The 112439-nt window shown below is 41.7% G+C and overlaps 2 protein-coding genes and 4 pseudogenes across 2 annotated transcripts; 3 read left to right on the top strand and 3 right to left on the bottom strand.

The window, feature by feature from the left end:
• Positions 1-5590: 5590 nt before the first annotated feature.
• Positions 5591-30765, bottom strand: LOC140689634 (large ribosomal subunit protein P1 pseudogene; annotated as a pseudogene).
• Positions 26666-68402, bottom strand: LOC140689670 (H(+)/Cl(-) exchange transporter 3-like). The gene is made up of 6 exons (XM_072950632.1): positions 68246-68402; positions 57055-57211; positions 54151-54254; positions 35988-36100; positions 29656-29813; positions 26666-28973 (listed from the first exon to the last, which is right to left on the bottom strand). The coding sequence occupies exons 1-2, from the start codon at positions 68328-68330 to the stop codon at positions 57069-57071; spliced, it is 228 nt and encodes a 75-aa protein (XP_072806733.1). The 5' UTR covers positions 68331-68402; the 3' UTR covers positions 26666-28973; positions 29656-29813; positions 35988-36100; positions 54151-54254; positions 57055-57068.
• On the bottom strand, positions 41486-54197 carry LOC102534747 (H(+)/Cl(-) exchange transporter 3-like). The gene is given in 9 exon segments (XM_072950631.1): positions 41486-42324; positions 44684-44870; positions 46755-47300; positions 48240-48317; positions 50268-50402; positions 50404-50478; positions 51596-51718; positions 52692-52879; positions 54158-54197. Coding segments are annotated over 9 exon segments (1737 nt in total). The 5' UTR covers positions 54183-54197; the 3' UTR covers positions 41486-41944.
• Positions 68403-78909: 10507 nt separating the features above from the next.
• LOC140689633 (olfactory receptor 6C2-like) lies at positions 78910-79463 on the top strand (annotated as a pseudogene).
• Positions 79464-86866: 7403 nt separating this feature from the next.
• Positions 86867-88595, top strand: LOC140689632 (olfactory receptor 6C2-like; annotated as a pseudogene).
• A 10711-nt stretch (positions 88596-99306) lies between these two features.
• LOC140689807 (olfactory receptor 6C2-like) lies at positions 99307-100123 on the top strand (annotated as a pseudogene).
• Positions 100124-112439: the final 12316 nt, after the last annotated feature.

Below are 112439 nucleotides of genomic sequence, written 5' to 3'. Positions count from 1 at the left end.
TGCGTAACTTGATCTCAAATCTAGGTTTCCTGACAATAAGTGTGGCACATTTTTTCCTGGTGTTTATGGTGTATATTTGAGGAACATTGTTTCTTACTCAGAATTTTGGATAAGTAGTTGTTTCATAGAGGGTGTAAACTTTTCTTCTCACACTGCAAAATTAGTTAAAAATTTTCATGCACAGTATCAATGTGTTTGGTGGTAGAGTTTTAAGGTCCCTGAAGTTGTTGTTGTTATTGTTATTGTTATTATTATTATTATTATTATTATTATTATTATTATTATTATTATTATTAAAGTATATTAACCAAGTACTAAACTGGATGTAATGGATGGGATGTATCTGTTACAGCCGGCTACGTTAACAGCACCCAGAGTTCCCGGTGGGCTAGAACGGTTCAGAATAAAGCAGCCATGAGAGCTTAATAGCTTACCCACTCACATCCGTGGAATCACTCGGTGCTGCAGGTCTTGTTTTGTACACGGCGGTCGTGAGGGCTGCAACACACAGCTGGTAACAACTGCGTATTTAAGTAAGGTGTCTGTACTTGACAGAGAAGGAGAGGCACGAAGCTAGTCTGCACTTGTTTAAAATAAAGGAGGAGTGGGGCTGGCTTTGTCAGTTAGTGACAGACGTGGTGGGTGGAGCAGGGCACCCGGATCTCTGTTTAGGACTGAACCCTGGGCACCAGTGCTTCTGTCTGGCAGCAGAGGGTTCCTCTCCCTGTAATGGGTCTTAGCTGAAAGGAACTGTTTGCCCAAGGTGTTTCACCACTCCCAGAAGCAGCCTCTGTCCAATGACTGGTTGGTGGGGAGTCTTAAAGGCCTTATTCTTTTGCCCCAATTCAAGGTAACTTTGATGTGCCATCCAGCTTCAGAGCCCATGTAGGATTGGCTAAGACCCCAGGTGCAAAAGCAACACAGTTCAGCTTCTCCCTCTGCCCAGCCAGTCCTGCTCCCCTCACTTCCTGACCAGCGTTGCTCTGTTGAGTGCTCCCAATAAGCCTCCCGCCCGTGGATCTCCAGCTGAGGGTCTGTTTCCCAGGAACTCCAACCTAACGTTGTAGTCACACATGAAAGAGCTGGGTAGGTTTATCAGAATCCTGAAGGAGAAGAAGCAGCTTTCCAGTCACAGAGGAAGTGGGATGCAGACTTGGAGCCAAGGCAATGAGAATAGATGAGTTTGGGTGGATGCTAACGCATGCTGTTTAGAGAGGCAGAAAAAAGACTAAGAAGAGACCAGATGAGATGGATCCAGGAAAATCAATGTGTTCACTACATGGCAGCTTGGCAAACATAGAATTGGAGGTCAGACAGCTATAGCGATGGACCTCTGGGATGGTCTCACAAGTGGCTCTAGCAGTGATGCCCAGATGGGACATGCAACCTCTGCATGAGGTTTGGAGATCAATGAAACTCTCCTCTGGTGCAGCAAAGGCCAGAAAGTGCCCACACTGTAGTGATGGGCAAATACACCAGGCACAAGCAAGGGGGGGTCAATCTTTGTCTCATATAGGGCAGTGTTAAGGGGCAGATGGGAAGGTACCAAAAGAGCAAGGGAGGGTTTCTCAGTCTTAGAATAATGATGTAAGGGACCAAAAGAGTTGCTGAGGAGTTGTGAATAGGGCAGGGATCCAGACCCAGGAACTGGAGCATTATCAAGTCCAGTGTGTGGCAAACTCAGCAAGGTGAGCAAGGGTGACTGGTTCCTGAATAAGAGCTGCACTGGACTGATTTTGATTGCAACCCACTTGCTGATAACTCTGAAATCTCTGGGTCCAGCCCCATGTACTTCTTTTAATTTCTAGACTCATGTCCCCACTGGACATCTTCACATGAATTACCTACCAGAAATTCACGGTATACATAATGCAAAACTCATTTTCTTCTCCAAACTTCACCCTCCAGTTTCCACTCCTGGTTAACTGCATTACCACTCCTGGTCATATCATCTGTCCCTGTAAATACCAGAAGTGGACAGAGCAGCCTGCATGAAAAAGGGTCTGGATGAGTCAGTGTTCAATTCCAGTGTGGAAGGAATTAGGAGTGGGAGGTGTAGAAGCTCCTAGTTTGTCTCTAGTCCATTCCCAAGCTTTTCTGCTCTTCTTCCTGGTCACACCCATGACCCACTGTCATCACAGTCTCCCCACCATATAGACTGTCTGTGCCTCCTGGTATCCCTGCTTCATCCACAAGAGCCTCAAACACAAACTGTGGTAGGTGAGGGACTTGGCCTGGCCAACCACGCTCTGTGTCTTCATTTCTCTGTTTTACCCAGTTCCACAAATGAGTTTTACTTTGGCTGTTTGGTCACAAAGACTAAGGGCAAAGTGCTGGAGAAAAAATGTGTTGCACTTTATTGAACCTCAAGCTGCTCAGAAACCATTTGATGGTCTCTTTGAGCAGGATGACATTCGGCTCAGTGGAATCAAAGCCGATGCAAGTGGGGGGATCGCCTGGCAGTTACTTCCTTAGCCTTCATGCTGGAGGAGAGTCTCCACCCACCAGGGCTCCCCCGTTGATGAAGGTGAAGGACAGAGCGATGCGGGGAACTCCTCAGCCTGCCCCTCTGCCAGGAAGAACGCTGAGCACAAGAAAGGCCAGAGCTCCCAGCGGGCAAACTTGGGCAGTGGCTCCAGGTGACTTTTTATTTATTTTTATTGACTAAATGCATATCAAGCACTCTATCTTTGGTTCCCCTAGTCGCTCTAGTTTGTATCTTTTCTCCTATACCTCTGTCTTCTCAAGTACTCACTGTTCTCATGTTTCTTTTTCCCCCTCCTTCCATCAAAACCTTCTCTCAGGTTTTTCCCACCCAGATTAACTTTATAAGCTACTAAAACATTATCTTTCTTTGGCAACCTTGCAGCCCAAACTCTTAAGTTAAAGGATGAAATATTTATTGATCATTGCATGAGAGAGAATTTAGGCCATCTGGGCCTCCCCAGTGTCCCCGAAATCGCATTACCTGATTGATCTATGCAATAGGCTGGCCTGAGGGCCTCACATCCAAGGAAATGGACAAAGTGGAAGTAGATTACTGTAGAATGAATCTTGTTGGAAGAGACAGCAAAGAAACCTCACTGAGCAGGCGGCTGCACAGAGCACAGCAGCAGGGGCTTCACTGTCCAACAGGGCAGACTTCGAGGCCCAGTCATGAAACCAGCTGTGAAGGTCAGCTATGACCTCCAGCGGGCTGTAAGCACCAGTTAGTTATTTACAAAATGGAAACAATAGTATTACAAGGTCCTCAGAGCTGCTGTGAGGACTGTGTGACACACCTCCCGCAAAGTGCTTCTGGAACATGCTGGCACAGCATAATTGCTCCAGAGATGTGATGATGAAGTGAAAGAGAAGGAGGAGGAAGTGGAGATGGAGGGGGCGAGGGGTCTCGTACCTGACTGGTCTCTGAGAGAGTGATATTGATGTTGCTGGAGCCAGACTGTTTGTCACGTGCACCTCCTCGTTTGGGATGCTGAGCACCTCTGAGCCCTTCTTCCTTTCTCCAGCTCAGATGGGCATTTTCTGGTGTGGCAGCGGTGACCACGGCCTGCCTCCTGGGTTCCATTCTTGCCCTGACTCAAGAATTACGAGGAATTCTTGTAATTTAGGCATTCCTTTTACTTCCTGTCTTTTCATTTTCTCTGACTTTTATGGAGGCTAGCAAGACCGGGAGTAAAGACTGGATTCTATAACTTCTTGTGGTTCTCCTGTTCTTTCGTTTAACAAGAACTTTTTGAAAAGCAATATGTACCCGAGAAGTGAGAGCTGAGGGTACAGTGGTCAGCATCAACATGTAAACCGCGTGCTAGTGGAGCTGAAAGTCCAGAGAAGAGTCACACGAAAAGATGCTAAATATCTTTAGTCATTAGAGAAATGCAAAGTAAATGGTAATGACCTAGCACTACGTACCCAGTAGAATGGTTAGAATACTGCCACCACCACTACTACTAATGAAACACTGAAAGTGAAAGTGCTGGGGCACATGGGACTCCCATACATTGCTGGTGAGAATGAAGAAAGAGCACAGCCACTTTGACAAAAGGCACAGCAGTTTTTAAAAAAATTAAACATACCCTTGCTATATGACCCATCAAGCCCAGCCCTAGATATTACTAAAGGGAAATGGGAATTGTCAATTCACAGAAAAACCTATATAAAAATTATAAAGGCTTTATTCATAATTGCCAGAAAATGGGAGCTACCCAAATGTCATACTCATCTCCGGGGGCACCCATTTTATCTCTGCCAGGTAAGATGTTAGACATTGGAGAACCACAAGATTCTGTTTTCATCTGCCCTTTCTTCCACCCCACAGGCCACTCCATCTCACAGCCTCCTTTGTGATTTCCTCCTCATCTTGCGCCACCTTCTCTACCTATGCCCTCTCCCAAGAGGTGACATCAGTTTCTCAGCACTTCAACACCATCTTTATAATGATGGCTTTTAAATGTATATTTTAGCCTGCACTTTTCTCCTGATCTCCAGACCTCCCTACTTAACTTTCTGTTTCAGTTGAGTGGTCTACCTTCCATTCACTGGGTGTGCATAACTCAGATGAAAGCTAAGGTGGGTTCCATTTTCATGTCTTGGGAAGAATAAAATTCTTAAATGCTTTTACGGGGCTGTTATTCTGGCACTGGGACAGGACCACCTTATGCTCTCCGAGTCTCTAAAATATGAAACTGTTGATTCATTTTGGTTTTATTTGACAGCAAAGAGAGATAATCTCAGCACTGTGATGTACTATATGCCACCATCTATTCAAGGTAATGAGCAGTTTTGAAACAGAGGCTATTGGTAACAAGAAGAACTTTAAATTCAGGGGTATGGAGGGGAATGTCTAGTTCAGAGGCAAAAGCTGTTGTCTTGTTAGGAGCCAACACCATCTATTGTTTCAAAAAAATTTTTCAAAATGGTAATATGTGAGGGAAATAGCTGAGTTTTGTAACAAAAAAAAGAAGAAAAAGCCGAAAGTGCCTCTCTTGGGCAGCAAGTGAGCCTGAGCTGAAAAGGCCCACAGGGTGGAGGAAAAGGTAAGTCTTCCCCATGGCTGTACATATTTTCAGTAAATAAATAATTAAGATAATTTATCCTTCCTGTGTTCCATTTGCAGAGGCTCTATGACATGTTCTTTTTATCTTCTGAGTGCAAACACATAGGCACAAGGCAGCAACAGAAACGCAGAATCACAGCTCTTCTAATCCAGACACTTGAGTTAGAAAGTGTCTGGGGCTTGCTTTTCTCAGAGTCACACTCCACCCTTCGGCCAGCGGCGCAAGGCATCACTGAATCAGCGGCAGGAGGCTGTAGGTCTGACTGCTTAGATGTCCCTCGTCCCTTCCATCTGAGCCGGTTAATTACCCCGCTCTGAAGCCGCCTTTTCCATCAGCATCACATCCGTCCACACAAGAGAGCTGAGTGAGTCTCACATTAGACGATAAACTGGTAAGTTACCCCCTCCTATTTTACATCCGCACTATGGCTAAGCGGGCTTCAGGTCCGTTGTTGCTGTTACTTTTTTTTTTTTCCAGCAAGACCAACAGCAGCAAAGAGCTCAGCTTTTTATTGAATGTGTTGCTGCAAAAGTTTAGTCAAAAAGCCCAAAGCCCATGTCATCATCAAACTCCTGGGATCCGAATCCGTCTTTCTTTGCTTCCGCTTTCTCCTCCTCAGCGAGGGTGGCGCCGGCTGCGGGGGTTGGGGGTTGGGGGGTGGGGGGTGTGAGGGGGTGGGGGTTGGGGGGAGTGTGTGGGGGGGTGCAGCGGCCCCCACGTTGCAGATGCGGCCGCCGGTGATGACACTGTCCAGCGCCTTTGCAAACAGGCCCCGCCAGAAAGGTTCGACACCGGCTGCTTTAATGAGGGCATTGATCGTGTCCTCCGTGACCGTCACCTCATTGTCGCGCAGGAGGAGGGCCAAGCAGATGCAGGCGAGCTGGGGGCGCGAGGCCGGGCGCGGAGAGCTCCGGGCGGGCGCGGCGGGGCGGGCGCAGTGCTGGGCGCCGGGTGACGTGGGGGTCTCACCCCACCGCCGCCTTGGCTCCCTCAGGAGGACGGAGCACCTTGGCCGCAGCCGAGGAAAAACGGTCCTTTGTTGTGTTGAAGTTGGTATAAGCTGAGTTTTAAAGATACCCAAATAACCTGTATTTTTGAGTCAAATAGATCAACAGAGTAGAGGGATAAAAAAAAAAAACAAAACCAAAATGATCATTCAATCCATTATTTTAAACAACCAGAAGACTCAAACCTTAACATCCCGTAATCCTATGTAAACAGGTCCTCGGAGTCTTCATCTTTGACCTGGAAGCTTCCATCTAAGGAGAAGGGGCTCATGCAACATGTGACGTTCTTACACCTCAGCAAAGCACAGCTCCATGTCATTCAGAGGCAGCCCTATTGCGGGCTGCGTCATTCACGTCCGTCTCACACAGATGTGTAAATAGCATTATTCACTGCACGGATGTCACCACAGCCCCAACCAAATTAACCTTGCGTGTGACACTGCGTGGCCGTGAAGCCTGCTCTTAGAGACTGCAGGAGGCACTCAGGGAAAACAAGGAGAAACAAGTGTATGTTACTTATTGCAAAGGTTGGAATGTACTCTTTTTTTTTCAGTGACATCAGTGCGTGTGCCATGATTCTTGGCTAAGTGAACACTAAATTCCTTTATAATTATGCTTCATCTGTATTCATACAGGGGCAGAGCTCTCAAACAGCCAGTTTTGGCTTTGTTGGTTCTCTCCATATTGTCCTTTAGTTTATTAATTTTGCTTCTCTGTTTAGTATATCTTTAATTATACTTTCTTGGGGTTTATTTTGTTCTTTTTTTGTTCCAAATTCTAAAGTTAGAGCATTAAATTACTAATTTTCATTCATTTTTTATATAACAATATTATAAATTTCCACTGAATATTGCTTTTTCTGTGTGCTATGTACTAGTCATGTTCTAGGTTGTCTGCCCTTTTTCTTGCTGAAGAAGAAGCACATGTAGAAGCGTGTACTGATCTGGCACAGGCTTTGACTCTGGTTGCTGGTTATTTGTTGCTTTAGTTACTGATTTTTCTTTGACTTTTATTCTGAATTGCTTGTCTGGTTTTTGATTTATCAAACCTCCATGTTTGGGTACTTCCTTTGCTATAGATTTCTTATCACTTTTGAGTCACCCTTTCATCCAAGGTGGGCTAGTAGTCAGGAGCTCAGAGTTCTAGGCTTACCTTTGTTCAGCATGGTAGTCTTTGGTCTAGATATGATTACCTTAATTTTTCTATTATGGGTGTGACAAGTTCCCATAAACTAAGCAGCTTAAAACAACACAGACTTACTATGTTACAGCTCTGCAGGGCATAAGTCAGGCTGCTTACTGGCCTTACTAGGCTGAAAACAAGGTGTGAGCACAGCTGCGTCCCTTTCAGGGGGCTCTTGGGATTCCTTTCAGGATCCAACTCCATGCTCATTTGTGTTGTTGACTGAATTCAGTTCCTGGTGGCTGTAGGACCGAGTGCCCATTGTCTTGCTGGCTGTTAGCTGAGCGCTATCGCCCACATTTAGAGGCTACTTACCTTCCTTGGCTTGTGGTCCCTTTTCATCTGTCTTTAATACCCACAACTGTGAGTCTCATTCCTCCCATACTTCTAATTTCTCCTCTTCTTCTGTTTCATCTCGTCAACCCTCCACTTTCAATATCTCCCATTTATTAAAGACTCCAATGAAGACATTGGGCTCAGTTGGAAAATCCAGAATACTTTTTATCTCAAAGTCTGTAAACTTGATCACATCTACAGAATCCTTTTTGCCATGTAAGGTAACATTTGCAGGTTTCAGACCTTAGAGCCTGGACATCAAGGGTAGGGGGCGCACATTATTCTGCCTGCCACAATGATGTTTACCTCTCTGTGTCTCAGTTTCTTCATCTGTGCAATGGAACTAAGGGGCCCGGAAATTAATTTTCAATAGTTTTCCACAAATCCACCTCTTGCGTCTTAGTTTTACTCTTGTTCCTTTTTCCTTTCTTACTCCACAGTGCCCCATGGATTTGCTCCTAAATTTCATTCTGCCTTTGTGTGTGTGTGTGTGTGTGTGTGTGTTCCTTATCCTGACTTAAAATCTCATTTCATTGATTTTTTTCTATTATCTCGGGCTCAATATGACAAAAGCTACAGTCACACTATAGATAAGAAACAAATATACAATTAGTACATTTCACATGTATTTATTGAGTGCCCTCAAGCTGCCCGGCATTGGGTTCAGAGCTGTGGGCACTCTGATGACACCGTATGTCACATTTCATAAGCTGCTGGGCTCTGACTGAGCAAAAGATAAACCCTGAGGTCAGAGGGTCCTGGGCAGGGGATTTATCTAAAGTAGCCTGAGGAAAAGTAGCTTGAACAAAATGAGAACTGCTGTAAGAAGTTACATCTCAGAACCCAACTAGCAGAAATGTACGCAATAATGGGAACAAAGAATATATTTAAAAGCCTAGAGAGCTCTAAGCAAGACCAGACTTGTACATGTGAGGAGCGGGTACAGAGACCAAGTCAGAATTCAAGTGCCAAGGGGCGGGGACACAAGGAGAATCCCGGCCACATGGTGTTTTGGAGGCCGTGCCTGAACACAGATTCATAGGGAAATACGCCAATTCTTAAGCTGCTGTTTATCAACTTCCTTTGAAATCTTAATTTGGTATCAAAATCTCTTTCCAGAGATTTTTTTTCATCAATCTCTTCTTTTTATGTGTCAAGGCAAGTTATTTAATCTCTTTTAGACGTTGTGATGTTTGACACATATTGTATTACTGGAATTATTAATCTAAATTCCAGGGAAATTGAAGTCTCCATGAGAATATATTTAAAATGAAGAGACAGGATTTTTTTTTTCTTCTGGAAAGCTTTTTAATAAAGTCACAAGAAGCACACACCATCTACCCTTGGCTTGGTACCTAACAGCGCACACTCTATGCTTACTATATATGGGCACAAAATATGCAGTTGTTTGCTAATAATTGTGTGGGATTTTGTAATTGAGGCATTCTCACATGCTATAAAACTCTCAGAATTAGGGAGCGTGGCATTCCTTATTTTGCTTGGAGTTTGCTCTTACCATCCTTGTTCACTGTCTCACCTCCTGATACGGTCTGTTTTGTTCCAGAAGCTGTGCCATATGCTGAGGAGGCTAAGACAAACAGATCACAATGCCTGCCTTTTGGAAGCCTCCAGCCCAGCGGGGGAAAAGACCATCAGAGGAACGTTCCATATCTGGTGAGGCAGAGGAGGGAGGGCCTGCCTGCTGAGAGCCAGGAGAAAACTTCCCAGAGGCTGAAATTTAGGTGTTATGTCCTGAAAGATGAATGGGAACTTGTCAGGCAGACAGAGTTGGTGAAAGGAATATCATGTAATTAAAGTGAAGGGGGAATGGGGTTTCACATGCAACCATGCAAGGGCATTCAGAGGAAAATTTTCAAGTAGTCTGAGTGTTCGGAGGGACAGGAAAGGGTGGCCATTTAACAGGTGACACAGTTTCAAAGCCTAAGGACTTGCAGTTAAGTCAGATCTCTTGATCCTGGGTTCAAGTCTTTTTTGTTCAAATTTTCTCCAGCCCACGTATCCAGCCACCGGACTGCTTCTGACCTGGCTTGTTGGCATCACGCCCCCTAGTCCTCAGTGTCTGGCACATCTTGGGCACTCAGATCCTGTTTTGGAAGAATAAAAACTAAGCAGATGGATAGTACTCTGCTTCCGAATTTCTCTACAGGTTCTTTTTCACTTTAGGGCACCGTGGACAGACCATTCTACTTCTCTGTCTTACTGTCTTTTTCTTCTTTTTTCTTTCTTTCTTTCTTTCTTAGTCCCTTTCTTTTCTTTCTTTCTTTCTTTCTTTCTTTCTTTCTTTCTTTCTTTCTTTCTTTCTTTCTTTCTTTCTTTCTTGTTCCACATATGAGCGATCTCATATGGTATTTTTCTTTCTCTTTCTGGCTTACTTCACTTAGAATGACATTCTCCAGGGACATCCATGTTGCTGCAAATGGCGTTATGTTGTCAGTTTTTATGGCTGAAGAGTATTCCATTGTATAAATATACCACTTCTTTATCCAGTCATCTGTCGATGGACATTTAGGCTGTTTCCATGGCTTGGCTGCTGTAAATAGTGCTGCTATGAACATTGGGGTGCAGGTGTCTTTCTGAAGTAGGGTTCCTTCTGGATATATGCCCAGGAGCAGGATTCCTGGGTCATACAGTAAGTCTATTCCTAGTCTTTTGAGGAATCTGCATACTGTTTTCCACAGTGGCTGCACCAACCTGCATTCCCACCAGAAGTGTAGGAGGTTCCCCTTTCTCCACAGCCTCTCCAGCATTTGTCACTTGTGGACTTTTGAATGATGGCCATTCTGACTGGTGGGCCTTCAGGAACTTTGAAGCTGGTTAGTCAACACTCTTGTGATGAACTCTGGATACATGGGCTGGGGAGAATTTGAACTGAATATCCTAGTTACAACTTTTAACAAGTTCAAACCGCCCATAGAAGTTATGACTATATGTCAGTAATGGTCCCTTCTCTGGCTCACCTCCACTGAAGCAGAAGTGCTGAGGAAGAAGTGCACGAGCTCCTCTTTGGATCCCTCTTCTTAGAGCTACTTTTCCAACTGGTCAAAACAACACATGGAGAAATAACTACAAATCAGATAGAGTAATAGTCACTTTGAATGCATTGACTTTGATTAAAAACAGGAAACTTTTTATTACATTTAAGAAAATATGAAATCATCTTTTTCTTTGTAATTTGTAAGTTCTAATTGTGACTCACATAATCAAACACTAAACTGGAGAAAATGCAGCTGGTTTTCTGGTAAGTTGTCTCAGCTACCATGCGGCACAACCAGCGTTTACAACCCACACTCCTCTGTTTAGAAAGGAGACGCTCTGAGTGGCATTAGCTAAAATGCTGTGAGTGTAGATTTGACCAGGCTTGGTGGGTGTTTTCTCTCTTCGCTCTGCTTTCACTTTGAATCTGACTTCTCCGGATAGCGGGCCTCCCCTCAGGGCCTCCTCCTCCTTCCTGCCGTCACACTTTACTGCCTTGTACCCCGGCCCCTCAGAGGTTTTCTCTCAGCAGAGTGATGGGATTCAGCCTGTAAACCAAAGCACGTTATTGAGTAGACGCATGCAGACGTGGCAGCTGTCCATCGGAAAGTCCAGTCATGGCATTCACAGTGGGATTTTCATGGTTACTTAAACAGAGAGGAGTGCATTTTCTGCTTGTCTGTAGAGAAAGTACTCATCTCAGTAAACACGTGGATGAAGAGAAGAGAAACTGACTGTGGCTTCCAGTTTTAGGGACAGATGGAGCTGCATGGACCAATGCCAGATTGTGGAGCTTGGAGTTAAATGTCCTCTTTGGCGCCTTGTTGAGTGGAAACTTCTTTTTCTTTCTCTGGAAGACACATTAGACCTCAGAAAATACCTGTGACCCCCGAGGCATTGCCATAATTCCAGTGACATTTTAACTTACACTGACCATCTGAAAAGATTCCTTTACAATGATCTTTCCAGCTGCTCAGCTGCACAAAAAAGAGATGAATCACTTTACTAACAAGGGTATTTTCTTAACAGCATGGACTGAGTGGAAAGAGTGGAGGGAGGTGGCAATGAAAAAAGAAACTTGATTGCTTCTGTTTGACGTAACTGTCTGATTAAAACAACAGCAACTGTAACACCACCAACAAAGACGAAAACATCCTCTACCACTGAAACAACACAGCAGGTTTCACTTCGGATGGACCGTTTCCTTTGAAATGAAAAAAAAAAAAAGAAGCAGTTACACCATGGGTGTCCCTAGCTCAAGATGCAGCCAACCTATAACTTGTGCTTACTCAGAAATTCACTGAAAGTAAACCCAGATAGGATTAAGAAAGGCCTCAGGGACTAACAAGTGGGAGAATATTTATTTGTACCAAATAGTTGACTGAATAATGAATAACTATTAGCTTAAATTGCAATAAACAGTTATTTACCTGAGACCTAACGGTTGCATTTTTCTTTTTTTTTCCTCCTGAGCAGCCTCTGAGCAGCATCGTCAGAGTATCTCATCCAAGGAGGACTATTATCCCTGTATCTAAATAGCAGATTTGGTTTTTTTTTTTAAACAATTTTCTGATCATTTCTTTTACTGTCTAACATGATGCTTGTTAAAATAGAAGAACAGGCACTCGGGAAACTATTTCCCCCTGTTTGGGCAAAGGTAAAGGTTTGCTTTATCTAGAAATACTTAGGTCTTTTAAAATGAAGTGATATTTTTAGAAACAGAAGACCAGGTTCTAACTCAGAATTGTTTCCCGGTCACTTATTAGCTTCGCCGTCCTCTCCACCTGTGTCCTCTGGGAGTAACTTGTGTTGATATTAAGGTTTATCAAGTTATATCAGTTGACACATTTAATTTTTTTCTTATTATATATATTTTTGTAGAATAGCCCATTAAAGAATGAATTTGTACTCAGAGAACCACCTTGGAGTTTTAGGAAGCAAATCTTTAAAAGATGAACAGGACTTTCTAGAACTGCAATTTTTTTTATGTATACAAGAGCAGGACAGGGCAAAAGGACGTGTTTGGAGAGAAATGCAGTGTAAAGGGGATATTCATGAGCAGGGCTTAGGGTGTTAGCTTTGTGGAGTGTAAAGACAGAACCTGTAGAAAGGGTTATTTTTATCTTATAGGTGTATCTAAGGTAACAGTTTGCAATATTGCTCTGGAATCTTTCTCCCTAAATTTTTCTCTCTTCCTTCCATCCAATTCAGGGAAGAGGTATGAAAAGGCAGAAAGTAGAAAGAGCTTGCTCATCTTTGGGGCTTTTTATTTGTTATCTTATCTGTTTGATTTTCAAAAGCCCCATGGAGGAAAGAGCAGCGGCATATTGGACAAAATACTTGGCCCAAAGCAGCAGGCAGAGCGGGACTCGGCCCCACATGGCTAGAGGGATGTGTCTTAGTCTGGAGGCAGAAAACAAGACAGCACGCACAGGCCCCGGTGTGGTAGTGGCTGGGGCCTCGGCCATCACCAGGAATGGTGAGCGAGGGCAGAATCTCTGAGTGGACATGGCTATGCGGGTGTCTGAGAAGATGGGATTCATAGATCAGCTCAGAGAGGAGTCCCATGCCCCACTGTGCTGATAGCAGGGCGAGCCAGCGGGTTAGAAAGGCGCATGAGCATTAGCGCTGAGGGCGTCCCAGCAGCTATCTGTATGGGCGAGTGCTTGAGGATCAGAGAGTTCCCACTCCTGAATCCCAAGGCACCCTCCAAGGCCCCAGAAAGAGACAGAAAATCATGAATGGGACTAAGCTTAAGTTTCCCACTACCTTTGTGGGTAAGGTGAGTCTCAATAAAAATTAAATTGAGTTTTATGCTGCACAGGATTGTCTGTTTCTTGCTTAATTGAATTTGTGGGCTGAGCATCACACCTGTTAATAGGGTCAAGAAGCACAAGGACTCTAATTCTGGATTGATGATACAGGGAGTGGGGTTGACAAGGGAGAACATGGAAGGAAAATGAACATCCTTACATAAAGTGCTAGGTACCGGGACCATCCTATCCTGTAATCTGGGGCCAGCAGACCCCATGAGCTGACTGCATAGGAGACTGAAAAGATTGAGTACTAACTGCTTCAATCAGTGCTGGAAGGCCGAGCCCGCCCTGAGGGCACAAGATGAGTGCAATTCCTTGAAAATCAGCTGCGTAGTATTTAGACCCCTGAGACAGTCACAGCAGGAGACTAACATTGACAAGTAGACTGTGTGGGACCAATTTCCATTGTCCACTGTGTTGCGGCAGGATGCAGAGGAAGTGGTTATTTGAGACACCGAATCTCTGCAGGCTTGGGTGTGGAAGGCTGTGAAATCTTTTTAGTTTGTGTAAACTGCCATGATTCTGGAAAAAAACAAAACAAAACAGGGAAATGAGGCACATCAAGAGGGAGAAATTGCACTTCTTTTTATAAGGCAGGTAATGATTGAGTTATTGATAGGAAATACAAATATGTTCATATCTGCACTCAGATTTTGTGGAGCAATTCATATAAAAATCATTTATATAAAGTGGTTGTGTTCAGATAAATCTGTTTCACACTGCAGTTCTGATTCTTGGAATGTCAGGGGACTTATTGGGGCCAGTTGGTCTTCAGTTACTTCATGGAAAAGATACAAGTTGAGTTCATTTCAAAGTTGTTTGGTTTCTTGAGCCAAGTAGAAGATTCTGCGTTAAGAGTACTAGGTTGGAGTCTGGGCTCCAACTTTTAGGAGTCAGGTAATCTCGGGCAGACCTGCCTGAGTGTTTCCTCCTTTGTGAAATAGAGATGACAGCACTGCATGGTGATGTGGAAGGAGACGATGAGTACGGATTGACATTTTGATCTCTAGGGATGTATGATGGATGTACAGAGGAGGAAATCATTAATTCTTACTTAGAGATGGAATTAGAGTAAGTGACAGCTGACCCTGGGACTAGAGGTTGAGCAGAATTTCACTGGTAACAACAATCAAAAAGGCAGCCCCTACAGAAGTAACTGTTTAAGCACAGCAACGGAGGTGTAAGTGAGACTGTGTCATGTCCACTAAAATAGTCCTGCGTCCGTGCCCACCCATATGTCCTTGGCAGTCACCATTTTGGTAACATGCGTTCAGCTGGAAGCACCTGTAACTCTGCCAGAGACATTCTATCTGTTCATGCACGAGGCAGGCTAAAAATGCTAGGGAGCAAATGCGTCCAGGAGCAGTTCTTGGCCAGTGGCAAATTGATCGGAGAATACATACCCCTTGAAAGCAATTGGGGTTGGGCACTGGATAACAGGGAAGAGTGTTCCTCACTGTATCCCAGGGTTCCCCAGTGAGATTGATCTGTATTTGCCCTCATTCTAAAACCTACTTATAATGCACACCTTATTGTTTCTCTTTTTTCCTGTCTTCCTTTCCTGAGTGTTTATGGTGCTTCACGGGGACATCTCCCAGATAATAAAGAATTGCACACAAATCCTTGCCTCTGGATCTGCTTCTGGGAAAACTACCTTAAGACAGAGACACCTGCTGGGAATACAGGGTGTATGGAAATTGTAGGCAGGAGCTGATGAGGACACTGTTGTTTGGAGGCATATAGTAAAATCCAGCAGAATACTGTAAGTATGTGACTAATACAGAAATTAAAGAGCCTTTGAAAGTCTAAGCAGAGGGAAAACTGAGAAGAAAGCAGAAGCAATATTTTATGTCCATTTTTAAAAAAAGACAATTTTTAGAGCACTTTTATTTCACAACAAAATTGAAAGGAATGGAAAGAGATTGTCCTCAGACCCTCTGCCACCACATACATAAAGCCTCCCTCATTATCAACACCACTTACCAAAATGGTACCGTTATGAGCAAGGATGAAGCCTGCACTCACAGTTTCCTTCAACATCACCATGCAGTGCTGTCATCTCTGTTTTACTTCATAACCACCTGAAGTCCATAGATTACATTTGAGTTCATTCTTGGTCTTGTATATTTTAAAGGTTTGGACAAATGTACGATGACATACATCCATCATTATAATATCCATAGTGCTAAAAATGCCCTAAAAATCCTCTGTCCTCTGCTTGTTTATCTTTCCCCATCAACTGCCAGGAACCGCTGATCTAATTGTCTCCATAGTTTTACCTTTTCCAGAATGTTCTGTAGTTAGACTCTATAGCATGTAGCCTTTTCAGATGGGCTTCTTTTACTTAGAGATATGCATTTAAGGTTCCCTTATGCCTTTTCATGAGTTGACAGCTCATTTTTTAGGGCTTACTAATACTCCAGCATCAGGATGTACCTTAATTTATCCTTCACCTACTGAAGGGCATCTTGGTTCCCTCCAAGTTTTGGCAATTATAAACAGAGCTGCTATCTACATTTGAGTGCAGGTTTTTGTGTGGACATGTTTTCAACTTCTTTGGATAAATACCTGAGTGTGAGGGCTGGATCATATGGTAAGAGTATATTTGGTTTTGTAGGAGATCATCAAAATGTGTTCCAAAATGGCCGTACCATTTTGCATTCTCACCAGCAATCTTTGAATATTCCTGTTATTGCACATCCTCACTAGTGTTTGGTACTGTCAGTGCCCTAGATTTTGGCCATTCTAATAGATGTCTCACTGTTTTAATTTGCATTTTCCTCATGATATACGATATGGATCATCTTTTCTTATGCTTATTTGAAATCTATGTATCTTCTTGGTTAGATGTTTATTAGGATCTTTGGTCTATTTTTTGATCAGTATTTTTGTTGTTGCTGTTTTTTTGTTGAGTTTTAAGAGTTCTTTGTATATTTTGGAAATAGTTTACCAGACATATCTTTTGCAAATATTTTTCCCATTCTGCAGCTTGTCTTCTCATTCTCTTGACATCATCCTTCACAGAACAGATGTTTTTAACTTTAATGAAGTTCAGCCTATCAAGTATTTCTTTCATGGATTGTGTCTTTGGCACTTCATCTAAAAAGGTCATGTCCAACGCTGTTTTGATTGTCTTCTATGTTGTCTTCTATGAATTTCACAGTTTTGCACTTTAAATTTAGGTCTGTGATCCATTTGATTTAATTTTTGTGAAGCTGTAAGGTCTGTGTCTAGATTCTTTCTTTATTTATTTATTTTTTGCTTGTGGATGTCCAGTTGTCCCAGTACCACTTGTTGAAGAGACTGTCTTTGCTCCATTGCATTGCCTTTGCTCCTTTGTCAAAGATCAGTGGACTATTTGTGGGAACATATTTCTGGGCTCTCTACTGACTTATTTGCCTATTCTTTTGCCAGTATCCACTGTCCTGATTACTGTAACTTTACAGTAAGTCTTAAAAAGTCTTTTGCCTCTTCATATGAATGTGAGGATCAGTTTGTTGATATCCACAAAACAACTTGCTGCGATTTTGGTTGGGATTACATTGAATCTATAGATCAAGTTGGGAAGAACTGAAATCTTGACAATATTGAGTCATCCTGTCCATGAACATGAAATATCTCCCTATTTGTTTAGTGCTTCTTTGAGTTCATTCATCAGAATTTGTGGTTTTATTCATGCTGATTGTGTACATATTTTGTCAGATTTATTCCTAAGTATTTCATTCTTGGTGTGCTGATGCAAATGGTATCGTGTTTGTAATTTCAGATTGTTAGGAAATCAATTGAGTTCTAATTTTGTATCCTTCAACCTTGTTAGAATTGCTTATGAATTACAGGAAGGTTTTGTTTGTTTGGATTTTTTTGTCAATTATTTCAGATTTTCTACAAAGAACATGTGTAAACAAAGACACTGTAAGTCTTCCTTCTCAATCTGTGTACCTCTTTCCTTTTCTTATACTGCATTAGCAAGGATTTTTAGTCTGATGTTAAAAAAGAGTTCTTAAGAAGGAATAACCTTGCCTCCCACCTGATCATAGTAAGAGAGCTTCAAGTTTCTCCCACTGCGGCTGTTAGCTTTAGTTTTGTAGGTAGTATTTATCAAGTTGAGAAAATTTCCCTCTATTCTTAGTTTACTGAGAATTATTGTAACGAATATGTGTTGGAGTCTGTCAAGTGCTTTTTCTGCATCTATTGATATGATCATGCAGTTTTTCCTTTTTAGTCTGTGGTTGGAAGAGATTCCATTATTACTTTTCAAACGCTGGACCAGCCTTGCATGAGTGGGGTAAATGCCACTTGGTTGTGGTGTTTAATTCTTTTTATAAATATTTTTTGGATTCAATTTGCTATTATTTTATTGAGGATTTTTGCATTTATGTCCATGAGAGAAATGGTTTATAGTTTTCTTTTTTTGTAATGTCTCTGTCTGGTTTTGGTATTAGGGTACTGCTGGTTTCATAAGATGAGTAAGGAAGTATTTCCTCTCCTTTAATCTTCTGAAAGAGATTATAGACAATTAGTATAATTTCTTCCTTAAATTTGTGTTAGAATTCACCAGTGAACCTATTTGGGCATGGTGCTTTCTGTTTTAGAAAGCTATTGATTATTGATTCAATTTTTTAAATAGGTATAGACTCATTCAGATTGTCTATTTCTTCTTGTGTGAGTTTTGGCAAATTGTATCTTTCAAAGCTTTGGTCTATTTCATCTAACTTACGATATGATCAGGCCATCCAATATGGCTGTTCTCTTGCTCTCTACACCTTCTGCTTGACTAGTCCCTGCTTTAGCTACACCCTACTCACACGACTGACCTTCCCTCTTAATCAGAGGCTAACCAGTAAATGTCTATGTACATGCCTCTGTTCCTAGCTAGTGGATAGTCTAATCTTCAGATCAAAATGACTCCACTATGTTAGTTTATCAAAAAGGTGGCGAGGGGCAAGCTCCTCTGCTGGTTTCTCTGGTAACTGATAAGCCAACCTGATGTCAAGTCCCCCTGTGACTGGTAACCTCCCTCTTCCCCTGGTACTGAAGACTGCTGCTCTGTCCTGCCTGCCAATGGCTGTCCATAGTGGGATGTAACTCCAGGACCCTCTTTTTTTTTATATTTTTTTTTTACATTTTTATTGATTCATAATCATTTTACAGTGTTGTGTCAAGGACCCTCTTGTTTTGGACGTATATGATCCCCATCTATTAAGCCATTGTGTCTCTGTCATTGACTCTGAGCTCTTTCTTTAGTCTTGAGGCCGGGCAAGCACAGGGTTTACAGGCCTGTAGAGTGCAGCCCAACAGTTACCAAATTTGTGGGCATTTTGTTGTTCACACTATTCCTTTATTATGCTTTCAATGCCAGTGGGATCTGTAGTGATGTCCTCTCTTTCATTTCTGATATTAGCAATTTGTGCCCCTTCTCTCTTTTTCTTAGTTAGCCGGGCTAGAGGCTTATTGATTTTGAAAGATGTTTTCAAACAACCAGCTTTTGGTTTTGTCGATTTCCTCTATTTATTTCCTGTTTTCAATTTCAGTGATTTCTGTGGTAATTCTTACTAATTTTCTTCTGCCTAGCTTGATTTAATTTTCTCTTCTTTTCCAAGTGGAAACCTAGATTACTGATTTTAGACCTTTTGTTTTTTCTAATACATACATTCAATACTGAAACATTTCCTCTAAGCACTACCTTCACTGTATTTCATAAATTTTGATAAGTTGCATAATCATTTAGTTCAAAACATTTAAAAATTTTTCTTGATATATCTTTTTTGATCCGTGTGTTGTTTAGGAGAATATTGTTCAATCTCTGTGTATTTTGAGATTTTTCAGTTACTGTTCTGTTATTGATTTCTAGTTTAATTTTATTGTGGTATGAGAGTGGTCATTGTATGATTTCTATTCTTTTAAATTTGTTAAAGTGTGTTTATGGCTCAAAATGTGGTCTATCTTGTGCTGTTGTTGGATGAAGTAGTGTGTAGTTGTTAACTACCCAGTTTATTGATGGTGGTGTAGAGTTCATCTATGTCCTTACTAATTTTCCGCTTACTGGATCTGTCCATTTCTGAAAGAGGTTGAAGTCTTCAACTGATGTTGAAGTCTGCTGTTGAAGTCTTCAACTATGATAGTGCAGTCATTTCTTTCTCCTTGCAGTTTTATTAGTTTTTGCCTCGTGTAGTTTGACACTCTGTTTTTAGGTGCTTATATGTTAAAAATTGTTATGTATTCTTGGAGAATTGACTTATCATTATGTAGTACCCTTCTTTATCCCTGATAACTTTCCTTACATTGTATTCTGTCTGAAATGAGTCTTGCTACTTTCTTTTGATTAATATTAGCATGATCTATTTTTCTTCATCCACTTTTAATCAAGATATGTTTTTATATTTAAAGTGGATTTCTTATGTAAAAATATAGTTGGGTCTTGTTTTGTGATCCATACTGACAATCTCTGTTTTTTAACTGGTGCATTTAGACCACTGATATTTAAAGTAATCATTCATATAGTTGGGATTAATAGTTGCCATATTTGTTATTGTTTTTTATTTGTTTCCCTTGTTTTTTGTCACTATTTTTGTCTTCCACTTTTTTCTGCCTTTTGTGTTTTTAATTGAACAATTAATGATTTGATTTTTTTCTCCTGTCTTAGCATATCAGTTATACTTCTTTTTTCCACCTTTTGGAAAGCAAATACTGCCAACTTTAAAGTGAGGAGTTGGAGAAAGCATTATACTAGGGAAAATGAATGAATCTAAAGTAATATTTTGGTAAGTAATAATGAAACCCAGATTTGTGTACCAATAGGGAATTTACAGTCTGTTGGATTCATTAATTGGATATAAAGTTCAAAGTGGCAGACTGCCTGGTCATTGAAGCCAACATTTTTGGCTTTGAAAATGATAGGTGATGGAGCAATCTACAAAGACAGATAACGATGGGAGAAGAAGATACTGAATTTGTAGTGCTTGTTGAAGATTCAGATGACAATATTTAATTTTCAATTTAACAAACATTTGTTGAACCTATTTTGAAGCAGGGAATAACTGGGTCCAAGGACCAAGAAGTCACAGCCTCTGCCCTCACACAGCTACCCTGTGTAGTGGAAAGGTTGTAGTTGTGATGTAGATTGAGACCATTTACCTCCAGGTGCTAGAGTAAACTGTAGGAGCTGCAGTCTTTATCTTGCAGAAAGAGTATCCTACTGCTTCTCTAAAATAATGTCTCTAACTTGGTGAAATTTCTTTTCATGGACAAACAGTTTTTTGGATTCAGGAAGAGTGGGTTGCAATATTTTATCCCTGAAAGCTTTTTACAAAGAGGAAAAAAGAGGTGCATACTCAGAATTATAATTTCCCTGTTTAGGGTGATATAGAATAAAACTCATAGGGCACTGTGACTTGCTATGCATTAATGGATTCTTCTCTGCTAACGTTAGTAGCACTTCAATGGCAGAGAATAGAAAGAAGTCTGTTTTCTTCTCTTGATATTATTTGCTTAGTTTGTAAACTAATATTTGTTTGGCTTCCCAGGGAAGAAACAATGGCTGAATTGTATTTTGAAACTCAGGGAAAAATAATAAAAATGTTCTATGCATTGTTTATTTCTTTCTTTCCTTTTGTGTTTCTTTTTTATTTTTTGCAATATTTCAATAAAATTTGGCTATCAGTATTTTTTTCCCCCTAAAGGAATGCAGTATGGGGTCTTGCCAGGACAGAATACCAACTTTTCTCAGTTTGCTGTATCGTTCTTGTGAGAGTTTATTTGTGTGATTGAAATAATACCACTGGCAAAGGAACACCTTTCAGAGAACCTGATGGGGTCTTACCGTTGCCATCTGTGGAATTTGTAGGATTTGAAACTCTGAAAGCTTTGTCCCTTCTCTGTATTGCTCCTTCCTCTTTAAGGAGAAAAATCTAAACCTTAACCACATTAAAAAGATGTGTATTTTGTGTGTGCGGTGGTGCCTTTCTGAGAATCACATCCTCATCATCCATGGGACAATAATACATAACCCACCTTTCCCCAGAACTCTACGTAGAAATGCTGGAGAGACAACGGAATAGAAAGGCCTCAACTCGGGATGTCTCAAAGCCGGGAGCACTCAGGACTGCAGTACTTCTCGAGCTTCTCGTGTCAGGGCCTCTTTACAGTCTTACAAAATCATGGAAAACCCCAAAGACTTTTTTCTTAATGTAGATCATAGCTATTTATATTTACCTTACTAGAAAGAAAGCTAAAGGCTTTTCAGAATTTTAATCATTAATATATTCTAGATGACAATAATAATCCCATTACCAGCTGCCCTAGAAGCCAAAAGAAGTGTATGAACAAGGAATGTCAGGTCTGCCACATGGGGTAAAATATGAGATGGCAGAAGGTGGGCCATGAGATTTAGCAACCTGGGGGGTCATCTGTGAGCTTAGTAAGAGCAGTTTTGGTGAAATAGTGGGGGTGAAGGTCTGGTCACAGGGAGTTGATTAGGAGAGAAACTGGAGAGACTGAGTAAAGACCGTCCCTTCCAGGGGTTCTGTTGCAAAGACTGGAAGAAATAGTGTAACAACTAATGGGAAGGGAGAGGACAGTAAAAGATGTGTTTTCTGTTTTGCTTTTTAAGATGAGAGAATTAATATCATGCGTATGTGCTGATGAGGATGATTTTGTAAGGAGAAAAAACTTGGCAATGTAGGACAGGGACAATGCTTGGACTAATGTCTTGAGCGTGCAGCAGGGTTTGAGATGGAGTACCCACATGGAAGGACGGGCTCGAGAAAGACCATAGAGAATCCTTTCCAAACAGCCAGGCAGGCCGAGTGAGCACAGGTTCCGGTGCGGGGGGAAGGCAGCGGCGGGAGTTTCAGCAGGTTCTCTTCTGAGTGCTTCACGCCTCACAAGGGGCAGGTTGGTGTGGGAGAGTCACCTAGAGAGGGGACTGGGAATGAACCAGAAAAGTGCTTCTCAAAGGGCGACCCCGGACAGCAGCAACAGCGTCATCTGGAAACTTGTGAGACATGCAGATTCCCAGGACTTCCTTCAGACCCACTGCAGACCTGGCTTTGGAGGCCAAGCCCAGCCGGTCCTCTGGAGCCCTGATGCACACTGAGGCTTCCAAGCTACTGGACAGGGAGTTAGTGTATGACTTTGGGGGCCACCCTAACTACCTTGAATGCCAAGAAGATGCAAAGTGAGATGAGCCAGCTAGCATATTGCAGGGTTTTCTCCAGACAAAAATCAGGTATTTTTTTTATTGGATAGGCAGAGTGGGATGTATGGTCATTATTTCATAAAATATTAAATGGTTAAGTCTGTAAAAATTACAGTAATAAAGTTGCTATGGCCTGAGATGTGTCCCCCCCACCATGCTCCAACATTCATGTTTAAAGTCCTAACTCTCAGTACCTCAACACGTGACTATATTTGGACACAGGACCTTTAAAGAGGTAGTTAGGTTATAGGGTCTCAATAGGGCGGGCCCTAATCCAATGACTGGTGTTCTTAGAAGAGAAAGCCAGGAGACAGAGACACGTAAAGAGAAGGAAGATCATGTGAAAACACAGGAACGATCAGCCATCTATAAACCAAGGGAGAGGCCTCAGGAGACACCAACACTGCCAACACCTGGATCTTCCACTCCAGCCTCCAGAACTTTGAGACATCTGTGCTGGTTAAGCCACCCAGTCCGTGGTACTTTGCCCTGGCTGTCCAAATAAATGAACACGAAGATGCCAGGAAAGTATTTTATTTTTTTAATACTTAAGGTGAAAAGGGCCAACTTTCTGCACTGGATCAGCACCTTAGCCAACTGACTCCCTCTAAGTACTTTTATTCCTTTGTGCAAAGGGGAAGCAGAACAGCATCTTCCTCAAAGGGCTGCTGTGGAGCTGAAATGAGGTAATTCACGCAAGGCTGTAGCTCAGTACCTAACCCATGAAGTCCTCCAGCATCTCAGCCTGAAAGAGCTGGCAGCACCCGGAAAGAGCATGCGTGCGTGGCCAGGACTGTTCTCCCTGGCGCAGCCACAGCTAGGACTCAGATTGCGAGGGGTGTCCCTGAGCCTGGTGGCGCTGCCCTCTTATTCTTCCCTAGGACTGATTTCTGAAGCAGTCCTGAAGGCCGCAAGGCAGGTCTGGACTCTAGGGTTGGTTTTCTGTGTTGACACAGCAGGCCAGGCCCTGTCTGGTTCATAAACTGATGCGATGCTATTTCCAGGTCTCTTGTGAAAGTGAGCCAGGAAAATCACTCTAACAGGGCTGCTGGACCTTCTCTTGTGCTGTTTTGTTTGTGGGGCTGCGGAGGCAGGGAAGGGGGATAGAGAGGTGACTGGGAGCAATTCTTTTCTTCTCTCAATTTTGTATTTAGCCATTTCAAAGTGTCATCACCAAGAAATTACTACTTAATTGACAATATGATAGTTTTTTATATAAGACTGAGCCTGGGGGGGTGGTGTGTTGTGTGGTTATCACTTCCAAGTGTGGTGCTTTGTTGAATTTTTCCTCTGCAAGCAGTTATTTCCTGGTGATGGATTTCCCTAAGCCAAATCACATCCCCTCTTTAAGGATCATTTTGACTGTGCATCTACAACATCCTTTTCAGAAAGCACTGATTATTATTGGTAGGGATGGTAGACAGACAGATTCTCCCTGTTATGGGCAGTTAAACAGCCTCTCATCCCAGTTTACTTTGCATGGGTCTGCCACTGAACCAGCATCCTTGATTTGTGTTTAAACTACAATGAAAAATAACCTTAGGAAGTCTTACTCTATCCAAAAGCCAGTGCTCCTGTGAGCCTAAAGCCTTTTAAAACTTCTGCAGGTGTACTGTCTGTAGATTTCAGACTACTATTAGGGTCACTCAGTGTAAATTAACCATCTGTAAATGGCTTACTTGACCATTAAGGAAAGAAGCAAATGGGTGGACTAGGGTTGAATCAGTACTGCATGTCTAAGAGCTTTGTCCACTTACCAGAGTTTTATTGTTTTTCTTTTGGTTGCATGGACCTTGGTTTACTTAGAATCTCAATCCAGCATCTTCCATATTTGTTAAGCACTTTTTTCAAGTTCGTATTGGACTTTCCATTTTATGTATGGTGTTTCCTATGGTGAGTACTATAATGTGTCTATATTTCTCTATTTATATTTTCCTCTTTGATGTAAGGTGAAATTCACTGTTTCACTCCAAACCCCAAGAGCTCAATAATTATTTCCACGTTCTTCTATCCCTCCTTGACTTGACATGCCTTTCTTATGTAGTATTCTCTCATCTCTGCTAAGGAATCGATCCCAGACATCTGGCTGGTTCTGTGATGTGTAGGTCTATTCCTTTATCAGTGCCATCCTACAGAGAAGCTTAGAGTCTCCTTTCATACACAGTAAGGGTTGTCCTCATCTATTACTCTCCTTTATCAAAACATCTTGTTTATTCTGAGCTATCTGTCATTTCAAATTTAATTTTTCACATTGCAATCACATACTGAATACTTACATATTTTTCATTATAAAAATCATCAAATGAGGAAGGATATCACGTTCAAAGTAAAAAGCCTCCTTGATTTTTCAACCCCATCCTAGAATCAAACACTTAACAACTCTGAGTTTACTAATGGGTCTTTTCGATGTATTTCCATATTATGTGTTTTAAAAGTAGTTTTGGGACACAACATTGTAAAATGACTATTACTCAATAAAAAATGTTAAAAAAATAAAAAAATAGTTTGGGATTTTTATTCTTACATGAATTATAATAATAAACTTTTTTTTCAGTATGTATCTATTAAACAATCACTCATCATGTACCAGGCACTGGGAGACATGGGCAACCAGGACAAGCAGACATCACTGGGCTTGTGGTGCTTATATCTGAGTGGAGAAAAGCAGGCAATTAACAGTGAACATAACATACAATTAAATCATTTAAAATTGCAGAATATACCAAGTGCCGTGGAAAAAGCAAAGCGGAGTAAAGAGTGAGAAGTCCCTGTGTGCGCAGTGGAGGGTGCTGCAATGTCAAACAGGGTGCGCAGCCAGCTTCCCGAGGAGAGAAGGTCTGAGCAAAGCCCTGGAGGAGGGCTTCCCAAGCTGGGTTGTAGCACTTGCACCCTGAGGATCTTTCTTGTTGGCACATAAAGATTCCTTCATTCTTTGAATTGTTCTTTAATATTCCATAGCATTTTAATGCCTTTTTCTTAGAAACTAACCAAGTATAGAAGATTTAAAAGCTACAATGAGCAATTCTTGTTTACTAGGTATAGAAGTGTGTAACCCAGATAAGGAATACTCATTTCCTAACATTACTGAAATACCTACAAATAATTTATCATACGGTAAGCATCAATCACTATCTCAGTAACTGACAAACTAAAATAAAAAATGGATATCATTCAAGCTATACCCTTAAACTATAGTGCAATGCAATGAAATAATAGCCAAATAAATCACTTCACATAGGAATAAAAAAATGGAAAACTGTTACAATTCTTTATTGGCCTTTAATATGAATTTTGAGAATCAAAATTGGCATTAGAAACTCTTTTAACATAACTCACTGTTGTACTCCTGAAACTATGCTTTAATAAAAAATAAACTCTTAAAATTAGTGAGAATAATATTCATCAATTCCTATGAGACAATAAAAGCAATAATCAGAGTTAATTCAGATGCTCTAAAGTACTTGAAAAAACTTTAAAACAAAGTATTCTACTCAAAATCTATAAACAGGTAAGTAATGTGCAAGTAAAATAGAACTTTTTAAGAAAAATGTATTAATGATATTTAAAACACAAAAATATACACGGTAGTTTGAAAAGAGCCATACCAACGCACTTTGCAAATTAGTTGAAGGAAATAAGGTAAGTGAATATAACTACAAATAATGAGAAAACTTTCTTCATTAAAAGAGATCTATGCATATATAAAATAATGCATATATTTTAAAAATCTAGAATCTAAATGAAGTACAGTTTCTAGGAAAAATGAAAATTACTAAAATTGAGTCAGGAAGAGTAGATAATCCTGGCAGACCAATTACAAATAAACAAAATACACAAAATATAGTCCAAAATATTTTCTTAAAAGGGCACTAAAAAGTTTCCATTCTAATGTGGCTGGTCAAAGCCTTCATTTCTCACTTACTCTCTTAAATATAAAAAAGTAACTGGAAATATAAGAAATAAAAATGTAAACCTAATGTTTTGCTGAGGTATGTGGACTACTTAAATTGCTGAACAACAACATAGGAGGAGGCTGCCCAAATCAGTAAATATAAAACAGAGAAGGACACGGGAAAAGAAGTTTTATTTTTCATTTATTCATTTATATTTTATTTATTCACTTATATTTTAGTTATTTATTCATTTATTTTTATTGAAGTACAGTTAATTTACAATATTGCATTAGTTCCAGGTGCACAGGATAGGGATTCAGTAGTTCATAGGTTATATACTCCATCTAAAGTTATTGCCAAAGAATGGCTATAGTTCCGGTGCTATACCATATATCCTCGTTGCTTACCTGTTTTCTGCATAGTAGTTTGTGTCTTAATCTCCTACCCCTATCTGGCTCCTCCCCCTTTCCCTCTCCCCACTGTTCTCTGTATCTGAGTCTGTTTCTGTTTTGTTATACATTGGTTTGTATTATTTTTCATATCCCACATATAATAACATAGGGTATTTGTCTTTCTCTGTCTGACTTATCTCACTAAGCAAATAATCCTAAAATTTGTATGGAACCCAAAAGACCCAGAATTACCAAAGCAAACTTGAGGAAAAAGAACAAAGCCTGGAGGTGTCACACTTCCTGACTTCAGACTGTGCTTACAAAGCTACAGAACGCCCATGACTTTGAAACTCAGAAAGTGTTGATAATGCTTACCTTTCTAGTGTAAGTAGCACACTCTAGAGCAAAAGCAACATTTTTTCTTTATAACAACAGGACCAGCGCCTAGAGGACATCACTGGGAACGTGCACGGGTTTGGTTCCGAGAGAGAGGAGGAGAGCTCATGGGCAATCTTCACAGACAAGCTGCATTTGCAGGAAGCAGGAAATGAGGCGGTGGACCCAGGGAAAATGCACACTGGGAGCAGCTCTGCAGAATTGATTCTGGCAGACTGGGGAGAGACAACACTGAAAAAATCCTAATTTTATCTTTCTGGACTGCCACATGACTCAGGCACCTCTCTATTTGGAAAAGAGCTCAGCCTGGATTTCTAGTTGAAATGAAGAAAAAAAAAGAGTTCTTAAAAAAAAAGCTAGTTAATATTTTAGTATTTATACAAAAATACTATTTAAAAAGAAAAAAGAGAATATAATAAAATGGCAGATAATGAAACACTCTAGAAAACAAAACAGCTTTTCAAGAATGGTGAAAGGTGTTAATGTATTATGAGAAACATGACTTATTAAAGCAATCATTTTTACAAACCAGAAGTACAACAAAGATAAACAAGAGTTTAAGAAATATATAGGAAGCCTACAGAAAGAAAGATGAGTTGGCAAATTATAGAAAATAAACAGAAAATTAAAAGTAATCAGAGCAAAAAAGGTGAAATGGAAGCAGCACAAACACACAAAGGCTAGACAGCACTGAGATCACAGTAAATTATACTGAAGGGTACAGAGACCGTGAGTGACTCAAAACAAGCAAATGGAATGGAAGTGAGCAAGAGTTCAAAAGAATGAGAGAGAAAATTATAAATCAAATAAACATCATCCTCAAGTGGCTTCTGCCACTTTAAAAGAAAAGAACAAATCTGACTCCATATTAGATCTGTTCCTCTGACTTTAACCCTGTGCCCTGTTTTCCAGGCTCAGTCTTGTCAGTGCTGCACCTTTTGTGAAACAATGTTGCCTTCAGCCTGAAATAGACAGGAGAGCCTGTTCTCAAGGCTCTGACCTTTAAGGATATTAACACTTTTGCACTCCTGCAAAGATAACAGGTTGCAGAATAGACAATCACATTTGTTTTGTTGGAGGTTTACAGGGATCTGACCCAGGTGGAGAGCTGCAAGAACAAAGGATTCTAACAAAGAATTCCTACACCAAGAAGTCTGCAACAATCAAGCATACCCTTTTCCCCTTTTTAATATAAAAGTAGCCTGAATTCTGACTTGGGGAAGATGGATCTCCAGAACATTAGTTGGCCATCTTCTTGGTCAGCTGGCTTTCTGAATAAAGCTGCCATTCCTTGCCCCAAAACCTGGTCTCCTGACTTACTGGCCTGTCATGCAGTGAGCAGAACAAGCATGGACTCGGTAGCACAAACATACGTTGAAAGTATCCATTTGGTGTATTTAATGACTTGCTTCCACTGGTCTTTGTTCCTGAATTTTCCTTTTCTTGCCCACTCCTGCTGTTTACGAAAAATCTGTCAGCTGCTCATGTGGACACATTTCCATCTCGAGCCACTACCCTTCCAGGTAAGAACTGATGCCAAGAAGACAATGGAAGTTGCTAAGAGTTATTACCTGGTCAGAAAAGAGCAGAAGTGGGTTCTGGCTGGTGTTCAGGAGCAGGCTGGGACACCTGACAAGATGTCATAAGTACGGATAGACAGCTGGGCACCAAAGGAGAAGTTTCTAAGGCCCCATGAGGGACTTGCTGGATAGGAAGGAAAAGTCCCAGACTGTAGCACTGATCCCACCACGAGCTTCCTGGCTGAGGCTGGGCAAGTCATTTAAATTCTCTAGGCCTGTGCTGTCCACCCTGGGAACCACCAGCCAGGTGCAGAATTACGAAGTTATTCTGTAGCCAGGCAGAATTATAAGTAAACATTTTACTGCAATGGCTCAGCATGTATAATGTTTAGAAACATTAGTGGTTTTCTTGCCCTAATGAGTTAGTTTTGTGTGTCTAGCTTTCTGTGGTTTGTAATGCCTGTGACTAGTGACTCCCTTATAGTGAGGTATTTTGAAGCTGTAAGTTACTGGACACAGTACCCTCATATCACAGTTGAAAAAAATTGATCCACAGAAGCCAGGCCATCTGATTTGGTAGTTAAAGCAGGGGCTCTGGAGCCAGCCTGCCTGAGTATAAATTCTCACTCTGCCTCCAGGGGGTTCTGTGTGAATCTTTGACAAATAATAATAGTAATAGTAATAGTAATAGTAATAGTAATAGTAATAGTAATAGTAATAGTAATAGTAATAAATAGTAATAATAATAATAAAAATAAAATAATTAATACTAATATACAAATAATAATATTATTATATAATATATAATTATATTATAATAATATATTATTATTATTATTTACTAACTTGTGCCTCTTTTTCCTTACCTTTTAAGTGGTGAGGAATATGTAGACTATCTCCTACTGTGCTGGCAGGATTAAGTGAGTTAACGTCTGTGCTGCCCACTTCCCAGGGTTTCAATATTCTCAAGGCAGTCAGTTCCAAACTCGGAGGCATTCTCCGCTGTCTTCGTCAGTCTGGGATGCTGTAACAAATCACCATGGGTCAGGTGGCTTAAACAACCAGCATATTCCTCAAGTTTTGGAGGCTGAGACTTTCAAGGTCAGGGTATCTGGGAAAGGACTGGCTTCATGGCTTGAAGATGGCTGTCTCCCCATGATCTTCATGGGGCAGAGAGCAGAGAGAGGCAAGCTCTCTGGGGCCCCTTATAAGGGCACAAATCCCATTCATGAGGGCTCTACCCTCATGATCTCATTTTATCCTAATCACCGCCCAAAGGCCCCACCTTCCAACACCATCACACTGGGAGATCAGGTTTCAACATACAGGTTTCAAGGGGACGCAAACATTCAGTCCACACATCAGCTAACTCTCCCCAGCATGTAGTCATCAAACCTATACTAATTCCTTCAAAGTAACACTTATATCTCTGCCCATTTCCATTCCTACGTCCACTACCACTGAAGCCCTGTGACATTTTACTCCTTATTTTCCTGGTAAAGGTTTAATTGATTCCTCTACTCCAATGCTCTCCTCACTCCAAATAGTCTGCTTCACAGCCCTGCCAGGTAGTTCTCCCTAAAACTCGGCTTGGGGGTACTACCTTCCCACCTCACCTCATTGTTTTTAGGTGTAAATGTCAGAATCCTCTCCACACCCCATCCCAGACCTTTAATCCCTTACACAACCCCTCCCTAATGTTACTTTTCTATTACTACTGTGACAAATTTCCAGAAACTTAATGGCTTAAACGAGCACAGATTTATCACCTTATGGCTCTGGAGGTCAGAGATCCAGCACAGTTCTCACTGGGCTAAATTCAAGGTACCAGCAGGTTGCCTGCCTTCTGGAGGGTCTAGAAGAGAATATTTCCTTGTTTTTTTTTTCAGTTTCCAGAGGTCACCCACCTTCCTTAGCTTGTGCCCCACGACTTCCTCCATCTTCATGGCCAGCAACCTTTTTGAACACTGCTCCATGGCTGCACCTCCCTCTGACCCTAAACTCAGCTGGGAAATGTCCTCCGCTTTTAAGGATGCCTGCGATTACACTGAGCCCACCTGGACAATCCAGGCTACTCACCCTATCAATCTCATCTCAGGATCCCCTTTTCCCACCCCACTCAGGCATTATGTATATGGCTGTGACACTCACCTTGGGTAACGTGTCCTCTCGTGAGCAATTTAACGTTCAAGACACTTATGAATGGCTTTGTTTTTCTTCCTTAGTCTTTCCACATTCAGTACATCTGGTGAGATTACATGAATCCGTTTATTTGTGGCCCAGCACTAATCTTTAATAATCTATCATGTGTTTAAAAGGCTAACTAGTAGACACTTTAGAAGACAGAAATCCTCTAACATTTTTGTCCTAAAATATCTGCTGTCCCTTTTGCCGTGTACAGTGTAACATGTCACAGGTGGCTACACTGTTGGGGGGGCATGCACATTGTTCTACCACCACATTCCCCTCATTCACACCAATGTGCTGGTCTCCTAACCGAGGATCTGTGCTCCCACCTTTGCTCACTTCCTCCTCCTTTCCGTTGACCATTCTGTTCCCACAGCTTCCTTCGTTCACCACAGCAGGATTTCATGGCCACATTCTTTTCTAAATGGAGTGGATATTGTGCATCTATTGTCTGATAATTGTTCTTATTGTATACGCACACACTCACCTACATGATCCACATCCATCCCTATTTCCCTAGACTCTTCCAGAGGAATCAGTTGCATGATGGTGCTGATGATCCTGACAGTGATGACAGGGCCTCTCAAGGACTCTGATAAAGAGGGAATCAGTAAAGAGAGGGAATCATTGCAAAATTGCCACAGAAACAGGCTTAAAGGTGAATAAGTGATACAGTGTTTAATGAAATCGACTAATATTTAATTATTTAAAAAATTTTGTATCACCGTACTTAAAATTTTAAGGGGAATTTTCATTCACCACTAACCAAAATTTGACTTTAGGACTGAAATCTAAGAGGATTTCTATCTTCTAACAAATTGTCCACTGGCCTTTTAAACACGTGATCCTTTAAAAAAAACGAGTGCTGGTCTGGAAATAAACAGGATTCATATATCTCACCAGACACAGTGAATGTGGAAAGACTAAAGAAGAGAAACAAAAAGCCATTCATAACATCTTGAACCTTATGTTGCTCACAGAAGAAAGGTGAGTGTCACGTCAACATGATGCCTGAGTGGGATGGGGAAGCTGATCTTCCTCATCAGACATTTATGCTGATTTGTTAGATGCCAACACGATTTCCTCATTGGATTTGCTTAAAATAAGCATGGAACAGTTTAGGCTCTACAAAAAGCAGACTAAACATTTTCCCCTGCCGCCAGATCTCTGGACTGAATGTCCCCACAAGAGGGACAAGATCATATTTCATAGGGAAGTCTTCCTGAGAAACAGTAGGCTTTTAGAGGGCAGAACTGCAGGTCCCCCATGGAGGGCTGGAGGAGGGCTAGAGGGGACACTGGAAATACAGAAGGATTGAGTTCAGATACTGCTGCTCAGGTCACCAAAGACAGCAGTGCTAGCTCTAAGGATACGACATGCTCCCAAAAGTGCCATGAGTGAAGGAGCCTGTGAACACTAACCAGGTTGTTAAGACACAGCAGCACATAATTAGCATCACAAGTCAATTACAGCATGCTTTGATATTTGGAAAATAATTAGCCCATTGCTCTTTGAAAGTGTAGCAATAGCAATAGAAATAATAAAGACTGAGCTGCCTTGGAGATAACAAACAATAAACAAATCTAAATCTGCAGGATTCCTTGACAATATGCCAGCAATGAGCTAGATGTTGGCTGCAGATACCTCTTACTGCAGGGCTCACTCCTGCAAAGCATACAGCTTAGTTTTCTCAGCAGACAGAGGGAATCACATCAAAATTCCTAATCTTGAGAGGTTTACTATATGGCAGGAAAGATCAGACAAGTCCACACAGCCAAATATGAATAAATGCAATCAAATATCATGAAGTGTGAATGGAGCACAGAAGAAAGAGAAATTCCTTTCACCTGGGATCTAGAAAGACCTTAGAAAATGTGGCTTTGCAGATGGCCAAAGAAATGGGTGAAATTTTGGCAGAACAGGATGTAATAAGGAAGAGAATTTAAAAACTGATTCTAAAATTCAAAAAAAAAAAAATGCAAAGGATTCCAAATATCCAAAACAACTTTGAACAAAGTTGGAAGACTTACACTATCTGATTTTCAGACTTTTTAAAATAAAGCTACAGTAATCAGAAATTATGGTACTGATGTAAAACAGGAAAACAGAATAATGGAACAGAATAGAACATTCAGAACTAAACCAACACTTAAATGGACAATTGATTCTCAATAAGGATGCAGTGGAGGAAGGGTCTTTTCAACAAGCAGTTCTGGAACAATTAGATATCCATATGCAAAAAAAAAAAATGACCTCTGATCCACACCTCACCACATACACAAAAATTAACCAAAATCGATCACAGATCTTCACAGAAAATCTAAAACCATAAAACAGCTAGGAGAAAAAGCATAGGCTTAAGCTTTATGACCTTGGGTTTGGCAAATATTTCTATGCTATGACACCAGAAGTATCATCTATTTAAAAAAGAAACTGATACAGTGAACTTCATCAAAATGAAGACACTTCAAAGCTCTTCCTAAACACTGCTAAGCAAGTGAAAAGCCAAGCCATAGATAGACAGAAACTATTTGCAGATCATATATCTGATAAAGGTCTCTCTTTGTATCTGATCCAGAATAAAGAACTCTAAAAACTCAATAATAAATCAAGGGACAATGAGCCAGACCTAAAAACACACTTCACTAAAGATATCCAGATGGCTAATCAGCATGAAAAGATGTTGATTAAAGATGCCATTAGTCATTAGTGAAATGCTTTTTAAAACCACAATGAGATACTAGTACACATACAAACTAGAATGAATACAATTACAAAGACCTCACAAAGTGCTGGCTAGGATGTATAGCAACCAGAATTGATACACACCATGAGGAATTTACAATAATACAATCATTTTGGGAAACTGTTTAGCAGTTTCTTAAAAAAAAGGTAAACAGCTATCTACCATATGACCCAGACATTCCTCATCTCAGTGCTTTAAAAAACAAAAGCATACGTCTATACAAAGACTTGTAACCAAATATTCACTGCAATTTTATTTATAATAGCCAAAGTTGTAAATAACCCATGCATCCATCAAGAAGTAAATGGAGAAACAAATGATGGTCTATCCAAACACTATGCACAATAAACTTCTCAGCAATAACTCAGCACTAAACAATACTCTGCTGTAAGAAAAATGAGCTATTAATACAGCAACACAGATGGCTCTGAAAATAATTATGCTGAATGAAAGAAGTCAGACAAAACAGAGTAGATACCATATGAATCCATTCATACACGGATCTTGAAAATGCAAACCAGTATGTTGTGATAGAAAGCAGATCAATGGTTTCCAGGGGAAGAGATGGGGAGGGAGGGAGGGATAACAAAAGGCAGGAGAGAAGTTTTGTGGGTGATGGGTATGTTCACTGTCCTGAGTGTGGTCATGGTTTCTTGGGGATATACTTATGTCAAAGTGTATTAAGTTGTACGCTTTAAATATGTGAAAATTATTCTGCCAAGTATACCTCAAAGCTGTTTTAAGAAAAAAGGCACTTCAGTCGTGACCCACCTCAGCACCTGATTGGAGTGACATGATCAGTCCCTCACCCTGTCTGCCCAACGGGAAGGTAGAAAACCTCTCACGGAAGATAACATATGGATTTTCCATTTGCAATGTCTGCCATGTAATAAAGAATTTCTAGACATGCAACATGTCAAGACCATATGACTGATACTATGAGAACAAGAAACAAATGCAAACCCCCAGGTGATGTAGGCCTCAGAGTTAACAATAAAGACTATAAAATGATTACTTTTAATATATTCAAGAAAATAAGTAAATGATGGGGAAATAGATAACAGGATAAAGATTTTCACCAGAGAAATATACTGGAATGTATTTTCAAGAAAAATCAAACAGATAGTCTAGAACTGAAGCTTTCAAGTCTGGAAACAGGTGAACAGAGTTAATTTGGATCTTTTTTTAAGTAAAACTTTGAGTAATGCTGCATAAAATACAACAAAAATAATACAGAGCTAAATAATAATAACAACAACAACAACAACAACAACAATAATAATACAGAGCTATCTATGGAGAGAGAAGTTCCCAAGTGACAATATAAAGAGGTTTCATGTTTGTCAAAGCACTGTCCTATCCACGTATCTCCCCTGATTCTCAAAACTGACCAGTGCAGTCCCACTGGGCAAGAAATGCCACACCATTTCACAGTGCATATGCAGGTTGCCCGACTGATCGATACAATCAGTGATAGGAGAGGGGACAAAACTCAGGTTCCTGATCCCTTGTTTCACTTACTGTGGGACAAATGACCAATTCAAGGGTAACAATTCAGTGAATGAACGAGTAACATAACTCTCAATTAGTCCCACAAGTGCCTGGAAGAGTGAGCCTGGGCACACTGTGTAACGTAACCGCCCATCTACTTTAATCGCCATCCTTTCCAGATTTATATAAAGGTTACTTCCACCCAGGCAGTGACTCCTGAAGGGCAAGAATCATGTCTGAACATGCTTTCAAATCCACAGCAGAACCTGACAACTATTCGGCTCTGGAGCCTGTGTTTACTGAGTGTGGAATCTCAGTGATTCCAGCTCTTATGCCTCTGCCTTCCCACCCACCTCTCACAACACGGCCCTTATGACCAAGTTCTCCTGGGGCTGGGGCCACAGAACCCATTTACAGGATGGGAAAAACCTGATCATATGAACTAACCTCCAAATTATTATCGAGTCACCTGCACTTCAGGGATCAGTAATCCCAGAAGCTTTGCAGTTCAGGCAGCTGAGGGACTTTTATATCAGCTCTATCTTCTACTGTGACTGCCTGGGTGACATCAGACAAGGAATTGTGCTCAAAAGCCTGAGTTTCTCCTTTCAGGGGTAAGCCTGATTAACAGATCTCATCTCTCACTCAACAAATGTGAAGATCAATGATTTACACAGGAGTGCAATACTCACTAGGTTCTGGACTTAGACTCAGAAAAATCATTTGAGAAAGACTGACAGAATGCTGCTTTAATGCAAATTCAAGTAGTCTTACCTTTCAGTAAATCATCTTCTTCCCCTACTTGTCACTTCATCCAAGTTTAAAAGATGTTGGAGAACAGGGACGAGTGTGCCAGCAATCTGTGACCCAATAACCTAAAATGTCACCTAGGAAAAAAAAGGGAGTAACACATTTAGAAAAAACATGGTGAGGATGGCGGGACCATCCCCCAACTCCAGGCTAAGAAGCTCTGAGTAATAGCCTTCCTGCCTGCCTGGGGCATCAGCTGTTGTGAAAAACCGACCCAGAAACCACACTGTGTACAGCAGCTCTTCCGTAACACAGGCTACACTTTCTCAGGGTGAAGAACTGGCTCCATTGACCCCTTTTCTGAAGAATAAAGACAAAGGAGACCAAGAGAGTTCTGCGCCTCCCCAGGAGAGAGCCCACTTCTTGGTCTGACTCCACTGTGCTCACCTCCCAGGAGCAGGATAAACTGGAGACAGGCGTCCTGTGAACCTGGGGCAGCAAAGGTTGCCCCTGTGCCAGGCTGCAAGGGGGATGGGAACAAACTGACCGGCCGGCCAGGGGCAGCCCCCTCAGGGCAACATGCCCTGACTCCGGTGGTTAGGCCGTCAGGCAACCTGTGTCTTTCGACCTGGAGCAACAGGCCGCCCCCAGGCCAAGCTGCAGGGAAGACAGGAGCTAATCCCCGGCTCCCCCGTGGCAGGCTCCATACCCCCGCCACCACCCCACAGCCCCCAGGATGATCTGGTTAAGAGTGATCAGCAAATGAGGGGCAGCAGAGGCTGCCCCCAGGCCAGGCCCCCAGAGAGATGGGAGCTAATACACCATCTCCCCGGGGGGCAGCTCTGGCCCCCAACCTCACCCCGCCGGCCTCTGCTGAGGGAGCAAGCTGAGTAGGACAGGTGTGTCCACCGACCCGGGGCGCAGAGAACGCCCACAGGACAGGCCACGAGGGAGAAGGAAGCAAATTGACTGGCTGGACCCAGGCAGCACCCACTCCGCGGCCACAGCCCCCCACCGCACCGTGCCCGCCTCCGGGGGTTGGACTGACAGGAAACGTGTGTCCTGCGACCCGGGGCAGCAGAGGCCCGGCCCAGGCCAGGCTGCTAGGGAGATGGGAGCTAACCTACCAGCTCGCCAGGGCCAGCACCCACCCCCACTGCACCGCGCCCGCCTCCCAGGAGCAACCTGACCTGGAGTGGGGTGTCAGGTGAATCTTGGGCGGGAGAGGCTGCTCTCAGGCCAGGTCAGGAGAGAGAAGAAATGGACCCACCAGCTAGGGCAGCCCCCCTCCACCCACCGCCGCTGCCCCATGACCGGGCTGGGCCCGCTTCCCGGAAGCAAGCTGACCTGCTTCTTGGGCAGCAGAGGACGCCCCCACAATTTGCCCCAGGGAAGAGGGGAGCAAACTGACTGGCTCCCCTGTGGCAGGCCCTCTACCCCGGCCTCCCTCCCCCAGCAGGCTAAGTGGGACAGGTGTGTCCGGCGACCTAGGGCAGCAGAGGCTGCTCCCAGACCAGGCCGCTGGGAAGACGGGAGCCAATCTACTATCTCCCCAAGGCAGCCCCCTCCCCCCGCAGCCGCCACCGCTCCCGTCCCCTGACCTCACGGTGGCCTCCTCTGGGGAGCAGGCTGACCTGGAGACGGGCATCTGGCGAACTTGGGGCAAAAGGGGCTGCCCCCAGGACAGACCGTGGGGGAGATGGGAGCAAATGGACCGGCTTCCCCGCTACAGGCTCCCTACCCACGCCGCCCCAGCACCCTGACCGCCCCGCCCCCCGCACGCAGTAGGCAAAGTGGGACAGGTATGTCCCAGGACCTAGCGCAGCAGATGCCATGCTCAGACCAGGTGGCGCAGAAATGAGAGCTAATCCACAAGCTCCCCCAGGGCAGCGTCCCTCCCCCCGCAGCCGCCACCTTACCTGGCCCCTGACCGCACCGCGCCCGCCTCCCAGGAGCAAGCTGACCTGGAGTAGGATATCAGGTGATCTAGGGAGACAGAGGCCGCCCCCAGGCCAGGCCGTGGAGGAGAGCGGAGCAAATTGACAGGCTCTGCCGCGGCAGGCCCCCTACCCTCGTCGCCCCCGCACCCTAACAGCACCGCTCCCACCCCCCACCCCAGCAAACTGAGTGGGACAGGTGTGCCCGGCGACCTGGGGCCGCAGAGGCCGCTCCCAGGCCAGGCCACGGGGGAGACGGGAGCTAATCCACCAGCTCCCCAAGGCAGACTTATTCCCACCCTCTGCTAATGACGCCGTCCCCGGACCTAGCCGAGCCGGCCTCCCAGGAGCAAGATGACCTGGAGTTGGACATAGGAGAATCTCCGGCGGCCGAGGCCACCCCCAAGCCAGGGGGCGGGGGAGAGAAGTCGACCGGCTTGCCAAGGCAGCCCCCTTCTCCCCGCTGCCGCCACTCCAAATGCACCGCGCCAGCCTCCCGGGGTCAGGCTGGCAGGGACACGTGTGTCCCGCCACCTGGGACAACAGACGCTGCCCCCCAGGCCAAGACGCGGGACAGATGGGAGCAAATGGACCTGCTTCCCCTCTGCAGACCCCCTACCGCCGCCGCCGCCCCGCCGCCCCCGCACCCTGACCGCACCGCGCCCGCCTCGCTGGGACAGGCTGACCCGGAGTCGGGCCTCTGGCGAATTAGGCAGCAGAGGTCGCCCCCAGGCCAGGCCGCGGGGGAGAGGGCAGTAAACTGACCGGCTCACCTGGGGCAGCTGCCACCGCCGCCGCTGCCGCTCAGGGTCCTTCTCCTCCTGCCGCCGCCGCCGCTCTGGGTCAACGCCGGCTCGGGACGCAGGAGGACAGCACGGCCGGGGGCGGGACACCTGTACCAGGTCTCCCAGGCACACAAGCCCAGGCTTTACTCTCACAGGTGACCCTGAGGGAGGAGAGACGCACAGCCTCTCACCGCGCCACAGCCTTTCGCACCGTGTTGACACGTCAGCCGTACCCAAGGTCTCATCCCTGCAAAGCTCACAGCTCCAGCACAGAAACGGAAACCAGCAAGGGAGTCTTTATACCTTCAGGCAGAAAACAGCAAAGAGGATCCAGGCCATGCTGTAAATGTCACATGAAAACACGCTTCATTCTAAACCAATCTGTAAAACATTCAGCCTCACTTTTACATCAGGACACAGACTGCAGGAGGGACGTCTCCATTTGGACTAAACTTGCACACAGTAAACTGTCATTTACTGCTGGGGAGAGCACATGGTGCAGTCCACAAATACCTCACTAAATGACAAATGCACCTCTCTGATCCAACGATCCTCTGCCAGTATCTTCCCACAGGGGCACACGGGCACAACGACCACTGCGCGAGGTTCTCAGACTTACGAGGCGACAATTTTTATCACAGAAAAGGCTGCAAACATCAGCGGGAAACTGACGTAAAACATCATGACGCAGGCCCTGGTACACCACCCCATGGCACCCTCCGTAGTGTAAAAAATGTGAGAAAACTCTACACTGATCTGGAAAGATGTCCGAGAAAACGTTGCTTAGTGAAAAAACAAGATACAGAGCAGCGTGTATCAGACAGCATATACAGCGTGTCTAAAAGTAAAGGAAAAAGCATACGTACTTATCATATAAGCACGGAATGACAGCTACCTAAAACACGTGAAGCCAAGCAGAGGGCTGCCCGCGGGCAGTTAACCTGGACACGGCGAGGCCACGGGTGATTCCTCACTCTATACTTTTAATCGTCTTTTTCTGTTTTTTCTTATTCTTCCTTTTTTTAAATTTAAGTACAGTTGATTTTCAATGTTGTGTTAGTTTCTGGTGTACGGCACAGTGATTCAGTTATACAAATATTTCTATATATACTTTTCATATTGTTTTTGATTACAGGTTATTACAAGATATTGTAGTTCCCTGTGCTGTACAGTAGGTCCTTTGCTGTTTCTCTATTTTATATAAAGTTGTTTGTATCTGCTAATACTTTTAATCTCCGTGAATATGAACTATGTCAATGTACTATCTACAAACTAAAAAAAAAAAATGTAATGAAATAACAAAAATGCAGTTTAAAAATAAAAATGGGGGGAGGGCATAGCTCAAGTGGTAAAGCACATGCTTAGATGTACAAGGTCCTGGGATCAATCCCCAGTACCTCCTTCAAAAAAAAAAGTAAACTTAATTACCTCCCCCCCAAATTAATTAATTAATTAATTTAAAAAAAATTGTGGAAAAACTGTTCTTTTAAAATCTTGAGTTTTCCTGTCCCTGGACATGGCATATAGGTCACTACTTATTCAAGCACTGGGTTTTTTTTTGTCCTTTAATAAAGTATTTTATGTAAGTATATAAAAATTACACATATTTCACAAAACCTAGTGTACAGGTATATTTTTCCCATTCAAAAATGAAAACTTCACAGAAATACATGTTGGTAAATATTTAAGGTCTGTTAAAGAAGGCAGCGTGTGACTAACTATTCTGATGACACGATTTGCTACCTCACGTCTGAGGTAAACCTATTCCCTGACACTGACATTATCTGCTATCCCCATATTCTATTTCTCAAGACAGTAACAAAACTTTAAAAAATATATCCACAGAATTAATGGGAATACAAATAATTCTTAACTTTACCATTTTCTTCATCTTTTAAAAACCTGGGCTTTTTCCTTTGAACTTCTGTGAAAATTCCCAAACCCTGACCCCTTTTGTTCCTTCCTCATTTACCGTGAAACCTGAAAGTACAGTCTCCTCTGACTGCAGGGCGGCCCTGGGCAGGGCTGAGCAGCAGCGCCCCTGATCTCAGCCATGCCGCAGCCACGGCAGCCACACTGCCCGCCCCTCGGGCACCTGCCAGGCCAGCACCTCAAGTGCAACCCGGAATGATGCAAAGTTATTCAAAGCTGCAGTCTTTTCCTGAGCTCAACTGGGCATTCTCTGTAGGCTCTTCTCTTTTCCTCCTTCTTTTTGCTTTAGCAGCTCTTGTAAACTGAAGGCTTCCGGTCTGATCTGAGAAATACTCCCACCCACACCATCTAGTCTCCCCTCTCCAAACAGCACGAGAACTGAAGTAGTTCACAGTCCACCTGCAACAGCCACAGAGGCAACTGGAGGGTGGGGACGGGCTTGGGCATGACCTCGGGCACCAGCTCAGGGCTCAGCGTCCCCTACCACCCAGTGAGGAGCACCACGGCAATGGCTGATGGGTACACCCCCGACCTGGAGCTTTGTGGGGGGCGCTGGCCCCCTTGTCAGCACTGCAGGGCTACAGGGGAAGGGCATAAAGAATTCTGGAGGGCAAAACTGGCTTCCTCCTCAGAAGAAGTTCAACTTCTCTCCAAGAAGTCACATAGCAGGGCTAACACCTTTACACTATACTTTCAGGAAGGTCAGCACAGAACACAGCAGGACTCACAGGCTTTCCCAACCTGCATTTAACCAAGAATACAATCTCAGTGATTTTTTCACTTTAAACTAGGTATTACAAGTTAATATTGTAAATTCAAATCCAAAAACTGAAAAAGCAAAACCCTGTGAATCTGATACGAAACAGACCAAAGATGATGGAATTTTTAATAACTTGCATTCAAATGAGCCAAATTTATTAAATACAAGAATGTATTTAGCTGAATGCCCGACATTCACTAAGGGCTTATATCACGTGCTATTATGAATACTGTCACCTTTACAAGATTTATTTTTCTGAGCCAGAAGAGAAAGAATCGGACTCCAATCTCTGAGAACAATGCCAAATCAAAAGATATGACTACATTCAGCGGGGAGGCAACCCAGAGAAGTGTGAATTCCTTTCCTAAAGAACAGAAGACTTGAAGGTACATAAAGCAGACCACTCGTCCCACAAACCCAGCCAATCACATGGCACAGCTTCCCTTTCTTCCAGAAACCCACTGCACACGCATGCCCACCCAGCCAGGTGCCGGTGCTGACAGACACACACAGGCGCAGGCAGGTGCACACGCACGCGTTCCTTCAGGAGGGTACCTTTTGCGATCGTCAGGTCTCTTCAGAGGGTAAACCCCACCAGTCTGAGACTCCCTGGACGTTATGAAAGCCATTGTAGCTGGCCTCATTGATCAGGTTTTCTAAGTCATCCACCATCATGTTGTCCTGCATCAGGACAGCCAGGGGAGGGTCGCTCCTTCGTGGTCTTGTGACATCAGCGGCCAGCGGGGTGGGTGTGAACTCCTTCTTCGCATCCAAGAAAGGGTATCCATTTAGCCAGATGTGAGCTTCCTAAATGCCTTCCCTCCCAAAGGCATCTCCAACCCATTTACTGGTCATCACTGCAGCCATAAGGGGAACAATGCACTCCAAGCCTCCAGTGAGCACGAAGACAATCATCGCCAGGAAGACCGTCATCCTGGTCATGCCGCCTGAAAGGAGCAAGCATCGCTGGTCAGGGGGACAGGACCATGTAGGAGAACTCCCGTAACAGGCGGTCAAACACAAACGGTAAACAGGACTTAGTGACAAGGAGCATCATTATTTTAACAAGATCTACAGGAACACAAGTCTTCTTTGTTCAAACACAGAGACTATGAAAATAACATTTCAAAACCGGTTAACTTCATGAAGTAAAAAAATCACAGCTGACCAACTAACAGTTTGCCACTTTGGTTTACTGCGGTAACAAAGACATAATTTCTCCCCACGAAGTCTTCTTGTTAGTTTTTAAGGAGTTTGCTGAAGCACATCATAGCTCATTTGTTTACTAACAATTTACAAATTAAACTCAAGTGGGCAGAATATTAAATTAATACAGTTCTTTCCTCTAAATCTTTTCAAAATTAGTAAAATATTCTGACGTGTGATTTATGTTAACAGTATAATATCCTTCCATTAGAAAACGCATCTGAACTATTCAAATTATCCACCCAAACCACCGCTCCGAGCTGCCACCTCCAGGCTGAGGCCTCCCTGACCCACATCTCTCCCCCTCCTGCTGAGTGTCCCGTGTCTCCACCCGTCACATCCTACGTGCTCGTCTCATTTTCCAACTGTAGAAAGACGCTGGAAGACCCACTATCGCACAAACTACCCCACACTTAAAATCAAACCCTCTTCCCCCCAAGAGAGCTCCCCACAACTCGCTGACCCCAACGCTGGGTCCCACCTTCCTCCCGACAGCCTCACGGCCACGCCTGGTTCACCCGCTTGCTGTACTCAAAGTCCAGACTCTCACAAGTCCTACCTGACTTGCTCTGTAAAGGATCTACCTGGGGTCCCTTCCTGACGATTACCGACCCAGCATAGATGCTCAAGACTCTGCTCCTTGACTTAGTGCTCTTTGATCTCACCTCCCTGACAGCAGGCCCCACTGCCTTCCACCCACTTCACAAGCCGCCTTCCCACGTGACTCATTCCCAAGTGCTACCCTCACCCCGCGGCTCCTTTGCTCAGAAACCTATCAGGGCTTGTCAGCTTACACTGCAGGAAGGTTGAACTCTTCCTCCCTGTTTCTAACCCAAACACAGAAGGGAGAAAGAACCTACAGGGCGTTACACACCTACGCCACACCAGGGATGCCCAGGCCCCTTTACAAAGGCTTTTGACCTAACCAACCACTCACTTTACCGGGAACTGTGCGCACACCTTTGTTTGCGTGTTATCTTCTATGATCCTCGAAAACAATTGTAGGAGTGGTTGTTATTTGCAGTTTAAAGATAAGGAAATAAAAATTAACAAGTAAAAGACCCTTCCCAAAGTCATGGCACTAAAAATGACAAAGCCACAACAATCCTGCCACAGATCTGACTGACAGCAGACACAACTCGTCCTGACGTGAACCACTGCCTTTTCAGAACCCGGCTCCATCTCCCCAGTCCGACTTTCTCTCCCCAGTGTCCAACGCGCAGTCTCTACTTCAACACCCTGTTTCTTCAAAGCTCCACGAACACTAAGCGTACTCCTACCGGGTCCCTTCGCTTCACGTCACCACCCTCTTTAACAAAGCCATCTCTCTCAGTTCTACTGATCCCTAGAAGAAAGCACACGTCCCAGCCGCCCTGAGCTCTCTCCCTCTAGGTCCCCGCCGAGGTCATGGGCATTCCCAGCTGTCCCTGGTCCTCCGCACTGCTCATACTGTGCAGCCAGCGCTGGTCTCCGCAGCACGCCTCTCGCGGAAGGTGGGCCCACCTCTGCATCACTCAGCGCAGTGTGCCGCACAGAAACGGATGAGCATCTGCTCCTCTGGACAAAAAGGCTCTCCCGTTGCTTTCACTGCATTTTACACTTACAAGATCAATAACTTCTTTACCCAACTTTGAGCCACTGAACAAAACTAAGTCAAAATACCAACTGTAATTAAATACTATAACCGAAGTTAAGCTGACATTTTAAATATAAAAATAACAATTTTTCACATCCACAAGGACAAGAAACAGACTCTTAAGAAGGTAATGCAGATACTTGGCTTTTCTTGGCTCACAGTGACTCACCACAGAGTCAAGGAAAGGTGCTCTGAAGCTCTGCTGGAACGAAGGTGAGCCAAGGTCCTCGACAAGGAGAAAGAAAAACCTCCCTGGACAGCAGTCAAACGAAGCGTATGTGGTACTGAGACGTCATCTGTCTTGAAGCATCACATGATGTTAAAAAGGTACTAACTATTAGATATCCACAGTGGCAAGTGTTCAAAGACAGGTAGGATGATGCCACCCACGTGTGTCCGCACCCCCATCCCTTAGATGGGGCCTCCACCTTGGTTACAGCTGAGCACACAGACCCCTGACTCACCTAAGCACGCAGCGGCACCCAGCACGGAGTACAGGCCGGGGGTGATGCAGTCGGCCCTGACCTCGCACCACTTCTGGAAGATGAACCAGTCATGCTGGTAGCGGGCAAGCTGCTCTACCGCGATGCCCACCATGCAGCCAGCGATGGCACCGACGGCCATGCTGAGGATGAACAGGCCCAACAGCACCTGTGAGGGAGACCCCGGTGAGCCTGGTGCTCAGGGCAAGCTCCCAGCACAGGGAAAGCACTGTGGCCCTGCTCCTACCGGCCCTGGACAGTCCCACACACCCACATACCAAGTAACAAGCCGCATTCTCAGGCACAAAGAGAAGGGACTCCAGGGTTCCTCATCCTCCAGCTCAGGTTTCTTAATGCCTACCCCTCGTATAAACACACACACACACACACATGAAGTGATCAGAAGGACAAGAGCTGTTCTTGGTCCAACCCAGCAGGGGGACGAGCTTGAGTGCAGACTGTGGCCGGGAGGCAAGGCCAGCGCAGAGGGCATGCTGACCAGCACAGGTCACCACAAGGACACCCAAACAGAATGGCTCAAAACCTGCGTCTCCCTCTCCCCCAGGAAGGCCCTGCAGCCCCGTGGGGCCAGGGAAGCCGGGTTACAGGGTCCACACACTGCACCCGCATGGCTGAGCGCTCTACCTGGAGTTGCTCAGTCGAACAAATTTCAAGGTGTTTCTATTATTTAACCTTTATGACCAGGGGACTAAGACAGAGGAAAATGGAAGAGAGAGTCCATACTTCAAAAACTGACATGGCTCAGGCTGGCTGAAATGAAGCTGTTACCCACCCAGCTACACCATGGACGACCGGTCCTGAGTGAGTGGCAAGGGGCACATGAATCACAGGTGCAGACATTTAGAGACTGGGGGCCGCTGCTATCCCACCTCATTCACATCCTGACAATCGTGCAGGAACTTCACTGACCAGCAAGTCATTAACTAACAACTGCAGCTGCGTCCCAGGACACAGCTGGGCCTCGGAACAGAGCAGAGTGTACAAGGCCCTTGGGCTGCCGCCCCACAGTGACACGCGGGCAGAGCACGGGCTCCACAGACAGCCACGCCCCAGTCCCCAGGAGTCTGCCGTTTTGCACAGCCCAGAGAAATCCCGGCATCAGCAGCTGACCTTAAACAGGAGACCATCCCGGGTGACGTGGGTGGGCCCAAAGTCATCATAGATGCCTTACACGTGGAAGGATTTAGGACTAGTGTCAGAACGCGGAGATTAAACAGACTTGATGAGCCACTGCTGGCTCTGAAGATGAAGGAGGGGCCACGAGCCCAGGCCCATGGAAGCTGGAAAACGCAGGATGGCCTCTTCCGCACCTCCTCCAGACACCCTGACTCCAGCCCAGTGAGACCCAGCCCAGGTGCCTGGTCTCTGGATCTAAAACAAACGTGTGAGACTCGTGGTGAGGGACTCTGGCAGCAACAGGAAACACGATCACCAACTCTCTGTCTGCGCCCTGGAAGTTCAGAGTGTGCATCCGTCCCCTGCCCCCCCGGGCCTTTGTGATGGCCCAGACAAGAGGTGTGCTGTGGGGCATCCCTGGCTGCAGTGGGAACAGTCCTCTCCTGACACTCACTCTTGGAGCCCTGAGCTGCCATGGGAGGAATCCACCAACCCCGAGGCCACCATGCCAGGAAGACCAGAGACAGTGAGCGGGGGAGACAGTGCAGGAGGAGCCCAGATGGTCCCCCATCTCCCTAGTGTCTGACCCTGCTTGGCCCAGGCACCCGACACAGCCTTGTCAGGTGACAGCCACGTGAGGGACCACAAGCAGAGTGTGCCCAGGGAGGCCTCCCTGTACAACCACGCAACACCAAGAGCGCGGTGAGCCATCGATGTCCTAAGTGGAGAGGTTTGGGGTAAGTGGTTACACAGCAAGATAGCATACTCAACAATATATCCAAAAACTCTTTTTTCATTATTTAAAATTAAACCAAACAGATAGCTTTTTCAGTCTACATGTATGAAGCAACCATCTTTAGATAAACATTTCAGTTTGTTCCACGATTACTAGAATATCACCCCCACCAGCAACCACCTTGAGCCCGAAGGTGAACACCGTCATTATGATCTCAAATACGAGTGCTAACCCTAACTGCCATGTAGCTAAATACACCCCGAGGCCAGCGGGCCGGTCTGCAGTGTCATCAACAATTTTACTGGCGTTCATGTCGCTTCTGTAGTCACAGAGAGAGGAGGACTCCAGGGCCCTGCAGTCCGTGGAAAGCTCCTTGACGAGCTGACTGGTGTTGAGCCGGGTGTATGGCTTGGGGAAGGCTACCACGGCAGTGATGGCCGTGACCACAATGACTTCCAGAACAGGATACTTCCCAAATCTGGTAGACTTGCGCCGCTGACACCAGGCAACGTTTGCCCGAATGGAAAAGGCTCCCCACAGCCCTCCAAACACCCCGAGGAGGATAAAAGGAAACAGTTCAAAAAGGTACTGTGGCGTGTGGTGCTCCATGTAAAAGAGGACCTGGCAGCTGTTACCACACAGACTGATGGACCTTAAAACAAACGCCGCCACCAAAGCAGCAAAAAATGACCTCCATAAAGTCTTAAGAGGGAAGTAACAGCTAATCTAAAACAGGGCAAAAGGAAAAGAAGAATCAGTGCTGTAATTTTATAAGATATTTCTGATATGTTAAAACATGAATGGTAAATATCAATGCTCTAAATTTTACTGCAGCTAGAATTTATGTATATTAGATGTTACCGTGGTAAGGAAAATACTATTTTATAGCCATTCTGGCTATCAAATCATTACACAAATTCACAATGTCAACTGATGATAAATGTCTAATAATTATTTAAAACACCTAGCTCTGTGTTATGTTCATAGTGAGTTCCACCCCCAATTCAATCACAGCAGTTAAAAATAAATGTACCATCACTAACTCCTGCTAGCTCATAAAGAAGTATTTAATTTTCCTCTTCGTTATTAAAGCAAAAGGAATACAAACAACCCAGAGAGAAAAGTATATTTTAAGCCATTCCTAAATCACATTTTTTTCCTTAGTCACATTTTTGTACAAAGGTGTAAAAAGTCTTAAGCACCAATTAGAAAACAAAAGATATTCCACACAAGTGACTAAAATTATTTTCTTAAAATCAGTAACTGCAACAGAAATAATCACACAAGATAAACTTTAAAAGATGACTTAGAAACCGATTAAAAATTTTAAAATAAAAACAATCCTGTAAGTTAGTCAATAAGGATTGTTTTAAATATTTTCCATTAAGTCAAATTCACTTCTGCCTACTTTTAATTATGTCAACAATGGTAAACTTTAAATAAATACTGACACTTATATATCAATAATAGTTTAAAAAACTTCTCTCAAATAAAGAACATATATATTACTTTTTATGTAAGAATGAGTGAAAAATAACTAAGAAAACAAATCTGAAAACTTAAAAACAAAGTCTGTGTCTATGACACGAGCTGTAACACTGGAAAGTGTGCCACAGGATGTCTGTAACAGTACTACACAGAATTTTAATTGCTGGTTTAATTTACCTCCTCCAGGCTAAAAAGAACTCTGATCCGTGCACCAAAAGCTACAGAAACACCTGCAGCTGAGGCAGCGGACAGCACCTGAAAGAGGACGTGGCCTATTTCACAAGTGCTGACAGACTCACGTGCACCAGGCCACACTCCGCGTGTCACTCAAACTCTCAAAACGCCGCTTCTGAATTTGACTCGCATGTCTCCCTTTTCCACCCTGACCCAAAGGTAAATACTTCTTTTAATAAGATTATTTTTCCTCCTCTGCTTTAATTGAAAGGTCATTCATGTATTCAATATTCAGTTAAACATCGGTGGGAGATACACCAACGTAAATAAGATGGAAAGAAGAAAAGGCAATGGACGCAGACAATCAAGATGTTTACTTGTGAAGACCGTGGAGAGAGCATAACTGGGGCGGGGAGGGGCTATGTTTATTTTTAAAGAGGGTATCAGTTCTTCAGTTTCCAGAGCTAACCACTCCATCGCTAATAATTACTCTACTCCTAACCCTAGTAAAATATACAGGGGACCTGAAACCTCCTGAGTTCCCTACATTTTCAGCACCCCAGTCCTCTGAAGAGACCGCTATCTCAAGCACGGAAAAGCCTCACCTGAATGAGGAACCACTGCCACGCCCGGGCACAGTCCCACCACCCAGAAGCCCTCCGAGCCAGTCACAGGAAGAAAGACCCAGCACCCCGGGTCCTGTCTCCAGCTCCCTCATCCACCACGGGCAGCTGCCCACCTCCCACCAGTGGGAAGCCAAATACACACAAAAATTCACTGGGCATCTATTTACCATGACTTTTCTAAGAGTCTTTATTCCTATGACTACTTTACTCCAGTAAATATTTGAGGCTACCAAAGCATTTTGTCAAATGGTGAATTTTCACATCTCTGAAAGAGAAACTGGAAATAAATAAAATTAAATTGTAAATGTTAAGAGCATGAACTCCACAGTCAGGCTGCTGTTTGGTAAATTAAAAATGAGCGAAGCCTTGTTGTAATTAAATTGCACCCGGCTGGAGAGGGCACACTGGGAGTGCTCCTCTGGGAGAGCCAGGAGAACAAAGGTAACTTAATATTGTTTCTTTCCCTCAGAACTGCAGACAACACATTTAACTGAATCCTCTGATTCTACATTTAACACAATAGAATTTTACAATCAAGTCGACATCCACATACCTATAACTCACACACTTTCAATCCATTTCATAAGTATCTAACAACCATTTAATTTAAAAATGTTAAGTGGGCAGAAGAAGAAAGCGAAATATGAAGCCTAAATGCTTCCAACTAACGTGTAAAGTCTAGTCATTTACATACCAAGGCACCAGAATATAGTTAATGTCATAAACATTACTAATCATTACAGTGTGTGCATTAAAATCTAGACAAATTTAACTTCTATATTTTCTGATAAATTATTTTTTGTGCTTACAATAAATAAATAAAAATTAAAATCTTTTACCCCCAAAATGTCAAGGTACAATAGCAAGTAAAGGAACTGAAACAGGTAGACACATGCCAGAGGGCCGCCATAGCCACCAACATGCCACGTTAGAGCCAGGACAGTTTTAGGTGTGGTTCTGAACACACACACACACACACACACACACACAGCAGGAGAAGGAGGAGGAGGGGGCGGGGGAAACAGTGGGTGAGACTTCTCAGTCTGGGAGAAGCAGGAGCGAACCAGCGGCACACGTCACACTTCAGAGCAGGGGAGGCGTGAGGCAGAGCAGAAGCAAAGGGAAAGACTTCTGTGAAACTCAGCTGTGACCAATGGACACCAGCCGTCTGTCTAAAACTTTCCTAAAATACAGGAGCAAATGAGCAGCACTGGGGACGGACTGCAGAAAGATGCTAGAGATGACTTAAAGAAGAAAAAAGAAGCACAAACGATTCTCAAATTAAACTTTAAATCTGAATACAGAATTTATCCAAGAAGGAAAGAATGAAACATGATCTTTACACTAGGAAATTCTTCGCTGATGTAAGTCTATGTAACAGATATTTATCTGCCAAGACACTTACCTCCCTTTCCTTAGCTTCGTTTGTTCTGTACTTTGGAAAGAGGCAGGAAAAGAGATTTCCGTAGCAACGGGCAACATGCACCAGGGATCCTTCTTTTCCTAAACTCAAACCCGAGGCCACAGCCAGTACTAACTAACGTGATGGTTTTAATCATTAAAGTCCATTTTCCCAAGTAACCTCTGATGATGAATCCACTCAGAATAGTTGTAATCTACAAAGGAAGGATCAAGGCAGCTTAATTTCCTTTAAAAACATAAGAACTTAAGTTATTCTCTTGTCTTATTCATCTTGCAAATTCTGGCACAGATGGAACAACTCATAATGCATTTTTCAGAAGCTTGAAAAACTACACTGTATAGAACAAGTCTGCATGGTACTCTAATCCTCTCCCCAAGCAAGGAGAGAAGGCGACCCTATCTCATGAACAAAACTAAAATGCCAGGCCATGTTAAGGGGATACAGGGTTTAACAGAAGGGACATAATTACAGAACCCAGAAAAATTAAATCTCAATATTTCTGTTGTAGAAACATAATATAGTTTGATACATTTTAGACATTCTGTGTCAGAAATAAAGATATTATGCCTTCTCAGAATATTGTAATTATGTGTAATATTTTCCTACATCAAGAAGGATGAGTGACAACTGCTAAATCCTACATGCTATTGTTCCTCATTAAACTTAAAAAAAAGACAGTCTTAATATAGCCTTAAAAATCACTAAAATTGTTTTTAACAGACATGCACTAGAAAAAGCTAGTAACTTGTTTAAGACAGAAAAATAAAAAGAAGAAAAGAAATGAGTTCACATCATAGTTAATCCTAAATACCTTCTTAAGTTACTATCAATAAAAAACAAAATCCAAAATTTTGTACTACTGACCACTATGATCATTTATTTTAAAGTATAAACCAGTTATAAGTATTATCTGCCAATTTCAAGGATTATTAACTTACCTAATTAAAAGATAGTTACAAAAAGAGGATGAATGTGTTCAAACTCAGTTCCTAAGAGCAAAACATCAACTCATTCATCAAAGAACTTTAGGCTGCAAGGTATTTTGCAGGTTCTTGGTGTTTAACTGAGTCTCTTGGGATATTTATTTAGTCATATGCTGAATTAGTGGTGACAAAAAAAAATCAACCTCCACAGAAATGGGGAAGAATTTCTTTCAGCAATGTCTACCATCAGCTTACATTTTTAAAATTTTCTTTTTCATATTCCAGACAAATCACTCCCCCAGAAAAGCCACTACCTTTTACCCCACGGGCAAGAAGCAAGTGTCACAATTACTCAATGTTAATGACACTGAACACTGCACAGCTTACCCCTGGAATCCCAGAGCCACAGGCATACGGAGCAAACACCTTTACCAGGGAGATGGCGAGGAAGGTGAAACTAAAGGCCCAGAAGACATACATTATGTAGTTCATGATATACGAACCAGGACCCTGAAAAGCAACACGATGAACTTCATGGACTGGCACCGCTCACACAAGCACCTGCCACCTAAGCAGCTTGGGTAAAACCTGTGAAAGGCTCCCGGTCACTCCCACGATAATGAAAGCTTTATTAGAACGAAATAGTTACGTGGAATCCAAAAACATATTTGTTACCATACCAAGGAAACAATCTACTTAATATTTCTCTTAGCTTTTTCCTGATTCCTAAAGCCTTGTTGCCAAGACTCTCACCTCACTTCAATCCCTACCCATCCACAAACCACTTTCCAGATACTGTCACTCTCAGCCTTCGTGTTGCTGCAGTTCTGCTGAAGATGGAGTGAGAAACAGCAACTGCCCATCTCACCAGCAGGAGGTACATTCTTTTTGGCTCTAAAATTCAGCTGTGAGAAAATTTTAAACACATATCCATATCAGATCATACAACTATATTTATATTATATAATATTCTAGCCTCAAATTGTTCTTCCCTACAGAACATCAACAGTAGGAAGACAGCCATCTAAATACTGTAGTGCCATGAAGACAAACCCAGGGGTTTCTTCCAGGTATCTCCAGCTAGGAGGCTACGTTAACTAAAACTTCTGGTAATTCACACTTCCCGAACAACCGTGATGCAGTACATGACCCAGCTGCAATGAGCTGACTCCACGTGGACTTTCTGTGAATGCACGGACCCTCCCGCACCTCTTTTCCACGACAGGAAATACATCTTATACCGTAACGCAGCAGACCTGGGAGCACGTGGTTAGCTAGCAGGCGCTTCTGGGAGCACATGCACGTATTTCACTTGCTGCCCTGTACTCGCATATTTTCCGTTCTATCCCAAAACACGTCTTCCTCTTTATTCTGTAATGCAGCCGCAGGCATCTCACACGTGATGAATTCTGTAACTGCGTGCACTGGGGACTCACTTCCCTGTGTCAATGACCAATGCACTTGGAGCCAGAGCACGCCTCACCTCCGCCTGGCCGATGCCCAGCTCGGCCCACGCCGCCCACTGCAGACACCTGCCCCTCTCCTTGAACGCCATCTCGTTGGACCCCCAGCAGCACTGCTCGTGGCTGTACCACGGTGCACTGAGGCACACGCTCTCCTTGAGGTGGGTCATCCAGTCAGCAGCGATGCCTATCAGCCCAGCCAGCACCCCTGGGGAGAGGGGGCGGATGCAGGGGTCAGGCCCTTTGCAGGGAGTCAAGAATGACCAGGTTAAAGGGGTCCAAGAAAGCTGGGGGCCTCCTATGAATAAAGGGCTGTGAAGGGAAGGGAACACTACAAATTTAAGAATTCCTAATCTTTGTTATAAATAAGTTTATTTATATATTACTTTGTTAAAACTGTAAATAACTCATCTTTAAAATTGTTATTTCTTTGTTTGGAATTAAAACCAATTACATCATTCAAATTCATGGTTATTTTAAACCGGTGTCTGAAAGATACTAAAACATCTTCCAAAGACAGCCACCTGGCAGGAAGGTCTCAACTCTGCTGGTGAAGTCAGAGTTTTTACTAGTGTGTTTCAGAAACCCAATACACAGATTGACAGATGATGTCAGTCTCATGAAAACATAATGTCCATTAGAAATAACTCGTGGAACTCACGGCAGTAATGCCTTATTGTGACAGATGATCAGTTTTCTTCTTCTAACAGAAAGCCAAATATACCAAGATCATTTTACGAACAATACAAGAATACACAGATCTGTGGTCAAAATCTAGGTCCTTCTCATGTGAAAAGACCAATGGGTCATACAGGTGGTGGCCATCACGACCCCAGTGCTTCTCTACTCGCCGCAAAGGTTTCACTTCCCTTGAGTTCTTCTGCACGTCATCTCCTCTGGTGGAGCTGAAGGTCACGAACACTGTCAAAGCTTCAAGTGTGTTTTCAGACCTTCACCTGCCGTCACGTCCCCCACAAAGAGCCTTGGCAGGCGCTCTGCAGCTCGGAGGTCAGAGCATGTGTCCCTCCAGACCCACGACCTCAGTCTGGTCACGCACCCTCTCCGTGCTCAGTCCCCTCACTGCCAGACTGAGCCCAGGGGACCGCCATGAGTTTTACATGCACGGAGAGCTCTGGAGCACTGCGTGAGGCCTGGGAAGCACCCAGCATGCACTAGCTATTTATTATGCTGTTCACACTGAAGGTACTTTGCACTGATCATCTGGTCCAAATCACTGACCTTACAGGTAAAGAAACAGCAAGAAAGAGCAACCGAGCTGGCTGGACACGTAAGGGACGTGGCCGAGACTGGGAGTCTGGAGCCTCCTGCCTCTTAGGCTTATGTTTAAGAAGGTGTGTTGAAGAAACAAAACACATGCTTTTAAAAATCCACAAGTACTTGAAAAAACTGCAGTTAGGAAGGGAGAACTACTTACTGTCCTGTTAAACAAAAAAGAATTGCATTAAAAACTTCCTTTACCTGATGCCAGCCAGCCCTGTTAGTGTCACCATGAGCCACCCTGACCACGCGTCACACAAGCTCTTCGTTATCTCCCATGCTCATTCTTTCTTTTTGCTGTTGATCTGAAATTGGAAATGTTTATGTTTCATTTTTCAGACTATGAATAGAAGCCACAATTCTAGAATCTAACAACCATCTCAGTTACTACACATGTTACAGCACTTTCTAAACTAAATAATGGGACAGGAGAGTCTGGGGCAGAATCAGTGTCAAACAGCTGCTGCACCTGCAAACCAGACAAGCACCCACCCAGAGACCTGCATCTGTAGCAAGAACCTCAGAACTCGAGAGCAAGGGGGTCCACAAACCACATCAAGTCTCCTGGTAGGAAGAGCTGAGTCCAGGTTTGGTGCAGGAACCAGGCAGGTTGAGTCTTCCCCAGAATATATCAAAGTCCACTAAGCTGTGTCAAAGGACACGGCACCAACCCAAACAAGCTTCCCGCAGTCAAAGCTGGAACACTGTGAGCATCACGAAGGACAAGCTGTGCTGCGTACCCCGCCTCAAATGTGTTCAAGCGCACGAGTGCTTGAAGACGCAGAAACAAGACCCTGCCGGGACCGCCTGGTGGCTGCTTGGGAGCCGCGTGGTTTCACACTTCCTCCCTCCTTCCTGTACAATTCAAACCTGAGGGTACCCCACTATCGGGTGAGGGAAAGGCTCTCTCTATGGAAATAGTCAAGCTAGTAAATAAAATAGGAATAGAATTAGATTACAGCATTGCTCAAGATACTGAAATAAATATTTGAAATGATACAATGTTGATCTGCCTCCAAGTAACCTGGGGTAGAAGGACTACAGGATAGGCAGGAACAAGCACTGAGAAAGTTTTTTCTTTTAATTCGACGTTTTAAGAACAACAGTAAGAACAGTTCCATGTAGAACTTCCCAGCTTCCCAAGGGTTTAGGCTTATACAAGCACACATTAAAGTGCTGAAAATGGTATCTGACCTCCCTAGGGAGAGAGATGATGGATGTGAAGAGCTGGGACGCTCACTGGCTGCTTCACGTATGGTGACGTTACTTGCAGTGTTTTCCAGGGCCGTGGACTACTTACACAATCAGAGAAAAAAGCAACATGCTGTGGTTTCTTTTAGTTTCAATTTTCACTAAAATTTTCTGAACACTGTCTTACGGATCCTCTGCCACCCTCACTTTAGAACACAGTCAGATCCTCCCTGATGTGCCCATGACTCTCAAGTTTCATCCTTCCAAGAACAAATGCGCTCACCTACCAATCACACAAGACACAGGGCGTGCAGTGTCTGATTCAGGCACGCTGGGCTGACAGTGGCTCCCATGGCTACAAAATCATCCACCAAAGTTCAAGGGACTTTAATGTAACAGAAGAAAACAAGTTCCCTGATTCAGTCTCACATCACACACTGCAACTAATCTTTAAGAAACTACCACCTGTCAGCATGGTGCAGGGTCAGAGGAGAATATCCACAAAGATCTGAAAAGGTTTTTAAAACACTCTCGGCTTTTCTAACCACACGTTGTGTGAGGCTAGATTCTCTTCATAGACGAGAACCCAGCAGTTTTAAATAAACCAGAAGAGAAGATAATGAATGAGATTATAAAAATGTAACACAATGTTATTCCCTCATTAAATATTCTATATTTTGGAAAATGTAGTTATTTTCATAAAACTTTTTTTAATAATTTCATTCTCTTTATATAGTATTATTGGGGGGAATTAGTTTATCATTTATTTATTTTTAATGGTGATGCCAAGAACTGAACCCAGGACCTTGTGCATGCTAAGCAAACACTCTGCTTCTGAGCTATACCCTCCCTCCTCATAAAAATGTTTTTTATGCTAAAATGTAATGGGTTTGTCAGTTATTTTTTAAATGAATTAATATTCTTTTACATTTCTCAGTTTTAGTATCTAATATGGTAAATACCTATTAATATAACCACATAAACAAAAGCTCAGGCATCCTCAACAATTATCTAGAGTTTCAAGAGGACCTGAGATGAGAAGGTTTGAGAACTACAGGTCTTAGAATACTGACTGCATGTATTACGTCCCATTTTCAGTTATACCTATTTAAAATGTTTCCAGAAAAGGTAAATATTGACTGCTGAATCTCAGAAGCAGTACTTTTTGTAAACAATATAATCTAATTTCAATTTCAGGTTTCATACATGTGTACATTAATATGAAAGGTTATGACTAATTTGCACAAGTAGTTATTTACAAGTAAATTTCAGAGCTTAAATTTGTAAACAGTCTTTTGGAATTTGGAATTTTATTTTCAAGAATTTTTTTTCCCCTTTCAAAATTTGTTTTTGTAAGCCTCCATCAACATCAAAACACAACACCTAAGTTGTAGTTTTTAGTGAAAGCTACTCTTCTTTTGATTAGTGATTCACTACGACATTCAACATGCCCTACAAAGGACTTAATTTGAGACATACTCAGAATTTAAAACCACGGAAGCAGGTAAGAGGAAGCAAACCCCACGCCACAAAAGCCTCCTTCTCTAACAGCTGGAACCACAGCCACAGCCTCTGCGCTGCTCCAAGACAAGCACTATACTGACCTCCAGGTTGGACCTTGGCCTGATCCTCCCCCAGCTCACATGCCATGGTTCCCCTCCCTCCCTATTTTGTCTCATGACACTTCAATTCTAAGCTACTTCAAATCCTTTCCAGAAAGACAGGGGATATTAAAAAAAAAATTCTAAAAAAAAGTCACATAGAGAAAAAAAGTATTATTTATAAAACAAAGAAATTTACTTACATCTACTTATAATGTGTAACAAATTTTGGCAAGCTGAGGTCACTGGCAGAAAGTCATTATGAAATGATCTAATTATGCACTGTACTTTAAAAGCTCCTGGAAACGCTCACCTGCTGTGCCTCTCTCAGCCCTTACACTTCTCCCACACCCAGTCGATGGTGTGGAAGTCATGATACGTGCAGACACCCGGGATCGGCTCATCCAAGAGGTCCAGCAAGTGCGTGGAGCCACTGATGCTGCCTCCGTTGGTCACGGTGTAATGAGTCCCTACGGAGCAAAATAGGAACAAGGAGCCTGTTTTATGAGAGACAATGGTGAACTGTGCAACCTTCTTAGCAGCTCATTAGTGATTCATAAAGAAACAGTATCACTTGAAATAACTGCAATAAAGTAGAGGAAGGAAAGCATTAAGTAAATGGAAATAAAGCAGAAAGACTATGGCCTATCCTTTCAAACTCTTGCTGGAGAATCAAACACACCTGCCTGGGTGTAAGTTCTAGGGGTGGGAACTCTGCTGAACTTACTATTTGCTATTGATTATGGCACAGACTCTGCAAAGTTAGTTAGATAGTGACTTACAGAAGATTGACAAAACGAAAGTTATGACTGTCATCTGGTAGAATGTAAATGATTTCTGTCTAGTAGAAAAGAAAATCCCCAGCTGCAGTGCTGGTTCTGCTGTTTAACTCCGACCTGTAACAAAGTTCTTCCTCCCATGCACTACCAGTGTCCGGGAGCCTCACGCATCCTCCTCTGAATCAGCTCCTCATCCAGCTGGTCCCCTCACCAGAGTTACAGAAATCTTTGACAAGTGTCCACTATATACCTTATAAGAGTGTAACAGACTTGAAGCTACAAGGAAGGAGACTGAAAGACAATTCACAATAAAGAAATGAAAATGGCTCTTAAACTTGGAAAGATGGTCAATCTAACACAAAAAAATGAAACAGAGAGAGGGGAGGGTACAGCCCAGTGGCAGAGTGTGTGCTTAGCATGCACAAGGTCCTGGGTTCAATCCCCAGTACCTCCATTAAAAAATAAACAAACAAACCTAATTATTCTCCCCAAAAATAAAATAAAAAGTAGAAGTGCATTAAAAAAAAAAAGAAACACAGATCAAATCTATAATTTCATTTTCTTCTATCAGATTAGTAAAGATAAAAACAGTTGGCTAGTGCACTGAGTTGGCAAAGTTATGCAGAAAAGGGCCCCTGCCACAAAAATCATTAGTTCCAATATAAAATGGTATAACCTCTTTGGGAAGGCAAAGCTACACAGATGCCCTCCAACCCAGCAAGCACACCTCCAGAATTTTTCAGCACTTAAACCTGCATAAATCCATAAATTATGCACAGGGGCAGGACACCTTCCCAGTGCTCTAGAAAGCAAGCACAATGAAGGCTAAAGCGCTTATGATCTGAAAGAGCGGTCGGCAAAGGAGCCGGGGCGTAAGCACGTGAGATTTTGGAGGCCGTACAGTCATAACGACTCAACTCTGCCACAGAAGCACTGAAGAGGTCACAGACAACACATAAATGAACAGATACGGCTGTTTCAATCATCACACTTTATTTATGAAACATGTGAGAGCAAGGTGTGGCTCAACCCCAGACCTGCAGTCTCCACAGCACAAGCCAAAGTCACCTGAAGACATTTATTAAGAACTTTCTACGTAAGTGGCACTCTTCTAGATAGTACAGGAGATACAAAGGTAACAAAAATATCATCCCTGAGTTTAAGGTACAAGTTGGGGATTCCAAATTCAAAATATACTTTAAAACCAAGTTCTAACATCAAAGCACTAGAAAGTCAATTTTAGTTGTGTTACCTATGTTTAATCTGTGATAAGGAAATCTTAAGACTGAAGTATCTATAACTAGGTGGGATTAGTCTAAGAAAACTTCTTTAAGAATGTAAATTTTAAGTTGTAATTTGAAACCATCATGCTACGGTTTCACAATAATTACAGCTAAATATTTGATGTTAGATATGTTTATTCCTATTTCTGAAAAAAGAAACATGTATGTGATATGAATACTGACTGTGAGAGACAGTTTATATTACACCATTAGGAAAGAGTTTGAAGGACAAAAACCAGGCTAGCTAAGAAACATTCACCCTAACCCAAGAGTGAAAATTAGCAAACTTGAGTGTTCCACTGCTAGTGGAAGTAAAGACTGATGCAACCATATGGAAGGACAATTTGGAAATATCTATTAAAATATAAAGTTTCCACTTATAGGAATCAATTCTACAAGTGCACAAAGACTTAAAAGTTTTCACTGAAACTTTATTTGTATACTGCAAAAGTCAAACCAACAGAAATGTCCCATTCATTGATAATTAAATGAATGATGGACATCTGTGCAATGGAATACAATGCAGCAGTTAAAAAGGATGTAGCCCAACATATGATCTAGGAATCCCACTCCTGGGCGTATATCTAAAGAAAACCCCAATTCAGAAAGATACATGCACCCCAATGTTCACAGCAGCACTGTTCACAACAGTCAAGACATGGAAGCAACCTAAATGTCCACTGATAGATGACTAGATAAAGAAGCTGTGGTGTATATATACACAATGGAATATTACTCAGCCATAAAAAGAATGAAATAATGCCATTTGCAGCAACATGGATGGACATTATCATTCTAAGTGAAGTAAGTCAGACGGAGAAAGACAAGTATCATATGATATCACTTACAAGTGGAATCTAAAAAAATGACACAAATGAACTTATTCACAAAACAGAAACAGACTGCTACCAACCGCCCAGATTCTAGTCCTACCCAGCTAAGTAACTTTGGACAAAGTCGTCTTTAAATATTAAGCATCTATAAGATATATGTTATTACCTTACAATAAAGACGTATGTATAAGCAAAAAGGCATTCAGAATTTTTCTAAAGCCCTAAAAACTTAGCAAAGCTGGTACATAATTTTTCAAATAGGTGATTTTAGCATAAGTGATTAGATTACATCTTCATATTCTGTGGCAGTAATACAGTCCTCATGCCAAAAATAAACACCTAAAAGTGTGTCATTTAAATGAAAATGCACTAGTTGATACAGAACACAAGGTTGATGGTATACACAAACACTGTAAAAATGAAACCAGTTCTATTTTGTGGCTTCTAAGAGAAGAGCAAAATTCCCAAACTTCTCTTCTACAAGTCTGATGGTTTAAACTGACGTGTGTCGTCTTTTGTTTACCCACAAAGAAACTACCATAAATGCTGAGCCATTCACACAATGCTCGCGTGGCAAAGCTGGAATCTGGATTTTCCCCTGCTACTATCAGTATTGCCTCGATCAGAGCAGAAGAGGGTCTTGAATCAACTGGGGTAGGTGGAGGGGAGGTGCCCAGAGCCACCGTGCCAATACGGGGACCAATTCTATGACTGTGCAGGCAGAAGTCAAGTGAACTGCAATGTAGGCTGCAATCTGTCCTTCCTGATCACTCAGAGAAGCAGTGAGAATAGGAATTAATACAGAAAGGGTTACAATTTTAAACAATGAATGCTGCTTCTGCCCACCTGGTAACCCTTTCCCCATCTTTCTGAAACAAGCCAATTATTTTTTGAAAACTTCTAGCGAACACTGAATGCAGGATGTCAACCAGAGCATCTTCCCCTCCCCAGCTAAGGAAACAGCACGCCACCCAGGGTGGGCTCATCAAACTCCATCTCCTGGATATGCAAGCCTGGAGTAGAGTGATACAAAGAGAGGGGAAGTCTATTAATCTTAAGGACTGAACTTTAAAGGACACAGGACAATTCCCGTTACCTAGATCCCTAGACCTCGGACTATAAGAGTGAGATCTGAAAGTAGCAGCACCCAAAATTAAGACAAAAACTTTTCTGGAGGTCTGACCGCCAGCTGCCAGCGACCACCCTTCTACTATCTAATGGCTGAAAACTGCATCTAGAAAAGACTAAAGATCACTTTCTTTCCAGAGTGGCCTGGTAGAGAGATTCTGCGACCTTAGCACACTCTGAGGTCAGGAAGCCCAGAGTCATGTTCCAGCTGCACTGCGTGCCCGGCTGCAGGCGCAGCACAGACCACTTAGTAACCTCTTACAGGCGCCTGGGTCTTCTCGCCTGCTTCCAGAGTGTGGGGCGTGGACCAGAGGTAAAACACCTGTTAATAACCTCGACAAATAGGAGATCAATAAACGCAAGTTATCGCTTCTGCTCAAATATTTTGGCATTTAGAATTTCATCAAGCTGTATTTCATTACTCACATGGTATTAATCTTAACCAAAAGAATAATAATATGACAAAGAGGAGAAAAAAGTGTTTCACAAATTTAAGCTCTGGGTTCGTCTACAACTGCATACTGAGCAAAAATTCTGTAGATTTTTAACAGATAATCAAGCCTGGTATGGACAGAAAAACAAATTTCTAGAATGCATGTTCAGTGACCAATCTTTCCACAAAGTGGACATTCTATAATTTAAATATCACAACAATACCTCATAGTTCAAGCATGACTAACACTAAAACACCTCAGCCAGGAGGGAAAACTGTCCAGTCAATGAGCTGTAACTGGCCTGCAGTCTTCTTGCAAAAATAACTTCATTGATAAGAGGACTTTTTGCCTTGTTTATTTTTTCCCTAGACACAAAACTTTGTAAATTTCATGCATACCCATGTAAACACAAATTTATTGTTTATTAATATCTATAATCTAAACAAAAAGTTTAAAAATTATCTGTAGGAGAATTAAATTTTACGTTATTATTTAAAGAAATATTTTCACCAATGGGTAAATAACAGTCTTTTCAACAAATGATGCTGGGACAATTGGCTCCCTACATGTAGAAGAACGAAGTCAGACCCTACCTACCTTGCACCATACATGAAAATTAACTCTACACAGGTCACAGACCTCAATGTAAGGGCTGAGGCTGTAATGCCTAAAAAGAGGAGTAAATCTTTGTGATCCTGGGAGTAGGTAAAACAAGCACAGGTGGCAGAAGAACACACATAGTAAACCAGATGACATCAGAATCAAACCAACCTTTCCCACCTAGCGGCCAGGTGCTGTGTTGTGACGATAAAACCGCTAACATGCCCTGAGCGCGTACGGTGTGCTACATGTGGTTCTAAGCACTTCACATGTATTAACTCATTTAACCCCCGCAACAACCCAGGAGACAGGTATTAAGATCTCCATTCTATCAACTAGAAAGATGAGACCCAGAGAGTTACGAGACATGCCCAAGGCCACACAGCTAGTGAGCAGTGGAACAGGGATCCAAACTCAAGCACTCTGATTCCAGAGATACTTCTTTCCACTACATGCTGTATGGCCTAAAATACTGCCTAAAAATAATTCTATGGTTTATCTGCTGGCAGGTTTTAGGACACGTGGACACGCCCCTCTCTCCAAGCAGATTAGGGACTGTCAGGTGCTACCTCCTCCCAGGAGGCACGTAGCACTCAGACTATCAGGACAGCCCAGCCGCCATCAGAGCCCCCTCTGCCTCTGGCTCCAGATCGCCTTCTGCTGCAGCAGCTGTCACCAGCACTGCTCTGGTACCGGCCTCACACTCCGTGCCTCACTCAGCAGAGGTCTAGGACAGAACACGCCCTCTTCCTGTCCTCAGATAGTTCCAGACTCATCTCTGGCACAGAACGCGGACCCAAGTGCCCCTCCAGGTATATACTTAGAAACTTATTTTCAAACTCTTTTGACTGTGGCCCACAGAGCAAGAAACATTTCCCACTGACACAGTGTACAGATACACACGTGAGTAAAACCAAAGTTTAGCATATTTAATATCTGGCATATATTCTGATATTTCCACTTTCTATTTCCTTCCTTCCTTTCTTTTTTAAAATACTGGTCACAACCCAGCATGATGAAACCTGTAATTCGACAAACATAACTACAGAAATATAGACGTTAGTGAAATTACCTGCTTTCCCCATAAATAAAAGCCTTTATATTCCCACCCACTAGTCCTCAACATATATTTGCTGAACTGATCTGAAAAAAAAATACTAAACTGTTACACTTAAAACTGAATGAATCCATTAGTAAATTTCACCATCACACACCTTCAGCAGTCTACGCCTCTTCTCAAAGAGGAACATTCAAACAGTAGTTCTACATGCAAAAGTAGGTATTTATTTGTCTGCTGAGACTGCTACTTGTTACCTCCGGGGTCAATCCCAAAAGATGTGACAGCAGTGATCGCTGCCACTTAAGCTTACAGGCAGATGACTAACCTATCACACACACACAAAACATACTTTTTAAAAAAAAGTTATGAAAGAAGGCAGGCAGAAATCTAAAATTCTACATATTCCCTGACAACCCAGTTTCAACCATACATTTGGAGCCAGAAGTCTAGTCCCCAGTGTGTTTTTCCCTTCCCTCGGCCACCTTACTGGTAAGAAATGGTCACCCTGGTGAGGGAGGGGAAAGTGAACATGGTAAGCTGATAGTGGAAGTTCCAGAATGTCAGCAAACGGCCAAATGAAAGATGAACGGGGTAACACAGAGCCTGTACTCAGCAGGTGGCCAACTACACGTCTGCTGGATAAACGAAGGTAATGGAGCATTTGCTCTTTAAATTCATCCCACCACCCCCAGTCACATTTAACTGCTGTCTATTTAAACTGCAAAGACTTGGAAGGTAAAGCCAACTGTCAGCAGCAGAAGACTCCTCCTTAGGATGGAGACCCCACAAAAGGTGGGATCTTCCCTGCCAGCTGGAAAGAATTCACAGCTGAAGCAGAGGGACACAGCAAAAGCTGCTTTCTTTCTCAACCGAGGAAATGAGGAAATGGAAGGAAAGTGCTGGAGAAGGGAGAAGGGAAGAAAAGTGCTTAAGTGAGGAAAAGGCGCTTGAGTGGGGAGCCGGCAGCCAAGCTGGCTGGTGGAGACAGCTCCACCTGGGTCGGGCCATGTGGACTTTTATGGGAGGTTTCTGCCATCATGTCCTCCTTCTGGGTGTGATGGAGCCAGTCAGCCCTTGTATGGGCCTTTCTGGTTGTTGTCATGGCAACAGCCAACTGTTGTGGCACTGGTGGGTATGTCTTTAACACATTACCATGAGCATATAAGGAGGCCCAAGGTCCACTGGAAGCCAGATCCTCTGCCATCTTGGTTCTAACAGGTTCTGTGTCTTCTCTCTGAAGCTGCCTCCTGAGACTTAGATAATAGTAACTGGTTTGTAGTCCAGGGAGGGGCAGGGGTATGACCCTGGGGGCAACAGCTTTGGTAACAAAAAGGAAAGTTGCTTTTAGTCAGAATGCCTGCAACCTGGTGGACCCAGTATGCCCCCCCAAGAAACCATCTCCAAAGATTCTGTTGAGCCATGAAAATTTTAAAGGGAAATGGGGGAGTAATCTCAGTTAATCAATGAGACAGGTGTTCAGAATCGTCATTCCCCTAGTGCCTGCAGGCTTGTCCTATCAGCTGCTGGAGTCTGCTCTTCTATGACTCAGGGAGGCCTGGGAGACCTCAGGTGTTCTACAAACAAGAGGCAGGGGTTGGGGGGAAGCCCACAGAGTCCTGCTTGACATCAAAATCCCAAAGTTGACAGAGGATACACAATCAGTAAGTGGCGATGCTGAATTACCCAATTCACTGTCTCCTTCTCCATTCTATCGACACTTGAAAATAAAAGGCCGTATCCGTAGGCTAGGGTGATAAAGCGGATATTAAGACATCAGCATAACTGAAAACAAGTTCCACGTTTGTTTAGGACCTCTGCATGTAAAGTGATTTGTAAATCACATAAATTAGAAGATTCATGAAACTTGCTCTTTTAAATGGAGGCAGGAATAAATTGATAAACTAAAGCAAATCCATTTTGATCTAATTAAGGTTGTAAAGAACTGCAAAAACTACAAATTAAACATGTCTATTGAAAAACAGAAACAAAACTTTAAAATACAATTGAAGCCACCAGTCTCCTGTGGCCTCATATCAGCACAAAACAGAGACTCCAATGCTGGGAAAACAGGCAAAATCCCAAATCTAATCTACGTGGCAGGAGATCTGCTCACGTTTTGATACTTTGAAACACAAAGCATTTTTAACCACAGCAAGCTATGAGATGGTATAAAATTAATCATACTAAGAGTGCCAGTTATTTTTAGAAAATAGAACTACAGGCAGTGTATGAACCACATTTTACTGAAGATTTTAAATCCATATACTGTGGCCAAAGTAAACTTAAACACAGTTTTGTTTTATACTATTTTAGAATACAAAGAGTTTCTGATCTCAAATAATCTCTATTTGTCTTTTTAATTTATAGACACTTTAGATGAAATAATTTGTATGAAGAGGCTCAGTTTTGTAGTTGACTAAAAGTATAATAAGGACCTGAATCCCAAAATCATTTTACAAAGAACCTATAGGATTGCTTCTGTGGCTATAAGAATATCATCTAACACCTAGATTTCCAAATAATGTGCAAAAAGTGCTAACTACTGATACTTTTAGGAGGGAATAAAAATGAACAAATTCATCTATTATAGCAGGAAGAAAAAAGCTTTACTTAAATAGATCTCTATGCTAATGGATGTCAAGAAATGATTTCAGGAAGAAATGATTTCAGGTAGAAATGTACAAAAAATAAGACCTCAAACTTTATTTCAAAAGGAAAGCCACACTTTCTGTGGTTTGAGACTGCTACGAGCCTGGCCTTCAAGGTCCTCTAGGGTCGGGCCTCTTCCCTCCTGAAGCACCCCTTCTACTGAGGCGCAGACCAGAGAACAGCACACTAGGCACTCCTTCCCACCAGAGCACGTGCGCTGCTACCCTCTCCACCAGGGATGCCCATCAAATCCCCATGTGCACGTGCAAACTCCACTGACTTGGATAACGCTCAAAAATGGGGACTGTAACAGTTCCTACTTCACGATCTGTGACGAGGATTAATGTCTTGTTACACATAAATGAATTCCTACACATAAAGCACTCACAACAGCGTCTAAGTACTAGCTCTTGTTAATTTCACTATTACTACCACCATGGGTTCTCCACAGCACCCGATAGTAGCTTTCAGATGCAGGAGCTCAATAAACACTTCCAATGAAACAAGAAATATTTAAATGATGCTGAAGGTCCCCCAAATCAAACCACTCTAAGGGTCTGTAAGAGTCATTCAACCTCCAAGCTACCTAAACGTCACTAACAGGGAAGAAAGAGCATAAAACTTAAAATCTAAATAAACCAAAGGTTATTTTCCCTGATAAAATTGTAAGAGACATTTTATGAAAGAACTTAACTTTCTGTACAGGAAATATACCCCAAAAGATAATAATTTCTAAAATGTCACCTTAATTTCTGATCTACCAGCAATATATTAACAAATTCTAATCTCCGTGCATTTCCAGTGTTACTATTACTCACTTAAATAGGAACCTTCATCACTTACCATCTCACTGTGACAAGTGGCATCAAATTTAGTTTGCTCCACAAAGGTAATCCCTAACTCCAGCACTCAGGGATTCACTAAAGGGTCGTGTTTACTTTGCTGCTATGCTTTACAATTTTATACTTTGATTATCTACCTCCTCACTCTTGATCAGCCCCAAGAGATGTTTCTAGTCATTCTAATTCTGTCCTCACAGGGAAGCTGACTCCTCTTCTTTATTTATGTTAGCTGCCTGTCTCCACATCTCCAGTTCCTTTGTTTTGACCCATGGCCACAAAAGGTCATAAACTATGGATAACAAATAACCTCGAATCCATAGATACGAGCATACTACAGTAGAGTCAAGTGAGCCTAATTCCCAGCTTGGTCTGCACTACAAAGACACAATGTTACTTTCAAATAACACTGGCTTCTGCTAACTGAGTAAGTGCTCATCAAAGGATAAGGAATCTGCTTAGGCTGCCAAGAGTGGGACTGATTTCCACCTTGAGCAAAATTCCTGAAGGACTATTTATGAAAATATAACAGAAATAAAGAGCTTATATTTTAGTAATAACCATACCAGTAACCATGCCTACTCTCATATAAGCTATGACTTCTTTCCCATGCAGAGGTGGGGTCCATATATACATTCTGTCCAAGATGGTCAAATTTAACACTAGGAATTTAAACGTCCCAAGCCCAGGTCTTCTGGTTTATTATAAATCAACAAACAAATGTTATAATAGCTCAGAGAAAACACAGTTTAATTACTGATTAACAAATACTGCGACATTTTAACGGTCAGCATTCATTCACATAGCTTCCTGTTTAAAGAAAGCCTTACCAAAAAAAGGAATCATGGGAACAGAGGAAAAAGGAGAGCTTAGGAACACATTTGAACTGGAAAAACTAACAAACCCAACAATTCTGGGTGCTAAGACTATTAAATTTTAATTTCTTTGTGCTTTTAGATATTTCCCCAAATGCACCAGAATAATTTATATATACATAAATGTATTTTACTAGAAGGTAACCAACAGAAAGCACAACATACGTAACATGATCGTCATATTTTTTCTCAAAATCTGAAAATCAAGCTTTTACTAGCAACAGAATACTACAGGATATATATAAATAATGTTGCCACTGTTCAGAGCCTAATACTGTCTGGTCTGGTAGACACAGTGCAACCGATAAATATTTGTTAGGTATGTTACCATTTTTTAATCCTAATGGAACTTAATGCTTTAAAAAAAGTGTTCTCAGAATACAAATCCTATTTTAAATAAAAGAGGCTAAACACGCTCAGGAAAATCATGACTTCCTTATTTTCTTCATAAATTAAAGTTCAGATTAAACCATAAAATGAGTTTACAACATCATGCAGGAAATTCAAACTAATGTGGCTCATAAAAGAAGTCATCTAGCTAAGAGATTTTTCTTGCGGTTCAAGTATCTTTCTAGAACTGTAAGCCTATTTTTAGAATAATCAGTCTAAGAAAAATGAAAAAAAAAAAAGGCAGTTTAACATGTAATCAGTTTTGGCAGTGCCTGCCAAACGGTTTACATGAATGCTGGGCGCTTTTCTGGTTTTTACAAACTACTATTATTTTTTCTGACGTGTGAAAATTATCCTCTATGTTTTCATCGAGTAAGTTCTTACGAGAGCCCTGTGGCAGGCACTGTAGCTAACCACTTGAACGTGTATGAAATTGCGTTAATACAGAAGCGTGCTCATCGTCACCGCCGCCGGAGCGCTCTAGGACTCAGGCAGCGCTGCTCCTGCGCGCCGCCTGCGCGATGCCCGGCAGCGGCCGAGCCCGCGGCACCTGGACGCACGCCGGAGGCCGTGACCACCGGCGCCACGGCGGGAGCGCCGGGAACGGGCGGGACGGGGACCGCCGCCCGCTTACCTCGCTCGTGCAGCTCCCGCAGCGGGATGGCGTCTCCTCCCCCGTCGTAGGGCAGGAAGAGGCCGGCGGCGGCGGAGGCGTCCATGGCCTACGCCGGTAAAGGCCGGGGCGGCGAGCTCGCTGCCGCTCCGCTGCAGGCCCAGGAGCCGCCATAACGGGCGCGCGGCGCAGCCTCCGCCGTGACGTCACCGGCGCGCGCCGGTTCCCGGGCGACAGGCGGCTCCCGTCAACCGCGCCGCCCTGCGACACGTGTGACGGTGACTAAGTCCGGGGACTGACAGGCTGGGAGTGCCACCCCTTCTTGCAGCGAGCGCGGCGCGGGCACAGGGCAGGCCCCCCTCTCCCAGCAGCAGGGGAAGAATGGGAGCGACGCTAGCGAGGTGGCGGTCTTTACAGGATCAGTGTGCTAATTTTTATATAGCAACGTCAGATGAACCCTAACGACAGAACTAGAAGGTACCAGGGGCGTCCAGAGACTTGATGCAGAAGCCTGTTCTTCATTAGCTGAATGTGCTACTGCAGAGTTGCGCTGCGGATCCATTTTAAGTGAACCGTTACTAAACCCCGCAGCCTCTCGTTCCCTTCCTTGGAGGAGCGAGCCAGCAACACGTCCAGGCTGGAGGAGAAAGGCACTTACCGTGCCAAGTACCGTAGCTAGTTAGGAAATACGCAAAGAGAGATTTCCTAGGTGGGAGGCTTTCCTCTCTCCTAACTTCTTGCTTTTCCTACCTCACAAAGATTTTGTTATGCTCAAAAAAAAAATTAAAAAGTTTTTTGGTGAAATGTGTTTCGAGGGGTACTTCAGTTGTCTCTTTGCTAGAAATTTTATAAAATTCAGAAATGAACTTTTTCTAACGTTTCAAACTGTCATTCCAAAAGGAGCGGGAAAAAAAAAAAAAGCGGATGCTCATTGAAGCTGAGTTCAAATTGTTACGCCGGCTCTCAGAGGATTCCTCTAGGCTAGGAGATTCTCCTTCTGAAATACTATGTTGCCACAGGGCCACAAAACAAAAATGTTCTATTCATTAGAAGCGATGCCAAAGGACTTGGTAAAATTTGTTTTCCTAAATACCAAACGGGCCAACCCTAAGGTTTACTCCAATTCAGTGCGTTTATATGAAAGTTGGGAGCAAGAGAAGGAAAGAGAGGACTCATGGCAATAAAGAGAAGAGAGAAATTCTATTCAGTTTGTCTAGTACATTTTAGTTATTTGGGATCTTTTAAAAATTAGATTAAATAAAGTTTTTATATTGCAATAAGTTTGAGCCTCAGAGAGACCTTCTTATAAAATCCCACCTGGGATTTGGAGGAAAGGGTTCTGAGAAAGAAATCCAGACTACTTACTTCCATAATCTGCCTGAGTCTGGCTATTAACATTTATGATATGACCATGCGTAGGTTTTTTTTCCTGTTTTCTTTATTTCTCAAATTTTCTTGAAGATGATTTTTTTTAACAAGAAAAGCTAACTTTCAAACAAGCTAACTTTGCTAAACTAATTGTAAATTTGGTCCTTTTGGATACTTTGGTAGGTTAAGTTCTATTTTAAGACTTTTAAGGGGGGAGTGGATATAGCTCAGTGGTAGAGCACATGCTTAGCATGCACAAATTCCTGGATTCAATCCCCAGTACTTCCACTAAAAAAACAAACAAACAAACAAAAACTTTTCAAAAATGCATGCTATATGGCATTTATAAATGGTTTAGTTTCCATACTACTTACATCCTTTTATGCCTTTATATGAAGTGGAAATCTACCTACAAGTCTTCCTGGTATTTGTAGGCACTCTCTTAACCTGTTTTTCCTGATTTACAACATAGTCATACAGGAAAAATGAAAAGGACAGCTATCCAGCACTAACTGCAAGGGGAAGAATACCTTTCCTGTAAAATACATTGACTGTTGCATAAGTAAAAGCTCTCTAGCATAAGTAAAACCTTTTGAGTATCTTCAAAGAACAAAAAACTATGTATGTATACAAGTATATATAATATATTGGGTGTATCTATTTATGGTTAAGTTTAGAATGAGATGTGCAAACTTAACAATTGTTACCACTGAGGAAGGAGTGAAGTGGAAGTGGGCAGGACCATGGTACAGTCGGTTTTTACTTCATATAGTTCCACATTGTTGAAAATTTTAAAACAAATATATTACTTATTTACTTTTTAAATAAGTGATTACTTTTGTAATAATCAATCTGAAAATTTTTTAAAAATTTCAGACAAATTCTCATGCTTATGCGGTTCATGGCTGCCACTTTCTCTTAGAGTAAAAGAATTATTACTCAGGATAAAGAGCTTTCAAAGGACACTTTAGAAAAGGACAAGGTAAACTGGAAGGTGGGGCTCAAGGACTTTGACACGGATTAGATATTATCAGGCTGAGAACTTGAATTACAGTTAAAGAAAGAAGACAAATTCAAGAATTCCTAGGCACAGCTGGAGGAGGGGGCGGGATGCTCAAGATGGAACATGCGATGAACAAAAACACTAAAGTGGCAGCACAAAAAAGGGCTTAAAATTCAGGAAAGGAAGGTATTTCCACTTCCAAATGCACCCTTAATTCTAACCGCAACTTGATGTGGGATTCTGGATAAATCACAATCTCTCTGAGGTGTGGGAATCAGGGAGGCACAGTAGATGAATATATCATTATAACTGTATAACTATATACACCGTCTAATGCCCAACTTTTAAGCCCCTTTAATGAAACAATTGGGGGAAATGTGATTATAAGGATTTATTCATTTTTAGATGTAATAGTCTTTAAAAGAAACATTATCTTTTAGCAATACACAATGAAATATATATGGTAAAAAAACAAACAAACAAACAAAAAAAACCAAGAAGGAAAACCCCAAACCCAGAGCTGCATAGTTAAGACAGACCTCAATGCAGAATTTGGCTCGATTTTCTCTGGATTAGGGTTTGCATGTTCCATTTTGTTTTTTTCAGTCCTTTAAAAAAAACACTTGCAATCACCATCACCATGTAACAGTTTACTGGAGGTCCTAGCCAGTGCAGTAAAGGAAAGGCGGACGGGGAGGGGAAAGCTACAAGGGTTAGGAAGAAACAAACTGTCACTAATTGCCAGTGATATGACTATACATTAAAGACATCAGAAAACATGAGAATTAGTAAGAATTAAACAAGGAGATGAATTTTTAAAAAACCAATCAAAATTGAATTTCAAAATATACCAGCAGATAGAATATTAAATTTTAAAATAAAAATAGCATTAAAAAATACCTAGAAAAGAAAGAAGACAAAAGTCAATGGGAAAGACTAAAGACATTTAAAAAGACCCAAATATATGGAGAAGTATACCATGTTCACGAACTGAAAGATTCAAACTGATCTATAGACTTAATAAAATGCCAATCAAAAATCCAACAGGGACTTACACCATATTGTACATTAACTATACTTTAATTAAAAAAAAAAAAGAAAAAGAAGAAACAACAAACTTTTTTTGTGGCAAACTCTGCTAAAATTTACATGATAATATTAAAAAGGCCCAGGAATAGTCGAGATATTCTTAAAGATAAGATGAACAGACTTCCTTTACCATGTACTGAGAATGTTTATAGTTATAGTGACTAAAACAGAGTGCTCTTGGCATAAAGCTAGAAAAATAACCAACAGTAAAGAATAGGGAATCTAGAAATAGACCCTTCTTTATATATGACCCTTGATACATATCAAATGTGGCTCTATAATAGTGGGTAAAAAATTATTTTCTTAGTAACCAGCATTGAGACAACCACCTGTCTACACAGAAAAAAACCTAAATACACCCTAATCCGTACAGACACACAAAAATCACTCTGATGATTATAGACCTGAATGTGAAAGGCAAGTAAATCTCTTACAAAATAACGGGAAAATATCTTCATGACCTCAAGCTAGGGGGATTTTTCTTAATCAAGACACAAACAGCATTAACCATAAAACAAGATTAATGCACAGGACCACATTACAATTAAGAACATTTGTGACTGGGTCACGAGGATGGATCCCTTGTGAATGGGACTAGTGCCCTTATAACAGGAATGCCAGAGCTCCTTAGAGGACACAGCACACTATGACCCAGAAACAGCCTCTCCTCACCAGACATGGACTCTGCCCATCCCTTGGTCTTAGACTGCCAGCCTCTAGGACTGTGAGAGATCACCGTCTGTTGTCGAAGCCACCCAGTCTATGGTGCTTTTGTTATAGCAGTCCAAACAGACTAAGATGGAGAGTGAAACACAACCCACAGAATAAAAAATATTTACAAAACGTGTAACCAACTGAAAGCTTGCATATGGAAAATAACTATAAAAATCCCTACGATAGACATGCCAACAGACAGAAAAAAAACCCCAAAAAACCACAAAAAAACAAAACAAAACAAAAAACCAGCAAATGACTTAAATAAGTACTTTAGAAAATTCTTTCAAATAGCCAGTTAGCATGAAAAGATGCCCAATCTCTTTGGCCACCAAGGAAATGCAAATTAAAACCTCCATCAGAATCCATCACAAAGCCAGCAGACAGACAAAATGAAAAGTGGGACATCAGGTGCTTGGTGACTGTGGAGCAAGGGAAGCTCACACATGCTCATCTGAGTATAAACTGGATGCCACTATGGAAAACACAGCCTATGACCCAGCAATTCCCCAATGAAGGGGTGGGCCCTCCCTGGGCCCACCCTACCACCCTGCCACCCTACCGCCCTACAAATGGCCAATAGGCACAGGAAAAAATGCTCAGCATTGCTAGTTGTCAGAGACATGCAGATCAAAACTGCAATGAGATATCACCTTACACCAGCCAGAATGACCACCAATGAGGTGTCTACAAATGATAGATGCTGGAGAGGGTGTTAAGAAAAGGGAACCCTCGTACACTGCTGGTGGGAGTGCAGATTGGTGCAGCCATGATGGAAGACAGTATGGAGGTTCCTTCAGAAACTGAAAAAAGACCTACCATGTGATCCAGCAATCCCACTCCTGGGCATATATCCAGAGGGAAATAAAATTCAAAAAGACACATGCACCCCAGTGCTCATAGAAGCACTATTTGCCATTGCCAAGACATGGAAACAACCCAAATGTCCATCAACAGGTCACTGGATAAGAAGATGTGGTATATATATACAATGGAACACTACTCAGCCATACAAAAAGAAGAAAATAATGCCATCTGCAGCAATACAGATGGACCTGAAGATTGTCACTCTAAGGGAAGTGGACGGGAAAGAAAGAGAAATGCCATATGACTCTAAAAAATAATAACAATAATAAGGCCACCAATGGACTAATTATCATTTTGATTTCTTAAATATGTGTAACCACTGTGCCCTGTAGCCTCAGACATTGGCTGTGCTGTGGCACACTAGGCCTGATCTCCCACTGGTGGCAGTCGCCATGGTGGAGCCCAGAATTCCCCGCCCCAACCGCAGAGTAAGGGGTGAGGGTATAAGCTCCAGGTAGTGTGCACTCTGAGTGAGGGGGTATCCCGCGATGAAGTGGGGACAGGCTGAGGGGTGTTGGGGACCATCCGGCTGGCCCTCAGGCCATGGCCTGCTCCCGGAAGGCGAGTGTGGTGCGGCAGTGGCCCCAGTGGCTACTGAGGTGGGATGAGGGCTGCCCAGTGCAAGCCCCTGGATTTGTTCCCTATTCCACCACGGCCTGGACTGGGGTGGCCTCTGCTTCTCCATGTGCGCTGCGGTGCATGTGTCGCAGCCAGCCTGCACCTGGGAGGTGGAGGCGGTGATATCCGCCGCGGCAGCTGGGAGAGGGGTCTGGTCCCATCTCCCCCACAGCCTGGCCTGGGGGCGGCCAATAAAGCCCCAGGTTTGCAGGACCCAGGTTACAGGTCGGTCCGCTCCTGGGAGGCGGGCGCGGTGTGCTGGGGCGGCGGCAGCGACAGCGGGAAATGGTAGCAAACCCCTGCGCTCTCACCAGGCAGCCCCAATCCCGCCATCGCTGCCGCTGCCACTCCCTGACAGCACAGCGCCCACCTGCCAGGAGCAGGCTGACCTGTAACCTGAGTTCCACGAAATTGGGGAAGCAGAGGCCAAGCCTAGGACAGGCCATGGGGGAGTTTGAAGCAAATCCACAGGCTGACATGGGCAGAACCCTAAACCCTGCCACTGCCTCTGCTGTCACCGACCACACAGCGCCCACCTCCCGAGCGCAGGCTCACCTGGGGACGTGCCAGGGGCAGCAGAGACTGCCCCCAGGCCAAGCTGAAGGGGAGATGGGGACAAATCGACTAGTTTGCCAGGGGGCAGCACCCCTCTCCCCGCCAGTGTTCCAGATTCACGGGACACATTTTCCCAGGTCAGTTGGCTCCTGGGAGACAGGCGCGGTGCAGTTAGAGCTCGGCGGCGGAGAGGGGGTTGACTTGCTCCCATATCCCCTGGGGCCTGTCCTAGGGGCGGCCTCTGCTGCCCTAGGCTCACAGGAAGCATGTCTTCATGTCAGCCTGCTCCTGGGAGCAGAGCGCAGTGTGGTCAGGGGGAAGCGTCAGCAGCGGGAAAGGACATTAGGAGGACTGGGCTCCATGGCTTACTCTCCTTTCATCCCTTGCTTCCTCAGTTGGTGGCTGTAGCCACTTTTCTATTATAAATTATTCCCAGATATTGAACATAGGTTTCTGTGTTACACAGAAGAAACTTTCTTTAAAATCTATTTTATAACTAGTGGCTAATATTTGTAAATCTCAAACTCCCAAATTTATCTCTTCCCACCCCCTTTCCCTGGTAATCATGATTGCTCACTAAGTCTGCAAATCTGTTTCTGTTTTGTAGATGAGTTCACAGTGTCTTGGTTTTTTTTTTTTTGATTGCACATATGAGAGATGTCATATGGTATTTTTCTCTTTCTGGCTCACTTCACTGAGAATGACGATCTGTAGTTCCAACCATATTGCTGCAAATGGCACTATTTTATCTTTTTATGGCAGAGTAGTATTCCATTATATAAATATACCACATCTTAATCCAGTCATCTGTTTCATTTAGGTTGCTTCCATGTCTTGGCTGTTCTATATAGTGGTGCTATGAATATTGGGGTGCATGTGTCTTTTCACATTGCTGTTTCCTCTGAATATATACCCAGAAGTGGGATTCCTGGATCACAGGGTAAGTCTACTTTTAGTTTTTTGAGGAAATTCCATACTGTTTTTGATAATGGCTACACCAAACTACTTTCCTACCAACAGTGTGAGAGGGTTCCATTTTCTCCACACCCTCACACACACTTCTCAATGACGGTCATTCTGGCTGGTGTAATGTGATACCTCATTGCAGTTTTGATCTGCATGTCTCTGACAAGTAGTGATGCTGAGCATTTTTTTCCTGTGCCTGTTGGCCATCTGTGTGTCTTCCTTGGAGAATTGCTTGTTTAGGTCTTGTGCCCAGTTTTGGATGGGGATGCTTGTTTCCTTGGTATTAAGGCATATGTGCTGGTTGTATGCTTTGGAAATTAGTCTCCTGTCAGTCACATCATTTGCAAGGATTTTTCTCCCATTGTGTAGGTTGTCTTTTCATTATGTTGATGGTATCCTTAGTTGTGCAAAAGCTTGTGAGTTTAATGGGATCCCATTTGTTTATTTTTGCTTTTATTTCCAATACTCCATGAGCTGGTTCAAAAAAATACATGGCTGTAATGTCCACCCGCGAGTGTTGTGCCTGTGTTTTCCTCTAGGAGTTTTACCGTATCTGGTCTTATGTTGAGGTCTCTCATCCATGTTGAGTTTAGTTTTGTACGTGCTGTCAGAGAATGTTCTAATTTCAGTCCTTTACAGGTAGCTGTCCAGTTTTCCCAGCACCACTTATTGAAGAGACTGTCTTTCCTCCGTTGTATATTCTTGCCTCTTTTATCATTGATTAATTGAGCATACATGTGTGAGTTTATTTCCAGACTTTGTGTCCTGTTCCACTGATCCCATGTGTCTCTTTTTGGACCAATACCGTGCTGTTTTGATTGTAGCTCTGTAGTATTGTGTGAAGTCTGGGAGGCTTATTTCTCCAGCTTCATTCTTTTTCTTCAGGAATGCTTTGGTCATTCTGGGACTTCTGTGATTCCATGTAAATTTTAGGATGCTTTGTTGTAGTTCTGTGAAAAATGTCCTGGGTAATTTGATAGGGATCACATTAAATTTGTAGCTTGCTTTGGGCAGTGTGGCCTTTGGAACATGATTAATTCTTCCAGTGCAAGAATATGGGGTGTCTTTCCATTTCTTGAAGTCCTCTTTAATTTCCGTCGCCAGGGTTTTGTAGGTCTCTGCGTAGAAGTCTTTCACTTCCTGGGTCCAATGTATTCCTAAGTGTTGTCTTGTTTTGGATGCCATTTTAACAGGGATTATTACTTTCGTGTCAAGAAATGCCACTGATTTCTGTGCGTTGTTGTTGTGTCCTGCTACCTTGCCAAATTCTTTCCTCAGCTCTAGTCAATTTTTTTCCTGTGAAGCCCTTTAGGGTTTTCTATGTATAATATCATGTCATCCAGATATAGAGAGTTTTAACTCTTCTTTTCCAATGTGGATCCCACTTCTTTCTTGTTCTTGTCCAATTGCTCTACGAGGACTTCCAATACTCTGTTGAGTAGAAGTGGTGAGCGTGGGCATCGTTGTCTTGTTCCCAATTTTAGCAGACAGGCTTCCGGCTTTTCTTGGTGGAGTATTCTGCTGGCTGTAGGTTTGTCACAAATTGCTTTGATTCTGTTGGAGATGTGTTCCCTCTATACCCAGTTTGGTAATACAGTGGGTTCAGTGTGCTCAGGGGGCTTGGGAGGTGGTGGCAGTAGCAGCTGAAGGAGGAGGGGGGCTGCCCCTTGGGAGCCATTCATTTGCTCCCATCTCTCCCACAGTGTGACCTGGGGGTGGCCTCTGCTTCTAAGTACAGTTAGGTCCCATTAGTTTATTTGTGCTTTTATTTCTGTTGCTTGGGTAGACTGCCTTAGGGGAACACTGCTGAGGTGTATGTCAGATAATGTTTTGCCTATGTTTTCTTCTAAGAGGTTTCTAGTATCTTATCTTATGTTTAAGTTGTTAAGCCATTTTGAATGTATTTTTGGGTATGGTGTGAGGGGGTAGTCTAACTTCACTGATTTACATGCAGCGGTCGAATTTTCCCTATACCATTTTCTGAAGTCAGTGTCTTTACTCCATCGTATGTTTTTGCTTCCTTTGTCAAAAATTAGTTGACCAAAGGTCTGTCGGTTTACCTCTGGGCTCTCTATTCTGTTCCCTTGATCCATATGTCTGTTTTTGTACTAATACCATGTATGACTGTAGCTCCGTAGTATTGTCTGAAGTCTGGGAGGGTTATTCCTCCAGCTTTGGTCTTCTTCTTCAATAATGCTTTGGTAATTCTGGGTCTTTTGTGATTGCATATAAATTTTAGGATGGTTTGTTGCAGTTTTGTGAAAAATGTCCTGGGTGATATGATAGGGTTTGCATTAAATCTGTAGATTGCTTTGGGTAAGATGGCCATTTTAACAATATTAATTCTTCCAGTCCAAGAGCATGGCTTGTCCTTCCATTTCTTTAAGTCATCTTTAATTTTCTTACAATGTTTTGTAGTTCTCTACGTATAAGTCTTTCATTTGCTTTGCCAGATTTATTCCTAAGTATGTTATTTGGGGGATGCAATTTTAAAAGGGATTATTTCTTTACTTTCCTTTTCTGGTAGTTTATTGTTAGTGTAAAGAAATGCAACTGAATTGTATGTTAATCTTGCATCCTGCTACCTTGCTGAATTCTTTTATCAGCTCTAGAAGTTTTTGTTGGAGCCTTTAGGGTTTTCTATATATAGTATCATGTTATCCACATATAGTGACAATTTTACCTCTTCTCTTCCAATTTGGATCCCTTTTATTTCTTTTTCTTGTCTAATTGCTATGGCTAGGACTTCCAATACTATATTGAATGGAAGTGGTGAGTGTGAACATCCTTGTTCCGGATTTTAGCACAAAGTCTTTCAAGTTTTCACTATTGAACATATTATGCTGGGTGTAGGTTCATCATAAATAGCTTTTTATATGTTGAGATATGTTCCCACTATACCCACTTTGGTTAGATTTTTATCATAAGTGGGTGTTGAATTTTATTCAGTGCTTTTTCTGCATCTACTTTCAACCCAATCCAAAAATGGGCAGAAGACCTAAATAAGCAACTCTCCAATTAAGACATACAAATGGCCAATAGGCACATGAAAACATGCTCAGTATCGCTAATTATCAGAGAAATGCAAATCAAAACTACAATAAGATATCACCTCACACCGATCAGAAATGGCCATCATTCAAAAGTCCACAAATGATAAATGGTGGAGAGTCTGTGGAGAAAAGGGAATCCTCCTACACTGGTGGGAATGTAATTTGGTACAGCCATTATGGAAAATAGTACAGAGATTCCTCAAAAATCTAAAAATAGACTTACCAGATTATCCAGCAGTCCCACTCCTGGGTATATATCCAGACAGAACCTTCATTCAAAAGACACATGCACCCCAATGTTCATAGCAGCACTATGTACAATATCCAAGACATGGAAACAACCTAAATGTCCATTGACAAATGACTGTATAAATAAGTTGTTGTATATTTATACAGTGGAATACTACTCAGCCATAGAAGAAAATAAAATAATGCCATTTGTAGCTACATGGATGAACAGTAGAGTTTGCCAGAGACTTGTTTTTTGCTCTTGGTTGGCTGGAATGTTGCTCATAACCTCCCCACTTAGTCTGGGGCTAAATCTGAAATTCTGTGAGTCAAATTGATCACCTTCTCTGTGATGATTTCCCCCTCCTCAAATATCATGTTCAGACACATGGTTCATCAAGCAAATTGTTGTAATCTGTGCTTTGCCAACCCTCACTTTACTCTTATGTGTGTAATTCTATCCTATGCTTAAATCATCAAGACAATTTTAGGACTTCCATGTGCCCAGCAAAGAAAAAAGGCCTTTTCCACCTGTCTTCCCACATGATTGTGGTTTCCATCACTTGTGGTGCGTACATGTTCATCCACATAATTCCTACAGCCAAGGAAGAAGTGACTATTAATAAAGTGGTCTCACTACTCATTTCTTCCATTTCACCTGTTAGATCCATTTATTTATACACCGAGAAATAAGCAAGTGAAGAAAGTCATCAATGACTCAATCAGAAACACTGCATCATTCTTAAGGAAGTCAAATAAAATAGCGGTCAGTAAATGAAGTTAAAATAAAAGGTTAATGGCTACTAACCTTTCTACTGAAGCTTATAATTGTCCATCTTTAATAATCTATATTTCAGTTGTTATGTTTTTCTGTTCCTCTTTAGATTTACTTTACACTGCACCTTAATCAACTCAATTTATTTCCTTTGGTTTTTACTCAAATTCTTAAAGGAGATATGTCTCAGTGAACAAAGTGAAAGAATATTTACTATCATTTATTTATACATAAATACAACCCCATATAATTAAATTTCATGGTTTAATAAAGATCATTCTTTAGTTCTCCATAAAACTGGCAGCATGATACTGCTGATTACTGCATGCAGATTTGCAAAATTTTTTTTTAAAATTCAAGTAAGAATTGAAACTGTATAATAAAGTACTGAGTAGGATGATTGAAGGCATGACGTCATAATGCAAGGAACAATTGAGAAAGACAATAATAACATTTCTAATATTCTAGTAAAATTCACTAAAAACAAAAAACTATTCTGGGTAAAATCTGACAAATACTCTTTGGAATATAGCTAAGAGAAAAGGTTAAAATATCGGCAATCACAAGGTATCAGAGATACAGAACAATCAGAAATGAAGAAAAATAAACCTATGTATAACCCTTGGATTTCCAGGAAATCACTAATTGGAGGTTGGAGAGGGCCAAGTTCTGGGATTATGAGTTAGAGGCTTGGGTTTAAAAGCCCACATGGAGATGAGAGATGAAGTGTCAGGGTCCAAGTGGTGACAGTACACGGGACTGACATAATAGTATAAAATCAAGACTTTCAAAATGGGATGTAAGAGAAAAAAGTGGCCACCCTCATAAAAGGAAAACAATTTTCTCTTAGAAATTCTTCTGTCTCTTCTTGACTTATGAGCTACAAATGTGGACATGGGGATCATTAATATGTTCCTCTTTCTATCCAAGAGAGAGATTTCACAGCCCAAATTCTATATTTACTAATACTATGTATGAAAAATTATGTAGTGAATCCAAATTAATCTTTGAAAGCTTACAATTACCTATGCCACGAGATAGAGACACTTCGTAACAATTCACCTAAAGCACAAAAAAGCTATACTCAGAAGAAATCAAAGAATTTTTTTATCCAAACATATATTCATTATTTTTAAAAACTAAACTGAACAAAAAATAAAACAACTCCTGCTCAATATAAAATTTTGTAAGCCATGAAAGTAATCCAAAGCATGTACAACATGAATTTTAGATAAAAAATGAATAAAATTTAAGTGATAAATAAATCTAAAAGTTACTTCTTTAAAAACTTTCATGAAAATTGATGTTTCTCAGAAACATGAATGAATACAAAACAGCAAAATGTGTAAGGTTACCAATCAAAATATAAATACTGAAGCAGTATGAATTAGAATAACTTGATAGATGAACTATAGCAATCCCACAACAAAAATGAAATATATATGAAGACTCAAAGTTCATGAAAAAAGATTTAGCAAAACAGAATTTCAAAAATTAATTCAAGGTGTGGAAAACAAATATACCGATCTCCATAAAATATTAAGGAAGGCAAATAAAAATAATTTCTGAAGAAATGAAAGGACCAAATTAGTATAAAACTAACCATGGTAAAACACTAGAAAATCTCATTACGATTCCAACTATGCAAACAATTAAAGAAAAAAAACTCTCCCCATGGAATTTTATGAAAATGTCTTAATATTTGAAAAAATCTGATGAAGACATTATAAGATAAATGATTAAACAAATTCACTGCTGAATGTATGTAGGCTATTTCAAATAGAATCTAAAAAAGTCAAAAATTATACTATGATCAAGATTAATCTAAATAATACAAGAGTGGAGATAGATGATAGTGATATAGAGAAATGTATACGGATACAGAAACATATGTACACATACACATATATATGAAAAATAACTAGTTTTGTTATAACAACAAAATAAAGGAAGTTTATACATGGATTTTGATTAATTAAATGATCACTGGAAGAAAAAAAATCAAAAATCTCTCCTAACAAATTTAAAGTAAGATAAGAATATGATGAACTACTAAAATAAGATTAAAATTTCTTAAGAAATAAAAATACAGAATTTTATAGTGTCTTCTGTTCTTCTTAATTAAAATCAAGAAACAAATGAGGGGGGAAAAAATGAGGATACTCACTTTCATCATTGATATTCAAAATTTCATTGCCATCTTGAAAATGCCATAACATGAACAATAAAATGGTTGGATTATCAGAATGAAGCTATGAAACTAGTGTCGGTAGAAATTATGAAAGCCATATTTTTTTCAAGTTTTTACATCTTTGAAGGGTAGATATGCCTTCTTAATATTGTGCATATTTTAATCACTAACATTTCTCATAAAGACACCTATAAGTCCTTGAAATAATGACATGCCCTTAGAGTCAGTAAAACATATTTCCTTCCTGATAACATTACTATGTACCTAGAAAACAACAAAATCTAATAGGAAACTAATAAGACTTAACAAGACATTTAGTAACTTTGATAAAGAAAGAATATATTCAAACAAATCAATTGACAATATTTTAGTTAACAATAAGATCCTGGAAATCAAAACAATCATTATGACTGCAAAGGAATATATCCCATTATGGGTTCAATGCATTACATCATAAAAATACCAATTTGTTCACTATTAATATGTAAATTTGACAGAATTCCAATTAGAAACAGCTTATTGCATAAACTACCACTAAATTAGTATGGAAGAATTAAATCTCATGAATGTAAAACACATACATGAAAAATAAAAATTAGCAAATAAAAACTTACTTTATACAATATCAAAACATATTATAGATCAATGAAATCAAATTAATATGGTATTGGCATAAGAAAAAAATAAAATGTTTAGTAGAACACTTCAGATCATGAAAGTATAGACTAACAGCTTTTAATTTTATATAAAGTTTTATTTTGCTTCTTTTATAAAAGTGGGCTATTTTTAGTTCATTAGGAAAATCATGGTTCAGTTAATAATTACTTCAGTCAGAAAAGCAATACCAAATCAAAATGTTTTATCTTTCATCCACACAGCAAATAGGTTATACTCTAAATGGTTTAAAATTTTAAGTACAAAAATAAACCAGTAAAAACTGATTAGAAAATACATGAAGTGACAGTAATGTACAGGAATAAGAAATTTTCTTACTTAAGATTTTAAAGGTAGACAGTGACAAAAGAAAGGGCACCTATCTGAGTATTTATGTAGTAACCATTTTGACTAGCAAAAGATAACACTGAAAAATTCATGTCAGATAATAATGTTGAAAGTAAATGTATACACTGACAAACAACAAGATGATTTCTCAAGAATACAAAGAGCTCTTATAAGTGAATAATAAAAGTGAAAAAAACAATAAAAATAAGCAAAAAACAGAAATGAGCAATTTTGAGGATATTAAATCCCATTTCATAAGTTATGATTGTCAACTGCTCTTAAAATCAGTCTAATGTCAAAAAATTTATACTGAGGTAGAAATTTATACTAATCAAACTGCCAGTTTTAAAAGCAAAAGGCTACTTTCCTATAGTGCGTGGAAATTTAAATTACTAAAGATTTTAGACAAGCAATCAGAAAATTTCCAATTTGAAAGTATACTCTGACATTTCAACTCAATTCTGCAACTCTATCTCATTGCAATTAAGCACCATTTCTGAAAGAATAGACAGTATTAAAATCATAGTATGAAAAAAAAAGAGTACAGAATGCAGCATTTCTGGTAACAAAAAAAATAAAACTCAAAGCAAAAAACCCCACCAATTAATGGAATGCCGTGCACATAATAAACCTAAATGTATTAGAGTTACATCTGGAGTATATTAGAGTTTGATCTGGAGTAACTTCTGTGAATATTTTTTTCCAAAAGAGGGAAAAGGTGGAAAAGTAAATTTAATATAATCAAGTTTTCATAATGGAAATCTTGGCAAAAACCCTTCAATGTGTGTATCTATTATATGTGCACATATATGTATGCTGATAGATATATGTGTACAAAATACATGTATGTGTAAACATGTTTTAATTAATCTTTACCTATTTATTCATATCAAGTTTTTTAGCATTAATAAAATTTATGATGTTTACCAGGGAAACTAAACTAAAAAAATTCTAAAAACTAAATAAATAAAGCAAAACAAAACAAGCAAACCAAAATATACCCTCCTGGTGAAACAGTTGTTGGAAGGGCTGGAACTGGGGGGCCAGAGAGGAGCCTAGAAGACCTCACTGTGTAATAGCATAATGTTGGCAGGACCAGGTTGTTCACAGCCTGCACATTTCAAAGAAAGACCTGTGTAAGACTGGCCCTTGATGACCTGCTGGGAGATAACCTCTGAGCCCTTGGGATATTCGGCCTGATCAGAGTGGTTTTTCATCATCTGAGGCTCTGGCCATCCTATATCAGTCTGGCCCCTGGGGGACTGGAGACTATGTAGCCCTGGTCAGTCCTGGGGGCCCTGCAGACTTGTGTGACCAACCACCAGTAAGACCCCTGGGCCCGAAGGCTCAGGGGAGCTTCCCAACCAGCTGGACTTTGCACATGCAGGCACACATTGTTGCTGGAGAATTAAGGTCTTCCCTATGTGATTTCACTGTGAGGGGACTCCTGAGAGCTTGTGCCTGATTTCTCCTGGACCTCGTCCATTGGATGGTGGTCCCCATTTCCTAGCTCATTGTCAGGCAGCGGCTACTCTCCACTCCGAGAGGGGGAGTGCCTCGTGACCTCCTCCGACATCAGAGCCAGAAACAGACAGTCTTCATGTCAAGTCTTACATGTTTCAAATTGCTTTCACCAGTAGATGCCTCCATCCTTTTCAAGGGTTCATTTGATTAAGTAAGGCTCAGCAAAGATAATTTCCTTGTCTTAAAGTCAACTATTTTGACCCTTACTATGTATGCAAAATCCCTCTACAAATAGCACTTGTAATCTTTGTGACTGAAGGCAATAGAAAGTGTGTGTTCATCACATTCTAGGAGTTCAATTATTTCCAAATTAATGTATAGATTCAAATCATTCTTTTTAAAATTTTTTATTGATTTATAATCATTTTACAATGTTGTGTTGATTCAAGTCAGTCTTAATCAAAATTCAAGCAAAATTTTTTGGTGAAAATATTGTGCACTTGAGTATAAAATTAATCTGGAAATTGAAAACGCCTAGAATAACCAAGTCAACCCTGAAAAAGAACACAGCTATACTGCCTACCTTATTCAAACACAAAGAAAGCTAAATAATCAAGACAGCATGATATTGATGTAAAGTTACAGAAATGAGTGAGTGAAAAAGAACTAAGATTCTAGAAGTAAACCCTTATGTTTATGGTCAATTGATTTTTGAAAGAAATGCAAAAAGCAATTATTGGATAGCCGTATTTGTAATGAACTTTGATATGTATTTTATACTATTTACAAATAAATTTACAAAAACTAACTCAAAGTGAGTCACAGACCTATACATAAAATAAACTGTAAAACTTCTAGGAGAAACATATGAAAAAAATTGTTGTTCAATTAAGCAAAGACTTTTAGATAAAACAGTAAATACCTGATACATTTTTTAAAATGATGAAATGCCATTCACAAAAACTAAAAATTTCTCCTCTTAGAAAGACACTATTAAGAATATGACTAGCCATAAACTGGGAGAAAATAATTTTGAATCACATATCTGACAAAGGTCTTGTACACAGACTATATAAAGAATTATCAAAACTCAGTAACACATATTTCACCAAGGAAGATAAACAGATAGCAACACACAAATGATTTTCCACATAATTAGCTTGAGATATATGAAAATTACAATCATAAAGGGAAAACACTACATACTTACTAGCCAACATTATTAATAGTGAATAATTGGGAAATTATATGATATGATAAATTAAGATATGTTTAAATTTTAAAAAGTTTATCTTTTTATTGTCATGAAATATACATAACAAAATACACAATTTTGATCATTTTTTTAAGTGTAAAATTCAACAGAATTAATACACTCATTTTGTTGTACAACTACAAAAGCTTGTTTTGTATCCGATTATCAGATGTGGTTGCAAATTTTTATGTAATCATGAGAAACACTGTCTACATATTTACAGAAAGGAGTATCTGGAAAGATAAGGCCTCTAATGTAAGCAGTCACCTTGGATAATGTTATAAACTATTACTTTTTCTTACCTGATTGAAATTCTCCACTAATAATAAACATTCATAAAATAAAGGATTTTATTCAAATAATAAAGAATTACAATATTCAAAATGTCTTATTATATGTGTGGTTTTTTTAATGAGCTGTGTAATTGAAATGCTACAGCTGTCCTCCTGACTTGTGTCAAATGCTGCTGTAACATCCTCCTGTCTCAAGGACCCAGTCCCCACTGACGACTGCTTTACTTGTCTGTGCCACACTTCGTTACCCAGGAAATTAAGTAATGGTTCTTGACTGCAGGTCAGTAGGGACTGTTTCTTTTTTTCACTTAGTGGCATTTTTGGCAAATTAAAGAGAAAAGTCACATTGCACATTGGAAAAGCATGTCTCTGTGTCCTGATGGTTTAAAATGCATCTCCTCCACCCAGTGGGGAGACTTCCTCAGCCCTTAATATGATTTATTTTTGTTTTAGTGATGGAGAAAGCAAGAAAATATTTGAATATTTATAATAGCACTAAGCGCAGCATATGCAAATCTTCCCAGTTTGTTGGAGATGCTGAACAAAGGGAGATCTATGTATTCCCAGACACGCCCTGAATGTGAAGATACAAATACCTTTATTAAAACATGACTTTAACATTGTAATTTTAAATTTGCTGTGTTTAAACAACCATTAGAAGCTCTGATTTACTAACAGAGGAGTAAGCATGATAAGGTTTGTCTCTTTGATTGTAATTGCCTTGTAGGATCTAGGTTATATTTTCCTCTGGAAACAAAAATGAAATTTGGTAATAATTTACATTTTTAATGTATATAAGATACATTATTCAGATGTCAAATTTTAGAATGTATTTCCCTTATGTAGATAAATCTCACTGCCTGGGAGATTTCTTAAGATATGTAAAAAAATCTCTATCTCACTAAATATAAGAAATACACAGTGTATTCAACCTCAAACTAAAAAGAATGTCTTCCTGTATAAAGAAGTATACAAGCATGCCCTTTCTTTCCTCTTCTCATCCTCCCTACAAATAACACTGTGACTGGAATGAACACCTCTTACAGATCCCTGTGTTCACATTCAGCACTCTGAAAGATACAATACTCAGAAAACAGATACTTACACTTTATTGTCAATCTGTTTACTAATTTCTATTATAAAGTAAGTTGCAATGTCTTATAGAGAGAGATATATTTCAAGAACTGAAAAATGGTCAAAGATGAAGAGCAGAGTAAATTTCACAAGGATGCACATATCATCTGAGAGGTTAGGAGAAAAATGAAAGGAAGGTAGGTAGACTGAATATGAATATATATATGTATTTTTATATTCCTTCTACATCTCAATTTGATATAACTACTTGAATAGAAGACTAAATTTACTAAGAGAATTTTAACTTTTGTGTAGCCATAATCCTCAATTAGTGACTTTTCTCTATTTTGGAAACACTGGAGCTGGGTACACGGTCACAACCTAGACTGCCCAATCTCAGGAAGAAGAGATTGCAATAGGTCAAACAATAAAGCAAATATACTCATAAAACAAATGAACCAGGTACACAAGGGGAAAATAATTTTTCTTGATTGATGTCAGAAAACTCCAAGACATCAAACACTAATTGTACATTAGAAACATCTGAATCCCTACTAGTGTAACATCAATGATGATAATTCATTGACTGGAAGGTGCAGAAGGGAAGAGAGGGCAGTCATCACATGCATCAGCAGGAAACATACACACCTTCAGGAAAGATAATGCAAAAACAGACACGTGGACTACGTGGCAGGGGTTGGTGGGTGAGCATCATGGCTTAGGTAGTTTATAAGAATTAAACACACTTAACCTAAAAACTAGCAACACGTAAAATGTGACTACACATATTTATTTATAGACAATATTGTATGATTAAATATAAAAGCTTAAAAACATTAATTTTACGTCAGTTAAAATACTCTACAATCTATAAGCAAATTTCTCTGAATATCACACAGAGATTGGAGAGAAGTCAGAAGTCAGTGACAAGAAGTGGTACAGTAACAACATTCATTCCTCTGGGACTCACAGATGACCCTGAGCTACAGGTGCTGATTTTTATCTTTCTATTTATCAACTACACACTGAGTGTAACTGGAAACCTGACCATCATCACACTCTCATTTGTGGATTCCCATCTTAAAACACCCATGTACTATTTTTTAAAAAAATTTTCTCCTTCTTAGCTCATTCACATCTTTCTGTATCCCCAGATACCTGCATAGCATAGCAACAGGTGACAGGGTCATCATCTACAATGCTTATTTCATCCAAGTGTTTATCACTGACCCATGTGGAGTAACAGAGTTTTATCTACTGGCCGCCATGTCCCATGACTGCTACGTGGCCATCTGCAAACCCCTGCATCATGTGACCATCATGAGCAGCTGAGTCTGAAGGAGTCTTATCATCTCTTGTTGGATGGCTGGTCTGTGTATTTTAATCCCACCACTTAGGCTGGGTTTAAACCTAAAATTTTGTGACTCTAACAGGATTGATCATTTTGCCTGTGATGCGTTTCCCTTAGTGGAAATCTCATGCTCAGACCCATGGTTAATGGAACAGACTGTTATAATCTGTGCTGTGCTGACCCTGAATAAGACTCTTACTTGTGTGGTTCTGTCATACGCTTACATCAGCAAGACAATTTTTTGGTTCTATTCTGTTCAGCAAAGGAAAAAGGCTTTTTCCACCTGTTCTTCCCACATGATTGTGGTTTCCCTCACCTATGGCACATGCATTTTCATCTATATGAATCCTGCAGCAAAGGAAGAAGTGACTATTAAAAAAATGGTTTCACTGCTCATGTTTTCTGTTGCACCTACATTAAACCAATTTATTTATACCTTGGAAATAATCAAGTTAAGAAAGCCTTTAAGGACTTAATCAAAAGAACTGCCTTGTTCTCATCTTAGTAGGAGAAAATAATATTTTTAAAACATTGTGTCAAGTTCAAAATTTGTAGATACTGACAGGCATATGTAGAATAGATAAACAAGATTATACTGTATAGCACAGGGAAATGTATACAAGAACTTGTGGTAGCTCACAGCAAAAAAAAATGTGACAATGAATATATATATATGTATGTTCATGTATAACTGAAAAACTGTGCTCTACACTGGAATTTGAAACAAATTTGTAAAATGACTATAACTCAATGAAAAAAGTTTTAAAAAATAAGAAAAAAAACCCCAAATGTGGCACCTCATTTGAAAAAATTAAATTAAATTAAATTAAATTAAAAAAACATTGTGTCAAAAACAAGAATAAATAGCCACAGAGATTTATTTTTGAAGCTTGTAATCTTCTTTGTTTTTTAATAATACACATGTGAGTAACAGCAAATTTCTCAACCTTTCTTTAACCGAGATTCTGTTGAGCCCTACTCAAGCCATTTTTGTATCTTTATTATTCACACCAATAACTGATAGTTTTGCATGTCAACTTCTTAAAAAATCACTTTGAAAAGAAAGTAACTTTATAAAATTACTTTAATATATAATAAAATTCACTACTCTGGGTATAAGGGTAAATATAGGGTAAATTTTTGATAGCTCTTCTCAAATATAGACAATAATTACATGAAAGGCATAATTACATAAAATGTCTATAATGAATGATCACATAATTTAAAATAAATGTGAGAGAATAATACTACTTCCAATACTGAGAAGACAGAGAAAATATGTATTACTACAATGAACACACATAAACAGTGGATGAAATTTAAGAAATATTCTTTTGAATCTATAGCTGAAATCATTGCAAATTGTTGAATAGAATGGATTAGAAGTAACAATTTAATTTAAGGTAGAGCAATAATCTATAAAATGACATGACTACTTAAGAGAATACAGACAGGGTATGGGAACAAGTTTTGCAGAATGATCACAGAGACTTAGGTCTGAGTTTCAGGATAAGTTTAGTGAGAGCACTTGATGATGCATTAGGTGCACACTCAATGAAAGTCTTAATTAAGAAAAATCATGCTCTTTTTCACAGAAAGTTTACATTTTTTCCTGAAAACTATTGTCTACTGCTTATAGAACTATGAGTCAAGCCAGAAACATTCCCCAGTGTATCTGATACCTGTGCCAACATCTAACACAAATTAAGCTTTTAGAGTCCAAATTTGGTCATAGTAATCTCAATTGTTAGATACACTGAATTGAAAAATCCACACAAATAAAATTCCTTAGAAATGATGGTACTTACACCAAATTAACTATTTGGTATCTGGAATGCAATGAAATACAGACAAGGCTTCACAAATTACTCGGAACACTGAGAAAGCTGTATTCACTAGGAATTCCATTACTTTACATGTATTCATTACTTACAAAAATGTAAACTAGCCAAAAAGAGAGAAACTTATCCTAATAAATTTGAAAAATAAAAATAAAATAAAACAAAAGTAAGTGAAAAATGTAACTTACTAAGGGTAGAAAATGAAATCAATTAAATAAGCTAACAAATTTAAAAGCCAGTTCTTTCAAAAGTCCAACAGCATAGATAAACCCCACACCAATGAATGTAATGAATACAAAACATAAATGTTCAACATTTTGTTGGAAAACCTTGCATATGCAGTAACAGAAGAAATTAAAACATCAGGATAAATATGGGAAGGGATAAATAAAACTACTGAGTTGATTTTAAAGACATTCACATTTTGCTTTCTGAAACGGAGGTATGTCATACAATGGATGACATCAATCATTCATAGTTTAATTGGCAACATTTTTTTCAAAACTGATATTTTATATAATGATATGTCTTACAATTGATGATATCTTAAAATGGATGCAATTCAACATATTTCTTTTATCCTGAGGATATTCTTCCATACCCAGAAAACTGAAGATATTCTACTAGGAAAGCAAGGAAGTTAATAAGGAATTTATTACTTTTGTCAAAAAAATTGGTATTATTTAAAAATCAGTAGGCTGTCATAGCTATAAGCAACAGGAAATCAATGAGCAAATATTATTTCAGTCATAACAGCTGTAAAAATGTAACAACAAGAGAATAAATTTAACATAAAAGAATAGCACACATGTAAAGAAGGTATAAATACAATTAGAACAAGAGATATCATCAGTATACTTGGTTTCAAAATTTTAATATGAGCATGAATATGTGTATAATTATACATTAATTATGTATTGTGGAAACACATTTTTATCTATTTATTTGTACATAGTCACTAAGCAAGTAGAATATTAAAGGAAAACAGATTTTAATGCAGGTTATCTAAAGTAGAAACAAAGTGGTGCAATCAGGAAGAAGAATGGGTAGAATGAGAAAAAATGAAATAAAAATAAAACATTGACCATACAGTCCTATGAAATGTGCAGGTCTGGGCATACATAAATTTGGGTGTAAATAAAGAAGCTTTTTTTCAAATACATTTCCATCTACAAAATGACAGCTGATCAAATTTCTGTTGCCAAGTGAAAGAAATTAAGTCACAGTTTATTTTACACTGATCCAGTAACAATAAACAAAAAGCGCAAAAAAAAAAAAACCCTTGAACTGTAAATGTTTCACATTATACAATGGAATATTATTCACCAATAAAAAATAGGAAATCATGCCACTTGCAACAACATGGCTGGAATTTAAGGGTATTATATTAAGTGAAATATGTCAGATAGAGAAAGACAAATACTGTAAAATCTCACTTGTATGTGGAAACTAAAAAACAAACAAACAAACAAAAGACCAATCACATAGGAAAAGTCATCACATCTGTGGTTACCGGAAAGGAGAGGGTAGTGATGATGGGGGACGGGGATTTGTATAAATTGGAAGAAATTAGGCAAAAGATACAAATACCAGTTATAAGATAAACAAGTATTGGGGATGTAATGTAGAACATGATGACTATAGGTAACACTACTGTGAGGTATATTTGGAAGTTGTTAAGAGAATAAATCCTAAGAGTTCTCACCATAAGGAAAAAAAAATTGTATCTATATAAGATGAATGTTAACTAAACTTACTGTGGTCATCATTTCAAGATATATGTAAGTAAAGTCATTTTGGTGAACACCATAAATGACATGCAGCACTACTGTATGTCAACAGACTCTCATAAAACTGGGAAAAATTTTATAAAATTCCCATAACACTATCAGGAGAAGAGAATGCTAAACTCAAAACAAGCAGTATGAAGAATGTTAAAAAAGATTAGAGGGGAAATAAATAAAAAAGAAAATTGAAAACTATATGAAAAATCAACAAAACCAAAAGTTAGTTATTTGAAAATATCAACAAAATGGGAAAATATTTATACTTTCATTGAACATGACAAATAAACAAAGATTCAAGTGACTAAAATCAAGAAGAAAAAGAAGGACATTACTAACATCACAGTAATAAAAAGAACTATAAGGAAACACTAAGAACAACCATAAACCTGTGAAGCTACCTACAGAAGATGGACAAATTCCTAGAGAGATACAAACCACCAAACTTGACTCAAGAAGAAACAGGTGATTTCAATAAATTTATAGGAAGTAGAGATATTGAATTAGGAATCAAAAAACTTCCCATAGATTAAAGGAGTAACACAAGATGAGGATATTACACTTGTCAATATATATGCACCCAATATAGGAGCACCTAAATACATAAAACAATTACTAACAGAGATAAAGGGGGATATTGATGGGAATACAATAATAGTTGGAGATCTTAACACCACATTAACATCACTAGACAGATCTTCCATACCGAAAATAAACAAGGCAACAGAGAAACTAAATAATACAATAGAAAAATTAGATTTGGTGGATATTTTGAGAGCATTACACCCCCCAAAATTAATATTTACATTCTTTTCAAGGGCTCATGGAACACTTTCTAGGATTGATCATGTACTTGGGCACAAAAGAAGCCTGAACAATTTTAAGAAGATAGAAATTATATCAAGCATCTTTACTGACCACAATGCCATGGAACTAGAAGTCAACTACAAAAATACAAAGGAGGAAAAAAGGAAAGCATGTAGATTAAACAACATGCTATTAAAAAACCAGTGGGGCAATGAGGAAATCAAAGTTGAAATTAAAAAGTACCTTGAGACAAATGACAACAAAAACACAGCACACAAAATTAATGAGACACAGCAAAGGCAGTGCTAAGAGGGAAGTATATAGCGATACAGGCCTTCCTCAAAAAAAGAACAATCTCAACAATCTAACCCACCAGCTAAAAGAACTAGAAAAAAAGAGAAAAAAACCCCAAAAGGCAGCAGAAGGAAGGATATAATAAAGATCAGGGAGGAAATAAATAAAATAGACATTTAAAAAAACACAGAAAAAATCAATCAAACCAAAAGCTGGTTTTTTGAAAGAGTACATAAAATCGAAAAACCTCTGGCCAAACTCACAAAGAAGAAAACAGAGGGAGCACAAATAAGCAAAATAAGAAAGGAAAATGGAGAAATTACAACAAATAACATAGAAATACAGAATATCATATTAGAATATCATGAAAAACTATATGGAACCAAAATGGATAACCTAGAGGAGATGGACAAATTTCTGGAAAATACAGTCCACCAAGACTGAACCAAGAAGAAACTGACCACTTGAACAAAACCAGTCACTAGAAATGAAATTGAATTAGCAATAAAAAATCTCCCTACAAATAAAAGTCCAGGACCGGATGGCTTCACTGGAGAATCATGCCAAACATACAAAGAAGAACTCTTTCCAGTCCTTCTCAAGCTCTTCCAGAAGATTGAAAAGGAGGGAATACTCCCAGACTCACTCTATGAAGCCACCAAAACCAGGCAAAGAAACAACTAAAAAAGAGAATTATAGGCCAATATCACTGATGAACATAGGTGCAAAAATCCTCACCAAAATATTGCAAATAGAATCCAACAGCACATGAAAAAGATTATACAACATGACCAAGTGGGGTTCATCCGAGGGACACAAGGGTGGTTCAACATATGCAAATCAATCAATGTAATACATCACATCAACGAGAGAAAGGACAAAAACCACATGATCATCTCAACATATGCAGAAAAAGCATTTGATAAAATTCAACACCCATTTATGATAAAAACTCTCACCAAAGTGCATATAGAGGGAACATATCTCAACATAATAAAAGCTATATATGACAAACCTACAGCCAGCATAGTACTCAATGGTGAAAAACTCAAAAGCTTCCCACTAAAATCTGGGACAAGACAAGGCTGCCCACTATCACTACTCCTATTCAACAGAGCCTTGGAAGTCCTAGCCACAGCAGTCAGGCAAGAGAGAGAAATAAAAGGGATCCAAATTGGAAAAGAAGAGGTAAAAGTGTCACTACATGCTGGTGACATTACTATATATAGAAAACCCTAAAAGGTCCACACAAAAACTACTGGAGCTGATGGAAGAATTCAGCAAGGTAGCAGGTTACAAGATTAACATTGAAAAATCAGTTGCACTTCTTTACACTAATGATGAATCAACAGAAAAAGAAAGTAATGAAAAAATCCCCTTTAAAATAGCACCCAAAGCAATAAAATACCTAGGAAGAAATCTAACCAAAGAGGTGAGGTGAAAGAATTATACACAGAAAACTATAAACCACTGATGAAGGAAATTAAAGAAGACTTCAAAAAGTGGAAAGATATTCCATGCTCTTGGATTGGAAGAATGAATATTGTTAAAATGGTCACACTGCCCAAGACAATCTACAGATTTAATGCAACCCCTATCAAATTACCCAGGACATATTTCACAGAACAAGAACAAATCATAATAAAATTTATATGGAACCACAGAAGACCTAGAATTGCCAAAGCATTACTGAAGAAAAAGAAAGAGGCTAGAGGAATAACTCTCCCAGGCTTCAGACAATACTATAGAGCTACAGTCATCAAGACACCATGGTACTGGTACAAAAACAGATATATAGACCAATGGAACACAATAGAGAGCCCAGAAATGAACCCACAAATTTTTGGTCAACTAATCTTTGACAAAGGAGGCAAGAATATACAATGGAATAAAGACAGGCTCTTCAGCAAATGGTGTTGGGAAAACTGGACAGCAGCATGTAAATGAATGAAGCTAGAACACTCCCTCACAGCACACACAAGAATAAACTCAAAATGGATCAAAGACTTAAACATAAGACAAGACAGAATAAACCTCCTAGAAGAAAATATAAGCAAAACATGATCTGACATACATCTTAAAAATGTTCTCCTAGGGTAGTCTACCCAAGCAATAGAAATAAAAGCAAGAATAAACAATTGGGACCTAATTAAACTTACAAGCTTCTGCACAGCAAAGGAAACCATTAAGTAAAACAAAAAGACAACCTATGGAATGGGAGAAAATTTTTGCAAATGAAACCGACAAAGGCTTGATCTCCAGAATATATAAGCAGCTCATATGACTTAATAAGAAAAAAATGAACAACCCAATCTAAAAATGGGCAGAAGACCTAAACAAGCAATTTTCTAAGAAACAAATACAAATGATAAATAGGCACATGAAAAATTGCTCAATATCACTAATTATCAGAGAAATGAAAATCAAAACTACAGTGAGGTATCACCTCACACCAGTCAGAATGGCCATCATTCAAAAATCCACAAATGACAAACGCTGGAGAGGCTATGGAGAAAAGGATACCATCCTACACTGCTGGTGGGAATGCAGTTTGGTGCAGCCTCTGTGGAAAAAGTATGAAGATTCCTCAGAAGACTAAAAATAGACTTACCATGTGACCCAGGAAACCCGCTCCTGGGCATATATCCAGAAGGAACCCTACTTCAAAATGACACCTGCACCCCAATGTTCATAGCAGCACTATTTACAATAGCTAAGACATGGAAACAGCCTAAATGTCCATCAACAGATGACTGGATAAAGAAGAGGTGGTATATTTATACAATGGAACACTATTCAGCCATAAAACCCGACAACATAATGCCATTTGCAGAAACATGGATGTTCCTGGAGAATGTCATTCTAAGTGAAGTAAGCCAGAAAGAGAAAGAAAAATACCTTATGAGATCGCTCATATGCAGAATCTAAAACAAACAAACAAATACAAATACAAATCAGAAACAGACTCAGAGACATAGAATACAAACTTGTGGTTGCCAAGGGGGTGGGGGCTGGGAAGGGACAGATTGGGATTTCAAAATGTAGAATAGATAAGCAAGATTATACTGTATAGCACAGGGAAATGTATACAAGACCTTCTGGTAGCTCACAGAGAAAAAAATGTGACAACAAATATATGTATGTTCATGTATAAGTGAAAAATTGAGATCTTCAGTGGAATTTGACACAACATTGTAAAATGATTATAACTCAATAAAAAATGTTAAAAATAAAACTTCCCATAAAGTAAACCCAAGATCTAGATGTCTTCAATGGTGAAATTTACCACATGTTTAGAGAATAAAACATCAGTCTTTCACAAACACCTGGAGAAAATAGAAAACACTTCCCAATTTATTCTATGAGGCCAGGATTACTATGATCCCAAAATCTGACATACACATCACAAGTAAAGAAACCCTCAGACCTTATGAATATGTATTCCTTGTGAATAGACATCAACATCTTCTATAAAATACTTAAAAAACAAACCCAGTAACATAAAAAAAATTATACATTGTATGTCTGCTTTCAATACTTCTATTCAACACTGCCCTGGAGGTTTCTACAAGGGCAATTAGAGGCAGAAAAATAAATAAAAGAAAAAAAAAAGACAGAAAAGGAAGATGTGAAACTCTCTTAGTAAGTGATGTGATCACGTAGATAGCAAGTCCACAAAATGCACAAGACTGTTTCAAGTACTACATTCAAAATGTTTGGAGGGAACAAGGTCAATAAAATAAATTAATTGCATCTCTATACACTAGTAATGCACAATTTGAAAATGAAATTAAGAAAATAGTTCCATACATATCAACATTTAAAAGAACAAAATAGGAATAAATTTAACAAAATAAGTATAAGATTATAAAACCATTCTGAAACTATTTACAAAGCATTCTGAAAGAAATTAAAGAATGCTTCAGAGTGGAAAGATATCTCATATTCATCGTCTGGAAGGCTTAATATTGTTAAGATGACAATACTCCCCAAATGAATCTACAAACCCATTGCTATCTCTATCAGAATTGTAGCTGCGACTTTGCAGTAAGTGGCATACTGACACTACAATTCACATGGAAATAAAAGGATCAACACTAAGCCAAACAATCTTGGAAGGTAAAAAAACTAGAGGACTCCCAGTTCTTGACTTCAAAATCTTAATATAGAGCTACAGTAATCAAAACATTATCCTGCATAAGGATAGATATTTTAAACCAACAGATTAGAACTGAGGATCCAGAAGTAAACCCTTACATTTACAGTCAACACATATCAACACGAGCGCCAAGATCATCCAATGAGGAAAGTACAGCTTTTCAACAAATGGTGCTGAGGCAACTCTATAACCACGTACAAAATTGTGAAAATGGACACCTATCTCACAACATAAACAAAAGTTAACTCAAGCTGGACCCAAGGCTCAAATGTAAGTACTAAAAATATAAAACTCTTGAAAAATACATTAAATCTTTGTCACCTTGGATTAAAAAACAGTTTCGTAGAAATGACAGCATAATCACATATAACAAAAAGAATGAATAAATTGGACTTTATCAAAATTAAAGCTTTTGTGCTTTAAACAACACTATTAACAACTGAAAAGACAACCCATGCAATGGGAGAAATGTTTGAAAGTCATATACCTGATAAGGGACTTCTATAGAGGATATATAAAGAACTCTAACACCCCATAACTAAAAGACACCCAATTTTAAAAGAGGCAAAGACTCTGAATATACATTTCTACAAAGAAGATATATAAATGGCCAAAATACCCATAAAAAGATACTCAACACCATTAATCACTGATGAAATGCAAATTAAAACCACAATGAGATGCCACTTTGCATCCACTAGGATGGTTAAAACAAAAACAAAGACAGACAACACAAACGTTGGCAAAGATGTGAAGATACTGAAACAATGTTTCTTTGCTGAATATTCATAATAGTGCATCACCTTTGGAATACAACTTTGTAATTCCTCAAAAATTAAACAAAGAGTAACCAAATGAGCCAGCAATTCTACTCCTCAGCACATACCAAAGAGAACTGAAAATATATGTACACACACAAATTTGAACCTGGATGCTAGTAGGAGCATGATTCACAATAGTATCCCAAAAGTGAAAACAAACCAAATGTCCACCAACAGATGCATGGATATACAAACTGCAGCACATCAATACGACAGAAGAGGATTTGGAAAAAAAAAAAAAAAGAGAAATGAAGAAATAATATACGCTACTCCATGAATGAACTTTGAATACATGCTGAGCAAAAGAAGCCAGTCACAACAGACCACATATCCTAATTTTCCACTGTATGAAAAGTCCAGAATTGACAATTCCACAGAGACAGAATATAGATTTTTGCTTGCTGGTAACTGGAAGTAGTGGGGCATGGAAGTGACTAATACTGGTTTTGTTTTGGGGATGATAAAAATGTTCTAAAATTAGATAATGGTAATGGTTTCAAAATACTATTAATATACTGAAATCCACCAAATTTTTTTTAATTGAGTTATAGTCATTCTCCTATACAGTAAACTACACATATTTCAGATGTACAATTGGATGAATTTTGGAATTTGCACCTCTTGGGGAGTGATGGTTATGTTACTATCTTGACTGTGGTGGTAGTTTCATTGGTGTATGTTCACCCTTTTAAATAAAGCTTTAATTTTAACATGAGTCACTAAAATCAACTTTTCATGAGTTACTTATGCAATAACAAACACGAATTTCCAAAATTTTATGCTAAGTGAAAGTTGCCAGGCTCAATAGCATACATATCGTATAATTCAACTGTACAAAACTCTAGAAAACAATAGACTTTTAATAAACTGAACCTACAATGACAGAAAGTACATGGCTGGCTGCCTGTGACTGGAGAGGGGGTAAATAAGAAAAGATGGAAATGCTGTCTTTATTAGGATTTTGGTTTAGAGGTGTATATATTTGTGAAAATTCATCAAATTGTACAATTATAATGCATACATTCTATGTGATTTATACCTCAAAATAACCTGGAACCTAGCCTTGACACAGATAAATCCCTGGTTCACTTAAGGTAATAATCCTCATGCTGTATAAGGGAAAAAAGTTGCTAATAATAACATGAATGTCTATCCAAAGTTACTATTGCACTGGTGAACATGAAGGGTAATGTTAATTACTTTACCCTACATGATTAGCTCAATATCTTTCTAAAAATAAACTTCCAATTTATTGAAGAAGTTTTACTTCTAGCAATTATTCTGAAAATATTCCAATAAAAAGTTATAATGATACTTCTTGTAAAACTTTTTTATAATTGTGAAAAATAGAAAACAATGTTTATAATAAAAAATGTTTTAATTACATCTCTGATAGTTTTACATAGTTTGTTGAGTAATACTTTTTTTCTATGTGACATTAATATCACTCCCCTCATATCAAATATCTCTGAATCATAAGTGCAGACTGAGTCAAAGGCAGAAGTCAATGATGAGAAACCACAAAATAACATTTATCCTTCTGGGGTTGACTGACGATCCACAAATGAAGATTGTGATTTTCACATTTCTATTTCTCACCTACATGTTGAATCTAACTGGGAACCTAACCATCATCTCCCTCACCTTCAGAGATTCTCACCTGAAAACTGCCATGTCCTTTTTCCTACAAAATTTCTCCATTTTAGAAATCTCACTTACATCTGCTTGTGCTCCCAAATATTTGTACAACCTATCAACAGGTGACAAGACAATCGAATATGACAATTTTGCCATTCGAGTATTTTTACTGGCCTCTTTGCTGATACTGAATTTTTTCTCCTGGTCACCATGGCCTATGATCAATACATAGCCATCTGCAAACCCCTACATTATGTGACTATCATGAACAAGAAGGTCTGTAGAAGACTCATCCTTGTTGCTGGACCTCTGGCTTGTTGATGATAATTCCCCCACTTAGTCTAGAACTAAACTTGGAACTCTATGACTCCAATGTTGTTGACCACTTTGTCCCTGATGCAGCCTTTCTCCTAAAGATCTCCAGCTTAGAAACATGCCTTATAGAGCAGATGGTCATCGCCTGTGCTGTGGTGACCTTTGTCATGACCCTTGTATGTGTACTTCTCTCCTATATGTACATCATCAAGACAACTTTACAATTCCCTTCTGTGCAGCAAAGGAAAAAGGCATTTTCTACATGTTCTTCCCAAATGACTGTGATTTCTGTTACCTACGGAAGCCTCCCCAAAATGATGTCTTTCCCACTTGCAAAACTTGTAACAAGGTGTCAGAAAGAAGTATTTCAGTAGACCTCTCTGAAAGGTCAAAAATATTTAATTGCTTTTGTGGAAATTGCCAAGATTAATCTAACATTTATATGGAAACCATAAAGGCCAAGAATGCACAAGAGAATTCTGAAGACTAGCAAAGCTAAGAGAATCACCCTGTAAATTATCAAGATTTAGTATGAAGGCATTAATAAGGTGGCATTGGTGTAAGAATAATCAAATAGATTTGAAAAAATAATAAAGAGTAAAGAAACATTTCTGTGCATATATGGTAAACTGATGTAGGACAAAGCATACAGATAAAATAACATTTTCAAAACCACAGGGGATTTTTTTTACTAAGTCAGATTCTTTTTACCAAGTCTGGATTTGTTTTGTTGTTGATGACAATATAAAACAATATGGACGCTTCTGAGTTTACTGCTTCTTTAACCCATTAAAAAGCAGCCAAAATTGATCACCCAAACAATAATATTGAGGCTGTATGGCATCAATCAATAACAAGTAACCTCTCCTGTGGTTTGTGAAGACAAAGAATAACAGCATCTAGTCATAGAGGGTTTATTATATGAGCTTTAACAATACTGAGAGGAATTTTGTCAGCGACAGTCACTGTGTCCTCATGAACAGAACTGCTCCTGCTTTCAGGACAAAGAAGGATCAGACGGTCTCCTCACCTCTGTACCTGTCTGGCCCTGGGTACCTAATAGGATTTTCATTCATCACTTTGCATATACAACCATGAAATACAATTATACAATTATGAAAACTACAGAAAAATCACTAGAGTCAGGGTGCACTGATTTCAATCATAATTTTACCAATTTCTCATTGCAGAAAATTATTCAGTTGCACAACTATAGGAATTTGACTTTCATCTGCAAAAAGTAGTAACAACTGTAGCTGCAACTTAGAATGTTAAGATATGAGATAATGCATATAAAGAGCTTAGAAAAGGTTTTGGCACATAGCACATATTGTTATTATTAATCCTTAAACTGGACTATATTGTGCCAGAGTGTTCTACTGTCAGAACCACATCTCACCCAGAACTGGATTAACTTGCAATCTGGTTCCCTTTTCAGTGAATCTCTTCTTTAAAATTAAATTTTCTGCTCTCTTCACATTTGCATAGTTTCCTTTGAGGAGTCAATAATTGCTCCTATATCTTTCACAACAGCTGCTTTTATGAGTTTTTCATATTAGCTATTCTGAGCAATAAAACTGTTATGATCCTTCGTGTGGCTTCCTTTGCTTTTCTCCCTGTTGTTGATTACTGACCTGTTTTATTATAATCAAATACACATTTTTGTACTTTTTTTCCCTCCTATCTCCCTGCCTCACCCCTAAATTCTCACTTCCTTCTCAACTTGAATTATACATGTTACATTCATCAACATTGTCCTACAAATTTTTAATCTACTCCTGTCTTCAGTATCTTTCCATCTGTTTCAGTTTGTTTTATTTTTATAAATAAAAATTATTTTATTCCACATGAATTATAATATCTATTCATGTCATCAAGTAAAATTCTTATTTCAAGCACTGTATTTCATTTCTCAGAGTTAACCATTTGGTTTCTGCATAGAAAATATATGCCAAACATTATCTGACATACACCTCAGCGATGTTCTCCTAGGGCAGTCTACCCAAGCAATAGAAATAAAAGCACAAATAAACACAAAAACGGCACCAAACAAAATTCATTAGCTTTTGACAGCAAAGGAAACCACAAGCAGAACAAAACGACAGCCTATGAAATGGGAGACGATATTTGCCAAACATGAGACTGACTAGGGGTTAATTTCCAGAATATAGAAACAGATCATACAACTGAATAATCGCAAGACAACCCAATCCAAAAATGGGCAGAAGACCTCAAGAAGCAATTCTGCAATGAAGACATATCAGTGACCAATAAGAGGCACATGAAAAAAGGCTCAATGTTGCTAGTTACCAAAGAAATACAAGTCAAAACTACAATGAGGTGTCAGCTCATCTCAATTAGAATGGCCATCATTGAAAAGTCCACAAAGGATCAACGCTACAGAGGCTGTGGAGAAAAGGGAACCCTCCTACACTGTCGGTGGGAATGTCGTTTGGTGCAGCCACTGTGGAAAACAGGAGGGAGAGTCCTCAAAAGACAGAAAGTACACTGGTCAGAAGCTTTAGATCTCGGGGGCAGGCTAACAAGCTCCCAAAGGCCCGGCCTCGCCCCTTCTTCTGCACCCAGCTCGCCTGTGACCCATAGGGTCCGGGGCGGCCTCCACTCCCAGGGTAGGTCCACCTGCGCGGGAAAGCCACGCACAGCCTGAGGACTAGTCTCAGCTGGTCCAGGGCCGTCCAGCGCCCTCCCATCTCCCTGGGCTGCTCCCACTTTCCCAAACCCGCATATGAACAGCAGCCAAGAAAGCCACCGGGTTCAGTGAATACTAATGTGGGGGGAGGGGCACCCCAACCAGGGCAGCGGGCCCGGGACCCGCCTCAGGGTCCCAACCGGGATGCGCGTCCTGGACCTCACATCGCACCCCTCCCTCCCCGTGCGCCTCCCCAGCTGTACAGCCCAGGCCTCACCCGCCGACTCCCTGACCTGCAAGCCCCAACCAGCGCCCCCTTACCTGTCCCGCGACAGAAGCAGAGGCGACAGCAAGCGGCAGGCGGCCCAGACCCCAGGCCGCCTTCCTCCTCCGGGAGCTGGTCCAGGAGCACCCAGCTCCCATCCAGCGTCCTCACGTTCTGGGCGCGCTCCCGCGTCCGCGCTCGTGCGCGGCAGTGAGCGCCCCTCCCCCTCCTGCTCGCCCGGAGCACGGAAGCTTGGCTGGAGCCCCTTGCAGTAGGGACGCTGTGAGTGGAGCCGGGCGGTGGGGCGCGCCCAGGCCGCGGCCAGGGCTGGCCAGGTCCCCAACCCCAACGCCCCCACCGCGCCCCCCACAGGGTCCCGGCACCCAGCTAGAACACCAGGGGCCCAGGGCCAGGCCACACCCCATCAGCCCTACTCTCCCTGCTCACTGACCCCCACCCAGTCAATGCCTCCCCACCCCCTGCCAGGCCAGGTCCCCGATCCGATCCATTGCACCCCTAAGACAAGGCTCTTTCTCCTCCCAACCAAGTCCCTGCCCCAGGTATGCGCCCCACTAGGTCCTAAGCTACAGCCCCTGCAAACCAAGCTGACCCCTCATGCCTTACCCCAGGTCCCCCTCACCATCCAGAGGTAGTCCCATCACCCTTCACCCCTGAATTACCCCCCACCCTTCAGCCGGGTCACTTCCACTCCCAGAAACCCCTCCCCCTCAGCCTGTCCTCCTCACCGCCGGATCCCCCGACAGCCGACACCCGGAGTGCACCCCTACCCCAGCGGATCCCCTCACCCCTCCTCGAGGGAGCAGGACCAGGTCCGGGTTGTGATCTCCGTGGCGAAAGCCTCCAGACAGGGATCCCGGGCCCGACTGCAGGCACACAGCCCTGGGTCCCAGGTTCCCGGCCTGGGCGGGCGGGGCTGGAGGCCATTCCAATTCCGTGCCCCACCTCCACGCCCCCATCCCTCCCTCCACCCCACGCCCATGCCCAGTGCCTCCTCTGAGCCCATGGGTCAGAATGGTCCCGGGCTGCACACCTCTCGCCAGTGGGCCTTGAGTGCTTGATGCTGGTGCCCGGAGGAAGGGTGCAGCCCCGTCCCCGGGATGGACAGCAGGCAGCGGCGGCGGCAGCCGCGGCAGCGGAAGGTGGCTACCCTGGGAGAGCCAGTCCACTTGCTCCCATCTCCCCCGCTGCCTGGCCTCGGGGCAGCCTCTGCTGCCAGAGCTTCCTGGAAAGAGTTTCTCCCTGTCAGCCTGCTCCTAGGAGGCAGGCCGGCTGTGGTCAGTGGGGCGAGGCGGCGGCGGCAGTGGCAGCAGCAGCAGCGCTGGAGATGGCAGGATTGGAGCTGCTCCATGCTAGACGGGGAATGTGCTCCCATTTCCCGCTGTTGCTGTCGCTGCCCCTGCCCCGGCACACTGACTGCACCACGCCTGCCTCTCAGGAACAGGCTGACCTGAGGATAATCCTCCAGGGAACCTGGGGCAGCAGAGGCCGCCCCCAAGCCAGGCAGCTGGGGAGATGGGAGCTAATCCACAGGGGTCCCAGGGCAGCGCCCCCTTCTCCCGCCGCCGCCTCCGCTGCCGCCTCTGCGGTCTGCCCTGCTGCTCCCTGACCGAACCGCGCAGGCCTCCAGGAAGGAGGCTGATCTCAACACGCGAGTCCTGCAAACCTGGGGCACCAGAGGCTGCCCCCAAGCCAGGCGGCTGGCGAGATGGGAGGATGCAATTTTTATCATCATTATTTTTGTTGTTTGTTTGCCTGTATTCATTCAGAGAGCAGTATCCGGCATGGTTGTTTCCTCAAAACCTTTGCTATGACCCCTGGGTGATGCCTGACCTGGTGGATGCCTCTTCCTACAGTGAGCCACTTTTCTGGTGTGTTCTTGGAATTCTCAGCTCTTCTTACTCGCTTGCTTCATGTCCCGAGCAAGGCTTTGCACTTGGGGAAAAAAAAAAAGATGTATTAGGCTAGTTTTGAATGGAATGTCCTGTAATGTGTTTTAACACCAACTGGTCTATTGTATCATTTAAGACAACTGCTGTTTTAATGATTTTCTGTCTGGATGACATGTTCATTCATTTAAGTTGAGGTTTTAAAATCCCCTATTATTATTATATTATTGTCAATTTTTCCTTTATGTCTATTAGTGTTTGGTTTTATATTTATTTAGATGATACTGTTTTGGGTGCATGTGTTAAGGAATGGAATACTTTTTTTTCTTGTATTGATCCTTTTGTCATTACAAAATGCCCTTCTTTGTCTTTTGTTATAACCTTTGTTTTAAAGTTTATTTTGTCTGATAGGAAAACTGCTTTCCCTGCTTTCTTGTTTCTGTTAGCATGAAATGCCTTTTCCAACCTCTCACTTTCAGTCTGTGTGCGTCTTTAGCTTTGAAGTGAGTCTCTTTTAGGAAGCATAGTGATGACTCTTGTTTTTTTCATCCAAACAGCCTCCCTTGTCTTTTGATCAAGAGCATGTAGTCCATTGACATTTAAAGTAATTACTGATAGAGATGAACCTATTGCCACTTCATTATTTGTTTCCCAGTTGCTTTTCTAGTTCTCCTATGTTCATTTCTTCTTTCTGTTTCTTTCCTTGTGGTTTGATGATTTTCCTTAGCAGAATGTTTGTGTTCCTTTCTTCCTAGTTTTTATGTTCTATTGTAGATTTATTGTTTTGTGGTTACCATGGGTTTCATATATGTTGACCTGTAATTATATCTACTTGTTTTAAATAAGATAGTCATTTAAGTTCAATCATATGCTAAATGAGCTACATTTTATATATCTACTTGTTTTAAATAAGATAGTCATTTAAGTTCAATCATATGCTAAATGAGCTACATTTTAACTGCCCTCCCCTACATTTGTTTTTTGTGTTATACTTTACATCTTTCTTGCTTATCTTTTATCTCTTTATTACAGTTGTAGTTGCTTTTGCCATTTTTTGTCTTTAAACTATGTACTGGCTTATTCAAGCAGTTGATCCTCAGTCCTTACTACATATTTGCCTTTCCTAGTGGGTTTTTCCTTTTCCTGTGGATTCTTACTTCTTTTCTCAATTTTTAACATTCTTTTCCACCAACCCCCCCCCCCACAAAAACCAACCAACACACTTATGTGATTGCAGGTACTTTCTTTTGTCAGGACACAGACCTTACTTCCCCCCAAAGTTAACATACTAAGTTCAGGAATTAGATCTAAAAGTAAAGGACACTGCTGATGCTCATATCATCATTAGCCTGTGCAGTTTGATAATTGGTTTTTTCACTGTTGAGATTATGTGGGTGTCTCCATTTCTGCTTCTGAGAGGCCCAGGCAGTTGGGGACCCCTGACAGGGAACTCCTGCTCATCACAGTGTCTTTGAGAAAAGCTACACTGAGGGCATTTTTTTTCCTTCAAAGCACAGTTCTCCTTTTTAGAAGGAGTGAAAAAGGCAGGCAGAGAACTCTTTACAAAGTAATCTGTTTATTTTGATGGGAATGATCTGTTTCCAAATTTGGGACACTTGGAAAACACTCTCATTATATTCTCACTGAGCCAGCAGCTTAGGAGTCCTCAGACCCAGAAGTGTTGACCTGGGCTGGCCCTGTTATTGCTCATCACCAAGCCACCTGCTCCTGAACCTCTCCTGCCCCTCAGATGTGCAGCCCTGGGAGATGCCGTCTCTCCTGGGCTCAGCCTGATGGCACAGGGGTCTTTTTTATCCTCCAACCATCAGTCTAAGAAAGTCAGCAGTCTTGTTTTTCATCTCCTGAGTTTATGTAGGAGTGGAAAATCTCCAGATGAAATATTCAAATCTAGGCTTTATCCTGGCCCCGAGATGGGTCCTCCTGGCTTAGGGGGGCATGTGAACTTCCTGAGTAAGTAACCTTAGACTAAACTGGGAGAGGGAGACATGGAGGCAGGATGAATGGTCTTCAACTGGCTACAGCATCACTAAACCACGAGTCCAGCAAACAGAGGGATGGTAAGGGAAATGGTGTGATCCTCCAGGCTTCAAAACAGGAGGGGTCTCTGTTCTCTGTGTGAATCTGAAGAGATTTGGGAGGTGGGGGCAGGTAGCAGAGATAAGAAGCCAGCAGCTGGGTGTCACGTTACAAAGTTGAAAGGAAGTAGAGAAACCATGAACAGGCAGAAGGAAGATCAGAGAAAGCTATTATTATGTAATATGCCCATTACAGACAGACAGGTGGCCCCTGCCCTTCATCTTACTTAACCTCAGATTCTGAGAAAGCCTTTGTTACAGCCTGGTCAGTCACACACAGGCACACGCTGGGGTGATGTCAAAGTCTCTGCCAACCCCACTCTGGACAAGAGAGTAACTAAACTTGGGAAACCCCTGAGACCTTTTCAGGTTAGCCCCATCCTAGTTGTCAGTTTCCCAGTCTTAGCTTCCTTCTGTTGCCCCCAACTCCAAAGCAAACCACTTTGAGGGCAGTGGGAAAGCGGGGCTGCCTCCAGCATGGCAAATGGCAATGTGTTTGGGGCCCCAATTTGCCCACATACTTGGCAGGCACCACCCTAGATTCATGCTGACTTGAGTAGGGGGAAGTGAAAAACTTACTCATCAAGTTGTTTTGTCTACATGACACCAGACCAACCACTGGTTTATCTAGTGTGACAGGGTGCAGAGAGCTGCCTTGACTGAAATCAGCTCCTCTGACTTTGTCCGTCGCCTGTGGTCTGTGTTGGATGCCAGGTGGGGGATAGGTAGAGCCGTAGGTCAGAGCATTCCTCAGACCCAGACCGGCTGAGGGGGGCTCTGTTTGCGTGTCCCCCTCTTACAGTTCCAGTTGCTGCTCTGTCTGCTGCCACAGCTCTGAGTGCGCATGTGGCATCAGCAGGTGTCCTTGTTGGAAGGTGTGTGGAGGGGAGAGGGGATTTTCTTAGAGACATTTAACTGAGACACAATAACTTAGAAAGGTTTGGATGGGTTCTCGTGTACACACCTTGTGTCTGCTTTACTATGGAAGAAGTAATATCATGCCTATTTTAAGAAAGGGTGAAACAAAGGGCCTGGAGTCAGAGTGAGGTTCTGAAGGTACCCACCACATAGGATACGGTGAACACTAGATGAAATAAAACAAACAATGTGCGGATGACCAGTCCATGGAGAAAACAGCAAGTGCCCAGTGGGTGTTCACTGCTCCAGTTCTCTGCAGCCTAAATTTCCCAAGTTATTTTAAAGTCCTTGGGGACAGAAACAAGCTATCCTTTTTTACCTTGTATCCTAGGGTCTAGAACAGTACCTGGCAATAAAAATTACACTGACAAGCATTTATATCATTTGTAACAATTCTATCTCCCTCTGGCGACACCCTTTCGTTTAAGGGATTTAAGTCTACTTGTCAGTAGGTCGTAGGATGATGGCGTGGTGAGTTCAGGATAAAGGGACGACTCGGGAGGCAGACTGCCTAGGGTTAGCTGGTCAGTTTGCTCCCATCTCCAAAACAGCCCGGCCTGGGGTCGCCCTCTCCTGCCCCAGGATCACAGCATGCATGTTTCCATGTCCATCTGACCCCGGAGGCGGGTGCTCTGCGGTCAGAGGCTACAGGGAGGAGGCGGGACTGCCACACCGAGCCCGTGTATTTGCTCCCATCTCCCTCTTGGCCGGTCCTGGGGTTGGAATCTGCTACTGTAGGTATAGGTGATGCACATTTTCGTTTAGGCCTGCTTCAGGTAGGAGGGAGCGGGGTGGTCAGGGGGCGGGGAAGGGGCGGGGCGGGAGCGGCCTCAGAGAGCGCGGAAGCGGGGGGGCGCGGGCTGCCCAGGCAAGCCTGTGGATTTCCACCCAGTGTACCCCTCAGCGTGCTCTGGGGGCGCCCTCTGCTGCCTCAGGGTGGCAATTGGCATCCCTCCATGTCCATCAAGTCCTGGGAGGATTCCTCCATTAGACAGAGAAAAAGATAAATAGAGAGAGAGAAACGCTACCCTCTTCCTCCATTTGGAAACACACATACATCCTAAATTACTCCTCCTCAACCGTTACATAGGTAGATAGTTACATACAAAGACAGACAGACACACACACACAGACACACACAAACACACACTAGTCTCCTCCTACAGCTCAATTAAGAACGTAGATAGATAGACACACTAATGTCTTCTTCCAAACGACAGACAGACGGACAGATAAAAAGACACACTAGCCTGCTCCTATGCCTCCAGTACATTGATAGATAGATAGATAGATGGATAGATAGATAGATAGAGATTGATTGATTGATTGATAGGCAGGGAAACAGAGAGACATACTTGTCGTCTTCTCCTCCGTTAGATAAACCGACAGACACCCACATAGAGTAGCCTCTCCCCTCCTCCAGTAGATAAGCAGTCAGGCAGGCAGGCAGTCAGACCGACAGACACACTAGAGGCAGGGTGCGGTCTAGGGACGGGGTCGGCGGCGGCGCCCGAGGGCTCGGGTGCCCCTGGCGAGCCAGAGGATTTTCCCCCATGTCCCTAGCGGCCTGGCCTAGGGGCGGTCTCCGCTCTCCCAGGTTCGCCGGACTCAAGCCTTTGAAGTCCATCTGTTCCTGGGAGCCGGTGTGGGGCTGTCCGGGGAAGAGGTCGGCGGCCGAGGAGGAGGCAGCACTGCGGCTAAGGGGGATGCCCCGGGTAGTTAGTCATTCTCCTACCATCTACCTTTCTCCTGGCCGGGGGGCGGCCTCTGCTACCCCAGATATGCGGGATTTAATTCTCCTCGTCAGCCAGGTCCTGGGAGGCTGGCGAGGTGAGTTCAGGGGACAGGGACGTCGAAGGGAGCGGACTGCCTCGGGTGAGCAGATCACTTTGCCCCCATCTCCACAACGGCCTGGCCTGGGGGCGTCCTCTCCTGCCCCAGGTTCACAGTATGCATGTTTGCAGGTCAGCCTGCGCCCCGAAGGCGGGCGCGGTGCCGTCCTGGGCTGCAGTGAGGAAGAGGGGCTGCCCCACCGAGCCCGTGTATTTGCTCCCATCTCCTCCTTGGCCGGTCCTGGGGTCGCTTTCTGCTACTCTAGGAACAAGAGATGCACATCTCCCTGTAGGCCTGCTCCCGGGAGGAGGGAGCGGGGTGGTCAGGGGGCGGGGAAGGGGCGGGGCGGGAGCAGCTGCAGAGAGGGCAGATGCGGGGGGGGAAGGGCTGCCCAGGCAAGCCTGTGGATTTCCACCCAGTGTACCCCTCGGCATGCTTTGTGGGCGCTCTGCTGCCTCAGGGTGGCAATTGACATCCCTCTAGTTCGGTCGAGTCCTAGGAGGCATCCTCCATTAGACAGACAGACAGACAGACAGACAGACAAATAGACACACAGACAGACTAGCCTCCTCCTCCACTTAGAAACAGCCATATGTCCTAACCTCTTGCTCCTCCTCAATTAGATAGTCAGACAGATACATGTATAGTCAGACACACATAAACACACACACACACACACACACACACAAACACACCCTCTAGCCTCTTCCTATTGCTCAATTAGGCAGGTTCTTAGACACAGTAATCTCCATTAGATAATAGTTAGGCAAACTTAATGCACTCTTTCTCTTCCTCCATTACATAGATAGTCAGTAAGATTGATGGATACACACACTAGCCTCTACCTTCTCGTGTTAGAGAGACCCACAGATAGCCAGACACACGGGCCACCTCCTTCTTCTTTAGTAGATACAGATCGAGAGTGGATCACAGGCACATAGACAGACAGACGAGTCTTCTCCTCCTCTGACAGACAGACAGACAGACTCTGTAGCCTCCTCCTTCTTCTCTATTATACGTACACACATACTTATCTGATAGATAGACACACAGACAGACGTACTAGCCTACTCCTCCTCCAATACATGCATATATAGACTGATAGATAGACACAGTAGCCTCCTGCCCCTTTACTCACAGATACATAGATAGACAGACCCGCACGCGCACACGCACACGCACAGACACACGCACAGACACAGACCTCATCTGCTTCCTTAACCAGGTAGACAGGAAGAGTGACAAACTAAACTCCTCCTTCAAAAGACAGAAACATAAAAAGACACACTAGCCTACCCCTGTCCCTCCTCTAGATAGATAGATTGAGAGATACATAAATACATACATACATGCATGCATACATACATACATACAGAGATAGATAGGCAGGCAAGGATGTAGACATGCTATTCGCCTCCTCCTCCGTTAGATAAACAGACAGAAACACATCAATTAGCCTCTCCAATCCGCCAATAGATAGGCAGTTCGGCAGGCAGTCAGACAGACACACATACTAGAGGCGGGTGCGTTCTGGGGACGGGGATCGGCGGCGGTGACCGGGGACTAGGGTGCCCCTGGCGAGCCAGGGGACTTTGTCCCATGTTCCTAGCTGCCTTGCCTGGGGGCGGCGTCCGCTCCCCCACGTTTGTAGGAGTCAAGCCATTGAAGTCAGCCTGCTCCTGAGAGCGGGCGTGGTGAGGTCAGGAGAAGGGGTCGGGGGCAGAGAAGAGGCGGCACAGCAGCTCAGGGGGCTGCCTCGCCGGCTTGGTCATTTTCCTCCCATCTGCCCCTCTCCTGGCCTCGGGGCGACCTCTGCTAGCCCAGGTTTGAGGGATTTAGGTGTCCTTGTCAGCACGGTCCTGGGATGATGGCGAGGTGAGTTCAGGATAAAGGCACCCCGCGGGAGGCAGACTGCCTCGGGTTAGGTGATCAGTTTGCTCCCATCTCCACAACAGCCTGGCCTGGGGGTGGCCTCTCCTGCCCCAGGATCACAGCATGCATGTTTCCATGTCCACCTGCCCCCGGAGGCGAGCACTGTGCATCCAGAGGCTGCAGTGAGGAGGCGGGGCTGCCCCACCAAGCCCGTGCATTTGCTCCCATCTCCTCTTTGGCCGGTCCTGGAGTCGGTCTCTACTACTCTAGGTAAAGGAGATGCACATCTCCCTGTAGGCCTGCACCCGGGATGCAGTAGCGGGGTGGTCAGGGGGCGGGGCGGGGGCGGGGCCAGGGCGGCTGCAGAGATGGCGAATGCGGGGGGGCACGGGCTGCCCAGGCAAGCCTGTGAATTTCCACCCAGTGTACTTGCGGCATGCTCTGGGCGCGCCCCCTGCTGATTCAGGGGGGCATTTGGCATCCCCCCAGGTCGGATGGGTCTTGGGAGGATTCCTCCATTAGACAGACAGATAGAAATATAAATAGACAGACAGAAACTCTACCCTCTTCCTCCATTTAGGAACACACATATATCCTAAATTACTCCTCCTCACACATTCGAAAGGTAGATAGGTACTTACATAGACAGACACACACACACACACACACAATCACACACTTGTCTCCTCCTACACCTCAATTAAGAAGGTAGGAAGATAGACACACTAATGTCCTCTTCCAAACGACAGACAGACAGACAGATAAAAAGACAAAGTAGCCTGCTCCTATGCCTGCAGTACATAGATAGATAGATAGATAGATAGATAGATAGATAGATAGATAGATAGATAGATAGATATGTAGATAGGCAGGGAAATATAGAGACATACTAGTCGTCGTCTTCTCTGTTAGATCAACAGACAGACACCCACATAGAGTAGCCTCTCCCCTCCTCCAGTAGATAAGCAGTCAGGCAGGCAGTCAGACGACACACTAGAGGCGGAGTGCGCTCTAGAGACGGGGTCGGCGGTGGCGCCCGAAGACACGGGTGCCCCTGGTGAGCCAGAAGATTTTCTCCCATGTCCCTAGCAGTGTGGCTTGGGGGTGGCCTCCACTCCCCCAAGTTTGCAGGACTCAAGCCTTTGAAGT

This window comes from Vicugna pacos, chromosome 27, assembly GCF_048564905.1.
Source record: "Vicugna pacos chromosome 27, VicPac4, whole genome shotgun sequence".
NCBI lineage: Eukaryota > Metazoa > Chordata > Mammalia > Artiodactyla > Camelidae > Vicugna > Vicugna pacos.
This window is presented reverse-complemented; position numbering and strand designations above follow the sequence as displayed.

Bases quoted from the DNA above. Each gene is read 5' to 3' on its own strand.
- LOC140689670 (XM_072950632.1), bottom strand. From the start codon at position 68,330: ATGGACGCCTCCGCCGCCGCCGGCCTCTTCCTGCCCTACGACGGGGGA. The intron at 57,212-68,245 runs GTAAGCGGGCGG...TTTGCTCCGTAG, and splicing joins GCGGGAGCTGCACGAGCGAG to GGACTCATTACACCGTGACC.